The sequence below is a fragment of the Accipiter gentilis genome, chromosome 10 (genome assembly GCF_929443795.1).
Source record: "Accipiter gentilis chromosome 10, bAccGen1.1, whole genome shotgun sequence".
NCBI classification, from domain to species: domain Eukaryota; kingdom Metazoa; phylum Chordata; class Aves; order Accipitriformes; family Accipitridae; genus Astur; species Astur gentilis.
In genome coordinates, this window is record NC_064889.1 from 3,605,166 (window position 1) to 3,727,061 (window position 121,896).

Below are 121,896 nucleotides of genomic sequence, written 5' to 3' on the forward strand. Positions count from 1 at the left end.
TCAGCAGAGCCTGGGGTCTCCCCTGCCTGTGTTTTCATCCAGAAAATTGCTCATCTCTTCTCAAAAAATCCCCCTTTCCTCCCTGTTTCTGGGAGGACTTTGGGGATATCTATTCTTCCTCTTGCTTTTCTTTCTCCGGAGTTGAGAAACCTGGCATGCCCGGCCTGGCCCAGGAGCCCCGAAGCTGGGTGGGTAGCCCCGGGATGAGCCAGTGAATCCCCTGTCTGTGCCAGGGATGTGCCAGTAGTCCCTGCAGAAAAGAAAATAATTTCCAAACCCTCTGGGATATTTGGGGAATCTCCCAAAGGGGAAATTTGCGATGTCGCTGCTGCAGTTTTCTTGCAGAACATGCTGTTTTATTGAACTGGAAAAATTCCTAGAAGGGTATTAATACCAAAAAACTGCTCCATTATGGTAAAAGTGTCGTAACGGATCTTTTCAATATCATTTCATTTCGATAGTAAAAATGTTTCATTGAGATGTTATTGCTTTAATTTCATCTGGACTTTTCTACTGTCTCACTTATGTATAGGCTTTGTATTATGTATCACATTACACTGTTCAAACATTATCCAAGTGGAATATTGTTACTTATTGAATTGAAATTCCCTTTTGGAATTCCCTACACAACATAAAATTCCTTCCAGTGGTGCTAAACTGAGAGACATGCTTGATTTTGGGGTACAGTACCACTTTTCTAGAGATTTTGTCGGTAACAACAACAGGTTGTTCACTCTGAGCCCTACAGAAGGCTATTTAGCTCCGAGCGTTGTATTTCATAAGCTTCCTGTCTCTGAGCCTGTTTTGTCACCCAGGGTCCCTCCCAGCACCACAGAAACTATTGCTTCAAGCTGAGCTTAATTACTTTGATAAATTAGGTAATAAGGGGTCGAGAGAGGGCAGTGCTTAGGTGATAGAGGGTGATGCTAATAGAAGGGATGTGATAAGCTGGAGGTGAGGTTGTTATTCCCTGCAGTGGCAGGTTGCTGGGAGCTTTCTTGGCCGGCGGAGTTTTCACCCTGAGCTGCTGCTTCATCCTGGGGTGATGCTGTGAGTTGCCTCTGAATAATCTCCCGGGGATGGAGTTGCTCCAAATCTCTGGCTCACCCTGTGCTTTTGATGTCCCTGAGGGACACCCCAAGCACGGAAACCCTCTCTGTCCCCAGAGGTGTAGGCAGGTGCCGGTGGTGAGAATTGCACCCCCCCACACCCCTCAGGACATTGTTGCAGCCCCCAGAGCCCTTCCTATGGGGGGACTCACCCCGTGAATTTGCAGGGGGATTGCTTTTGAAGTCTTATATGCAAGCACTAAAAAAGTTCGGTCCTCTTGTTTTGGGGATTATTTATAACACCCCAGCCCCCAAATGGGATCTTCCCTGGGTGAACAGGTCTCCAGAGAGACCCTCGCTGCCTGGCACATGGCTCCAGCCCTTCCCAGCCTGACTTTGGCAAGAATCAGCTCTCTCTTTTTTTTTTTTTTTTTTTTTTATTTTTTTTATTTCTGCAGAGCTATGGGATGGAAAACAGCCTTTGAAGGAAGGCAAACATCCCGTGATCCTCCACTGTGGGTTGGGGGCTGCTGCCCTGCTGCCCACCCAGGGTTTTGGGGGTTCTTGGGTACCCTTGTGCTTTGCAGCTGGCTGGTGAGCTGCATCCCTGGGATGGAAACACCCAGGAGCAGAGCAGTTTGTGCTCATTGAAGTCTGTTATTTTGGTATTTCCTTTTCAAAAAAAAAAGGAAAAAGGGTTTTTGGTTTTTTTGTTAGGTTTTTTTTTTTTTTGTCTTCCTTGAACACTTTGAAAGGAAACATCAACTTCTTGCAGCAAACCCATTTTGGCATCCAAAAAATTCATGGAATTTGGAAGAACTGGAAGAAGTTTGATCTCTGGACTGTCAGAAACAACAGGGAAAAAAAAAATTTAGTCCAAGCAAAAAGCAGTTTCTCTCCCTGCATTACCACCCTGATTTGCATCCCTGGCTGAGAGCAAATACTTCCTATAAAAAAAAAGCTACTGATTTTTTTTCCAAACATGCACACAAGGCAGTTTTTAGCCTGACATTAATTGGGCTTGGGCTCCTGCAGAGGTGAAGTGGTCTGTTTAAGTGGACTAAAGACAGGTAGATTGGCTTTCAGGACTGCAGCAAAACAAATCCATCTCTTCCCTCGGTCTCCTAAAAGCCAGTTTTTATTAGAGCAGCTGAAGGGAGAAGGGAAGGGGAAAAAGAAAAAAGAAAAAAAAAAAAAAAAAAGGAATAGAGACAAGAACAGGTCAGCAAGAAGGGGAAGGAAGATGCAATGTACAGCAAAGAGACCAGATTGCCTGCCTGGAGGATGGGTTGTAGTTTCTTTTCTCTTTCTCTATCAAGGGTGCAAGATAAACAGAGACAGAAGGTTGGAAAGTGTCCCAGAAAGGTCTCTGCAGAAGCAGGCCAAACGTATTTAAAGTGGATAAACAGCAGGTTAAGAATTGCACTAAAATTTTGAGTCAAGGTGGTACAAAATTATACCCTTTAAAGCTGCTGTGGATGCATCAGGTATGTGATCTCCACCCTAACTGCCCCCAGCCTGCCTGCAGAGACTGGATTGCTCCAGGACATCCTCTGAGCATGGGTCTGTCCCCATCCCTCCTCCAGATGTCCCCTCTGGGTAGCTGGGCTGGCAGGTTTTCCCCATCAGCACACAAGAATGCTTGGTTGGTGTTCATAAGGATCTTCTGTTTTAAGGACATCATCCTAAAAGGGCATCCCACAGCTGTATCCATCTGACTGCGAGATGCCGAAACCTCCCTTGGTTTTATCGCTGGTGCCATCAGCGTCTCCATCTCCTGCTCATTTTCTGCTTTGGGAGGGATGCCTGTATTTACAGGCTTGCTACACCGCACAAATCAGCTGTGAGATGGGAGCAGCCTCTGCCCGACAGCAGTGTCCAAGCATGGAGCTCGACGCCGCGGTCATGCCGGTGTGGTGTCACCAGGGCATGGAGCAGCGGTGCTGGCACGGAAAGAGTCAAAACCAGGAGTGAGCTGGTCCCCACCAGAAGACTTCGCTGTAATGCTTCAATATATAACCGTACCTATGGATTTATTCCATGGATGCCATAGTGGGCTGTCAGCAGCTTGAGACTGGTGGTTAATGCTTGCTTGGGGGCTCAGCTGGGTCAGGAGGAGCAGTGGAGGTGACGTTTTCTGACTATGGCAAATAAACCGGTGTATGGGAGTATCTCCTCGTGGGTCCCAGCTTGGCCAAGATCTAGGCTTTGCAGTGATGCTGTGTGGAAGTGGGGGTGCTGGTATCTGCCATAGAGTTTGGGGGTCACGCCTGCAGTGATGGGGGGAGCATCCTTCTGGGTGGTGGGACCTGGAGGCACCTTGCTTACCCTAAAGCCACCACTGCGTCTGGAAAGGCATTCTGCCAAATAGTTTGGCCGTGTTTTGCTTGGAGCCGCTTGTTTGGGAAATGTTTTTTCCTGGAGTGGAGAAAGAAATTCCCAGGAGGCTTTTTAACTAAGACGGAGTAAAAGGCGGGGTGTTCGTGAGGGGGGATGGTGCAGGTGGACCTCAGCACATTGAAGATCTGCATCCAAGATGTGTTCCCCCTTGGGCATCATCCTGCACCTCGCAGGCTCTCTGTCGTGGGGCAGGACACCCACAGGTGCTGAGGACAGGAGCCGTCCACCTCGTTAAGGGCTTAAATGACCTTGGTTTTGCCGTACGAGTAGTTGTACGGCACAGCAGCTGTGCCCAAGGCTCCCGTGCATCGATGGGGTGCAGAGCAAGGAGGACAGCCCAAAAATATGGCTTTCGGGGTTATTTTTTCTTGTGGCTGACTTGGTCACGTTGCTGGTTGATGTAAATCTCCAGAAAATGTATCTGCTCATCATATGGTTTTACTCCACCGAAGGCCCAAATCTGCTGCCCTGTGTTGGAAACCTGGGTGAAATGGTGAATTTGGGATAGCTTCTGCAGAACACCAGGAGTGAGGGAGCAAAAATTACAGGACCTTAATTTGAACCATTCTGGAGATTTATTTTTTTTCCTTGATGTGTTCTGTGTTATTGAAGTGGCTAGCTTACCAAAAAGTTTATTTTTAATCATTCCCATGAGATCCTTTTGAAAAAATGTCACTAAAATATCAATATATATATATTTTAATATATTTCTATTATATATATTATTTAGATATCTTTTGTATGTTTTTATTTATATTTATTTATATAATTTATATATACTTTTTATGCATCTGCCCATACTGGTTACGTTTCTAATAGCCCCAGTGATGCCCCCTTTATCCCTGGCAATCTTGTGGGGCTGGTGGAAGGGACATCTCCTGGCACAGAAAGTCATCCTGAAAAGACTAACCCCAAGAAACCACCTTTTTCTTAGGGTCTTGTGTCTCGGCATCCTGTATCCAGGCACCGGTGCCTTTTTTATCTTCCCTACTTCGCCTACAGCAGGTCCCGGTCCTTGGGACCGCGTGTTTGCTAAATCAGATCAGAGCCAGGCAGTGAGGAGGCAAAGGGTGGACATGAAAGTTTAATGGCTCTGTGTCTCTATAGGCTGAAAATCAGGCTGCTCCGGGTGGTTTTTTTTTTTATTTTTCCATCTTGCTTGCTGCTGATTTTAGCATGTTAAATGTTTAAAGAGCTGCTCCCCATGCCAGGAGCTGCAGCAGGGACCCTTGATCTGATGCTTGGGGAGGATGGTGAGATCCAATACCTCTTTTCTTTCTCTTTCTTTTTTTTTTTTCTTTTTTTTTTTTTTTTTTCTTGTGGGACTTGGCTATAAGGCAGGAGTCCGTATCCACTCAGCTTGGCAATAAACCTTCCTTTCTTCTTCAGAATGAGAGAATAGCGCCAGTCCAACAGTAAATAAAGGTTATAATACCCAATATAAACATTCATTGGTGTCCTACACCCACATGTCTGCATGTTGCCTGGTTACAAGTAGAAAAGGCTAGTGGCTTATTTATCTAGGAAATATGTCCTGGGTATAACCTCATGTCTGAATTTAAACCAGTGTAATTCACTCTGAGCAAACAACAGGGTAGGTGATCTCAGTGTGATTTGTCTCCTTGCCCCCTGTAATTTTCCAGCTCACCCCAAATAAACCTTATTTCCAATGACTGAAGCCTCCAAATGAGGAGTTTGTGCTGGGCTGACAATGTCGGTGAATAACCTGCCAATGATTTAATTGTGGTGGGTGGCTATTTTTGAGCGCATAAGCCAAGCTGAGGGCAGTTGTTCTTGTCTCTTCCCAGTCCTTGACTGCTTTTCTGGACCGGAGCATCTTCTCCCAGCCCTGCTGCCGGGGGCTGAGCCAGATGGTCTGTCTCTTGGCGATACTGCAAGGTGAAGCAATGAACTTGGAAGGCTGTCTGGATCTCTGACTCCCCTTTTCCATGCTCTCCTGCTGGTTTTCGATCCATGCTTGCTACGTCTGACCCCATTTTGCATCTCTTCCTTTGGTCCTTGTGAAGTCTGGCTCTCCATCTCCAGGTCTGCTTGCTTCTTCAGGTTACCTCCAGGTGAGACCCACCACTGGTCCCATCTCCATGTAGTGACCTCCAGGTTGGGATGCCCCAACACGACAGCCAACCTGTCCGTAGACCCTGAGCCAAAGAGAACCTTTCCCAATAGGCGGGGAACCTTGCAGTAAACACTGAGCTGAGCTTATGTATAGGGATATTTCCCACAGAAATCCAAGCCTGGGCTCCATAGAAGGTGCTGGTGCGCAGTGCTAAGTGATTCACGGTAATGTATTTATGGAGGATCTATTCTTTGCATCCCAAGGCATTTCAACACAGGTGAGGACCTGTGAACTTTGCGGAGTTAACAACATTATTTTGAGTTTTACTGCATTGACATAAAATGTCAATATTACCTTGACTTCTTTCAAGAAACCAATTGGTGGGGTTGTTCATTAGGAAATGGCTTAATGAAAGTGCTTTTTTAAAAATTTATTGAACCTAAAAAAGGAAGTAATATCATGAACAAATTGAATGATACCAAAAATGACATCCTTTGTGTCCTCACAAAAATCCATATGCCGCAAAGCGGTGTCCATAAATCTTGGTGGGAATTCCCAGCAGCTGCTTAATTTGGCCACATCAGGTAATCAATATGTGAGGCTGCCGCATTAGATGGATTTGTGGGTGTTTGGGGAATGCCTTTTTCTAGCGCTGATGGTCTTTCCCACCTGGCTGTGGGGGAAGAATGCAGCTTGGCATTGCTGTCCACTTATATAGTCTCTCTACAGGCTTAGAAATGGGTTTAAGCACCACCTTGGGCAAGGTCTGCCTTCAGCAGAGCTCTTGCCTGCCTATAAAAGAATCTCTCTCGCTGCTAGGAGAGGTATGTGGCTCCATCCCCTGAGATGGAGGTGCTCAGTGCCAGCAGCGGTGCAAAGCTGAATAAGGATAAGAGCAGAAACCTTGGTCCCTGCTGCCTCACCGCTCCAAAACATCTGCCAGTTGCTCAGAGGTGGGCATGGGGGCATTTGGACCATGGTCAGAGACCGAGGGACCAGCAGCTCCCTGCTGACCCTCTCCAGTACGCGTTGTTTTGCCTATCCCCATCAGTCTCGCCATTCAGGCTTCACAGCCCCAGGTTTTTCCATCCCTCACCCCAAAGAAAGTCTTCTCGTGCTTAATACCCTTTTTTTCAGTCTCTCATTTCAAGGCTTTTATTGGTTTGTCCTCTTGTCAAACTAAACATGAGCTGCACGGCCAGAGGAAAACCCCAAGGTTGGAAATCTTAAGCCAGAAAAAGCACAAGCAATTACCTTGGATCGGCCACATTTGATATGTCATCGCCTGGCAGGAAACACTGCATTTATTTACACGTGCATTGGGAAGAGGAAAGAGCAATGCCCTTATTGTCCATTCATCTCTGCTCCACTCCTCGCCTGGTTTGATGAGCTTTGCAGGCATTCACTGATAAATCTTTGATTTCAAGGAGCCAAGGTCATGCTCTGCTTCTCAGCATGCCAGGAGTAAAACATCACCCAGGGCACGCATACGTGAATGCAATCGCTTACGCGTCTTAGCTGATACAGCTTGGGAAGGACACTTTTATTTCATTTCTTTGTTTTCCCAGCTTGAATGAAGCCAGTGTTAGAGCAGGTGGTATTCCCCAGGCAGCAAGTGCTCAGGAAGGGTGGAAGGACCCTCTCCAGGCTCGTGGAGCTGCCAGACCAAGGCTGTTTCCTTGTGACTGGCTCAGCAGGCAGCCCCAAGAGGAGGCACAGGCCACGAGTCAACCTTTCTGACGCTTTCTTCTTTCTCCGGCCATGCAATGGCAGCAACAGGCCTTGGATGTTCCCCATGGACATTGACCTTTGGGTGCAGGATGCCCGGCAGCAGCCTCCTAGGTAGGGGGGAAGCCTCTGGCTCTACGTGCCCCCAGCCCTTTTTACCCCAACACTCCTTCTCCACCTGGACCATCTGTATGTCTTCTGGGATCTTTGCAGAGAGTGTTAAAATACTCCAAGTTGTCAGCATGAGTTGGAGACGGTTTCCCCTTGCTCCGTCTTATACTTGCCTTCTCCTTTGACCCCCAGGAGACATGACTGCCGTCCCCACGTCCACCTCATTGCGGTGGGAGCCGCTTTCCTTCTGTGCAGACTGAGGCACCGTGGTCCACACAACTCCTCGACAAGACCCATCTGCTACAGGCATCTCCTAGATGATGTTCCTTCTTGTTGTTGCAACCGGAGACTTGGAGCACCAGGGCAGATTGTGCATCCAGCTTCACCCTCTTGGTGACATGGACCTCCATGCGCCGTCTCGTCCCTCTCTGCCAGATCCTCGGACCTACCTGCTCCTGCTGGTGGGGAATAAGTGAGTCCCGAGCACTGAAGCAGGGAGAGAATGGGATGAGGAGCGAGAACATGCTGTTTCGCCAAGCTGGGGAGCATTAAATGGTAATGGAGATATGTTTGTGTAGCGGCTGCATATGGGCTTGCTCCCTTCAGCGGTTTCCCATTAATAAGTCTGTGAATGTTCCCAGGCATATAAACTTTAAATAGATAGCTTGTCAGCTGGGAACTGAGCCTTTCATAGATCTCTTTGATGGAACAGTTTTTAACAACAAAACTGGGGACAGGGAAGGAGAGCTTGCAGCCCTCCATCCGTAAAAGATGAATGGGTTGCTGGAAGATGCCGTCAGAGAAGCTAAAGAGCTATTTGGATGATGGTGGGTTTGCTGCCCAAAGGAGCTCCTCCATCCCAACACCCTTTTCTGCCTCACAAAGTATCCCTGCCTTCAATTTCTTTGAAGACCATCTTGCTTAGCGAGATCTCAAAGAAGAACTCGCCTCCTTTCCATGCTCATTACTGGGGGTCCAACTTTGACCCACTCAAGCAGGAGACAAGAGCTCATTGGAAATTCCTTATAAATCCTTATTTATGGCTTTTTCCCTTCAGTATTTCATGGTCTCTGGGAACCAGAAGACAGGAGAGCACAACAGCTGAGCTGAACTCGCCAGGCAGAGTAGTCAAGGTTGCCCAGTGATTGCAGACACACAATCTTAGGACATCAGGCTTCCAGATCTTGGATCTGAATGCTGCCTGAAAGTAGTCTTGGGCAGATATGAGAGGCTTAAAGGTGAAAATGATCACGTTTTCACTTTGAGAGGTTTCTAGTCAGATGTAGCACGGTGCCTGCACCTTTCTCATGTGCGTCTCGTGGCTCCTAGCTGCTGTGCTGAGAATCTGAGCTCCCTGGGTGACAATTTAGAGGGGTGTCGAGGGAGATCAGAGCAGTGGAACAGCTCGTGTATGAGGAAGGCTTAAATAACCCGGCTCTCATCAGCATAGGGAAGGGATGACAGATGGGGTTGGTGACAGCGGTCTATAAAAACCTGAGCGGCAGGGAAGGGCGAGCAGGGAACAATTTCTCTTCTTCACGAGGCGAGAACCAGAAGACATCAGACGAAAGAAGTTTTAAAACAAAGACAGGACTTGTTTGCACAACCTGTCATTCAGCTCTGTTGTGTTAGCACAAAGGTGCAGCATCCCAGGCAAGACCCGGTCGTGATGGGTCTGACTGTTTTGAAATGGTGTGGATCGATTCCCTCTCACCTGAAGCTGGACTTTTAGAGTTTCTCTCCATGCTTTTGAACAAATCATGGTGGGTTTTGCTCCCTATATCAAGACTCAGGTTTTGCTTTGTCTCCAAGGGTGGGAGAAGTTTTTCGTGGCACACGGCTCATGAGGGATTACCTCCTCCTCTGGCTCCAGGCAGACCTTGCTCAGAGGGCTTGGAAAGGAGCTGAATTGCAATGCTGAGACCCCAACTGTGGTATCCTGTCCTCTGACTAAAGCAATGGTTCAGAGAGGGAGGTTAGACCACGAGGGCAGGGGAGGTAGAAGTCACGTACCATGATGCTAAATGCCCATCTCCATGTCATGCTGGGAGATGACATGGATGTGGAGATGAAGTCCATCCTGGGGGTTCCCCTGGATGGTGGAGGAGGTCTTTGGGGGTACTGGCTGCTCTCGGTTTGTGGTACCTCCTGCCTTCCCACAGTCCTGTGCTAGGCAAGGCTTCCTCATTGCTTTCAGAGCCCGGGGGAATTGAGACGCATCCTTGTGTTAAATAGAAAACTCTACCTCAGCCTCCAACTGGAGCCTCTGTAGCAAGTCTCCTCCCAGGGATGTCATCGCCACTTGACCCCTATGAGTTCCCATCTCCCTGCCTCCACTTTAAAGAACTTTTTCCTCAGTCTGTGGGAGCCTGAATTAATTTCTTGTCCCACCTCCCAAGGTGAGGCCCTGTCTGGAAAAGGCTCTAGTTCACTTCTCTGTGTAGTCTTGAGATGCCCAGACACAGTAGATATTGGGGGATGGTGTGGCAATCTCCAGAGCTTTGCCTTTCTGTGTTAAATAACTGGAAAAGAGCATTATTTTTTTCATTAAAAATTCATTTGGAAGTGATGAGGTTTCTAAGGATGTAATTAGCTGAGTTCTCCTCCTCTATCAGCTCTCTCCAAAGCTTCTTGGGATCACTCTTTTCTCTTTTCCTCTTCATTTCACTCTTTCTTAGCCCTTTTGCAACTTGCTTAGGTTTCCCTGGACACTGAGTGGGGCAGATCCTTACCAGTCTCAGAGAGAAGTGAAGACAAAGTAGTTAATAAAGGAGATGAGCTGGCCCAGTTACTCCTCAACAAGACAGCTCTGAGAGGTTTTTTTGTATCTAGACCTCTCTTATTTCATGTGCTGCATCATTTAACACTGTTGTGGCTCTTCAAGTGAAAACCTTGCTCTCTGGATGGCTTTTCTCTAAAAGTATCAGGGCTAGTGGGGCAACTCTCCTGGTCCTAGATGGGAGGATGCAGGAGGGAGATGGGGATTGTGGGCAAACCTTCCCTTGAGTGTTACTCGCCTGAGCACCTCTCTCATGCCATCCTGGGTGTTAGCAGCTGTGTATCTCGGATGACTGGTGGTTCATTTGCAATAATGAGGGCTGACTGATTGATTTACGACTGCCTGCAGCCAAACCAGCCAGGCTTTGCAGGCTCCCACCACGTACCTGGGCTCTGCACTGGGGGATTGAGACAGGCTCTTCCTAACTACATCTATCTGCCTTTTTGGTTGTTTTTCTTTTCTTTTTTTTGCCACCCCCCCCCCCCCCCCCCCCCCCCGTTCCTGTTTGTTTTCACCCTGTTTTTTCATTCAACAACCCCAGCCGTCATCTGGATGTCTGACCCACCACTTCAGCAGGTATGAGGCCAAGGCACAGACTTTATTCCCAGGAGCAGGCTCTCCACATGGGGCAGCTCATGTTCAGCAGGCATCTGCAAAGTCCTTGGGGTGGTTTCCTCTCCTTCACAGTGTCCTTAAGTCCGGCTTTCACTCCTAGCTTTCTCTTCAGCAGTCCTTTCCAAATCCCTGCCTTGGAAAACTCTTCTCTTGGAAAGCCCCTTTTCCTCATCCTTGGGTTCCAGCAGCTTGGCAACCAGATCCTGGCAAGGCTTTATGAGCTCTGCTCCACCACTAACATGGCTTCTTGCTTTCCAGGCAGGAGCTGGTTTGCATCCCACTGCCCTGGCCCCATGGGTCTGTGCGTTTCTGCAACCAAAAGGGCTGTGAGTGGATGAGAGAAAGGAGAATTGGGGGTCTCAAACTCCTGTTGCAAACTTTTGCTGGGAAAAATGAGATGTGGCATCGCTCCCTTTGACTCAAGGACAAGAAAAGGCTGATCTGCTCCTGCCCCCCAGCAGTCAGAGGACGGCAAGCAGCTCTGGTCCTGCCCTGTTTTCCTTCTCTGTAAAATGCAGGGAAAAGGATGCCTGGCTGCTTGGAAATGCTCTGTAACTGGCAGGTGGATCTTCCTGAGGCTTTGCTCTGCCAAATGATCGGCCACTGTGGAGTTAAAGTACTGTTTAAAAGAATCCTCAATTAGACCCCTAATGATGGGACACGGCACCTCCAAGACCCTTTGTTAGGCTGATTTCCCCACATGGGTTCATGTTCACCTTACACTCCAAAGGTTGGTTGTGTGCTGAGGGACCCTCCCCCTGCCCCCCTCTCCAGCTCTGAAATTATGACTGAGATTGATTAAGATTTATTCTTTTTAATTAAGATTGAGAGGCTGGAACCCCAGGGTGCACCAGCCTCAGGAAGAAGGACAATTATGCAGCAATTACACAGCCTTGTAATCACATTATACATGGGATGTAGACTGAGATCTACCAAAGCCATTGTAAATAGGTCATCAGCAAACCCAAGAGATGCTAAAGGACTTGGGCACCTTTAGCTCCTTGCCGAGGGGCTTGGATTCAGGTTGGAGAGGAGATGCTGGCTGAGAACGCCTCGTGACCTCTTATCTCAGTGAACTCCTGTCCCTGGGACCTCACAGCATCCGTCAGCCCATCTCTGCCCTGCAGGCATGTGATCCCTTCCCCTCTTCTCCTCTTATGAGTGGGTGATGCATCAGCATCCCTGCAGAGCTGGGAGATGGCGAGTGCTTCCTCCCAAACCAACATCTCTCAGCTCAGACCCTCCTTCTTCTCCTGCTGGTACATGGGGTTCCCCAGGGCTGGGCAGTCCTTCTGGTCCCTCTCTTTAACTCCACTTGGAGAGGAGTAAAAACTGGGCAAGCCTACACCATACCTCTTCCTAACACTCCCCGAGATGCTATTTCCAGCCCAGGGGATTTCCTTGGGAGATGAAAGCCCAACTGTATATACACAGGGTGATTAAAACGAGCCGTAAAGGTGTTTTGGAGACAGGATCTGAAAGGTCTGGCATCTCTGACTTGTGCCTTGATAAGCACCGGCTGAGCTGGCATCGCTCAGGACCTTGGGCATGTTCCAGTTTAGGTCTCCTGGCTCGGGAATTCACCTTGACCTGGCTCACCCAGAGCCAGCCTCGGTTTTCTGCACCGTGTTTCTCCACTCCCATAGCCCCAGGGTGGCAGAACTGTGATGCGGGTGCCAGCGATGGAGACGCAGTCTGTTTGCTCCCAGGATGGGCAAACTTCTGCTGAAGCCCAGCCTTTTGTAAGGAGGGGAGCAGAAGCACAAGAAGAAAAAGAATTCACTCTTGTTTCCCTTCAGTTTGGTGCTGGGTTTAAAAAAACAGAAGTGAATTTCCCTGCTCCCCCTCCCTTCAAAGAGCTGGGCAGCAGTATCGGTGGTGTTCCCGCACCCTGCTGCCTGCACAACCCTTCCTCCAGGACCTGCCTTTGGACCCCAGGAGCTGCATTATTAAGTGTTTCTTCTGCTGGATGAAGAAATTTCAGATTCTGATACTGTTTCCTCTCCTGGTTTTCATCCCCTTAATTCCTGTTCTCTGGTTGTTTCTAATTAGCAATGCTAACCCACACTGCACTTACCTTTTATCCTCCGCTAAAAGCGGGCTTGGACTGGAATTAAATGGAGCCATGTAGGCTCAGTGCTACATTTTCCCATCGAGGGAGTCGGGGTATGGGGTCAATATGAGCTGTGGCAGAGCCAAGCAGGTTGTTCATGTGGCTTATGAGCTTTAGGATGGTGTTAACCCAAGGGAGCTTTTGGTACCCTTGCCTGGCTGGCCTCTCTCCTCTTCACAGAATCACAAAATGGTTTGGGTTGGAAGGGACCCTAAAGATCATCTAGTTCCAACTCCCCTGCCGTGGGCAGGGACACTTTCCACCAGACCAGGTTGCTCCAAGCCCCATCCAACCTGGCCTCGAACACTTCCAGGGATGGGGCATCCACAACCTCCCTGGGCAGCCTGTTCCAGTGCCTCACCACCCTCACAGCGAAGAACTTCTTCCTTACATCTAGTCTACGTCTACCCTGTTGCATTTTAAAAGCTGTTACCCCTTGTCCTTTCACTACATGCCCTTGTAAAAAGTCCCTCTCCAGATTTCCTGCAGGCCCCCTTTAGGTACTGGCAGGCTGCTCTAAGGTCTCCCCAGAGCCTTCTCTTCTCCAGGCTGAACAACCCCAACTCCCTCAGCCTGTCTTCATAGGAGACGTGCTCCAGCCCCCTGATCATCTTTGTGGCCCTCCTCTGGACCTACTCCAACAGGTCCATATCCTTCTTCTGTTGGAGACCCCAGAGCTGAATGCAGTACTGCAGGTGGGGTCTTATGAGAGTAGAGGGGGAGAATCACCTCCCTTGACTTGCTGGTCACTCTTCTTTTGATGCAGCCCAGGATACAGTTGGCTTTCTTCCTTGTAGAGAGCCAAGAAGATGCCCATCAACAGGGTGAGCAGGCTCAGTGGTGGAGAGGGTGGCTCCAGGGGGTCCCCAGCCTCGCTGGGAGGTCTACCTGGGTAGCATCTGAAGGGGAAACCATCCCCAGAAAGTTTCCTTTGTCCTCCCCATTTTTCTAGGAGAATACATAAGTCTTCGAGGAACCCTTTCCCTCGTGATCCTCTGTGCTTATCCTCATCTGGCATTTCTCGCTCGCTGGCTTCTTTTTATTCTTTTCTCACAGTTTACAAATTAGTCAGCTTTGCCCAGTGAGGGAGAATTGATTCTTACAGCGAAACACCTTTTTTTTTTTTTTTTTTATTCCTTCCTTTTTTTTAAGCCTCTAAAAACAGCTTTTCATTCCCCTGAAAGCAGCCAGAAGAGCTCTGAGACGAACCCAGACACCTTGTCACACTTGCAGAGAGCTGCAAAAACTGTCTGTTTCCCCCTTGCTGGACTGGTAGTGAGAAATTTTCCTGTCTGGGCTTAAAGGCGGTGTCTGGAAAGCATCTGGGGAGGTCAGAGCTGGCTTGCTGATGGCAGGGATGCTGGGGATGGTGCTTTTTGGCAGGGTGACTTCTTAAGACCCTGTCCAGCTGGTGTACAGAGCTACAGCTCTGGGACCCCAGGAGATGGGGAGATGGGGGAGAGGATGCTCCTGCCTCCTTGGAAATGGAATTGTGTTGTCCAAGAGGGGCCACGACATGGGGTTGATCTTGCAAAAGTGCTGAACATCCCCCCGCCCCGTGCAAGGGGGTGCAGCTGCCGTCCAAGGCCCTGCAGCATCCCCTGAGCCCCCTCCTTTCTCCTGGTACCGGGGAGCCCCAGTGCATCTGGGAATGGGCAAATCTGGGCTCAAAACTCTTCTGCTGAGCTGGTTGGGTTTAAATGAACCTGGGGTTGTTTTATCAGGAAACCCTGAAACTGCTTGTCCAAGTAGCGTGGGTTGGGACATTGCCACCTTCATGAGGGTCTGTCAGGCCACAAGAGCAGATGATGGCCCCAAAGCCACCCCTGGGGACACAGATGGGGTGCTGGAGGTGCTGTGTTGTCATCTGAAGGGCCTGGCATCCTCTGTGCAGCCAGAAGCATGGAAATATCTCATGGGGCATTTCCTGAGATGAGATGCTCATGATTGACAGCACTTGGAAATACATCTGTCTGCCAGCCCGTGCCCCCATCCTGCACACTGCTCTGGGTCTGAAACAGGGAAAAAATCAATCAGAAAACCCATTTTGGTCCAAACCCTGGGGTAGATTTTCAGCCGTGCCCTTCCTCACAGGCAGAATTAGGAGGGGCTGCGCAATATGTATGACAAGCTGTTGCTGGAGACACAGCACGGGGGTTTCTCCTGCGTTTACACCCTCATCGGTAAGTGCTGATGGCAGCAGGGAGGGAAGTGTTGGGTTCTTGGTGGGGTTACAGTGACTTGAGTTTCAATGTCCAGCCGTCTGCAGGATAACTAACCCTGTAGATGTGCACAGGGCTAGCTGCAAGCCTGATCAGCTCCCTAATCCAGCTGGCAACTAGTCCTTGCACGAGGGATGGGGTCAACGCCACCAAAGACCATATGAAGGTCCTGCATCACCTTAAGCTGCTTTTGAAATTGTGTGCTGGAACTGGGGACAGAGGCTGCAATGAAATCCTCCATCCTGTCCATCAGCTGCAGCACGACTGGGGCTATCAATGCTCGATTTTTACCCGGTTGAGATACCGGGATGAATATCTTTGCCCCACAGCAGTGGCAGGATGAGGGATAGCAACCTACCAGCAGCCACCCATGTTACCCTCTTGCTGGCCCAGCCCCAGCACATGTCATTATATTTCTGAACACCTTAAAATCCCCACAGCCGCTCCAATTTATGACATTTTTCTACCTCTTTTCTCACCGTGAGCTGCAGTGTTTGACTGCTGGGTCTGGCACCTGCTACAGCATCGCCTGGAGCCATCAGCTTTACAGCAATGGGTCGAGTGACCCAGAGAGAGGGAATTATATATAGAAAGACAGGAGATAGAGATGTCATTAGAGAGAAGCTGGGAGCCGGGAGAGAACCTCTGGGCCCGTTTTTTTTTTTTTTTTTGTGGATGAAAGGAGCTTACTTCAGTGAGGAGCATTATTATATTCAGATTCCCATTTAGGCTTCTCCAAGTTGTACAACAAAAGGAATATTAAATGATCTTGCAAAATTTATGTTACAAATCAATGTAACCTGCATAAATCAACCCAGCTGAAGCAAGAAGGTAAGGATTGGGGGTTTTTTTCCAAGTGCCTTGCTGTGATAAAATCCCTGCTTTAGAAATGAAAGATGCTGCATCCAGCTGGAGAAGACCTTAGAAAAATGTCACGCCTTCAGCCAGATACATCTCCTTGCTCTCTTTGTTTTCCATGACTGAGTGAAGAAGAAATCGCTCTCCAACTTTTTGCATGCAGTGAACTGCTTAGAGCTGGTGGGGGTTACACACATAGTTTTAGCTCAGAGCTAAAAGTTCCTGTAGACATAGGCAAGCATGCAGGCAAAAATTGGGGCAGCAAGGATAGTGGGACTCTTGGACCAGGAGGAAATCTGTGGTTAAAATCGTGGTAGGAGAGCTGTCTTGGAGCCCCCTTGAGTCCTCCAGGTAAAGAAATCAGCTTTGCCCTGTCTCAAGCTTGTTTTGCACCATGAAGTTTTTTCCCTAAGGAAAAATTCCATAAATATGTGTGCAGGATATGATGGTGTGAAGCAGCCTGGTATGAACACCCTGCTCCAAAAGTCCAACGTGGGTGGATGTCTCTCCCTCCAGGCTTGGACCTGCAGAGACTGTACATGAGATGAAGCCAAAGCATGGTGGACAAGAAGCAGCTGGAGAAGATCCTTCTGCTGAGCTCCTTCTGCTGATCCTTCACGAGAGCTATGTGAGAAAGCAATGCAGAGACTGGAGAGCCGGCAGGGGACAGCAAGGTCCCGCATGGCCCCGAGGGGCTTTTCCAGGAATGACCTTTCCCAATGGCATCTGGCAGTGCCAATCTCATCTCTGCCCTCTGGTGTAACAAGTGTGTCTGGATGACCTCTCTCTTGGCAGAGTACCACCAAGGCTTTTGTGAGATGCTCCTGCTCTTCCATCTCCTGGTCAAGAGGGAACATGAGGTCTTATTGGCTCTTCCAGTTCTTCCTCCAGAAAACAGTAAGTTTCTGGGTGGTTCTTCCTTGGATCAAGCAGTCCAGATGGTGAAAGTCCTTAATTGCTCCTGGCCTGGGGGAAACAGACTTCAGGTCCCCTCTGCCCTACACCAGGCACGGTCCCTCCTCCCGGCCACCTCTTCATGAGCATCAGTTTGGGGTAGCCCTCCTCCAACTTGCCCAGGCAGTGCTGATCCATCCCTGCAGGGGATGGAACTGTAGTAAAGGGGTCGAATCCTCTATTATCGGGGCGGGCTTTGTGGCTATGGACAAGCTGGGCCATGGGAGCTTTCCCTGGATTCCTACTTTCCGTGTCCCCCAGGAGCACAGTTGTGTGATGAACATATGTGTGGGGAAGAGCTTCATCATGCTGAAGACCTCAGTTGCATTTAGGGATCCCACCTTTGCAAAACATCTGGGTGAGTTCAAAGCACCTCCACAGATCCAGCAGAAAACACCCCCGTAGATCCAGCAGCCGCATTTAGAAAGGATGCCAGCAAAGGAGAGCAACTATTTGTACAGCTATTGGCGTCACCTAAACCCGCTGAATATGCTGAGCACATGGGTCAGGGCCACCGAGCAGGAGTTACGTGTTTTGGCTCTCCTGAGATGGCTCTGTGGCGAGACTCTGGAAGACCTTAGCCCTTCACACTTGCTCTTCTGAATTTATCTCCTTTACTCTGTAAGGTGCATGAGGAAGGAGGTGAAGCTGCAGCCGTTGAGCTCTCCTGAGCTGTCCTTCCATGGGCCAGCCCTTCTCAAGTCCTGCTGATGCTGCTTGGGCGGAAAATGTTCCCTCTCTTCCAAGTTTAACAGCCTGATTTTCTCTGGCCAGGTTGGCTTTTACCTCTCATCCCAATGGCTCACAACTGCTCTTGTTTGCCCTTAAAATACAGCATCTTCTCTGCCCCAGGGTTTGCTTTTCTCATCTTTCAGAAGGAAAAGGCCCTCAAGTTATTCACTCACTGGTCCCCTGCTTTTGCTTCTCCTTCCAGCGAGTGTTCAAGTCCTTTGACAACGTCTGGAGGCTGTGGGAGGTGAATGTGTGTTAAGATCCCATCCTTGGTCGCCCTTACCTGTCCTGCATCTACCCAGGTACCCCGAGCATCCTGCATCCCTCCACCCAGCCCTATCCATCTGCAACTCCTGGTCCACGGGAAGGAGAGAGGTCTCTCTCCTTGCAGCTCATCCCTCGGCCCCGCTCCCCAGTGGCTTTGATTATCTCAATTAATATTTGCACAGACCCTTTCTCCGCACTCACCCGTCTCGATGAAGCCCATGAGGCAAGCGTTTGTTCTCTCTCCTCTGGCTGATGGGGGATCACGTCTTCAGAGACATCTGTGGCTCAGGAGGTCCCTGAACCATAAATTGCTTTTTTTGGAAGGAAAACACCAAAACCAAAACACAGGGCCCCCAAACCTACCCGTGCGCATGGGCCATGTCTGTCCCTCCGACCGTTGCAGTCTGTCCTAGGTCTGTATGATCGTCACTCGTAACCCAGGGGATGGATTCGGGGTCTTCTGAGACGGGTGATCAAGGAATTTGGGTTGCTGTTTTATTTATGCTGTAGCTTATCAGGGAGTTTAACGCATTGTATTTGGGGGTCTGGTTATCTGGGTTTGGAGATTTTGCCTGCGGGCTTCCCCTAATGTTAACTGTCTCTGTGCCCCTCTCCCATCTGCCCCCCAGGTTTTCCTGATGGGGAAGCCCTGCCAAAATTCCCAAGTGTCTGTGGGAAGCAGGTCCTGTGGGAGAACAGGAGCAGGAACAAAATCCTGACAGTGAGTGGCAGGAGTGGGGAAAGGGGAAAAAAGGGGGAAAAAAAGGGAAAATCCCTCCTCCTTCACACTGCAAAGAGCTGGACTGTCTGATCTTCTCCAGCACCAGGCAAGTTCATGACAAAATAAACAAGCACGAGGAGGAAAATCGCTCCTGAAATGGAGCATGGTGATGCACTGAACTGTGAGTGCTGCTTCAGAGGGGGACATGCTCATCTCGGAGAGCAGCACCAGGTGCTGCCCATGTCTCAACCCCCTGGCTTGTCCCCACCCGGGTACCCCATCCTATGTGATGCTGGGCAGCATGTCCCAGAGCCCTCCTGCTTTTTATGTCTTCTTGTGGTCAGGCAGGTCATGCCGGCACCAAGGATGTGGGGAACAGATGAATAGATCCCAAATTGCTAAGAATTATCACCCCCTTTTTTGTTTGTTTGTTTTTTTTTACAGATGGGGAAACTGAGGCAAGCAGCCACCATGCTCCTTGCTGTGCAGCGAGGAAAGGTTGGACTTTATCATCTCCCCAGAAAGGAGAAAGCCACTGAAGGGCCATAAATTTCCAAGAGCGTTAAAGAAGGAGAAGCAAGAAACTCCAGCTAACGTGAGGAATTCATTCGTCCTCAGCCAGGCTGGCAGGCGGAGCAGAAAATCTACCGATATATTCAAGGTCCTAATAAGTTTGGGAGCGTCCAGTGGCTGGTCACATGGAGCTGCTGCTGCTGAATGGCTTTTATCACTCCAGACGGTTCTGCTGACACGGAGCGATTTGTTTTGCAAGGGATGCTCCCTGGGCAGGGATCAGGGGAAGGCTGAGCTAATGCTGCCTGACATACTTTGTTTAGGAGATAAGACAAGGCAGGGAGGAGGAGAGGAAAAGCTGGGAAAGCCTCCGGGGAGGAAAGCCCTCCCGTGCTGGGAAGGGCAGTGCGAGGGTGTTGGGATGTCGGTGGTACCCAAAGCCCAGCATTCCAGACCAGGGCTGACCGGGATGCTAAATGCAGTGGTTCCCAGGCTCTGGCAAGGAAGAGCTGGCAGAGTTGCAGGTGTTTCTTTATTATTTTGTTGGCCTGGGACATCTCACAAGGCAGAGCATGATGACGAAGCATAGATGTCCCTCTCCATCTTCGTGAGATGTCGAAGCATGTTTATCCCCGTGTATTTTAAGCCAAACGTTGCTCTCCAGCTGAAACAGGAGAGGTTTTTAATGCTTCCTATTTTAGATAGACGGGGCATTTGTTAGGGCAAAACGTGTCTTGCAGAGGGAATTCATTGCTTGCGGTGAGGGTGAGAGGAGATGGGGAAGGCCGAGCAATGCAGTCACGTCAGTGCTGGCTTAGCTTGCAGTGGTGCTTCTCCAAATGAGGGACAAAAGGTGACCCCTGCAAAAATTTGGAGCAAATTGACATGTATTTATTTACTCAATTTGTTTCACCCCATAGCTAAAATCTGAGAAGACCTCAGCCTTGTTTTCCTAAATGTAATTGCAGAAGAGAAGGGCTGGCCGTGCCTGCCTGAGCATCCCCATCCCGCTCCCTGTCTCACCTTGGGGGGTGGGTTGGGTACCCGGGAGCCCCCGGGGTCCCTGTCCCCTTTTGCCACCAGATAATATGGCAAAACCCCTTCTCCTTCACAAGCAGCCACCTTTTCGGTGGCGACGGCAGCCTCAGCAGCAGCAGAAAGGGGAGGATTCATCCTGCTTCACTTGCCGTAAAGTATCTGGAGGTACCTGCTACCTCCTTGTGATGATGCCAGAGGCGCCAGCTCCTGATTTATCCCAAACCGACCAAGGGATTGTTCCATGATGAATTTGTTAGGATTAATTACACCGTGTCCCTGCTGAGATTTTTAACAAGATTATGCTTCCCGAGCCTCGCTGCTTCGCCTTCTCCTCCTCCTCTTTCCCTCCCGTTTCAAAGCGTGTTGCGTGCAGTGGGATTTGTTTTCTGGGGGTTGTTTTTTTTTTAAACCCACCGGGACGCTGGTGAGGAGGAACGGGCAGCGGCAGCAGTTCCATCATGGGGCATGTCACCTCAAGCTGGGACGTGGGGGAATGAGTCCCTGGGGAATTGCCCTTCCCTGGGCGATGCTTCAGCTCCTGTACTGGGCTCAAGAAGTTGCTTTTCCACAGGCAACGCTACCTCTGGTTTCACCAGGAGGGTGGGAAGGTGGAACCCACTGGAGACAGTGGTGGGACCCGGTGCGTGGAGACGCGGCTGGTGTTTGGTGGCTTGTTTTCTGCTGTAGAAGCAAATTCCCTCTGCAGTGGGCAGGAGGGGAGGAGGCTGCTTGGTCCTCTCTCATCTGATCCCTGAGATGGATGCTGATCCATCTCAGTGGCCCCGGCCCTGATTGAGACTCTCCGGGGTGGCACCGGGTTGTTTTGGGTTGTCCCTGTGTCTGTGCTTGCTGTCCTAGCCCCGTGCAGCCTCCTGGCCTTGGCAGATGCAAGGGGAGACATCGTCGTGCCTGCAGAGGAGGCAGCAAAGCCTGAGCTGGAGCTGAGGACTCAGCGGGGGAAGATCAAAACCGTCTTAGCGGCAGGTTTTTCTCCAGTCCTGAGAGGCATTTAAATGTTCACGCGCTGCAAGTGATTGACTGCGTTCGTGCAGCGACGGAAAAATAGCTGCTGCCTTGATTTCCCTGGGGCTGCAGCGGCGAGGAGCCCACATGCCGTGAGGGAGTACCCACAGCTGGGGCACGATGGAAGGGAAGGAGCACGATGGCATGGATGGGATTTGTGGTTGGAAAAAGTCATGATGGTGCTTTCCTCCAGCATGAGAAGGGGCAGACGGGTTGCTCCAGGAAAGCCCCAAGACCCAGTGGGCTCTGCAGCCTGGGTAATGAGGTGCTGGCCACATTTTGGGGTGATTCACCACCGTCACAGGCGCTTCAGCATCCAGACAAACACAGCACCTCAGCTCGTGGAAGCATTACCCCAGATCTGGGATGCTCGAGACCCATCTCCTTGCCAGAAGTTTGCTGCTGAAACACAGGCTCTGTACCTGAAACCTAATTTTCTTGCTCTGAATTATATATTTTCCCCTGTTGGATCCATTATTTAGCTAATCCCTGCCACTCTCTCTGCAAAACTTGCCTTTCTTAACTTGAATCAAGTGATTTCTGCATCCGTCTGGTCCATGATGGACCCACACTGACCTGGCTGTGCCCGCAGCATCCCCCCTCATCCCACCTGGCAAACCCCAACTCATCTTTCAGGCTGTTTCAAACCTCTTTCTGCCGGTCTCATCAGATGCTTCTGGGTATTTAGCAGAGTATAAATTGCTTTTATCGAAATGAAGCCAGCTTTGGGCTTGCAGCAGAAATTCCCCGACCTCCTAGGTTGGTTTGGTTTTTTTTTTTCTCTGTAGGATTAACAAGGTTAGTCAATGAGCGTGAGCCGATTTGGGGTTGATGCTATTCTGGGCTGGGTTTAGATGCCACGGCACGGGTGGACGTGTGGCTTCGCGGTGTGAGGCGGCTTTTGCAGGATAAATGAGAGCATATTGATAATCAGCCTTGTACCAGCTGGGAGCTAACCCTGCTAAATGGTTTAAAGGGGACAAGTGTTTTGCTTGCAAAAGACCTTTTCACGGGGTGGTTTTGGGTTTTTTTGGGGGGGTTATGGCTTTCTTTGGGTCCCCCACCTGCTCCCAGCGCAGGTAACAGGAGCCACAGCATCATGTTTCTTTGCACCTGAGAAATATCCTTCCCCGCGGTGACTCGGTCCAGCAATTGCTCATGCTCGACCTCTGCATCTTCGAGGCTGTGTCGGACACTGCCGGGTACCAGTTTGCACCAGTTGACTCCACGCTGCCCTTTGCAGACCAGTACATCTGCTTACAAGCTATCCCTCTCTTGCCATAGGACCTGGGGATGAGCCACCCTTCCTGTAGACGGACAGTGCAACGGGGTTAAACCATCCTTCCCAGCTCTTCCTCATCCTTTATTTTATTCCCCCTGACCATTTTCCCTCTAGAGCGGCCAGCTGGTTGCTCCCTCCTTACCGAGAGGCAGCGCTGTCATGGGGGGAGCTTGGGAGGGGGGGGTTCAAATACATGGATTTTCTTGGTCTTTTCTCTCCAGGGGTGACACCACATGTGTGGTCAGGCTCAGCCCATGCCTGCACACAGAGGTGGGTGCCTGGGATGGGATGGGATGATGAGATGAGATGAGTTGAGATGGGATGAGATGAGATGGGCTGGGCTGAGGGTGCTCAGCACCCAGAGAGGGGGTGTGAGCGAAGGGACAGGATGGGTGCTACATCCCTTTCCCTCTGGACCAACTCAAGGTGTCCACATGTCCGCTTTTCCTCCCTGTCTCTTTTCCCCAAGGAAGGAAACTGAGGCATGCTTGGGGCAAACACCCTCCAGCTTTCCAGTTCCTTCCTCCAAGGCCAGTGAGGCCAACTGGAAAGACTGGGAGCTGCTGGGACTGTTTCAAAGGGGAACAGGGGGCACCTGGAAGAATTGGGATTTCCTTCTGCTTCCTAGGGATTAACAGCTGGAGGAAACACCTCCTCCATGGGGCAAAGATGAGGCAGCTCCCAAGGGGTGTGGGGAGAAGGTTTTGGGGTTGCTGGAGAAAAGAAGGTGCTTGTTCCCCCCCCCAGCAAAACCCCAAAACTGTTGTGGTTTGGGTTTTTCAGCTCCTGTTTCCCAATTTCTTCTCCATACACACCCGGATCCGGAGCTGCCGCTTCCATTTCCTCATCAGCAGCAAAGCAAATAAGCAGATTTATATGAAATTTCCAGCTCTCCCCAACCCAAAAGCCAATTTCTCTTTTTTTCCCCAGACAGTTCTTGTCGCTTTTTCAATTGCTCCTAATGGAGATGTCCATCACGGAGCGCGTGGGCGAGGACATTAACCCAGATATGATTTCAAGCAGGAAGGGATGCATTAATGACCATTTAAACCTGTGTACATAGCTGGTCCGGCTGAAGATGATGGGCTGATTTCTCTTGCTTTCCTGACAGGTGAATATTTTTTCCTTCTTTTTTAAACCCAGCCATGTGCAGGGCTGAGGTTTTTGGGCTGCCCAGGCCAGCTTCAGCCTTGTTTTGGCTGGGGGAGAGGATGAGCGTCATAGTGAGATGCATCCAGACCCATAGCGAGACCTCTTACCCCTTCCTCCAGGAGAGATTTCATCCTGCAGGTCTTCTGCAGCAAATATTAAGGAAAAAAAAAAAAAAAAAAAAAAAAAAAGCAGCAGTTCTTCCTAGCTGGGAATAGCAAAAAGGAGCTGGGTTTGGAGTTTTGCTAGTAAAGCCAGGGCTAACCCACACCGAGTGTCCCTCCAGCCTTGACTGGAGCAGAAAACCTTTTAAGAGTAAGTGCTGAGGTCCTAATGTTGCATTATATAGCATAAAGCAGAGTAATACTCAACCAATTACGCTAATGCTGCTTATTTGGTCTTGTTACAGAGAGTAATTGCTCACCCAGAAGCTATTAAATTAGATAAGAGCAGAACAAACAAAACTATTCATTTTATTCACTATATATTTATACACCTACCACTCCAGAGTGTAAGCAGCCACCGCTCTCTGGGTGTTAGCTATTCCACTTGTGAGCCAGACAAAGACATTTGTCATGGCTGTGGGTGGTGTTTCTCCTTTTAAAGCAGCTGTAGGAAAGACATGGGATGTGTTGGGGTTTATTTATCCTCCCTGCCATCAGCTCAGCTTCCCGCTGGTGATTTTGGGGCCTCTCCCAGGCACAGGGGAAAAAATGACACCTGGGCAGCTGCAGGCAGGAGGGCAGTGATGGGTTAAGCCTGGGGGAAATATTAAAACCTGAGAGCAGCCAGAGGGAATAAAGGGTGAGGAGGAGGAGGAAGAAGAAGAAGGAGAAGGAGAAGAGGACGGCGGCGGGAGGAGGTTCATTGCTCCTGGCGTGGAAAGTGGCTGCAGCATCCCTGCCAGCCGATGCAAGGCTCGCTTGGGTTGGGGTGTCTGAGACCCACCCAGTTCCCAACTGGGCTGTGGCTGGGACAGCTGGGACTGGGAGACAGCTTTGCCCTGTCTCTGCGCTGCTCAGGATACGGCCCTGGCTCTTGCTCCCTGTTTGCAGCAGCCCAGGGCTGGGGTGAAGCCGCGGTGAAGCAGCTGGTCCAGCTCTCCGTGAGCATCGCCTCCTCCTCCTTGTGGTCCCATGGGAAGGATCAGGCACAGGGGGCTGCAGTACCCTAACGAGGGTCTGCTCCTTAAACTGGCTCATTTAACCAGCATTACTGCCAAGAGGGAGATGCTCCAGGTCCTCAAGCTGGTGACTTGCTTTGGAATGTGCTGCTGCTGCACCCACGGCGGGGCTGGGAGTGCCTGGGGAGCATCGGGGGGGGGGGGGTGTCTGCAACCCCCCTGGGACCTGACCAGCATCATCCCCTGGAGCAGCATGACAAAATTCAGCTGCTTTATTTAGGTTATAGACGTATCCTATAAATAACCCACTCCAGAGAAGTCTGCTGCAAACAACACGCTTTAAAAAACATGTTATTATCCACTCTGCCTCCCTAATTAATTCCATCTCCTGCCATCCATGAGCGAAGCCTGCGGGGTACCTGGCGTGTGTGCTGGGATGGGACCCCTGGGAGGGTGCTGGGGCCCCTGGGGGGGGGGCTGAGACCCCCAGGGAGATGGTGAGACCCTCAGCCGATGCTGTGGGGATGGGTGAGACAGTGGTGGGTGGTTTTTAGGCTGCTGAGGCTGCCATCTGCCAATACCAGGACAGCTGAGCCACCTCGGGTCACTCCTTCTGGGCAGAGAAACCCTAGATGCCTGCATTAAGATTTAAAAAACAATATGAATTTGCCCATGGGAATAGTGGGTTTGTGTTATTTTAGGGTGTTAGTTGGCTGTTGGGCGTTATGGGTAGAGCCAGGGTGCTGCCACGCTGGATGGGATTAATAATTATGGTGTCTTGGTGGAGGGGAATCGGGGGGGGGGGGGGGGGGTAATGTTTGGTTTTACCTGGTGGAAATCAACCGAGCGATGTTGTGAAGGTAAGAAAACTTCCCCTAGGGCTCTGCTGGCTGGCTGGCTGTAATTGGGGTGCTTCCCCTGCATGACTGGGTGCAGGCAGCCCTGCCAGACCCAATGGTGCACCCACGGCTGCTTTGATGCCTCCAGGTGCAAGATGCTGGAGAAAATCTCTCCCTTGGGTTCCCAAAAGAAGCTGTAATGCCTTTTTTTTTTTTTTTTTTTTTTTTAGCAGCTGATGGAGGGTGCTGAGCCTCTACCCACCTCGTGCAGAGCTGGATTAAGATCTCCTCTGCCCCTAAATCCAGCCCTGGACTCAGACACCCAGCTGTGACCGTGGGAGCATGGGAAGGCTGGAAGGGAAGGACTTCAGAGCTGCTGAGGGTGGTGACCCCGGCGATGTCCATCCCACCGTCCCCATCTGGGGCGAGCGTTGTCCCCCAGCAAGGGCTGGCTTGCCCTTGAGGACTGTGATGGTGGTCACGCTCAGGAGATCAGAGGACGATGCCCTTTGGGAAGGCTTGCAAAGGTGAAAAGCTTCACAGACTTTACTCTCACCTCGAGGACCATGATGGATTTTCCCAGCTTAGCTAAGAGCCAGGTTGGGTTGCAAAGCATTAAAGCAATCCAAACGGGCTGGAAACCTGAGGCAGGAGTTTTGGGGAGATAAGGGAGGGAACATTCCTCATGCAGAACCGCTGAGATTAGGGTGATGACAACTTCATTCAATTTACAAGAGCTAAGAGAAACCTCCGGCGAAACGCAGGCGCTCTTGCACGTGTGCTGGGAGCAGGCAGCCACGCAGATTAAAAGGATGTTTCTCCCAGTCACCTTTAATGTCCCCGATAGCTGGTCCTACAGTGAAGGCTAATTTGAGCTACCAAGACAGTTCTCAGAAGCTGTATTTCTCCTTCGCTGGCTTTAGCTAAAACCCTGCAGCTCTGGATGGGATGCTCCGCGTGGGTTGGGCTGGGACCCAGGAATTTGGGTGATGCCATGGGTCCTGCCGGCTTCATCTGCCTGTGGATGTCCCCGCGGACTGGATGCTGAGGGACAGCATCTCCTGGGGACAGTGGGATTCTCACCCTTCGGGAAAAGAAACCCCCTGGATTCACATCCCAAGCTGCACTGGTTATAAAAAACCCGGAGACGACATTATTGAAGAACTCTGCTGACATCTCTGATGAGGCTGGCACGTAAACAGGGATGCAAATCAGAAGCGAGTTAATTATAAGCTCCGTTAAGAACACAGGGGGAAAAGAAAATCACCTTTAATTTCTAAATGTGATAGAGGAATGTCAGCGTAGAAAGCAAGGAGTGCTGCGAGGGTTCAAAAATACTGGGAAGCCACAAAGCAAGTTAGGGGAGCATGTCTTTGGAGGACCACCATCCCTTGCAGACCCTCCCCAGACATCTCTGGGTCAAGCGTGGGGTGGGGAAGGAGCTGGCCAAGCCCAGGCACGGTGGTGGCAGGGCTGGGACCTCCCTGCTCCATCCCATAGGTTTTTCCATGTAATTGCTCTTGAATTTTGCATGATTTGTGGTGTTGCCCGGGTTGGGGAGAAAGGAGGAGAGGAGACACCTCATCCCAAGTTTGGCTTTTAGTTTTATTACCCCAGATCATCCCCCCCCCCCCCCCCCCCGCCCCTTTTCTTGCCTTCCTGCCTCAAGACCGGCTCTAGGAAGGAAAGAGCTTGCACAACCCTCGTTCAGCTTTGGAGCTCCTTCCCACGGGATGCCATCGCTGGACAAATTCAGAGAGGAAAAAGACTTTTAGGGACAAGATGATCCAAAAAATCCCTCTGCTGCTGACTGCTGGAGGATATATAGCATCACTTCATGCTCTCCCTTCTCCTATACCTGCCCTGGGAAGCCAGGAATATAAAGGCTGGGGGGATTTTTGTGGGGCAGCAGGGTTTGGCAGGTTCGATGGCTGGGGCTGGGGCTGGGATGACAAATCCACCTTTCCCTGGCTTGGAAATCACCCCACGCTTAAAATCAAGAAGTGGATGCTTGAACAGGAGATTTTGAAAGCATCAATTGCAGCGGCTGACCTCCATGGCTGTCGGCAGCCGGCAGAGAAGAACTTAAGGGCTTGTTTACACCCAGCCGGTGAGTATTTCAGTGGAGATGCAGAGATAAAAGTAATAAAGTGTCTTCCATTTAGGTCAGTGGATAAATGAAGTTTCAAACACGATCCCCTGCTGAAAGCGCTTACCGGCTCTGGCTGGAGAGTTCAGATGAGTTATGTGGAGGAGGATGCTTGCCAGGTTTCCTTGACTGCCAGCTCCTCCATCTGCTGACGGATGCCAAAACGCCGGGTGGGATTTGCTCAGGTCCCAGTGTGAGTGTACCCTGTGCCGGCCGGGGGAAAGTCTCCCATGCCTCAGTTTCCCTTCCCAGCTGCCCAGGGCAGGAGGGAGGTAAATGCAGGACCACCCACCCGGGCATGGGGGTGAAAGGATGGAGCAGGAGACACCCCAGCTTCCCTGCGGTCCATGCCGAAGGACGGCCGAGACCTGGCATGCTCATAGCACCTAAGTGGGGTGTCTTGTCCGCAGCTTTCCCAGTGATCAAGTGGACATGGAGAACAGTCATTTTGATTATTTCCTTCTAATCTTTTATAATCCCCCTCCCTTTTTTTTTTTTTTTTTTTTTGGTCTGGGGAGAACAGAGCCATTAGATCATGGGGAAAGGAGGTGATTCCTCTACAGCGGAGGCATGAGCAGGTTTCCTTGTCTGGGGAGGCTGCAGCATCTCTGAGTTTGGTAGATTTGGGGGGGAATATTAATAGCAGAAGACTGGCTCCAGCAGGGAGATATGGCTGTCCTTGTCCTCTGTCACCGGCTTAGCTGGGAGGCCTTGGTCCCATCCACTCATCCCCATAGCAGAGGGATTGAAGAGATGGGGGATGCTGACCTTGCTCCTGGGGCTTGGTGGTCCTTGGTATGGTGGGAACTGGAGAAAAGAGGGCAATTTCTGCCATAAACTGTAAAAATTGCTTGTGGGAAAAGTCTGCTGTTCCCTAAAACAACCTGTTCTGGGGCAAGAAAGTGGCAATTCAAGTTCGGTTAAATTCCCCTTTTTCTCCCGCATGCTTTCCCTCATGTGGCTGTCTTGAAAAAATCAAGCCAGTCCTGGAAAATCCATATTAAAAAGGAGGCAGGAAAATCCTGGGAACAAGCTTTTGGGTGACTTTGATGTGGACGGAGCCAGAGAAGCCTTTGTGCCACTATGCCCCACGATGACCACGCGTCCCCGTTAATTCAGTAAGGTGACACCCAATTACTCACGTGACTGGTTATCCCCAATTGCCTAGAAATACTACTAACAGAAAACCAGTCTTTAGGTAATTAAGTTGCTAAGTAATTTAGTCACTCGGGAATGAAACGGGTTCACCGTATTGGTAATTATTTCTGCAAAGGGAAAACTGAACGGACTGGTTGAGGGGTTGAATTGAAATTTGGGGGTTGATCCCAGTGGGGAGGGCTGGAGGAACCAAAGGTGTGCTGGGAGCTTGCCCCAGGCCAGCACTGCCTCAGTTTCCCCAGCACCGTGGCTTCTCCTCGCCCTCTTTTGGGGAGCCACCCAGCAATGCCCCCAGCTCTGGTAGCTGGATAGGGGCACCCACGTCTCCCCTCCTGGGACCTTTCTAAAAAGAAGGGGGGAGAAAACGCTTCAGGGGGTCCAGCCCCTCTGCCCCCTTCTCCCACCCCACCTCGGGAAGGGGTTTCTGTGGGGCTGGGGTGGGAGAAGCCGCTGCGGGGGTGGCTGTCCCCTCTGCTGTCACCCACCCCCCCACCCCCCCCCCCCCCGCTGCTGTGGCACCGCAAGCGTGGGCTGCTGGCACCATCTAGTGGGGGTGGGCTCCCCCCAAAAACAACGGGACACTGCCCTTCGTGTTACATCTTGGTGGCCCGGGGTCCCGCTTTGGGACAGATGCCCTCTGGCCACCCCCTTCCTGCATCCTTTCTGGGGATGCTGAACCCGCGTGGGGACCGTGGGGATGCGGGGTGGGACCCTGCGTGTCCTTAACCACTCCCCCCCCCCCCCCCCCCTTATTAAGGGTTACGGGGCTGGTAGCCTGTCCCTTTGGCCACCGCATCCCGGGGGGCATCTCATGGCCTGGGGAGTGGGATGGGGTGCAGAGTCACACAGGACACCCCCCCCCCCCCCCATCATCCATCCATCCATCCATCCATCCATGCATCCATCCCTCTCCTGCCCCACACCGGGACGGGAGTAACCTTGTCCCTGCCGCGTGTCCCCCACACACACCCCCAAGTCCTATCGCTCCCCAAAATCCTAACCGTTTGCAGGGCTGGGGCAACACGGAGGGGAGCAACCCACGGCCAGTTCTCCCCGTGTCCCCGTCCCCACTCAGGACAGGAGGCCGTGGGGCCGTGGCGATGTGGGAGGAGGAGGTTAGGCCAGGCTTTCCTTCCTGGCCAGCGCTGCGCTGCCTATTACATCAACTCTGGTATTTCCAGTCCCTGCGGGGAGAAGGGAGGAGCGCAGGCGGGAGCAAGGAAAAGCAAAGAAATATTGGGGGATGCGGGGAATTTGGGGGTTTCACGGGGCGGGGAGGGGGGGGGCGGATTCAGGCCCTCCGGTAAGGCGCGGTACTGGGATCCCCAGTCATCAGGCTGGCCTTGGCCCCTGGCCCCATCCTGGCTCCAGCCCCGGCTTCGGGGCTGGGAACGAAAACGGCGGGAGGGGGGGAAAAGGGGAAAAGGAAAAATCTACACGTGGAAAACACACATCCCTACGGCCGGCACTTAAAGCAACAGGAAAGTGCCGGGTGGCACAAGGGCAGCTCCAGGGACGGGGCGGGGGGTGGCAGGGGTTGGAGTGTCTGCTCCGGGTTTCAGGGTGCTGCCTCAGTTTCCCCAGGGTGGAAGATGGAAGGAAGGATGCTGGGATGCTTTTTCCCAGCCTCATTTCTGCCCCCAAATAGCCCCCTATGGATACCAGGCTGGGGTCGAGGGGCTGTAAAAAGGCCGGGGGGAGGGGGTGTTGTGTGGTTCAGGGGGTCCGCAGGGAGGATGAAGCGGCGAGGCCCCGGCGCTCCGTTTGCACAGGCCCTTCGTTCGGTGCTGCGGAGGAGCGAGCCAGGGCGATGGCCCCGGTGTGGTAAAGGATTTAGGGTTTGCACGGCCGGCAGCGGGGTTGGGGTCCCCCCGGCTTTGCTCCCCCTTTTTTGTTTAATATTTCCAGCCCCGAGTTAGCAACTGGTCACCGGTTTTATTCCTTCCTGGAGATTGTTGGAAACGTTTTGTGCGGGATCCGTCCTCGTTTGGGATGCAATACCTAGGGACCCCCCCCCCCCGAGTTGTCACAGAGAGACAAATTCTGGGGGAAAGTTCTGGGGTTTTGGCACAGTTTCTCCTTTGAGACCTTTTGTGAGGGGGCGAAGGTGCTTGTCTAGGCCCTCACCCTGGCCCCAGGCCTCCCCGTGGGACAGTCAGCGGTGCGAATTTGGGGGACACCGGGGTCCTTCCGAGCAGGATTGCATCCCGTAACCCCACCAACGCCCCCCACGCCCCCGACCCCCTATTTCGAGTCCAACGCCGAACCCCGGAGACCGTGTAACCGCGGCGTCGAGCGCGTTCAAAAAAAGCGCCACGACGTGAGATTTCAGGGTTCGCTCTGTGCGTGTGTGTGTGTGGGGGGGGTGGGTTTGTTTGTTTGTTTTCTCTCCCGAGGGGATACACTTGGCCGGCAAGGCAGCACCTCCGCGGCCCTTCCTCCCGGAGGGCAGGATCCGACCCGGAGGCGGTCCTTAGGACCCGGCGGCGACCCGCCTCCCCGCTTCCCTCCGCCGCCGCCGCCGCCGCCGCCGAGCGCGGCCGCTCCACCGGGGCTGGGGGCGGGGGGGGGGGAAAAAAAAAAAACTTCAACGGCGGAAAGGACCAGCGGGATGGAACCGGGGGGAGCTTGGGGGTTGTGGGCAGCGTTGGGTTGCGGGTTGTGCCTGCTGGCGGGCGGGCAGGAACAGGCGGGCGGCGGCGGGCAGCCTTGGAGGCAGCTGATCCAGTGGGAGAACAACGGCCGCGTTTACAGCCTGCTTAATACTGGCGCCGAGTACGTCCCGGCCGGGCAAGAGAGACCCGGAGGGAACCGGTTGTTGTTGGCGGGAGCGCTGAGCGGAGGAGGAGGAGGAGGAGGAGGAGGAGGAACAACAACAACAACGGGCAACGTTCGGCGGCAGGCACCGGTGGTACCGCCGCGGCCGGGTTCCGAAACGGTGCGGGGCCAGACGAGGCATCCCTTCGGTTTCGGGCAGGTGCCCGAAAATTGGCGGGAGGGACCGGTGGGCGACGGGACCGCTTCGCAACGGGGACGGCCCGCCGGCCGTTCGCGTCAACCGTCCTCCTCGTCATCGTCCTTCGCCTACGCCTCCGTCGGGCAGCCGGCGTACCCCCAGTTCCCCTTCGCCCCCCAGTACGAGCCCTACGAGGCGCCCCGGGCCTACGACGAGGCGTACACCTATTACCGGGGCGCCGGCGGGGCGGCCGTGGCTTCGGCGGCGGCGGGCGCCAGCGTGGTGTACCCCTTCCAAGGCCGGGCACGCTACGAGGACTACGGGGAGGAACAGAACCCCTATAGAGCCCAGGGTTACTACCCGGCGGCCGAACGCCCCTACGTGCCCGCCGCCCCTCAACCGGTCGACGGGCTGGACCGCCGGTACTCCCATAGCTTGTACCACGACGCTGGGGGTTCGCCGGAGCAGGGCGGCCCGGACTCGTACGCCAACCGGCAACCCGTCGGCCACGGCGTCGCGGCGGCGGATAACCTACAAGCTCCCGCCGGGACGGGGTACGGGGGCCAGTACCCACCCTACGAGCCGCAGCCGCCTTTTCGGGCGCCGGAACCTTACGGGGTTCCTCGGCCCGAGCCCTACCTGCCCGTCAGGAGCCCCGAAATGCCGCAAGCCGTCCCCGATAGCCAAGCTCGGGTCAGCGTGGGCAGCGTCTACAGGCCCAGCCACGGCGGACGGGGTGAGTCTGGGGGCTACCCTGGGGCGGGTGGCAGCTCCCCGGGGTGGGACGGTGCCCTGGGTGCACCTTCAGCCGGGGAGAGGGCATCCCCGAGGTGCAGAGCCCTCTGCACCCACGTCTGGTGCCGGTCGCTCTCCCAGGATGCTGCCCCGGTGCTACGGGGACAAATGCGGCCGGGCGGCCGCCGAGGGGTCACCGAGGGGCTGTTGGAGACCCCTCCGTGTTTTGGGAACGATGTTTGAAGGGGTGAAAAAGAGAGGGGAAAGGGAAGGCGGCGGGGGGGGGGGGGTGTGAAGGAGCAAGTCCCAGCGGGGTCTGAGCTTGGGGTGGGTCTGTGCCACATCCCAGGTCATCCCGGGATTTGCGGGGTGCGCCCGTGACCGTGTCCTCGGTCATCCTGCCGGCACGGCGTGGCTGCGTGCCGTGGGTTGGGGGGCACGCTGTGCTCCTGGGGTAGGACAGGGCCGTGTCCCGGGTCGTCCCGGCCGCGTGCCCGGTGCCGGGACACGCTTGGTTTACGGGTGGATCTGCGCTGCCTCACCCGGGGCCGATCACCCCCGTTGCCCGCCCCGTGCCGGCCGCAGCAGGGGACCAAGGTCGCAGCAGGGACGCCGTCGTTTCACGTCCTACTGACCCCAATCCTGATGAAATCCTGTGGCTTTTGGCTGAGGCTTGCTGAGAGGGTTTTTGCTCCGTGGTGAAATTGGAAGCAAGGCTGGAGGGCGTGAGGAGCAGCAGCCTGGGGGATCTGTTCCCTGCCTGTCCCTCGGGAAAGCCATCTCAGCTGGAGCCTCTGACCTGTCTGACCCCATAACCCATCCAGCCCCGTCCCTGGTTTCTGGGAAAAACCCATCCCCGAGGGTTTGTGCTGGGGGAAGCGTTCGTCCCAGCCCTGCCCCATTGCGTGTGAGCGAGTAAACACAGCGAGAGCAGCCGGGCTGGGTCAGCCCGAGGTCCGGCCGGCCCTGCTGAAGATGTGTGCGAAAGAGCTTGGGGACAGGGTTTGCGCGGAGAGGATCTCCCTCCGCATCTCCCGCGGCCTCGACGGGAGCAGCCGCTCCTGCCGGGCAAGGGATGCAAGGATGAGGGATGCAGGGATGAGGGATGCCGGCGGTCCCGTGGCTCCGGGGAGGGGTGCCTGGGGACGGCTGCCCTGCAGATGTCCCGAGGCGACAGAGGGAAGTGGGAAGATGCCTGCCAAGCTTATCTTCTCCCCGATGGCAAAGGCTGTGGCCTTCACGGATCCCTGGAAGCTCGGGGAGGAGGTGGAGGTGCTGCGGCTCTGCCAGGGGGATGGGGGTGCTCATGGGTGGGTGGACAACCCTCGCTGGCCAATGAGCCCAGCAACGGGACACCCACCTCTGGGTGCAGAAGCCCCCAGCCTCCTTCTTCACATTTTTCCTTAATAAATCTAAAGAAGGGACTGAAGATCATCCCACCAGGCCAGGGAGGTGGCTCTCTGGGGCCACCCCACTGCCTGGCCTCTCCTCCGGGTCACCTGCTGCTCTCTCCAGCCAAGCTTTGTTTGGGGAAAGCTGTCACCTCCTTGGGGGTCACCAAAAAACCCTCCGAGCCTGTCACCTGCAGGGCCACCCTTCAGGCAGGTTTCTTAATTGGTCAAAACACTTTATAAAGCCGAATCAGATGTTAATTACGCGCCTAAGCTCTTTAAGAGCCTCCTAATCCCGGCCGGCTCCGCCAGGAATGCGCGGCATTCCCAGCCCCTCGCTGGGGCACCTGGGGGGTTAATTAAGCAATTAGATCCCAACGGCTTTTATGAGGGGGTTTACTGGGGTTTGCGCGAGCACTGGGGGTCGGCCGCCTCCCTCCCTCCCTCCGAACCAGCCAAAGAAGACGTCTTAGAAGGTGAGAGCTGAATTCGTTTCCAGCCCTAAATTTATAGGTGGCCAGGCCGTGGCGGAGGTGGGAGAGGATCGTCTCATGTGGCTTGGTCAAGGGAAGGGGATAAATGCAGCAGACCGGGCTTTGGCAAGGAGATGGGGAGGAGACACCAAAAGTCTTCACGTCTCCTGCTCGCGACCGCTGCGGAAGACCCGAGCGTCACCCGAGTCTCGCTCAGGAGCCGAGTCATCTCATGCAAAGGAGGTCATGGCTGGTGAAATCCAAGCCCACGTGGCATCTAAGCCGTGGGGACGGATAGCCCACCTCTCCTCGTGGGGTTCAACTGAGGTGCCGGGTCTTACTGGTGCTCCCCGCTTTTGACCACCCCCCAGGAGGCATCTTCAGGGGCTTCCTCACCCTCACCCCTCCCCAGACCCCTCCTCTCCGCTTTCCTCCATCTCCAGCAGGGTTTTTTTGCCTTTCCCTCGTGCGAACGGGTCGCCCTGGGTTGGTTTTTGAATGAGAGCGGGTTTGGGAAATCCCACGGAGTGATGGGGATTTCGGTACCCACTAAGCTTGACTCGTGGTGGCTCCTGAGGATGCCATCACCCACGGATGGGGCACCTGAGCCAGGAGATGACACTCTCGCTGGGAAAGTCTCCCTTTTGTGGGCTTGGGCATGGGTTTGGGTTGATTTTCTTGCTCTCTTAAGGCATTTAACAACCAGCCGGGGACTGGGGGAAGATTCAGTGGGGCTGGGCTGGGGAGGGGGGAGGGGGGATGAAGGGATGCTCCAGGAGGTGCTGGAGGAGGGATGCCGCAGGGGTGGGATGGAGGGACGAAGGGGTGCGTCTCGGTCGCTCGGGGGTGTCCCCAGGTCCCCATCCCTACTGCTCACAGCCACCCCCCGTCAGTGGTCCCTGCGTCTCCAGGGCCGGGGACCCAGCACTTGCCGGGCACAGGGAGGCGAAGCAGCCGCCCTCTCGGAAAACTGCTGGAGCTGGGATTTTTTCGGCTAAGCCCGGCACACCTGCACAAACAGCGCGGCGGGGAGCAGGCCTGCCTTTTTTTATTATTCTAATTTTCATGGTGAATAAGAAGGAAATCTTCTCTGGCAGCTCCCCGGGGCAGGCTGAGGGGCGGAGGAGGAAAAACAAACATTTTCTTGCTGTGGTTGTCCCTTTTTGGAGGCGATAGCGGGGGGCTGCCAGGCCCCCTGACTTGCAGGAGGTGGAAAAGTGCTGGCTCATCAAAAAGGATCAGGATTTGGCCAGCCCCTGATGGGGACAGTTCGGTGCCCTGCTGTGATAAGGGGACATTTGGAGGGTGGTGAGGCCGGATCCTGACATCCCATTAACCCCAGCGATGCCGGCGCTTGCGGTCTGACCCTTCGCTGCCGGGCCTGAGCCGAAAACCAGGCGTGAGACCCTACAATAACAACGGGGCCATCCAGGGCGAGCTCCGTCGTGGGGGGAAAATAAAACTCCCCGTTGGTAAAGGAGTCGGGTTTCTCTCCGGAGCGTCCAAGAATTTATTATAAACAACAGCGGGGAGGAAAAGCTGGTTTATAAATGATGACAAATGTTCCTCTTGCAAGTGGGACGGGGCCCAGGGGTCTTTCTCCATCACTTTTTATTATTATTAATTTTTTTAAGGGGGGCGGGGGGAGTCTTTCCAAGCTCTCCCAATTTTCTCCCCTGGTGTGCGCGCCCCCCCCCCCCCCGGGTATTACATCAGCAGCGATGACCAAGCAAGCGGGGCAGGAAACGAGCTCCAATGGAGTGACGTGATCCCTCGAGGGAAGACAGGCCAAGAAACAAGAAGGCATTGTTCTTTTTGCCCGTGGAAAAAAAAGGGAAAATAGGGATAAAGAAATAGGAAGGGAAAAAAGGGAAACGTGCTGGCAAGTGTCTGGGTGCAAAGGGAGGAGCTGATGTGGCTGGAGTCCCCCCGGTCCCTTGAAAGGGGATGGGGATGAGGATGGAGATGAAGATGGGGATGAAGATGAGGATGGGTATGGGCATGGGGATGGGGATGAAGATGGGTATGGGCATGAAGATGGGGATGGGGATGGGTAAGAGGGTGAGGATGAGGATGAAGGGTGAGGATGGGGATGGGTAAGGGGGTGAGGATGAGGATGAAGGGTGAGGATGGGGACGGGTAAGGGGGTGAGGATGAGGATGAAGGGTGAGGATGGGGACGGGGATGGGGATGAGGATGTAGGCGAAGACGGCAATGAAGATAGGGTTGAAGTTGGGGATGAGGATGGGGACAAGGACGGGGATGGGGATGGGGACAGGGATGAGGATGGGGATGGGGACAGGGATGGGGACGGGGACGGGGACGGGGATGGGGATGGGGACAGGCCGGCAAGCTCGCAGGAAGGAGAGATGCTAAGCAGAGGTTGTTGCGGAGCAGGGCTTGGCTTTGCAGAGGGCTGTGAGAAGGGAAACTGAGGAACGGAGCGCCTGGGGACCGTCCCCTCCCATCCCGGTCCTTCTTGAGGGGCAGATGTAAGGATGCTTTCTGGGTCGCTGGTCCCGGAGGAGCCTTTGGGAAGGGGAGGTGTGAAAGGGCGTTGCGGGGTGGGGGGTGGGGGGGTAAGTTCTGGCTCCAGCTGGGCTCCGTAATGCTTTTGGAAAGCGAGGCAGCCCCCGCCCGTCCCTCTGTCTGTCTGTCTGTCTGTCCGCAGCCTGCTCTGGCTTGGCCCCAAGCACAGGGCGACATCACGAATTGAAGGAGAGGAGGGCTAAAGGCGCGGGGTGGGAGGGCTGGGGTCAGCAGAGCCCCCACTCTCACCCCTGGTTTGGGGTGAAAAACAGGAAACAGGGCAGGAAATAGGAACCCTCCCTTTCTGGGGGCTCTTGTCACCCCCCGTTCCTGGCTGCCACAGGGGTGGGAGTCTGGGGGCTCGGGGGGACCCCAATAACCCCTCGCAGGGCGGCCGGCCAGGGCTGGGTGTAATCGCTTCCAGGAGGATGGGTTGAGCAATCCCGCTGTAGGAAAATGGAGGATTGGGATTTGCCAGCAGGAACCCGGGGTGGGGGGGTTGGGGGGGGAATGGGAGGGAGAGGGAGGATTTTCCGCCTGCAGCTTCAAATTAAAAAAACATGGTGGTGACCGAAGCAAAACTTCCCCAGGAGGTCAGGGCTGGCTGCTTCGAGGAGGGCACCGCTGCGTCCCCAAGCCTTGTCCCCAAGGTCTGTCCCCGTCCTCAGGGCTGTCCCCGTCCTCCTGGCAGGTCTCCCCGACTTGGTGCCGGACCCCAACTACGTGCAAGCGTCCACCTACGTGCAGCGAGCTCACCTGTACTCGCTACGCTGCGCGGCCGAGGAGAAGTGCCTGGCCAGGTAGGAGCAACCACGGGGGGGGGTGGGTTGTGTCCTGGGGCCGGGGGGAGATGGGGACGTGGGGGGAGACGGGGGGGTCCTGGGGTGAGGGGGATATGGGGAGGAATGGGGGGACGCGCTGGTGGAGGAGAAGGCTGGAGGAGGAAAGGGGAAAGGGAAGAGCTAAGGGGAAAAGGAAGAGGAAAGGGAAGGCTAGGGGAGTGGAAAGAGGAAGGAGAAGGATGAAAGAGAAGGATGGAGGAAGAAGGATGGAGGGAAGAGGAAAGGGGAAGGAGGAGAAGGGTGGAGGAGGAGAAGGAAAGGGAAAGAGGGTGAAGGAAAAGAAAGGAGGAGAGAAGGGAAGGGAAAAGCAAAGCAAAGAGGAAATGGGAAAGGGAAGGGGAAGGAGAAGAAGGATGGAGGAAAGAGTGGGAAAGGGAGGAAGGAAGGGGAAGGAGGAAAAAGATGGAGAAAGATGAAGGAGATGAGCAAGAAAGGGTAAAGGAAAGCAGAAAGGGGAAGGGAAGGGGTAGAAGGATGAAGGAGAGGAGAAGAGGAGGAAAGAGGGAAGGGGAAAGGAAAGGGCAAAGGCAAAGCGAAGAGCAAAGCCAAGCACAAAGGAAGGGTCTGGCAGGTGCTGCAGGGCAGGGGACCTTCTCTCCTCTCCCTCTTCTTTTTTCATCGTTTCCTTTTCCGCGGAGGAAACTCTCCCTACAGAGGCGATCGCTGGGGATTTGCCTCCCCAGGGGTGCCGGGGCTGAACCTGCCGGAGCTCCTGTCCCCCAGGGCTGGGGGGCCGAGGGCTGGGAGGAGGGGGTGGACATTGGCATTGACCTTCCTTGATGTCCCCAGCACCGCCTACACCGCCGAAGCCACCGACTACGACGTGCGGGTGCTCCTGCGGTTTCCCCAGCGGGTGAAGAACCAGGGCACGGCCGACTTTCTGCCCAGCCGGCCCCGGCACAGCTGGGAATGGCACAGTTGCCACCAGTGAGTGTCCCCACCTCCCCTCCATCAGCCCTCCTTTTCATGGCACTTTTAAGGCTTTTTTAATGGCGTTTCCCCCTTTTTGTGGCTTTGCTTTGAGAGCTTGGGGCGGGGGGGGGGGGGGTGTTACCTTGCTTCCCCTCTTTGTCCCTAAAGCCACCAAGCTCCTGCAATTAACGTCCCCAAGGAGGGAGCTGGCAAGCCGGTGCGGACCCACGTTGATGGGCAGCCCCCAGAATCCCATCTGGGGAGGGGACGGCACCATTCGGGGGGGTCACCCTGACTCTGTCGTCGGTCGTCCCTCCCTCCGTCCCCAGGCACTACCACAGCATGGATGAGTTCAGCCACTACGACCTGCTGGATGCCACCACGGGGAGGAAGGTGGCCGAGGGCCACAAGGCCAGCTTCTGCCTGGAGGACACCACCTGTGATTTCGGCAACCTGAAGCGTTACGCCTGCACGGCCCACACCCAGGTGCCTTTGCAGGGGGGGAGGATGCTTGAAGGGCTCCTCGGGGTTCACACGCCACCACCCCCCCCAACATAACCTGAACCCCCTTTTCTCCCCGCAGGGCTTGAGCCCGGGCTGCTACGACACCTACAACGCTGACATCGACTGCCAGTGGATCGATATAACGGACGTGCAGCCGGGGAATTACGTCTTAAAGGTGGCCAGGGTCGTTGGGGGAGATTTTTAGGGGCAAACATTGCCGATTTGGGGGCGGCTTGGGATCCTCTTAACCATCGGGTTCGGGACCACCCACTTTTTTTTGTACCATCCCTTTAACACGGGTTTAGGCGCTGCTCGTCCCCCTTCTTAGTAATTTTTGGGGGTGTTTTTCCTTCCCTTTCCCCCATCTTTAGGTTCAAGTGAACCCCAAATACATCGTCCTGGAGTCAGACTTCACCAACAACGTGGTGAGGTGCAACATCCATTACACCGGACGCTACGTCGCCACGACAAACTGCAAGATTTCCCAGTAAGGAGACGTCCTTCTGTCCTTCTCTGTCCATCTCTCCTTCTCTGTTCTTCCCTTGACCGTCAAAAAAACTAGAGATGGGGGTCGGACCCGAGTAGTGTAATTCCTTTTTTTCTCCCTTTCATTTGGGTTTTCTCTGCGAGCATCAAAAAAAAAAAGCTGGATTTGGCCAGCGATGGAGCTGGGGGCTGGTGTCTCGCTCCCTTTTGAGTATTTATATTGAATTTCCTTGTTATTCCAGGGAATAATGAAGTTGACTTTCAAAAGAACCCCCCTGCCGCCTTTGAAATAACTTTTTTTAATGTCTTCCTAAGCCCATTTCTCAAATCCTGGGTTGTTTTTGGTTTTGGTTTTTTGGTTTTTTTTTTGTCTTCTTTCAGATCTTGATGGGAGCAGGGCCAGAGGGACGTCACCTGCCACAGCCTTTGTCCCCCTCGCGAGAAAGTGCCTGAGCTGGCTCCTCTGTCCCACCGGAGACCCCGGAGCCCATCAGCAGCTCCTTGACACCCCCCCCCAAGCCCCCCCCACATTTCTTCACGTTAAAAGGAGGGGAAGCGAGAACGACTCTTTGAGATATTTTTTTATACTTAACTTTTCTTTAACCTTCTTTTTTTTTTTTTCCATTTCCTAAGGGAAACCGATGCTGAGTTTTAGCTGGAATAAAGGCAGGGGCCCATAAATGCTGTATAAATGATGTAAATCGCATATTAGCAATAGAGAGCTCTGTAGTCTTTAACCCCTTCAGCATTTTTTGGGGGGAAGGGGGGGTGGTCTCCAGCAATGCCACCTCCCCGGGGGGGAGAAGACAGCCCGGATTTGGAGCTGCTGCCCTGGCCGGGATCTGTTCCACTTTTAAAAATAGGGAGGGGAGTCCTTGAGATGACTGGAAGTCTTGGTTTATTATTATTTTTATTATTAATATTATTATTATTTTCACGAGCTTTAAAACCAGAAATCATTAAAACACGTTGCTTTTGAGGGTTCAGCGTCTAACTGAGGCCGCAGTGCCAGGACAACAGGCATCGTGCCACCGTGACAGCTGCCCGAGGGATGTCCCGGGATGTCCTCGGGCCACCAGTGGGATGGGGATCTCTCCAGAGGGACGCACTAAGGGAAAGCTGTTGTTTTTTTCCTCTTGTCCTTTTATCTTGGATGCTGGGGAGCAAAGGCCACAACACACGGCGGGGGTGGGAAGGATGTACTCCCCGAGATGCCCCAATTATTCCTCACTCCCTGCCCTGAGTGGGGAGAGGGGGGCGTGGGACACAGCCACCCACTCGGTGGCATCCTTTGCGCTTTGGGAGCCACAGCCCTGCCACCAGATCCTGTGTGTCGTCATCCCCCCGCCCACGTCCCCCCACACCTTCTGTCCCCCATCGCCAGCTCCCACTCCCCACTCGTGGCCCACGTCCCCAGCCGGTCCCGCCCGCCCCGCCCCTTTCCCCACGCCCCGCCCCTGCAATCTCCGCGCCCCGCCCCCGGAACCGCCCCTTTTCCTCGCTCCGCCCATTTAGGCTCCGCCCCTTCACGTTCGCGCATCGGGGTTGGTTCCCAGCGCTGCTCCGGCTCCTCCCGCTTCGGCTTCGGCTTCTTCGGCTTCGGCTGCGGTTTCCCCGCCCGGAGCAGCCGCCTCCCGTTGCAGCCGCCCCGGAGGACCTCGGCGGCGACGGTGAGTGGGGCCGGGACCGGAGGGGGTCCCGTGGCGAGAGCCCGGCGGGGGGGGCCCGGCCCCGGCGTCAGCGTTGTCCCCCCTCCCCGGACCCCCAGCACCGCGTTCGGCCCCAGCTCCCGCCCCAGGGCCTTCCTTCGGGCCCCGGCCCCGCGGTCTGTGCTTCAGCCCCGTGGTCGGTATTTCTGCCCAGCCCCGTGGTTTTTATTCCAGCTCCAGCCCTGCATTCTTTCCCCTCAAGCCTCAGGGTCTTTATTTCGGCTCCAGCCCCGCAGTCTGTGTTTCAGCCCCAGCCCTGCTGTGTTTGTTTCTTCTCCAGCCCTGTGTCATCCCAGCCCTGGCTCCAGGGTTTTTATTCCAGCCCCAGGCCGCTGGGTGTATCCTCTGAGCCCCAGCCCTACAGTTGTTATTCCAGCTCCAGCTCTGCGATATCTCCGCTCCAGCTCCAGCCCCACGCTCGCAATTTCAGCCACAGCTCCGGGGCCTTTGTGTCAGCTCCAGCCCCACAGTCTGTGGTTCAGCTCCAGCCCCACACTGTGTATTTCAGAGCCAGCCCTACAGGTTTCATTTCCGCTCCTACCCTGCAGGCTCTGTTTCAGCCCCAGGGTCTCTATTCCAGCTGCGGCGACACAGTTGGCATTTCGGCTCCAGCTCTCTGGTGTCCCAGCTCCAGCCCCACGCTCCGTGTTCCTGCCCCAGCCCCACAATCTTTCCTCCGGCTCCGTCGGCACAGTCCGTCTTTCTGCTCCAGCTCCATGTCGTGTCAGCTCCAGCCCCACGCTGTGTATGTCAGAGCCAGCCCTACAGTCTTTACTTCAGCCCCAGTGTATTTTCGCTCCAGCTACGTGTATTTTTGCTCCAGCCCCAGCCCCCTCCTGTACAGGTTTTATGTCAGTCCCAGCTCTACAACCTTTATTCCGGCTCCAGCTCCGCATCCTTCCAGCTCCAAGCTGCTCCTCTTCTCACGGCAGCGCTGGGGCTGTGGACAAAGTTGTAATTCAATCACCGTCACCACTCCAGTAGCGGGAGGAGCTGTCGGAACTGGCCCAAAATCGCCTCGACTGGTGCGTCCTGAATCAAGCGTTGGCCCCCCCAGCCCCATTTCGCCCAGAGACTATCATCTCAGTGGGTTTGGCCCGGTGCATGCCGGCGTCCCGCACTTTGGGGGCAAATGTGACGGGACCCCCACCTCCGGTGAGGGTCCCACGGCCCCACCCCACTCCCCAAATCCCCAAATCCCTCCCCGGTGCCCGGGGAGAGAAGAGCTTGGGAACTAGGGCAGCCCCTCCCGCGGGCAGGAACCAGCCCCCGCCCCCCCGCAAAGCTTCACTGCGCCGCGTTACACTTTATTACCCGTCGGTCGCCATCAGACATTAGGTTTATAATAACACAACGCGGTATTTCCGACCCAGCCCCCCCACCCCCGCGGGGAGCCGGGCCCCGGCCCTCGGCAGCGCCGCCGCGCTCCACGGCCTCCGGCCCCGGCCCGCCAGTCCCGTCCCGCCAATCCCGCACCGAGGCGGTGCCCGACCCCGCCAATCCCGCCCCGACAGGCCGCGCCCCGACCGGCTCCGCTCCGCCCAATCCCAGCCCGTCCTTTCAATCCGACCCCGCCCCGGCCGGCTGCGCTCCACCAATCCGATGCCGCCGCTTCAATCCCTGTTGGGCCTCCGCAGCGAGCCCGCTCCCGGTCGCCGTTCCATCTCCAGAGCCGGGAACCGCCGCAGCTCGCAGCGACGCCTGGATCTCTCCGAGGGACCGCGCGGGGACCGGGATCCCTCCGCCTCCTGCCGGGCCGCGGTTCCCGGAGCGGCGGCGGCGGGATCGGGGCCTGCGGGCAACGGGAGCGGCGGGGCCCCGGAGCCCGGGCCGGATCGAAAGCACGGGCTGAGATTGGGCAGAGTGGAGCAGGGCGGGGCGGGGCCGGATTGAAAGAACGGGCTGGGATTGGGCAGAGTGGAGCAGGGCGGAGCGGGGCCGGATTGAAAGGACGGGCTGGGATTGGGCAGAGTGGAGCAGGGCGGAGCGGGGCCGGATTGAAAGGACGGGCTGGGATTGGGCAGAGTGGAGCAGGGCGGAGCGGGGCCGGATTGAAAGAGCGGGCTGCGATTGGACGGAGGGAAGCAGGGTGGGGCGCGGGTGGTCGGTACGGGATTGGTTCGGGCGGAGCCGGCTCCGGTCCCAGCCCCTGACATGGAGCCGAAGGGCTGCGCTGGGGAGTGGAGCCGGGTGCTGCTGGGGGCTCAGGGCTGTGTTTTGGGGGGTCAGCAGCAGCCCCCGTGCTGCTGTTTGGGACAGGGAAGCGGAGGCCGAGTGCCTGTTCCCAGCCCCCAAACGCCAGCTCAGGGGCCTGGGGGTGGGGGAGGTGAGAGTGAGGGGGGGGATTTGGGGAGTGGGGTGGGGCGGGGCCGTGGGACCCTCACCGGAGGTGGGGGTCCCGTCACATTTGCCCCCAAAGTGCGGGACGCCGGCATGCACCGGGCCAAACCCACTGAGATGATAGTCTCTGGGCGAAATGGGGCTGGGGGGGCCAACGCTTGATTCAGGACGCACCAGTCGAGGCGATTTTGGGCCAGTTCCGACAGCTCCTCCCGCTACTGGAGTGGTGACGGTGATTGAATTACAACCTTGTCCACAGCCCCAGCGCTGCCGTGAGAAGAGGAGCAGCTTGGAGCTGGAAGGATGCGGAGCTGGAGCCGGAATAAAGGTTGTAGAGCTGGGACTGACATAAAACCTGTACAGGAGGGGGCTGGGGCTGGAGCAAAAATACACGTAGCTGGAGCGAAAATACACTGGGGCTGAAGTAAAGACTGTAGGGCTGGCTCTGACATACACAGCGTGGGGCTGGAGCTGACACGACATGGAGCTGGAGCAGAAAGACGGACTGTGCCGACGGAGCCGGAGGAAAGATTGTGGGGCTGGGGCAGGAACACGGAGCGTGGGGCTGGAGCTGGGACACCAGAGAGCTGGAGCCGAAATACCAACTGTGTCGCCGCAGCTGGAATAGAGACCCTGGGGCTGAAACAGAGCCTGTAGGGCTGGCTCTGAAATACACAGTGTGAGGCTGGAGCTGAACCACAGACTGTGGGGCTGGAGCTGACACAAAGGCCCCGGAGCTGTGGCTGAAATTGCGAGCGTGGGGCTGGAGCTGGAGCGGAGATGTCGCAGAGCTGGAATAACAACTGTAGGGCTGGGGCTCAGAGGATACACCCAGCGGCCTGGGGCTGGAATAAAAACCCTGGAGCCAGGGCTGGGATGACACAGGGCTGGAGCTGAAATAAAGACCCCGGGGCTGAAATAAAGATTGTACGGCTGGAGAAGAAACAAACACAGAAGGGCTGGGGCTGAACCACAGACTGTGGGGCTGGAGGTGACATGATGCAGAGCTGGAGCTGAAATAAAAACCCCAGGGCTGGGCAGAAATACTGCCTGTGGGGCTGGAGCTGAAATAAAGGTCCTGAGGTGGGGGCTAAAATTCCGACCGTGGGGCTGGAGGGGAATGTAGAGCTGGAGCTGAAAGACTGCAGGGCTGGGCTTAGAGCTGAAATAAAGACTGTAGGGCTGGAATACCGACCGGGCCACTGAAGCTGGAATACCAACTGTAGCGCTGGATGAATACTGACCCTGGGGCTGGAGAACAAATGACTGAGAGCAGAAACCCCGCCCGCGGGGCTGAAGGACAGACCGCGGGGCCGGGGCCCGAAGGAAGGCCCTGGGGCGGGAGCTGGGGCCGAACGCGGTGCTGGGGGACCGGGGAGGGGGGACAACGCTGACCCCGGGGCCGGGCAGAAACCCCGGGGCCGGGACCTCCGCCGGGCTCTCGCCACGGGATTCCCCCCGGTCCCGGCCCCGGCCCCGGGAGCCGGCACAGAGAAGGGCAGGCCCGGAGCCGACGAGTGGAAGGGGAAGGGGAAAAGGAAGAGGAAGGGGAAGCGGAGGCCGCCGCTGCGGGAAGAACCGCAGCCGCGCCCGGAACCGCGGGAACAGAGAGCGCGGCGGCGGCGCGGGGGGGGGGGCGGAGCTTGTGGACGGGGCGGGGCCTGAGGGGGCGGGGCGAGGCGAGAGGGCCCCGCCCACGGGGCATCAGCCGCGCCGGGCCCCCGCCGGGTGCCGGGGCTTGTCACTTGTCCCCTTCCAGAGGGGTCCCTTCCCAAAAACGCCCTCCCGAAGGAGTTGTGGTCCTTCCCTGGCTAAGCCGAAGCCCCCCCCGCACCCTGCTCTGCTCCCCCCTTCCCCCCAGAGCGGTGGCCTGGGGACACAGCTGGGATTCCTCTAGGGAGAAGGGACTGTCCCCAGTGTCACCCATGAGCAATTCCCAAAACGGAGCTCCAGGGAGGGCTGAAATCCGAGTGGAGATTTGGGGACCCCCCTCCCCAAGAGCTGGGGGGCTCCGGCATCCCCACGGCCACACGGCAGAGACGGATGCTCCCTCCCTGGCAGGGCACCCAGCCCAGGCGTGTCCCCAGGGTGCCATCGCAGAGGGAGCAGCACGGACGCGCTCTGTCCTTCCCAGGCTTTATTTCTTTGATTCTTCCCCCCACGCTCACACCGAAGCACGGGCGCACCCCCTGCGCCCCATGCCGACAGCCAGCACTGCCCCGGCCAGCCCCATGCCAGCCACCACGCAGATCAGGCCTGTCACCACACTGGGCACCACCGTCACCTCACCTGAAAAACCAAGGGGGGCTGTTAGAGCTTGTCACCGGGGCCGTGCCATCAGCCACGGCTGGCGGAGACTCACCTTGACCTCCCTCCTGCCGCTCTCCCACGGGCCCCGGGTCCCTCGAGAGGAGCACGGGGCCGATGACCACGTCGGCTTCGGCCTCTTTCCCTAGGGAGGAAGGAATGATGAGGAAGGCTCATCCCGCAACCCCGGCGTGTCCCCTCCGTCCTCGCGGGGACCTTACCGTCGGCATCGTGGCGGCGGAAACGGCGGCCGGGCCATCGTTCCAGGGGGTTGAGCCTCCGGGATAGAGCGGGGGACTCGCAGTTGCCCGTCTCGCAGCAGCTGCAGATGTCCCGGGTGCCTTCCACGGGTGCCCAGCTGTAGCAGGGTGGGAGCATCATCACCGGAGCCCCCCCTCCAGCACCCACAAAGCATTCGTGCCCCCCCCTAAATCTGGGTCCGTGATGCATCCCCGTGCCACGCCAGGGATGCTGGTGGGGAACCTGCCCCATCCCGGTGCGGCGGCTACTCACGTGTTTCTGGCTTTGTTGAAGGAGCAAGCCTTGTTCAGGGGGTCCGGGGCTTGGTCCACTGGGGTCACCTTCAGGTGGCAAGTGATGTAGATCTGCGGAAAAGGCAAAGGAGAGAGCTGGGGACCCACTGGTGGGGGACACTGCCTCGGTTTGGGGCTGGCGGGGAGGGACACACGCAGCCTTACCAGGTTCCTGGCGTCCCCCGCGAACCTGAACACGTCGATCCTGAAGCGCAGCACGTCCTCTCGGGGCCGGGGAGTGATGAAGGCAGAGCTGGTGTCGTCCGACCTCCCATCAACCAGGCACCTGGGGTAGGTCGGGGAGGGGGGGGTGTCAGCATCCCGGTGGGTCCCTGCTCCCCCGTGCCGCTGCCGGCGGGTCCCCAGGACTTACCCGTTGAAGTCAATGATGGCATAGTGGGGTGAGGAATCTGTGCCGGGGCTCAGGGCAGCCACGCAGCTGTCCACGAACAACCGCAGCGGCACGTGGCTCTCAGTGCCCACCTCTGCTTGGATGTTGAGGATGTCACCCAGTTGGAAACCAGTGAAGGGTCTCTCGGCACTCCAGTCCTCTGCAAGGCAGCGCCGGGGTGACAAAGGCAGGGGGACGGAGGGGTGGCTCGGGTGGCCGTCCCCAAGCTCCCGTGGGCCCAGAGCCAAGGCTCAGCCCAAAAGCAGGAGCGCTGGTGTTTGCCAGGGGGTAGGTTGGCTTCCCCAGTAAGGTGCTGGGTCCCCAAGCTCTCCCGCACTGGGAAAAGGATGGAAAAATCCCTGTCCGCAGCTCAGGATGGCTTCCCACCTACCGTTCATGAGGCGCAGGGAGAACATCAGCCTCTCCTCCGCCGACAGCGTGGAACTGAAGGGAGCCCAGGTGGGTCGGATGGCGTTGCTGGTCACGTTCTCCCTCCTGGGCAAGGACCACCGCGTATCAGGATACGGCCCTGTGCTGGCCCCTGGGGACTGGACTGGGGGGTACCGAGGACGGGGAAGCCTCACCTGGGGTAGTGGCACTCGATGGGGATGACAGCGGGGTTGCTGCGGATGATGACGGGGTTGCTGGCAGGGCTGGGGTCGTAGTTGAGGAGCGTGCGGTAGATGAGGGAATCCGGCGTGATCTGGGCAGAAAAGCGGTGAGAGGCCAGTGGCGAGGCCACCCCACCTCCCACCACCACCGAGCCACGTAGCCGTCCTTTCCCAACTGGGAAATGCTGAAGAAATGCGGAAAAAGCTGGGGAAAAGGGGACGGAGAAGGAGCCCCGCTCCATTCTCGGCAAGTTAAACTTCCTAATGGGCCAAAACACGAGTGAAATGGGTCCGATGTGGGGTCTTTGCACCATTGATGTGTTTCTGTCTGAAAAGGCAAAGCAGCTTTGGGGAAAACCCACTCTGGTTTGGGGGTAATACCCACTCATCCTTCCCCTAGGGTGTTCCTCAATGGTGCTCTGCGTCCGGCACCCAGAGATCCCCCGGCATCACAGGAGATGCTCGGTGCATGGTCCCACAGCCCGGAGCTGCTCCTGGGAGGGGGGTGGGATGCCAGGTGGGATGCCGGGACTGGGGGAAGGACCGCTGGGAGAAGGTCTTACCTGGACGATGCTGCCACACTCGTGGAGGCCGGCGGTGAAGGTGACGGTGTTGTGAGCGGGGTTCAGCGAGGAATGCTTGCACGCCGCCGGCCCCAGCGTCAGGTCGGCCGCGTTGACCAGGCGGCCGGTGCCGAAGAGGTCTCTCTGCACCGTCACCACCAGCTGAGCCTCCTGGCACTGCACTGTCACCGGCTGCCGGCTGGAGATGGCTCGAGACTGGGGGTCCTCCACCCAAGACCAGGCGTAGGGGTCTGGCCGCACCCCCCGGCTTGCCGGATCACCCCAAGAGAAGTCCCAGGGTGGGTAGGCAGCCACCTCACCCGCCGCCCAGCAGAGAAGAGCGAAGATCAAGCCGCTTTCGGGTCCCATCCTTCCTTCTTCCAGCAAAGCCCGGCTCAGAGAGCTGGGGCTGCTCTTCCAGCCTTTATATCCCCATCAGGAGCGGGAGCCGTCCGCCCCTGGGCTCCCGTTTGGGGACCAATGGCACCCAAAGGCCAGCCCTCATGGGTGCGGGGAGGGGGGGGGGGCACGACCGAGTCATTTCCAGGGTGCCAGGACCCCCCATTCCTGGGCTGCCTAAGGCGAGAGAAAACATCCTCGTCAGCCGCTTTGGGGAAGTTGTTTATAAAACTCAGCAGAAGCCGGAGACGGGGAGGCTGGTACAAAGCGACTTGTTTAGGTTATAAGGTGATAAGGGGCTTTTCAAGGCTGCTGGGGAGGTGGCAGGAGCAGGGTCGGTGATCCCAATCCGGGTGCTTCCCGTCTCCCCTGCGGGGACCATCCCTGCCCGGCGCCATCGGCTCCCTTGGGACTTTGGTTTTCCGCTCGGATGCTGATGTGCTGGGGGGAGTTGGGGGGGAGTGTCAGAAGCCCATATGCTCACAGCTCCAGCCCAAACAGGGGCTTTACGGGTCCCCCTGCTCCTCAGCAGGGCCGGGAGCGGGATGTTCTGTCAGCAGTAGCTGATGGAGAGCCCTCACTGCTGACACGAGCACGGCTGTTCTCAGCCGGGCCCCAACAACCCCCGTTTCAGCCTTGGCAGCGAGGTCATTAGCTGCAGAGCCGCAACCTTTCTTTTTTCTCTCTGCTGCCTTTCCACAGCTCTCTGGGTTGTGCTTGTTTTGGTGCCTTCAAGGAAATGGGCTCGAGGTAGAAGAAGCTCATCGCTCCCTTCTCCACGCCGCAGCACCCCAGTTTGTATCCCACCCCCCACAAGCAGGGCTGGGCATTGCCCCGCTCCTCACAGCTGGGGAACAGGGAAAGCTGCTTAAAAATAAACCCTGCATGTTTTCAAGCCTCATTATTGGAGTTTCGGTCTGTTCTTTTGAGCATCTTTAACTCTTTTTTCCTGCCAGGGCTCTGCAAGCATCCTGTTGGCTCCATACGAGAGATGCTTTGTTTCATACCCAAATCCCCCTCCATCTTTTGGGATGTCCCTGGCAAGCCTTAGCGACAGTAGAATGCCTCTGATTTGGATGTTTGAGCTGGAGCGGCTGAGCCATTTCGGGGAAAATGGAAAGAAACAGAAAGTTTTGGGGGCAGATGTCAGCCAGCCCGCTCCTTGCAGAAATCCCACCCGGTTTGGAGCTGGTACTGGCTCGTGCCTGACTCAACATCCCCCAAAACCATCTGGGTGAAGCTTTATGGGCCAGTGTAAAACCTTCCGCCTTTCCCCCAGGAGCCGATGTCCCATCCCCGCTGCTGTCAGCGGGTCCAGGACTTCTCCTTCACGTTTAAAATACCTTGAGATTGGCTCTTGTGTAGAAATGCCAGGGATTCCAGCAGACTGAGCCCCATGCGTCAGCAAGATAACGGCAGCGGGCGATGCTGAATCAGTAAATAAGCGGCTGTCCTTCTCCTGGGGGAAAGCATCGCCGCTCGGCCGGGTCCTTGGCTGCAAGGACTGCAGGAGATGCCGGCTCTCACCCCATCGGATCCCAGAGAGCTGCAGCTCAGGGGCCAACTCGGGGGTTAGGTTGTGGGTCTCTGGGTACCAAGGCTTGATCCCAGCAGGAGAATAAATCCCTCTGACAGGTCACCTTGTGTTTACACAGCTCAGATTAGCAGAGGTGAATCCCAGGTGGAGAAGCACGCTGACTCGTGGTAGAGGAGGTGTTTCTCTATGCGCAACGGGATTTCTGCTCCCAGGTTAGCCCTTGCCAGGACCAGCTGCCCCATCTTTATTCCAAGCACAACGTGACATTGGCCATGGACCAGCACAGTTGGGAAAGAGTGTGAATTCATTTTTTTGGGAGGAAGCAGAGACCAGAAAGTCCCAGGGCACTGGACAAGCACAAACGCCAGTCTTTTCCCTCCATTGTATAAAGGAGACTTTAAAGCACATCTCATTTTTCCTTATAACATAAAGTTTTAAGTCAAAAATCTCTCATCAGACAGCAAGGTCACTGCTGCCATTGAGCCTCGCTGGAGCTGGGGATGCTGCCCGGGAAGGGGCAGGAGCTGCTGTAGGTGAAGAGCTGCTCTGGAAAGCCAGAGAGTGTTTCCCCATCCTTGTAGACCAGATTTGGTTGATATTTGTCTTCCTGTTTGGAGCCAGCTGGGGTGTTTTTGTTGAAAGGCTGCAGGGCAGCTGTGCTGAGTAGCATAGAGAAGGGGTTTCATTTAAAAGGCACCTCTGTGGGTCTCAGCAAAGCAGAGAGATAGTCCCTGCTCAGAGCACATTCGCCAGGGGATGGTCTGGACGCTGAACATGTAGAGAAGATGCTGATCAAGAAGGAATCAGGTATATGAAGTTTTAACACGTGTCAGCAGCCACAACTCATGGTCTGGGAGGTTCAGGTTGGGTGAAGAAATATTTCTTCTCCAGGAGGGTTGTGCAGCCACGGGCTGGGCACGCAGAGGTGGGAGAATCTTCACCTACGGACGTTGCCAGCCTCAGCCAGGCTGATACAGCTGGTGTTGGACCGGAGACCTTCTGAGATCGCTCCCACCCATGTTACCATGCCCTCCTCCTCTCCCTTCTGCCCCAAAAGTTGATAGCTTGCAGCTCTCAGGGGCTCATGAAGACTTCTCCCAGCTGTTCCCCCTAAAAGCTCCTACCCCACACTGCTGCGAGACAAGGACCAAACCCTCCCAGCAAGGGTCAGATTATATGGATGAGGAAAGAAGCCATGCCAACAACCCCAGCCCAAAGTCAGTGCAGCTCCCCCCTCCAACCCAGAACTGATCTTTTAATTGTGAGCGAAGGCCAATTTGCTTTTAGAACTGCGAGCAGCCAAACCAATAGCAAAAGAAGGGACACTGGTTTAGGTGACCCAAAGTCTCAAGTCCAGCTTGGCACCTTGTACCCAAGAGTGCAAGGTAACATCTGCCAAAGGACATCTGGCTGAGGGTCTCCAGGATGCTGGGTTACACCCAAAGACATGTTAGCTTGTGCGAGATACCACTTTCCTCCATGACCAGGAGAGCTGCCCAAGCTCCCCTGGAGCAAGCTAAGAGGTCGCAGAAGTCCTCCTCTCCCCTGCAAAACCAGCTCAAGAGGTAGCCACTCTGCAAGCAAGCCCCAGCTCCTCACAGGTCTCGGTTTTCCATGAATCCAGCTGCTTGAATTTGCTCTGACAGCAAACACCACAGCCCAAGATGGTCAGCTGGTCCAGCTCCCAATGCTGCCTAAAGTGGGAACCTCTCCCAGCTAGTAGAGAGCAACAGCTCTGGAGTTTGGGGCGTGAACATCTTGCCTTTACAGCTACGCTGCTAGCAGAAGAGCCCAAATTTCACAGCACTAGGAAGAAAAAGCTGACATGCCTCAGGCATGTCAGAAAGCCCCTTTTGGGAGGGAGGGGGGAATGAAGGCAAAAATTCCAGTCCCTGCCCCAAGGACTGTTTATACATTTCAGCCAAGGCTTGTTACGTATAACTCTGTGTAAACAGTCCTTGGGGCAGGGACTGGAATTTCTGCCTCTGTCTGTCTCAGGAAGAGTCCGACCCCCTGACCCTCAAGTCATGCTCCCTTCCTCATCCACCAGAGCTTGATTTCTTTCCCAGAAACAGCTTCAGGCAGGGGGAGGGTGGTCCAAGTTTTGTTAAGCCCTTAGCTCCACTTGGCTTATTGAGTGAGGAGTTACCAATATGGAGCAGACCGAAGTAGCTCCACAGAAAGATAAAATGGTTGGAAGCTAGAACACAACTCCATATCTCTACAGACAAGAAAACAGAGCATCTAGGTGGTGATTTTTTTGCATCAGTTCCCAACTAGGTGCTCTGCAAGAAGTTCATGGGGTATAGGGCTGTACAAAGCTCTGCTGAGGACAGGGCTTCAGGAGAACAAGATACACAAATGGGGCTTAGGGAGACAAAGCAGCACAGGTAAAGTTAGCATGAAGATTTGTCCGTCTCTCCAGTCCTCCAATTTACTTTTTATTGGATAGACTATAAGAGTTGAAACCAGTGACTTAAACAGGGTTGCTGTGTTTCCAGCAGACAGTCAGAGCTCCTAGAACAGCAAAGACCAGGATGACCAAACCAGCAACTGCAGCCAGCGCCAATACCATCCACAAGTGACCTGCATCTAAGAAGGAGAAGTAAGGAGGTGGTTAGGGCCAGAGCCAGGTCCTGCCATGCAAGCCATCCCCCTTCCCTGGGCTTGCCCTACCTTGTGAGGGCATCCTCCTAACTGGGTGATCCTGCCAGCTGTGGATGAAGAGAGGTCCAACCACAACATCTGCTTCTTTCACCAAGGGATCTGAAAGGGAAGACTTTTGAGCACTCAAACTCATTTGGCCATCTAGCTCTCCCCAGTCTCAGATTAGCACCAAGGAGCCAAGAGGTAGCGAGGCAGCTCCAGTCACCCGGCTCTGAGCAAGTTACCATGATGGTGACAAAGACCCAAGAGGCACACCAAGACATACCGAGCTGGGAGGGCAGTTCTCTCCGGGCACGTCCTCCTTGCCACTGGGAGGGAGCATAGGGCCTCCTGGAGTGCCTGGCCAAGCCACAGCTCCTCATCTCGCAGCAGGAGCAGACATCCTGGCTACCTTCCACAGGAGCCCAGCTGGAAGAGAGCCTGGTGACAAGCCCACCCTGTGGTAGGAATCCCTCACATGCTTTGGGGTCTCCTAGGAAAGACCAAACCCCTCCCACCCAGATGGCCAATTCCGGCTTCCTGAAAGGTGACACACCGGATGAGAAGCCCAAGCTCTTCACCTTGAGCGAGCTGCTGTTCCAACTACTCACAGGTTGCTGGCTTTGTTGAAGGAGCAAGCCTTGTTCAGAGGGTCAGGAGCTTGATCAGCCAGGGAGACCTTCAAGTGGCAGGAGATGTAGATCTGGGGACACCAGGCAGAGCACAGGGGTTAGGCTGTCATTTATCTTTATGGCTTTCCCCATGCACCGTGAAGTTGGTCTCCAATGGGACCACCAACTCCCCAGGACAGCTCAAGGCCCTCTGCTTCTTTCGTGCCGCTTAAGGATTCAGCCATTGAAGGCCATCAGAAGGGCTTGTCTTGACCGGTATCAGAACTGGTCTTCAAGGAAGTTCCTTAGCTCAGAGGCCCATGATCCAGCAGCAGTAACACAGAGTGACCACAGTCATACATTACTATGAGGCAGTTGCCTTGGGAATGCAATTCTAGACAAAACCACTCTAACTTTCTTAATGGAGTGAGGCTATAGCCCTGTCTAGACAATGGACTTCACTTGCTTTAGGAAGGATTTACCAGATTGCTGGAGTCTCCTGCAAACTTGAATGCATCTACTGCAAACTGAAGCACATCTTGCCTGGGTCTTGGGGATATAAAAGTCGAGGTGGCATCATCCAGTTGCCCATCCACCAGGCACCTAGACACAAAAGTAAGGACCAGCAGGATCCCACCATCAGAGATATCCATAACCTGCAGAAAGGCATCTCCAAAGAAGGGCACAGCCAGCTCTTACCCACTGAAGTCAATGAAAGCATACTGGAGAGAAGAGCTCCTGTCTGGGGTTGGGGTGGCCACACAGTTGTCCACAAAGAGCCTTAGAGGTGCATGGTTCTCAGTGTTGATACCAGCTTGGAAGCGGAGGACATCTCCCAGTTGAAATACGGTGGAGACTCTCTCAGTGCTCCAGTCATCTGGAAGGAGAGAGGTCGCTGGGCACTCTTGAACAGGAAGCCAGCTCGTGCTTCACTGCTTCCACCCAAGGAAACCCCAACAGGCACAAGACCCTGGGCACCCATCAAAAACGCACCAAACCCCAGCCGCTCCAGGAGCACCAGGTTGATACCAGCACCAACTTTGCCATGTAGCACCAGCACAGCCACCTCAGAGTGCCCTGCACCAGAGGAGACCCTCACCCAAAACCTACCGTTCATGAGGCGCAGAGAGAAGGGTAGCTTCTCCTCAGAGGACAGGGTGGAATGAAGGGGCATCCACGTGGGCTTGACACCATTGCTGCTCACGTTGTCCCTCCTGGGGAGAGAAGCCCATGGTTAAACGCTCTGTGGCAGCAGAAGGTCTTGCTTGGTACTCATCTGCCCTGGCTCACCTTGGGTAGTAGCACTCAATAGGAACCACGGCAGGGCTGGTGCGGACGATGACAGGGTTGCCAGCAGGAGTTGGCTTGTAATTTAAGGTCGTGCTGTAGACCAGAGCATCAGGAGTCACCTGGGGAAGAGACAAGACACATTATCCAACCTTTAAGAGCCCTGTTGCTTGGCCACGCACACAGAGCAGCACATTTAAGCCTGAAGACTCAGGGCCGAGATGGTTCTGCTGGTCCATCAGCCAGTAGCAGCACTTGCACTGGAGGCAGGCGAGGGGCACTCATCCTGCTGCAGGGATGCTCTGGCTTGCAAAGCTGCTCCACCCTGTCCCAGGATAACCTCTGGTCAGCAGCAGAGCTGGACGCAGAGGTGCTTAAGCTGATTTTTTTTTTTCTTCTAGTTTCCATGCCCCAGAACAACAGACAGGAAGGTTTGTCCCCCAGGATATCAGAGGGCGACTTCTGTTCAGGGGGATTTAATGAAGATATCCGCTGGCTGGGGCGGGGGGGGGGGCACCTGCTCACCCTCAGGGCCCCACACCTCTCCCAGGAGAGAGAGGCCACTTCGAATTTAAGTTTTCTGTGAAGTAGCTTCATGCGACACTCAAGCAGCAGTAAGCAGCACCCAGCTGCCTCCCAAGGTAAACATCCACTGCTGGCTTGCTGCAGTGGCTCCCAGCACCCAGTCATCTGGGCTCCACCCTGGAGGTGGCAGCAACAACATGGAAATTCTTGGAAGATGTAGCTACCTCTGTATTCATCAGGAAAAAACCCAAAACCAAAACTCTTGCATGCCCTCCCCTGCTCACACAGCCCCAGAGCTAGCCCCTGGACTGGGCAGCACAGCTTCCACCGACCTTGAAATGCGGACTGAGATGTTCAACCTCTAGAAAAGGTTTTGAAACATTTCCCTGAGCCCAAATACACCACAGCCTCCTGCCAGTCTCAGCACCCCAAAGCTGTGAGGTGCAAAACAGGAGGCAGACCCCCACCCTAGGGTTCCAGCCTCCCCCCAGCCTTACCCTGAGGGTGCTGCCACACTCATGCAGTCCAGCCACGAAGGTCACCGTGCTCTCAGCAGCGTTCTGGGCTACAGGCAGGCAGGCATCCGAGCCCAGGCTCAGGTCCGCAGCCCTGACCAGGCGCCCCGTGCCAAAAAGGTCCCTGTGCACCATGACCACCATCTGCGCCTCTTGGCACTGCACGGCCACGGGGTGCAGCGGGGCAGCAGCCTGGAGCTGGGAGATGTCCACCCATGCCCAGGGAGAGGGCTGGAAGAACGCATGGGGCTGCCCCAAGGAAAGATCCCCTCCATACCTCCACAGCTCTGCCTCCCCTCTAATGAAGCTCCAAGGGTTGGAAGCAACCACCTCCCCCAAAATCCAGCAGAAAAGAGCAAACCCCAGGCTGCTTCTAGGCCCCATCCTGCCTGCCAGGGTCCAGCACAAGGAGCAACTGCTACGCAGGGACCTTTTATAGCCCACATCTCCCAAAGCCACTCCCACCCCAGGTGATGCTCGGCACACCTCCCATAAGGGCAACTGGCAGCAGCTGAGAGCACCCAATTCTCTGGGGAACCCATGGTGGTGGGCTCTAATGAGGTGCTGGATTGGGCCCCTGCCCACAGGGAAGATGTTTGCTGCGCAGCTGACTGCAGTTTTTTCCTCTGTTTTTTGGTAACAACCAGCTCTGTAAGATCCATGGAGGTGTGTCCTACCTCCAGACCATATGTTCCGCCTCCAGATCATGGGGTCCTTCTGCAGCAGGGGCGCTGGGGGATGGTGTGGGGAGTGACACTTTCCCAAGGCAAACCCACTCTTCAGTTGCCCAAACTTGTCCCCGTCCTCAGCTCCTTCAAGGTGGTGATGATCCTTATGGAGCCACTCATGTCAAGGACAATTGGGGATTTCCATGACATGAGGGACTCATGGCTGGCTCTTTGCTACCAAGCAAAAGTTGGGGTTTTTTTGGAGGACAAAGGGAAAGTTTAAACTTGAATCAAGTGGAAGAATAAAAGGAAAAGGGGGGATCGTGGAGGAGATCCTCATCGGTTGCCCTGAACCACATCCCTGCTCCCGCGGGACCAGACTCTGCACAGTGGTGTCCACGCCGACGTGGCCACCCGTGTTTCCTTGTGTTTCCCCGTGCTTCTGGGGATTTTAGCAAAAGGGAGGAAAATGCTTGTGCACACATAGCTGTTTAACTGTTACCTGAACAGACTTGTCCCCTGGAGCCACCAGATTCTTGGGCAAGACTGGCATTGAAATGACTGGTAGTAAAATAATGAATAGAATAATACTTATCAGGAATAACATTAGATCTATTAGGTATTAGAAATAATAATTCCTTCTAATACTTATTAAAAGTATTAGACCTGGGGCAAAACGGTCCCCATGGTGTCTGGGCAGTCCATCCCTTCCTGGGATGCTTCAGCAGCAGGTCGTCCCCTCCACGGTCCCCAGAGGTAGGGGACCAGGGCTGGCTGACCCAGCTGAATCATCCTGCAAGCTTCCTCATGCCTGGTTAGAGGCAATAAATCAGGAGGAAAAGCAGTTTGTGTATTGAAGCGACACCGGGGAGGAGCACGGCTTTGGACAGGAGTCCTTGTATGGGGTTTTAGGGGCAGCACAAGGGTGTTTGCTTCGCCCCTGCCCCTGGGTGAACACTGGTGTCCTCATCGCTTCGCTCGCACACGAAGGTGAGGACCAGGTGAGATGCCCACGAGTTTCAGGCAATAGCTGTGGCTGAATCAGGGTGTTTTGGCATGATCCAAACTGGATAGCTGCTGGCAGGACAGCTATCCACCATCCGAAAGGAAATGACTCAGGTTGTTCCCATGGGGAGCAGGCTGACGGGCTTTCTCGGCACATCCCTGAGCAAACAGGACCTCCTGGTGCTCTCTTGCTTGTCTTCAAGCCAACGCCTATCTCAGGAATAGCTGCACATCTCACGTACAGGGGTCATCCCGTGCTCATTGAGCTCATCTCAGCTGCGTCGTGGGCTCAAGGGGTCATGACACTGCAAAGCACCCATCACTGCAGCACCCACCGCCCTGCATATCTGCCTTTTTGAGCAGGTGGGTATTGTGAGAACAGGGAGCCAAAGGAAATCATTTGCAATGCACAACAAATTAGAAAAATTATTTATTTCTTCTGCATCTGTAGGCGCAGGAGCCAAAGAGCAATGAGGTGCATCCCCTGATCAAGCAACTCCCTGGCTGTCTTTGAGCTTGGAAAGCAGGGGGAGAGGTAGGAAAACCATACCCCTGTGTGCCCACTTAGGAGGTTCATATCCCAGGCTAGAGGGGTCGCATCCTGCTGACTGAAGGAGGATTTTAAATTCTTCCCACAGCTGTGTCCCTGTGGTGGTGGAGACCCCCTGAGCCATATTGCAACGTCAGGACCAGCCAACACTGTGTTCTTGTTCGGCTCTAAGTGCAGTGCGTTGGGACAATCTGGTACTTTCTTGTCCTGGCTACAGTACAGTGACTTAGCACAATTAGGCACTCCCTAACCATACCTAAAACTCCTGTTGCCTGGATCATGGCCTGCCCTGGAAGGTGCCAGAATTACCTGACAAGAATTGTGGCTAGAATGGAAATATACCCACCAAAGTCAATCATCTCGCGATCCTATAAATAGCGATCCTAAGGGAGACCCTTTGAGCTCTCTGGGATCGCAGCAGGCTGTGACCTGGTATCTCCCTGAGCTGGGACACCTCTCGGTAGATTTCACGAGGATTTCAAAGAGTAGATTTTGAGAGGATTTCCAAGATCATCCACTGATAGATGCTGATGAAGAAGAAGGGGTCAAAGATTGTCTGCTGACAAACGCTGATGAAGGAGAATAGCGAGTAATTCATTACAACTAGATTTCGTGACGTTTCAAAGATTATTTGGTACCAATAATTTACAATTGGCAAAGAGAGAAAAATCTTGATCATAAGTTAACCTCTATTTGTGTGTTTGTGTTTTTGTATGTGCGATTGGATTTAGGAAACTTTGTAGTGTTGATTACAGCAAATTTTATTAAATCACTCTGCTAAATGGCTGATGTTTAAGTATTGTTAAAAATCATATAACCTAATCTTGTGATTTACCATAATAGTGTTAATAAATCTTAAATTGCTGCTACCTCAGAGTCATGCAGGATCCATAATCACTCATTCCCCCACACATTGGCATAGGAATTCAACGGTAGATTTTCCTTACCCTTTGTATCCCTTCCATTAGGCATAAACCGTTGACCAAGTCTGGGGCTAAGTCTGGATCCAGCTGCACCTAGACTCCTCTCTGAGGAGTTTAGAAAGCAAGGTGGTCCATTCTGAACCTCACGACTCAACGAGAGGTTTTCCTTACCCTTTGTATTCATTCCATTAGACATAAACTGCTGTCCAAGTCTGAGACTAAGTTTGGACCTAGCTACACCTAAGCTCCATCAGAAGTTTAGAAAGCAAGTGGGTCCATTCTGAACCTCGTGACTCAACGGGAGGGTCTCCCTTACTCTTCTGCGTCTCTGGTCTCTGTATGAATCATTCTAACTTGATTCTAATCGATTTTCCTTTGCATGTTTCTTCCACGTAGTAAGTAATAGAGTGAACCTTGCCATCGAACTTTGTTAAATCGCACTTTTACAAATTCACGTTAAAATCGCCTTTTGCTAATACCTTTGACGGTGATTCTTGAAGTGATCTAAATCACTCATTCACAACAGTCCCACACAGCAGCTCACAGGAACAGAGCAGCTCTGCCCAACCTCCTTCCCAGCAATGACCACCATTCTTGGTCCTTCCAAACTAGTTTCACCACCTGCTGTTTCTTCAGCCAGCTTTGGATTCCACTGACACCCCCCCCCCCCCCCCAAAAAAAAAATACAGACCAGAAATGGTTCGAAAGATTTCTCCCAAGAGTTGGCTTGATCCATCCAGGGGGGAAACAAAGGCACAGTGTGGCTGCAGGCTGTCAGATCAGAGCCAGGACATCTCCCAGCCAAGCTGGTGTCCTCACCTCTTCACCTTGGACCAAGTTCAGGTGAGAGAGGACAGCAAGAGACTGTCACACCCCAAAGACCCAGACTTATCACCCCAGGCAGGAGCAGGCAGGAAATAGTGAAGGCAAAACTACTGATGTGAGCCAGGATTTGGCTCCAGGACTCATTGCCCATGGGTGAGAGGGGAATGAGTACTGGAGAGGCACCGGCATCTTTCAACACTCTTCCTCGTTCTTTACGGCTCCTGGGAAATCACTGCCTGCCAGGGTCTTCTGGCTTTCAGCTGACTTCTCCTGGCGCTGGAAGTAGACCTTGACCTTGCTCAGGTTTCGGACTTTCTTTTCGGAGCTGTGCCGGCAAGTGTTGATGAGACGGCACGCTTTCTGGAGCCCCTTCTCGGGGTTGTGCTGGTAGCAGGACTGGAGCTCAGAGAGGCCAATGTTGTGGGCGGCCAATGTTTGAGCTGATGGCTTGGTGAGGAGCTTCTCAGCCAGCAAGGGCTGGAGGGAGATGAAGGACTCCAGGTTGGCTTGACTGAGGATCAGCCTGGGTTTCTTCACCAGGTCGACATCCAGGACCTCGCACAGGTACTTCACCATGTTGGCATTCTCCATAGTGCTGCAGTCACCGAAGTGCCACCAGAGGTAAGTGCTGGCCAAGTTCTTCAGTTTGTAGTTATCCCTCTTGGGGATCTCCTCCTTAATCAGGGGCAAAATGTCCAGGAAACCATACACGACAGAACTGAACTCCTCTTTCTTGTTCATGACCGTCAGCGCACTCAAGAGGGTGGGAAAGGGGAGTGACCAGAGACCAAAGCCACCCAGGATGGGCCTGTGGACAGTGCGGAGGTGGCACAGCAGATTCCTCAGACCAATCTCGTAGACGCTATTTTTGGCCATCAAGCTGGACAAATATTTCATTGGCTGAATCAGGACTGGGAATATTTTCTCTCCATCTACCACTGTCATCTGAATGCTTTCATTTTCTAGAGAAGAAGGGGAAGGGAAAGAGGATGGAGAGGGAGGAAAGGCAGAATTAGTCTCATATTCAGTAGGAAAATAAAACACTGATTGAGTTGCTCAGCCTCTAACAGCCTTCACCACTGATGGCAGCTGGGGGACTGATCCACCATTTCACCTATCTCCACCATTCAGTCAGACCCTCAGCTTCCAGCATCTCCAGGATCACTCCCCCCACCAGGACCATGAGGGCTTTTACAGCTTTTTGAGGGTGGACTAAGGAGAGGGGCTTGAAAAGTAAAACCCACCTTGCCTAAGAGAGATTGGCCCATGGGAAGGAGAAGCAGGGGAGCCCATGTTGGCATAACAGTACAAGGGCTGGTTAACTGACTGAGCAATCTCAGAAAAATCTCCCCGTGGCCCTATCTGCTCCACGTTCCTCCAGATGTCCTGAAACTCAAAGGTAAGGCCTCTTGGGAGCTCAGGATATTGTCCTCTCCCTTACATAGCCAAGGTCTTGGTGGACATACCTGAACTTCCACCCCCTCCCCGCAAAAAAGAGACGCTGACAGATGTGGGGATCTGAGCTGGCTGCAACATGGGACCTCCCCGCTTAGGAACTTACTCAAAACCTTCACGTCAAAGAAGACCAGAGATCCTTGTCTTGTGTCCAGTGTGTTCTGGCTGCTGATGGAAAGGCCCAGGTAATCTTTGCTGGTTTCCTCATCGAGGATGTTGCTGAGGTCACCTAACAGACTGGAGTCCTGGAAGAGCATGGAATTTGCTTTCAATAAACATCACAGGAGGAACCAGGGCAGCAGCTCTGGGCATTCACATGTCCTGAAGGTTACCAAAGCTCAAAGATCTACTCAAACTGCCTGCTGGAGGACATAGGGTTTAATAAGCCTCACTGGTTGGTCATGAAGACTTGTCTCCTCCAGCACCACAAAGTGACATGCATACTCCATGCACGTCCATATGGGATGGCTCGCTTGGATCCTTCCCAACTGGCTTTCTGCTCAAAAGTGACAGGAAAGTTGGGGCTACCCAACATCTCCCCTCTGGGGGAGGGATGCAGGGAAGGGAAGGGAAGCTTCCTATTTCTAAAACCTCTTCTGAAGAGCTGGTCACCAGCTTTTGGTCACGCAGACTGTCATGGGAACTGCTCGGTGCTGCAAAGTAACAACAAAACCCCATCCATCCATAGCCTCAAAGAGGAGGTGAGGTTTTGGACTGCCTCTTCTTGCTGGCCTTCATTTTGACTGCTCACCACCTTGGCATCACCACGATGGTACCTACCAAGGTCTCCAAGCTGCTGGGCAGCCCAGTTCCCCCAGAGGTGGAGAAGAGCTAGAGTGGATTTATTTTGGCACTCAGGGAAGGATTTCCCAAGTTCCTTACCAGGCTCTAAGGGGGATTATGGGATGGACCTGAAGGTCTGGAAGCACCAAGTGGTCCAGTCTTCATGGCTTAAACACTGAGCAATGCAGGGCCAAGCACTGAAAGTCCTTTAGCTGCACTCACCATGGACTCCTCATCGGTGCTGTCATCCTCAAAGCTGTCCAAGCAGAGAATATCACTATCTGCCAAGGTAGGAAAGACATGTCAGCTTTCGGATGTGGGGCTGCCTACCCCCGTGGTGAGTGCCAGGGCCAATGGTCCCCTGATTGGCATCATCAACCGCGCCAAAAGGTAGCCCTGAACAGCCAGCAAGGTGGGTGGGGAGCAAGCAGGGAGCAACCCTGCCCTCAGGGTCCACCTGCAAAAGGGCTGATTCCCCCTCAAGCCACAGATACCGAGTACACACTGGGCAAGATCCTATGGGGGAGAGAAGACCAAAATGCAGCATCACCTAGCCTAAGAGTATGCAAGCAGTTTAAACAACAAAGTCTAGTTCTCCATCAATCTCCATCAAACATCTTGTCTTTGAACAAGACAATGCGCTGGGACATAACTATTCTCCTGGGAGGTCTATGGAGATGCCGCAAACTGCCCTGCCTCAATGCCTACACCCCATAAAGTCTACCCGTGGCTTCAGCGCTCTGGACACCCCTTACCTGAATCGTGCAGCCCGCTGTTGCCATCTGGCATGTCTTCCAGCAGGCTGTCCTCCTTGGCGAGAGTCATGGGAGATGCCGAACAGCTGGTCGCAAGCTGGGCCGAGCAGCTTGGCTGCTGTGGCACCGTCTGGTTCCACCCGTCGTCATTGTTTTCAACCTTCACCACCTTCACCGACGACATCAGGACATTCGCATTTTGGACTTTCTTCCTCTTTGCAGGGGTGGAGGCGGAGATCTAAGTGTGCAAAGAGGAACCCGATGAGCCTGGTGAGAGCAGCCCTGCGTGGTCAGGGATGGAGATGTCCTTTGCCAGCAGAGCACAACCGAACAAGCTTGACCACATGGGTTTGTCCCTGCCCAAAGCAAGTGCTCCGCTTGCCCAGATGTCTCTGCTGCTCTGAGGTCACCCAGCACTACGCCCTCATTTCTGGCATGAAGCCCCTTGGCTATCCTGGGCTGTGGCCACTCCAGCTGCCTCAGTCGAGGTCCCCCTCTCTGCCTGACAAGGGTCAGGAAAACTTTCTGCTTTGCTTAATGGCTGCAAAGGAGAAGATGGGAACCTCCCTTTCCTTAACTGGGGGAATGAATCATCTTTATCTTCTTACTTCAGCCCTGAGGCTCCCAGGGTCTACAGAGCTTGCTGGCAGGGCTGAGCCCTTCTGATACCAGGCTGGGGTGGCTGAGGATGTGCTCTGCAGAGGGGCAGCCTGGGGGTCCCCAGCCCCTGTTCTGTGATGGCTGTTTTGTCCCAGGCAAAGGCAGACGGGTCTGATGCTAGACAAGTCTTCCATGCACTATGGGACTGGAAACTAGAAGAGAGCTTGCCTTCAACATTGTCGAAAGCCACTTCTGGTTGAGTGGGGCTCTGCCCTTCTTGTGGGAGATGTGTTTGGGGGCCCCAGATCCATCACAACCAGTTGCAGCATCTCTCCCCCACCAGCCCCAGATGTGGGCAGGGCAGGCTGCAGGCAGGAAAAGACTTGCAAGCCATCGTGCCTAGGAGAGCTCTTTACCGTGCATGCAGTGGCACGTCTCAACCTGAGATGTTTGCACCTTAGCCAGCAAGGTCCCTTCAAGGAACAAAGCCTGCCCTGGCTCTGCAGCCCTATGCCCAGCCAGCTTGGCTGATCGCCTCTTTCAAAAGAGAACTTGGAAAGCAGCAGCCAAATGCCAGAGCTTAAGCAACCCTGCAAGGACTGGGTGTAGGCCCAAATTCCTGCTGGGTAACGCCATGAGGCAAAAATCCCAGAGCAATCCCCACTCTCACCTGGTGGGAGTTTTCCATGGCTAGAGCTGGGGCGGCTTCTGAAAGAAGAAAAACACAGCGACCTGAAAGGAGGGCAAGCAATGCTGGGGACATCCGAGAGCAGCAAAAGACGACTCTGCAGAAGGTACAGGTGGCTCTGGGGCCACCTCCTTGGAGCGTCACCTCTTGGAGATGCTCCTGAGGCCAAAATCCAGCAGTGAGCTTGCAGGCTGGGCTGGAGAAGAGCCCATTCTGCCTAGCAACCCGGCAGCTCATTCACTCCCCCTTGCACTAAAGCCTTCCCTCCAGCTCTCCCATATGGGTTTGCTGCCCTCCCGCCCATCCTGGACCCATAAGCCAGGAGGTCACACATGCTGGGAAGGAAAGAAAAAAAAAAATTAGCAGAATCATGCTGTTCCTGAGCAAGTTATTGCCATGCAGCGATGAGGGTTCATTTGCAGGGGAGATGCTGCCTTCCCAAACCCAGCAAAAGACCAATGCACAGTTCGTCCTGGGAGGATTTATTGGCATAACAAGGTGAGATGGAGAGCCTGGTCTCCATAGGGACCTTTAAAGGGTTTTCCAAGCAGCCGCAGTCCATGGCAAACGTTCTGGTTTACAGATCCTCACTTCTTCCTCCGCTTCTGAAGTCTGGTGCTGGGCTTCCCATCACGCTTGCCCCTGGTGGGGTGCCTTGACTTGGGGCATTCCCCCTCGGAGCCTGGGTTGGAGGGCTCCAAGCGTGCTGGGCTGGCAGGGGGGGTGGCAGGAGGGGGTCTGCTGGGGGAAGGGGCCGTGGCAGCCGCTGGGACCAGCAGTTCATGCTTCTGCAAGGCGCTGGGAGAGAATAACTCCAGCGAGTCGGAGGGCAGCGATGGCCAGTCCATGTCTGCGGTGGGGAGGTCCCATGGGCTGGCCACAGGCTGCAGCAAGGGTCCCACAGCAGAGGCAATGGTGGCTAGGGAGTGGGACATGGCCTGGATCTCCTGGGTCATGGACACCAGGTGCCTGTTTGCCCTGTGCTGAGCTTGCAGGAGGCGATTGCTGATCTTCAGGAGGTTGTCCGCCTGCTGCACATTGGACCTGGCCCACCCACCCAAATCTTCCTGCAGGGAGGCCAGAGAATCCTGGATGCTCCTGGGAAGAGGTACAGTGTCCCCATGGGCTGACCCTGAGTCTTCCTCTGCTTCTTCGTGCCTCTGCATCGGAAGGGCTGGAGGCGTGGGTTGGGTGAGGGACATATCCCCTCCCTGGTCTGGACAAACGTGTCCTCTGCCGACAGAGGAGTCCAACACGGGGGCACAGGGCTGGTGGTGGGCTGGCAGTCCCGTGGGGAGACCTCCGTGTGGTTGGCAGTGCTCCCCAGGAGGCTCGAGGTCGAGGATCGGGGTTGTCTTGTCTTCAGATGGGGTGTCGTGCTGGGGAGCGGAGGTACCTGTTGCAGGGAGGGGGGCTGAAGGGAGCAGGAGGGGAGAATCAGGGCTCAGAGGGTCCTCCCAGCCTGCCTCGGTGGGGTGGAGAGGCAGAGGGAGGATGCCTACCATGCAATGGAGACACAAGGAATGGCGTGGGAGGCAGCTTGTCCCCAGGAAACCCCAAGCTCCATCCAGGACATCACCCCTGAGCTCTTCTATGGGCTGTCCGTAACCCACGAGCTTGCCCTGGGGAGCTCAGTGGTGGACGCCCACAGAGGGCCAAGGAGGACACTGGTCATAGCCCAGGTCTGAAGACAGCAGCAGGGGGATGGAGCAGAAGATCCTGCAAAGTCTCTTCCTCCCATTGCTTTGTTTCCCCCCATTTTCTGGAAGGATGCTACCACCTTCTGACCAAACCTGGATCCTCCAGCACACCATCCCTGCACAAACCACAGATGCCAAGGCCTTCGCCATTCCCAAACCACCAGCATCTCCACCGCAGCGCTGCTGCAGAAGAACTGGGGGAAGACCTGGGCAAACCCAGTAGCGGTCACAGACCTCTTGCCATCCCTGTCGGAGAGCACTCCCGGGGAACATTTCGCCTTCCCGGTTGGATACGCCATCCCAAGGTGTTAATCAACAACCTGAAAGGGGGATTGCCCCTGATGGTTGTGGACAAAGGCTGAACAAAGACAAACTGGCTGGAGATCTGAGGAGCAGAAGTGGTCAGTGGGCAGCAGGACACTAAGGCCTAGAGGATGCTTATGATCCCTGAGGGACCTGCACATGTCACCAGCACAAACATTCCTCGGAGAGGATGCAGAGCTGATCCAGCCCTTCCACTTGTTTCCTCCTTGCCACCACCAGCCTCTGCGAGCCCCTGCTCCACACACCCCCTCTCCAGGTGCCACTGACCTCCCTTGTCCTTCAGTCCGTGGCACGGCTCCATCCCAAGCGATTCACCATGTTCCCTCCCAGTACAACTGTGTTTGCGGGACTGCCGTACTCCGCAAGGGCAAGAGACAAGCATTGCTTTGGAAGTGATGGATGCAAGAACTGCATCCTGTCCTTGGGGGAGGTTAGAGTGTGCCCATCGCGTGAGCAAAGGCTGGAGGCAAAGGTCCATCAAGTCACCATGTGAAAGGAGACTTGAAACCCATGGAGAATATGGTCTAACCAGGAATTATAACCTTCAACTCTGCTTTCAGTCAGTCCCGTCCCCCCCCAGCCCACCTGGCCAAGTGCCTCCTCACCTGGGTGCCCCATGACACGGTCCACCAGCGCCTGCAGCCTGGCTCCGCATTCGGCAAGTTTCCCAGACCGCGCTTGGTCCCCGGCTGCCGGCGGCTGCAGCCGCTGCAGCTCGTCCAGCGAGTCCTTGATGAAGGGCTGCATGTCCATCACCTCCTGCTCCGTGGCGTAGAGCCTCATCTTCTCCACCAGCCGCTCGCCCGCCTCCATCCGCCGCAGCACCCCTTCCACGTGCTGCAGCTCCCTCGCCAGCTCCCGCCGGCCCTGCTCCTGCCACGCTTCCACCAGCCCCAGCAGCTCCTCTTCCTCCTGCCGGATCAGCCGCACCAGCTGCTCCACGCGCTGCCCGATCAGCTCCCGCATCTCCCGCTGCGCCTCCTCCAGCCGGGCGGCCTCATCCTGCAGCGCCGCGTAGGTGGCCTCGAAGCCGCTTCTCTTCTGCTTCAGCTCCTGGTTCATGGTGCCCAGCTCCTCCTGCCTGCGCTGGGTCTCGCTGCGGATGTCGCAGAACGGGGCGTGCTGGCTGTCCAGCAGCGCGCAGATGCAGCACACGGGCTTGCAGCACTTGTTGCAGTAGATGCTAGGAGGCCAAGCACAAGCAAAGCAGTAATTTAGACCATGCACTTTGCCATTCATTCATTTATCAAATTGCAAATTCATTCATTCATTGAATTTAAGTTACCACCACGTTTGGGCTAGGCATTTGGTGTTATACTCTCCCAATTGCAAAAAAAATATGTTGGTTCGCTATCTCCACAGAATTTCTGCTCCTCTGCTGGGCCGGCTACAGTCACTGTGGTGACTGTGCAAGCATTATGGTAGCCATTCATCGATACACCACAAGGGCAGTGAAGAGCCTTTCCAGGAGCGCTTATTGGGGTTATGTGTAAGAATATAAGACCAAAGAATATCTTATCTCCATAAGATGCCTAAGGCAAGAATATAAGAAGTGGAGATCATCATCCATCCCTCATGTAAGTCCTGGTAGCCTTGGCAAGCGGCAGGCTAGGGACGCACTGAGGCAGGGGTTGCATCTGGGCCGTCGTGGCTAGCATCAGTGCTGGCCTCCAGGGATGCTACAGCCCCTTCCCTCTCGCTTGGTCTTTCCCTCGAGGGCATTTAAACCTTGTCCTGCCTTGCACCCCTGCTGTTCCCCAAATAGTCTCCAAGCTGGTCTAGCACCATCAGCAAAACACATCCTTCTCTGCTGTCCATCACGGCAGGTGAAGCAACAGGTCTTCTTCTTGCTGACCTCCATCAACTCCACCCTCCTTACCCTAGCAAGGAGCACCTCAGCTACTCCCCTCCCTCGGTCTACCCTGTCCCCACTCTCCCATCATCATGCCCTACAGCTCACCGGTCACTCCTTCCCACCCGTCTTCTCCATGACATGGCGGCAATCACAGCAGCAGAAGGATAGGGACATCCTGCTCAGTTCCATCACGGGCTAGCCCAAAGAGATTTGTGACAAGAGACCACCCAGATGGGGACAGACCTCCTTAGACCTACCTTACAGTCTGGTTTTTGTGGGTCGGGTTAGAGCAGGACAAGTTACCGGTCTTCCTGGAGCCCTCGAGGAATTCTTTAGCAGGCCCTGCCCTGATGTCCATCACCCTCTTGGCTTTGTGGCTTTCCCTTTTCAGGTAGCGCTGGTGGGCCTCGAAGCACTTGGTGCAGAGGAACTCCTCGCACTCGGAGCACCAGAACTCACCAGCTTTCTTGCAATTGTCGCAGAACAAGTCAACCCCGTCAGTGATCTTCTTGTAGACCCTGAGCCTGGCCTGCAGGCTGGTGAAGAGCAGGTTGTCTGTGTCAGAGAGGCGGCTGGCCTGCGGGATGGCCGTCTGGCACACGGGGCACTGCCCAGTGACCTTGTTCTTGCTCAGACAATCGAGGCAGAAGGTGTGGAGGCAGGCGAGGAGCTTGAGGTTGGGCGATTCCTGCCGGCAGCCCTCGCAAAGGATGAACTGGAAGTCATCTTCCAGGAGCTTGGAGAAGGAGGGAGAGAGGAAGAGGACTGAGCGCTGGGGTGTGTTTTTAAGAGCTTCTGAAACCACATCTCAGGGGGGCCAGGGGGGTAGGTGACCTTCAAACCCTACTTGGAGCAACCAGTGAGCAACCGCTTCCCGCCAGCGATGCCCGTGCATGGTCGTAAGGTTGGATGGCTGTGGTCCCCCTGGCCGTGGGGCTGGGGGTGGGGGCTGCAGAGGGGCAGTGCGGAGGATGGGGCATGGAGGAAGCATCCAAGGACCACTAGATGACACCCTGGCAGGGTGGGGACCACCCTCCCAGCCATCCCCCCCCAACTCAGCCCAGTCCTCTGGGGGGCTGGGGGGGGGAACCACCCCAAAACTCTTATCCCCATCTTCCCCCCCCCCCCCCCCGCTCCAAGGCCACGCCACGGGGCCAGGGACTTCCTGGTGGCCTGGCCAACCCCCCCAAAAAAGCCCCGAGCCCCTTCCTGCACCGCCGGAGCCCACCACCCGCATCCCACCCCCCTCCATCCATCCAACCCTGGACCGGCCGGCGCTCACCCGCGGGCCGGAGCCGGAGTTGGCCATGGCTGGGCGGGCAGGACCGGGAGCCCCCCCCCCCCCCCCCCCCCCGCCTCGGCTGCCGCCACTTTCGGTTTCTTCTGCGCTGTAAATGACTCCTCCTTCGGGTCGGGAGGGGGGAAGAAGCACAGAGCCAGCTCCCAGCCTCGGTTACACCTCCCCACACACACCCGAAAAAAGAGCTTCGCAGCCGGCTCAGCCCTTCCCGGAGGGAAAAAATCCGGAGGGGACCCCAAGACCACCCCTCCCGAAAGGTGTTTTCCCAAGGAGAGGCATCAGTTCCCTGTCCTGGTCCGTGGGGGCAGTGCCAAAGGGGGGTCGGCTTCTGCCCCCCCACCCCCTCCCCCCCTTGGAGAGCTTTTCCACATCCCTCTTTGTCCTGGGGGGCTGCATCCTGGCTTTCCTTTGCCCCTTCCTGCAGGGCATCGGTACCCCTTCCCCAGCCATCTGCACCATGGGGACCACCACAAAAGGGGGACCACCACAAAAAGGGGGACCGCCACAGAAAAGGGGGACCAGGAGGAGCACTTGGGGGTTCACCTAGCCTGGCATCCCCAAAAGGAGAGGGCATGGTGGGGCACTGCTGTCACCTCCCCTTGGGGCTTTTGATGCCTTTAGGATCTCCAAAGCTTGGCCCACGCTGGTGCCGTCCAGCCCCAGGGTTTGAAGAAGATATTTACCAGGTAGCTTGGCCGGATTGCACCCGTGAAACGTTTTAATTTTGGAAACACTGGTTCAGCAAAACAGCCTGGGGGCTGGTAAAGCTGCCTGGAGCTCCAAGACATTTTAACCCCTGGGGTGTTGGGTGCTGTTGGGGAGCTGAGCATCCCCGGAGAGGCTGTGCCACATTCCGACAACTCTTCCTCGCCGTCGCAGGACTTAATGTATTGGAGTCACACCACGCAGTCTCCTTGACCGGCAGCAGCTCCCAGGCCTTGGCCAGCACGTGGCCTCTTTACGCAGCACCCTGGGGTCCCTTGGGGAAACCGAGGCACCGAGGGGTGCCGCCCCATTTGCCTGCAGAACTCACAGCCCACTGCTGCCCAAGCATAAGGCTGCAGACCAGGTTTATTGTCCATCGAGAGTTGATAGAAAGGAAGCTTACAAAATAAATAAATATCTATATATGCCTCTATACAGTCCACACACCCCCACAGACAGACCTCACAGCACGCATGCAAAAACACTTTGAAGCACAAATTAGCGCAATCACTTATTACAAACCACTGTGTTGGGAAGGCTCGGGTACCTCCAGGCAGGTCATTCCCCAAATCGCCACCTCTGCTTCTTCCCCATAAATGCCAGTATCCCATTAGCAGTGCCACACTGGACCCCAACTCCAGCCCGCTGGTGGCATCCCAGTCTGGTCCAGCCAGCCCTCGTGCCCCGCTTCGGCTGCCCTCACTGCCCCATGACTACCGGCCTTGGCCACGGTGTCTCTATCCAAACTGCCCAGCTCTTGCCCCTTCCAATCGGAGACGCCCGGCCATGCAGCCCATTGTGGGGGCACCAGGACATCGGTCTCTACCCTGGTGGCATATTGGCCAAAGGACCTGGAAGCAAACTGGCACATGCTGGAGTGCCAACTGGTTCCCATCCCCTAACGTTGTAGGCAAAGGATGGGCAGGGGAGGTAAAGCCAAGGACAAGGACAGGCAGCGGAGCTCACCCTCAGTTTCCGTGCTCAGGTCTTCACTCAACTCCTGCAGCCTCCACGGGGAGGGCAGCAGGAGCTGCAGCGGGGCGAGGTCCCCACCGTGCAGCCCCCCTGTACGTCCCCCCGCCTTTGCACACCTACAAAGACACATGCACACAGACACGCACCCACACACGTGCTCTATCTACGTTGCTTCACCGCCTTGATGAGCTCCTCCAGCTTCAGGGCAAGGTGCAGGTCACCTTTCACCTGCAGCCTCCCGCTCACGTAGGCACTCAAGGGGCGCAGGTCACCCAAGAAGAGGTCCTGCAGGTCTTTCTCCGCCACCTCCAGAATGACGTCGGGGCTGCCCTCGGGCACGCCGTGGCCAGCCCGCCCACTGCCTGTAGGACACGATGGGTGAGATAAGGAGAAACGGTGGGCTTCAGGACCCAGCCTTGCCTGCTGGCATTCCCCCCCACCACTTCATAAGGATTGAGTTGGGCCAGATGATGGGCAAGGGCCTGGCAGGGGGGATTTTGGAGACGGGAGCCCTTACTCCTTATGGAGATAAATTTCTCTTGCGTTCCTCCAAAAACGTTCTGTTACAGTGGTCCACCTCCAAACCCTGTGCTACTTTTGCCATGGGCACCGGGAAAACTGTCAGCAACCACGGGGGGATGGATGAGGGTGCTGGGAGGACATCTTCCAGCACAGCAGTGGCCCAAGGCGCTGCCCAGGCATGTCCTCCCACCCACTACCCCCCTGGGCTGGTGGCACGCAAGAGCCAACAAACCCTGAGGTCTCTGAGCCATCCCACTTGGCCAGCCGAGAAGAGACCTGGCTGCCAATTTTCTATAAATACTCTCTTCCTGAAGGAAAATTCATGGTTTTAACCCAAAACAAATTATACTTTGGACTTCCAGGGAGCACGGACTCAAGGCTGTGGTTGCCAAACTGCAGCGTTCAGCTGAGGGACCCTGGGGTGCCTTTTGCGGAGCTACCAAATGGGCTTGGCTTGGGACCCCCTACCACCAAGCTCGGTGGGGTTCGCAGCATGCAAAGGGGACACAGGCACAAAACACCCTCCCGCTTCCGACACAACCACCCCAAAGAGTGGTGACCTGAGGAGAGGTCTATGAAGTAGGTGCTCCGGGCGCCGCTGGGCAGGGCGATGTTGACCTGGTAGGATGCTCCCACCTGGGCGACCAGGGCCTCGGAGAGGACAGGCTCCACTGCCGAGAGCAGCTCGTCCATGCTGGGCTTCCTTCGGGTGCTACCAGTAGCAGTGAGGAGGGGAGCGGTGGGAGGCTCCACCTCGTTCACCGTCTCCATGCTGTCTGCTGGGGACAATGGGACAGAAGTGGGTTGAGGGAGCACCTTTGGGTGGTGACCTTTGCTGGTTTGCACGGACCCACCAGAAAAGGTCTCCAGAGCAAAGAAACCCACTCATCCAGGAAGTTTCCGGCTAAGCAAGAAGAGGACAACTGGTTTTGCCAGTTCCGTCTGCCTGCTCCTCTGTCTGCCATGAGTTAGTCTTCCCCTGCTACCAGGGAGTGGAAAATTATCCCTGAAAGAAATAGCAGGGCACAAATTGGTGCAGGGTTTCTGAAAAAAAAAATCCACGTTGCCCTCAGAAGTAACTCTCTCGGCAAGCTCAGGCTTGGGTTTGCCTGATGGAAATGCTGAGACCTGAGTTGGTCTTGAGCCTGGATTCCTGCAGATCTGCTCCTGCCCTCCCCAGTCCCATCTCTAATGTCTTGTTAGAAACGTTGTGTTGGGCCATGTGCTGTATGAAGTTGTGTCCGAAGCAGTCTCCTCTCCTCCCCCCTACCGGCCTATTTGTGCTGTGCTCATAGGAGCTTGATATCTCCCAGACTTTGACTCCTCTGTCAAACAGCCAACAGACACGAAGGTCATCAGGCGGGAGAGACATCCCCCAGCAGAGAAGCAGTAGCCCTGGGTTGGTTACCTGCCTCCGGCGTGCCGGTCCCGCTGCCTGCCAGAGCCAGGGTGTTGTTGAAGAAATGGGCAGCCAGCTGCTGAATGGTGCCATCCAGCCCCTCCAGCCCAGGCACGGGTGGCACGGTGGCCAGAGGGCCCACCAGGTTTTCCCGGGGTGGCTGCAGCACAGCCTCCATGCTCAGCTCCACCCGGTCCACCTCCAGGCCCCAGGACTTGGTCATGTCATTTATCTCCAGCTGCAGAGCCAGGAAGAAAGGGAGAGGTGTTGGCAGCCTAGGCAGAGCTGCCATGGGTATGGCCGTGGAGACCACCCACCATAGAACCCCCAACCATGCGCATCCCACAGCTTATACTTCTGCTACCCACCAGCTTTAGATGGGGGGTGTTGGACCGGGCTCGGTCGTCCACCTCCTCCAAGCTGTCCAATCTCACGTTCAACCCTGCTCCCCCAGTCGCTCTCCCAGTTTGGAGGAGGTCAGGACAGGGAGGACTGGTCTGTCTTGTTCCCCTTTCCACAGCTCGCTCCCAGGCTGGCCCCTTTCTTTACTCCCCCCCAGGCAACATGTCCTGGTGTGTGCTCCACCAGGCAAGCTTCTCTGGCCTCCAAACCACTCCAGGCACCCCAGAGATACCAGTATATCCCCCCAGCCTCCATTTATATCATCCCTCGTAGACATTCGACCCGCAAGATTTTGGCCTGAGCCAGGTCAGCTGCAGGCACTACCTATCGGCCCTCTGCCACGTCCCTGTCCTGCTTCTCTCCCCAAAAGCCCTTTCCAGTTTGCAGGCCCCTCCAGACAGTTTCCTGGTGGAGAATGGAGGTCAAATTTAAGCCTGCCAACAACGTGTGGGCTTTTCTGCATGGCCAAAGCCCTTAGAGAGAAGCCACAAAGCTCCAGAGATCCACAGGCTGCAGGTATCTACTCCCCACTAATCACCACGTTTTCCCAGCTCCTTTCCTTGGCCAGGTCCGTGGCCAGATGGACTTTCAGCAGCTCCATCTTTCCCTTACTGTTACTTCCATACCAAGAGCCCAAGGGGCTGGGGGTGCTTGGGCGGCTCTGTGGAGGGCTGGGGGAAGTCCTCACCAGCAGCTGCTCCCCAATCCTCAGCTTCTCCACCTGGATCTCACGGAGGCTCTTCTTCACCAAGGTCTTGGTCATGGCGTTCTGCGCCGTCATCCGGGTGGCCGCGATGAGGTCCTTCACCATCATAACGGACAACACGGGGTCCCACACCCGGAATTGGACGTCAGCACCCATAGAGATGACTGCCCCATCCTTGGAGGTCAGCTGGGGCAGAGGGGAGTCAGGATCTCTCCCCCTCTCCGCCCCACGGCCCAACCCTTGTGCGTAGAGCCTGGGAGCAAAGGCGTTCACTTCTTTCCCAGCTGTCAACCAGTTCTAGATCTCTTTATTAAGAGGGTTATTAGAAACCAAACCAACCCGAATAACTAAGTTAGGGCTAGTTTGAATGGCAAGGGCAGTTTCCAGCACGGGGCTGTTGTTGAAAGACATTTGGAAAGGATAGGGATTGATGTTTTTGAGATGTCTCCAGCCAGGAACACCCATTGAGCGAGGTGTGCAAAGTCAAGAGGAGCTTTTCAGCCACAGGCAAGTAAGATGGGGACTCTGGCTTCATAGCACCAGCTACCCGCCCCCCCCCCCCCATCGCCTCGCTGTGATGATGGAGGAACTGAAAGTTGGGTCCATGCATGACACCAAGGGCCAGACCATCCCAAAAATCCACCTGCTCTGGGTATTTTAGAGAAGTCTCTCTATCCTGCCCTGAGGCCCAAGGCAGCTCACCTTGCAGGGGGGCACATTGAAGGCCCTTGTCCTCAGATCCACTCGCTGCCAGTGATCGATGAAGGGCAGCAGCAGGACCACGCCGGGTCCCTGCGGCGCCCGGATGCGACCCAGGCGGAAGATGATCATTCGCTCATAGGTGGGCACGATCTGGAACGGGAAAGTTGAGACCAGGGCAGAAGCAAAACCCTGGGTCCTGTGGTGCCAGGAGCAATGGGACCAGGGGCAGCCAGAAACGGTCCCCCCCACAGAGGAGGAGTTGCCACCCCACTCCTCATCTGCTTTCCTCCCTTACCTTCAAGGCAAACCATCCTGAGATGGGGAAGGTGACAACCATCAGCAAGAAGACCAAGGAGGTGATAATACCGTGGCAGATCCAGGACAACCAACCCTGTGAGGAGTCTGCAAGGGGGTGAAAGGGGAATGTACCTGCTCCAAACCCCCCCGTCCTGCCCATGAACCCCCATTCAAGCCTCTTCCCCCACGCACCCTGCACCCCAGGGAAGCTGGCAGCGTGGGGGGCACCCACCCAGCGTGACACCCTCCAGCAAAAGCGGCAACGGGGAGGAAGGCAGCCGCTGCCCTTTAAGTTTAGGACTCACCTGCAGTATTCCCAGCTGGCCCCAGAGGGTCTTGCTTGGATCCAAAGGAGAAGCCGCCTTTCTGGGCACCGTAGAGCCCAATACTGGACTGCTGGAAGCGGTCAAAGTCTCCCAAGGGAAGAGCCTGGTATCCTGACCGGCTGAACATGGTGCTGGTGCCTTGCACGGGGCCCCCGCTCCCAGCACTCAGAGCCTGCTACGGCCAGCTCCCTGCTGCCCTCGCAGCCACCTCTGTGGCTAGCATGGCTTCTGCCTCTTCCCAACCCGATCCTGTGTCCCTGCCCGCCCCGACGTGCAACCGGAGAGATGCCGGAGAAGAGCTGACAAGCCCTGCTGTTATCACGGAGGATGCTCGCTAGAAGAAATCAAATCCTTCAGGGGGGTTTCCTTGCTGGGGTCTCACCCAGGCTGGGGGGGCTGGGGGCTTCACATCCTCCCGGCGACCCTCTGGGCAGGAGCTAGGCCAGGAGACGAAAGCTACGGCTCCGCGGCCGCCTTCGGCTTTGCCATCCCCTTGGAGCTGGGAGATAACCCTGGGGTGTCCCCGGCCACCAGCCCCGTGGCAGCGGGGACCGGAGGAGGCCGTGGCGAGGATGCTGCGGCGGGGAAGGAGGGAGCCGCTGGAGCTTCCTGGTTCACCCGTCATGTGGCTGCTGACGGCACAGGGACGAAACGATTCATGGCTCACGGCTCGGTGAGTTTTTCCGGAGAGGCCCTTACCCGGGAATTGCTTTGGCCGGCCATGGGAAGGACAAGGTCCTCCGTCTCACATTCACCTTGGGTGGCTCCGGAGGGTACCCCAGTCCCAGAGGGAAGCGGGAGAGGTATTTTTCCCAGCGATTCCCGCTCCGGCGTGGCCTTGCAGCGTGCCAACTCCCCCCCCCCCTCCCTCCATCTCGCTGGTCTGCAAAGGGTAGCGGAGGCCAAAGAGCAGCGCTGCTGAGGATTGGGGGGGGGGGGGGGGGGGCGGGGTGACAATAGGCCAGGTTTAAAGCCCCCCTTGGCTGAAGCGGGGGCCTGAGACGCTGCTCCAGACACAGCAGCAGCCCCGGCAGCTGAGCCGGCACCCCAACACAGCTCAGGGATCCTGCCTAGCAGCTAAAACAGAGCTTTGCCATCTGTCCTGGTTTTGGCTGGGGTAGAGTTAATTTTCTTCCCGGTAGCTGGTATAACATTGTGATTTGGATTCAGTAGGAGAAGAATGTCGATGACACCCTGATGTTTTCGGTTGTTGCTAAGCAGTGTTTAGAGTAAGTCAAGGATTTTTCAGCTTCTCATGGCCAGCCAGCAAGAAGGCTGGAGGGGCAGAAGGAGTTGGGAGGGGACACAGCCAGGGCAGCTGACCCAAAGCGGCCAAAGGAATATTTCATACTGTGGGATGTCATGCCCAGTATGTAAACTGGGGGGAGTTGGTCGGGAGGGGGAGATTGCTCGGGTACAGGCTGAGCATTGGTCAGCAGGTGGTGAGCAATTGCATTGTGTATCACTTGTCTATCTTGGGTTATATTTCACTCTATTTTTTATTGTCCTTTTCCTTACAATGATGATTATTATTGTCGTTACGATTATTATTATATTTCTTATTTCAGTTATTAAACTGTTCTTAGGCCACGAGTTTGACTTATTTTCGATTCTCCTCCCCATCCCCCTGGGCAGGAGTAAATGAGCAGCTGCATGATGCTCAGTTGCCGGCTGAGGTTAAGCCACGACACCGACCCCAGCACCCCCTCCTCATACCAACATCCCCCCAGTGCCTGCATCCCCACCCCAGTATCAGCATCACCCTGCTACCAATATCCCCTCTGTACCAGCATCCCCCCCTGTGCCTGCATCGCCCCCAGTACCAAAATCTCCACTCCGGTACAAGCATCCCCACCCTGCTATCAACATCCCCTGGGTGCCTGCATCCCCATCTCGGTACCAGCATCCCCCCCCCCCCTCAACTTTCCACCGACACCCCAAGGCGAAGGGAAGGCAGGAGCAGGCAGGGCGGGGGGCTCTGCCCGCCCGGGAGCGTGGAACCTCTCCCACCCGGGGAACCCCTCTGCCTTCCCCGCCTTCTTCCCTCCAGCTCCTCCTCTTCTTCCCCCCCCCCAGGCAGGCTGGGAAAACGAAACGAAAGTCCCAGTGAACGCTGCTGGCCGCCGTTTTCCACATGCCCGACAGCCCCGTTGCCCCCCGGCCGGCCGGCCCCCCAGCAGGTAATGGGGGGGGGTCCCCCGCTTTTTTGGAAGGGGAGACGGAACGGGGTGGGGGAGGTGGTAAGGGGGACCCTGCTTTATTGGGGGGGTGTGGGGGTGTGGGGGGGTGCTTCTGTCTGCGCTGCCGGGCTGGGGGAGGCCTGGGGGGGGGGGGGGGGGGGGGGCGAGGGATGGGGACAACTTTGGGGACAGGGCTGGTGCCAGCTGTCCGGGAGGTTTTGTTGGAATTGGGGGGGGGGGGGGGGGGACACGACACAAACGGCCGCCGGGGCCCTACCCCTTCCCTCCCCGCTCGAAGGGCAGGAAGAGGCGGTGGCCACAAAGCGAAAGAAAAATGGCTTTGTAGCCTTCGCGTCCCTTCCTCCTTCCCAGCTTTGTAAACCCCAAATTCCCCGAAGGCCGTGAGGTTGGGAAGGGGGGAGGAGAGCCTCCAAGGGTCCCACACGGAGGGCAGGAGGGAGCACAACCCTTTGAAGCCAGCAGAGAATCTCGCTGGAAGAGCACCCTTTGCCTTGCCTGGGTGCTGGAGAGGAGCCGCTCTACCCGCCTTGCGGCTCCCTGATCCCTTCCCTGCAGCGGGGTGGGTAAGGTGGGCTGCCCACGGGTGACCTGCATGACCCCACGGGTGGGACTGAGCCTCCCGTCCCCTTCCATCTTACGCGCTCCAACGGGGTCTTTCCCCCACATCCCACCTAGATGGAGACGGTGCCACCGCCCCCAAGGAGACGGGACCCCAGCCGGGTACGCCCTCGTGCTCCCCTCCGTCCCACCCTCGCGCGATGGAAGATGACTTCCAGTTCGTCCTTTGCGAGGGCTGCCGGCAGGAATCGCCCAACCTCAAGCTCCTCACCTGCCTCCACACCTTGTGCCTCGATTGCCTGAGCGAGAACAAGCCCATCAGGCAGTGCCCCGTGTGCCGGACGGCCATCCCGCAGGCCAGCGGCATCCCCGACATGGACAACCTGCTCTTCACCAACCTGCAGGCCAAGCTCAGCATCTACAAGAAGATCAGAGACAGCGATGGCCCAAATTGCAGCCGGTGCCGGAGGGAATCGGCGACGGTGTGGTGCTCCGAGTGCGAGGAGTTCCTCTGCGCCAAGTGCTTTGAGGACCACCAGTGGTTCTTCAAGAAGAGGAGCCACGAAGCTAGGAAGGTGGAGGAGCTTCGTGCCGAGTCAGCCCATCAGTTTCTGGAAGACACCAGAAAGTCCTGCAACCTCTTCTGCTCCCGTCCCGGTCACGCCGACCAGGGCCACATCTCCAGGTGAGATGTCCCCGGATCCCATCCTGCACCAAGGGCTTTGGGGCTGCTGCTCTGGCACCAGCTCTGCCGAGAGAGCAGAGCCGAGGGGATTTTGTCACCTGCCTTTGGAGAGGGACCACTGCAACCCCAGCGAGACCCCGGGCAGGAGCAGGGCGCGATATGGGCCTGGCAGGTCCCGGGGAGAAGGGAGGGGAGCAAAGGTGGGTTGAACGCCCAGCTTCGCGCCCACATCTGCAGCCGGTGATGCGAGGCAAAGCCCTTTCCCGCCCCGTGCCTCAGTTTCCCCTCTCATTAAGCTCCTCAGCTGTCCCTCTGGGAGGGGGAATCATACCCAGCACAGTAGAAATGCTTTTTCTCCCCGCCGCTCACGTACCAGCTTTGAATGATGCTCCTGGGTTGTGTTTTTTTTCTTTTTTCCAGCATCTACTGCAAGAGGTGCGAGAAGGCGCTGTGCTGCTCGTGCGCGCTGCTGGACAGCCAGCACGCCCCGTTCTGCGACATCCGCAGCGAGACCCAGTGCAGGCAGGAGGAGCTGGGCACCATGAACCAGGAGCTGAAGCAGAAGAGAAGCGGCTTCGAGGCCACCTACGCGGCGCTGCAGGATGAGGCCGCCCGGCTGGAGGAGGCGCAGCGGGAGATGCGGGAGCTGATCGGGCAGCGCGTGGAGCAGCTGGTGCGGCTGATCCGGCAGGAGGAAGAGGAGCTGCTGGGGCTGGTGGAAGCGTGGCAGGAGCAGGGCCGGCGGGAGCTGGCGAGGGAGCTGCAGCACGTGGAAGGGGTGCTGCGGCGGATGGAGGCGGGCGAGCGGCTGGTGGAGAAGATGAGGCTCTACGCCACGGAGCAGGAGGTGATGGACATGCAGCCCTTCATCAAGGACTCGCTGGACGAGCTGCAGCGGCTGCAGCCGCCGGCAGCCGGGGACCGAGCGCAGTCTGGGGACTTGGCCAAGTGCAGAGCCAGGCTGCAGGCGCTGGTGGACCGTGTCACGGGGCATCCAGGTGAGGACTCGCTGTAGGGATGGATCCAGCCACCCCACAGGCAGCGGGGACACGGGCCAGCTCAGAAAGCTGTCACCCAGCACTGGGTCCTGCAGGGTTCAGAGCCACCTCCCTGCAGCAAAAGGAGCCCAGATTCACTCAGGTAGAGTGCTTATTTCCACTGGGGCCAAGATTCGCTCCTTTCGTTATATGGCCAGAGCCCCTTTTTGGTCTCCTACCAATCTGACAGGCTCTGGTTGTGCTGATTTCTGGGTCCCCAGGGGCTCCTAAACCCCTCATGCCATCCAAAGGCCTGGGAAAGGGAAAGGAGACCAGAGCTGCCCCTTCCTTTCTGCAGCTGCCGGGTAGGTTTTTCCCAGCTCGGCTGCTGCCAGGGCCGGGTGGGAGCTCCAGAGGCTCCGACTCGGGATCACATCCCTGTTCTCTCCATTGCAGGTACTAATTCCGAAGCTGACCCCATGGTCGATGTGGCCCTGGAGAAAAACCTGGTGAGATGTCCATGTTTCATCCCGGTGTGCTACCATGCGTCCCCCTTCCTCTGACCTTTGCAAGCCTTTCGCAAGGGTCTACCTTCCCCTCCCCAGCCCATCACTCCCATTTCTTCCTCAACAACAAACCCTCAGGGGTGTTTCTCCCTGGACAGAGAAGAACCTGCTTGGTAGCCGTCTACACACAGGCATGCTCCTACCCATCCCACTATTCCGCTCCTGCTGCTTCATCCCTCATTTTCAGCAGGGAAAACCGTAGCCTCCCCCAGCTGTAGCACTACCAAACACCCGCAGCTCAGGCACAAGCCTTGAGCCAAGCCGGAGGCCCGGGCTGTGCCTCAGTTTCCCCCCTGCTGAGGATGTTTCTGCCCCCCCTCAAGGCCAGCCCAGCCCTGCAGAGGGGTTGGTGGTCTTGAGGTTCACCCTAACGCTGCTCTGTGCTCTCTCCACAGCAAGGGGAGCCGGTCCAGCCCAAGAGCCAGACCATCTTGCCCACCTTCACCATCAACCTTGAGGAGATGCAGATGAGCCCAGTAAGAACCTCCCCGGACAGGCAGGAGCCTTTGGGGACCAGAAGATGCCACCCTGGCACCTTACATCCCCTGTGCTCTCCTCTCTCCAGGCTCTCTCCATCAGCACGTGGCCCAAGCGGAGGTCACACTGCGTGGAAACGGGCAGCCAGATCTCACCCAAGGTACTGAAGCTGGAGTATGACAACATGCCGGTCCCCATCAATCCCAGTTCAAACCAGTGGGATGGCAGAATGGGACCCAGAGCCTCCACGCCAAGCCAGAACTGCAGCAGCATCCCTGCCACCAGCAGCCACATTGATGATGCAGGTGGGGACTGGGGACATGGCCCTCCTCGTTACCCCATCACCTTTTCCCTCCCCTTATGGGGGTCTCCCATCTTTCCTGGGCTCTGTGCACCCCCATGCACTCAGACCCTTGCCCAGCCTCCCCTGGGTCAGAGTAGCAGAGGGTGGTAGCTGGTTCACAGGGGGTAAATAGGAGAGCAATGCTCAGGGGTGGACACGGATGCTCCATCCAGCTCCATGTCCTGCCTCCAAGGTAGCCAAAAACCAGGCCTAGGGAAGAGCGTAGCAGCAGGGTAAGTGTGCAGAGACTCCTCTGCCTTCTGCTCCAGGAGCTCTGGATTTTCCTGGAGTAAAAAAAAAAACACAAACAAAACTACAAAATTTAGCAAAACACATTTTCTTCCCCAAGCTCACCCAGCCCTTCTGCAGCATCTCGCAGCGAGGGGGCCAGGGCTCAGCCCTATAAACAGGTGGGAAGATGAAATGCATCTTCTGGAGAGGCTGGTACATGGGGTGAACCAGCAGTGGAGAGGTTGCCCCCACCTTGGGGTGGATCCGAGAGCACCCGAGAGTGGTTCATGGTCTTGGCAGAAGCGTTTGTCCTTTGCTGCAAAAATCAGGAGAGAAGATCAGTCCTCCCAAGGGAAAACTGTTGTGATCCAAAAATCACAGTCCTGAAGCTTGAGCATTGTCCTGTTCCTTCCGCAGAAGACACCAGCATCATCATCTCCAGCTCAGAGGACAGCTCAGAAGACACGGTGGTGAGTGTAACGGCAGACTTCACTTCTTGCTGAGCCACGCTGCAGGCAGAAGAGGCGGCTGTACCCCATCGTCTCTGGGGTGCCTTTCCCTTTCCTCCAGCCTCGCTCAGACTTGAGCCTTCTCCCTTCCCACCATCAGCCAGAAACTTGCTTGCGTCTTTCTCTTCCCCGGTTGCTCCCAGGTGGCAGGGTATCTGGGCTATCCCAAATCTAGTCCTCATGGGCTAAGACCTTTGCTGATATCTCCTGGTATTCTAGAGCAGCCAGGGTCCCCTCCTGCAGGCAGCAAACCCCACCTAAATGAAGCAAATCAGCTCTGAGGTGGGATCCCATACCACCTGTCCTCCAAGACAACCCTTTTGAGCTGGTCCTTATGGCCTCTTCCTTTCCACCTCACTGGAGAGGTTGTTCTCAGCTTAAAAAAAACCCAACAATTTTCATATAAAAATCAAGTTTGCGAGTTGAATGTCGCATCCCTGCTCGCAAAGTTCATCAGTCCTGTGTCTACACAGGCTGAAAAGCTCCTGGAAGCCACCAGGGCAGGTAGGGACCATCTGAGCTTCCCCAAAGTGACATTTCCAAGCTCCCCACGGTGACATTTCACAGCACCGATGTTGGTGAGCTGCAACCAAACGGCCCTGGCCGAGGTGGTTAGATGAACCAAGAGCATGGGATCCCTGCTGAGATGCCCCATCACCACCATGAGCAGGGGATCCCTTTGGAAATGGAGGTGAGCACAGCTGATTTGGGATGGGAAGGGGGGGTGTCCAACACTGGTTTAATGAGGGGTTAACAGCCCCCTTTTTTTTTTCTTGTATAAACTAATGCAGAAGCTCTTCTTACTCTTCAATAAAGCTGTTCCCAGATTAAATCCCAGCCCGCTGCTGGCTTCTTTTATTTTTTGCTTTGCTGTTTTTCCTTGCTCTCCTGCTTCATCTCTAAAAGAGGGGGGGAAAAAAGAGTTGTGGGGCTAAAACCCTGTCCCCACTCCCTGCTAATGCCAAAAAATCCCAAAGCTGCTGCTTTTGGGGGTGTTAGCCACTTGCTGTGAGAAATCCCCGTGTGACTCGGGTGTCCTTTGGTACGATGTGGATTTAAGGGTGTAGCAAAGGCACAGGCTGAAAAAAGAGAGGTCCCGGGGTATAAACATCTTGGCATTGGTCTGGTGCTGGGCACTAGACAAGTGCAACCTTGAAAGCTGGGAAAAATTGGGTTTAAAGCCTGGAAGAGTGGTGGTGGGAATAGCAGCTAAGTGAGAAAAAAAAAAAAGGCTGAGCAATGGGATGGGGCAGCAGGAAACATCCCAGGGAAGCTACAGCTTTCAGGGCGTGGAGGGCAAGGGCTGAGGACCTGCCTAGAGGCTCAGACATCTAAAAGGAGATCTTAGGGCTGGGAAGGAACCTTTGTGGGGTGACCTGGGGACTGTCACGCTCTGCATGACAGCTGAAGCCGCAAGAGCATCGCCAGAGCCCAGCTCTGCCCGGATCCATCACCCACAGCCACTGAGGTGCTACGAGCCCGTGTCTCTGCATGGGTGATTTTCCTCCCCCCAAATCCTGCACATTTTCCCTTTCTGCTTAACCCTTCAATAAAACCTTTTTTTTTGCATAGAAATTCAATTTGCTCGTTGCTGGTTTGGGTAACAAGAGCATCTGCGATTACATTTTGTCACCGAGTTTGGTTCATCTAACTCCCTTTGGGCCAGCTGGGTCATTCCGGGCACAGCCCGGCAAGGGGGACACAGGGCACTGCCACCACCGGTACCATCCTTCTCCTGTCCCTTCCCAGACAGAGGAACCCCATACACCCTTCAAACACTTAATTTGAACCTGGCATTTAAGCAATCCCACGTCCCTTGAGCTGGGGAGCGCTTGGTTTTGCTCACATGTCTGCAGACATTGGTCCAGCCACATTTCCACCATTCCTGAGCTGCAGGTGAAGATGCAGAGAGGTGGCGCAGAGGGAGATGGATGCCCCATCGCTGCAGGGTACCCAGGCCGGCGGTGCAGGATTGTCCCTGGGGGAAAGAGGGAGGGAAACCAAGGTTGGAGCTTCTTGAATGTATCGCGGTCCTACTCTTCCCATAGGGAGATATTGGCTATGGGTGTTCATCCCTGCTGTGGCTGGGCAGGGGATGGTTGGTGTGGCTGCTTTTACACCCCGTTGGGAAGCACCGCTGTAGGATTTGGATCTGCTGAGCCTGGAGAGGCACCGAACCTCCTCCTGGCCCAATTCAGTCCCCTTCTCCTCTAGAAACCAACCAGATCTTTAAGACTAGTGGTATCTCACACGGTGAGGTTGCTCAGCCACGTTTATGTCCCTGCATGCGCTGCATCCACGAGACGCGCAGAAAAGGACAGCAAGACCCCAGACCTGCGCGCTGTGTCCTCTGGCCTGGATCCCACCTCCTGCTTAGGACGAGCTGCATTCAGGGCTCTGCTCTTGCTCACTCGGCCCAGACCCTGGTTTTGGGCTCTTAACAGAGCTCCCCACGGCCAGCCCGCTCCTGAGACACAACACACACCCAACCCACCCCTAGCAGTGCCAGGACATCGGACTCGGGGGGTTTCATGGCATTGCACACAACCGGGTCCTTGCCCGTGGCCAACTGTGGACCCAAGGGTGCTCCTCATGCCTTCCCAGCCAGGTCCAAGCAGGCAGACGGGACTTGCCCCCTTCTCCAATCTCTTGCAGGCTTCCAGCAAGCCCAAGGACAGCAAGAAGCCCTCCAGCCCCACGTGGTCCAGGAGCGGCACCTCACCCCACCTCAGCACTGGCCCCACCAGCCCCTGGGATGATGGGTTGGAGCTGAGCACCTTGGTGTTCCTCAGCTTGAAGGTTGACCAGAAAAGTGAGCATTGCCTTTCCCGGGCATAGGGGGGCTGGGGGGGGGCAGACAAGGGCACCCCAAGTACTTACTCCAGCCCTGTCCTTTCCCTTCTGCAGCCCAGCTCATCACGGAGGTGGCAGCAGTAAACACAGAGCACACCTTCAAGACGCTGATTCAGACGCCCGAGTCGGTGCTGGCGCTGCTCTCCCAGGGCGTCCCCATGGAGGTGGGGATGCAGCACCTCCTTTGGTACCTCTCCCCGCTCCCCAGGCCCATCCTCGTCGTCTATAACTTCTGGGCACTGGAGCTGCCCACTCTCTTTAAAGCCCTGGATGCCACGGGCAGGAAAGTGGACTTCTGCCGCGTTGTGGGCGGTTACGTGGATATGTTGTCCTTGATCAAAGAAAAGCTGCCCAAGGCCCCTTCTTACAAGCTGAAGAGCCTCCTGAGAAGGCACCTCCAGCAGCAGCTCAACGAGGGCAGCGCGCTGGCCACGGCCAAGGCCTTGCAGGAGCTTTGGGGAGCCCTGGAGCTCCCTGCCCGTGCCGATGCGGGGATGATGCTCACCCACTGCAACCTGCAGAGCTACACGATCCTGCGGCCCCTGGTACAGGAGAAACTGCTCACCAGGAGGGCGGCCAAGATCCTGGCCCGGCGCAGCCTCATCCTCTGGGAGCTGGAAGAGGCGTGAGCACGACCGTGGGGTGAGTCGAGTTGGCCAGGTCTCAGGTTAACCGTGCCACAGTGGCATCAAACGGGACTCGCAGACCCTCTCCGCTCCTAGCATGGGGTTTAAAAGGTTCAGGACCCTAGGTCAGCTCTAGGGGGAAGAAACCACCCAATGGAATTAATATCTTCATTAAATAAATTACACAGCGTAATTTATTGGGGCGTCTCCACCCCTACTTTTCCCAACCAGGTGGGAGGCGAGATACTCAGAGCCCTGTTCGCCCTGCCCGAGTAGCACCAGGTACCTTGACCCCCCTCTCCTCAAACCCCCGCAGCCTGACCCCCCCCCGGTGACAGTCTGGAGGTTGCCAGAGGTGTCCCCAGCCGGGGCTGCGTGTGACAAGGCAGTGAGGGACACACACCACCAGGTGTCCTCTTTGTACAACCGCACACGGCCGGGAGGGTAAGGGCTGGCTCCCCTGCTTGTGCGCACTCACCCGCATCCCTAGAGCCCACCGGTGGTCCCTCCTTGTACCCTGGGAGGTACTGCGACCATCACCGGGGCGTCTGGTCTGCTCCGTTGAGCGCAGAGGGAGAGGGCTGGGGGGATGTAGAGGTCCTCTGGGTGGCCGGAGGTGGGTGAAGATGGGCAGGAATGGGATGTGGTGAAGGTCTCCTCTCTGAGAGGGTGCGGTGGGAGCTGCCAAGGCTTGGAAAATTGGAGGGAGGCAGGGAGGAAGCATGACCCACCCAAATCTTCTGGGAACCCCCCAAGAACAAGCAGCGGCCCAGACACAGCTTGAAGTATTGGAGCTGGGTCTTGGCCAGCAAGACGGGGGTGGGCAAGGGGGCTGCCTTCCCCCGGGCAGGGAGGAACGAGGACAGATCCAGCACCGTACAGCAGTTTATAGGGAGCAATCCCAAAGGAGCGCCCACGACCGCACAGAGGCACACAGGGCTTGTCACCAAATTCAGGCAATGCCACCTCACCCTGGGGATTCTCTGGTGTCTGATACAGGGTTGTGTGCAGGGGAGCAGCCTCTACAAGGGGCACAGCCGGAGGAGAGCAGACCCCATCTGTCTGCTGTCACCGGCCTCATCAAAGTCTTGTAAAACAATAGCGAAGTCAATGGGCTGCGGCAGCCAGATTAGCTGTTTCTGTGCCCTGAGCTGCCATAAATCTCATTCATCTGGCTAGAAAAAGGTTTGCCACAGCGAGGTGAGCGGAGCAGCAGCCAACAAGCCCCAGCCCTGGAAAAAAGGGCTGCAGCTGGGGTACCCCAGCGGGGTGAGGGCTCCCCAAAAGGTCCTACCAGCTTCTACCTCCAACACGCTGCTTCTACACACTCGCAGGCTGGTACAGCCCTGCTTAGACCTCCCTTCCACCCACAGCCACCCCATGAAAATCCCCCTCCAAGCCAGAGGTATACGGAAGAATTGGAGTCTCTCTGGGTTTTTTTTAAGAGCAATAAATAACTTCACTGAATTAAGCGAATCTCCTGAAATGATATATAATATGCTGCTTGCTTGATTGGCTGTTATTAATAATGCATTGCTCAATCTAAACCATTCATAAAACGACTCCCTGCTAGCCCCGAGCAAAGTGCTTTGGGAATCGAGGGGGGGGGGGGCAAAAAGGAGCAGCATAAATCCTTTCTGTTTATGAAAATGGATTTCTTCCCCCAACAATCATGCAAAACTAATTAGAGCCAAAGGGCTGGTTCCTTTGACTTCGATTACACCCTGCGAGATTGCTCAGGTTGGCTGGCCAGGGCTGGTGGAAGCCCAAGGCAGAGGAGGATTTGCCCCAGTAAGCCCGAGAAAGGTTACCTGGATTCTATTTCCAAGAAAAACATCAGCCTGCTAACTCCCAAACAGGTTTGCATTCCATGGACCATCAAGAGCAAGGACTGGATGGTCAGGACTCTTAAATAATTGGAGAAGCAGTGAGGCAGAGCTGAGGGAAGCCTTACCTCTATGGAAGGAGAAGCCACATTGCCTCTGGCCAGCCAGGATGCTCCCAGAGTGGTCACTCATACTCACCTGATCTTAGAGGAGCTGGCTTGGGGCTAGAAGCTAGAGAAGCCAGGAGAACCCACAGTGGGGCCTTGGCCTTCTCCTTAGGTAGGCAATGCCCCTGACCAGCATGCTGAGGAGGGCTTCTCCTTCAGACACCAGGTGCAAATTAATGGTGTAAATCAGAAAACCCTTATTGACCACAGTGGTTGTCCAATGATTCCTCTAGCTGAGACGCTGCCCTCTTTTATAGCAGTGGGAGAAGTGTCCCCACAGCTGCGAAGGTCAACACCAGCTGGCCCCCAGCCCAGCTTCTACTCGTCACATGTTTAGGAGCATGTTGAAAGTTAGGTTGCCTGGGTCTGAGGCAGGCGTGGTGTGAGAAGGAGAGCTTGACAGCCCCAGAGACTTCTCTTCCACCCACCCACCCATCCATCCATCCATCCATCCACCCACCCATCCATCTATCTGCCCATCTATCTGTTCATCCATCCATCCATGCATCTATCCATGCATTTTTCCATCCATCTACCCATCCAACTATCCATCCACCCACCCATCTATCCATGCGTCTACCCACCCATTTTTTCCATCCCCATTTTTTCCATCCCCTCATTTTTTCCCATCCATTCATGCATGCATGCATGCATCCATCCATCCATTCTCCACCATACCGTCTTGGAGCTCTCATCTGAGGGGACTGAAGACTCCCCCACAGACCACGGTTGTGGTCCCCTGTGCTCAGCCCATGGGAAACCGAGGCACAAGTGGTGACATGAACCCCACAAGTCATGTCCACTGGGGAGGAGTGAACAGGGAGGTGGATGCATGGTGTAACCTATACCGTGCCGCTTCATGCTATGATGCCCTCCCAAGTGTCTAGGTTAGGGTCTGGCCTTCAGGGGCTCAAGGAGGGATGTGTTATCCATCCCGGCACACGTGTCTCATGCCCTGACCCATTTCTAGCACAACACGCTGCCTCCAATGCTCCTGAAATGCTGCCACTGTATCTAGGACACTTGGGTTTCTTTCTCTTGCATGATGAATGAAGGCATCTTGGGAAGAGCTCAGCATAGTGTGGTGGATAGCAGCCAAGCCAGAAAACAAGCGTCCTCTCCACGTTGGCCACGTCCTTGTGGCGGTTTAATCTACTTCCATGCTCCTCAAAGCAAGTTTGCAGTCCCTGTGTCTTCCATCTGAGCTCTGCAGCCCAAGTCCCAGCCATGGGTCAACAGCAGCAAGGGCTGACCCATGGTCCTGCAGCCCCACGGCAGCACGGGGAGCCTGGGATGTGCCATAACCCAATACGCAGCAGCAAGGGCTGAGCAGCGTGGGACACGCTGGGACGTGCTGAGCCCCCAGGGTGCTGCCCTGTTGACTACAGGACTCCCTGCTGTGGGGCTTGGGAGAGGCTGACAGCCTGTGGGTGTTCAGAGAGTGAGCAAAATGGGGGAAAAGAATGCCTATAAACCACAACTCCAAATGTCTGATGCCGTAATTCCCTGAGCAGCAAATTGCTAGTGCTTGTGGGAGAGTCACGGCGAGGGTGAGGGCATGCTTGGGTGACGAGCCAGGCGTGGGGATGGGAAGGGAGTGAGTCACAGCTCAGCCCTGAAGATGCTGAGAGCACGATGGTGGTTCAAACTCTGCTCGGTTCAAACTCTGCTCCAGCAGGGAGACGTGAAAGTGCTGCCCCGGATTTGAAGCAATGCCTCCCTCCTTCTTGACCCCTCTGCAGACCCCTTGTAGCTCCCCAAAGTGAGGTGGCCTTGTCCATCTGCTCGGGACAGTCCCCTGGACCGTGCCCACGGCTTTTCTGAGGGATATCAATGGGGTTGGGCCAAATCTGTGCTGGGGAGCACGGTGCCAGCCATGGTGCAGATGACCACGGTGCAACACTCGGACAGTGTTGGTTCACTTGCATGGAAACAAGGAGGGTTTGGTGGCCGCACATCGTCCAAACACCTCGCCCACCCCGTGGGTGTCAGCCACCCACCCGCCCTCAGATCACAGGGCTGAAGGGAAACTGAGGCACGTCTGAAGCCGACCCCTTTGGCCGAGGGTGTCCTGGGCACCAGGCTGGGGGGCTTTGGATGTGGCTCCTGGGAGGGCAGAGGTCCCTGGAGCCGGCATCGAGGGTCAGACCCGGCATTTTGCCGTCAAGCAGCTTTCCCTCCTCTGCCCCTCCGGCCATCACCCCCCCGCCCCGCTCCCCCTCCTTGGGAGAACGCGCCCATCCCCGTGGCCTCAGGGCAGGGGATGCAGGGCCGGGTTCCCCCAGAGGGACAAGTGACCGGACTTTTACTCTGTCTCCGAGCAAGCAAGGAGTTCGGCAAGACACACACCCCCCCCACCCCCGCCAAGACCCCCGGGGCTCCCTACCCCCGGACCCCCCCCCCCCCCCCCAGGACGTACCCAGCCCCCGCGAGGGGGGTGTAGCCGCAGGGCCGGCTCTAGGGAGCTGGCTGTCGCGACAGAGCCGAGTCCGGGACACCGGGAGGGACGTGGCTGACCCATCCGAGCCCCGGCCCCCCTCCCCCGGCAGAGCTGCCGGGCGCAGCCGCCGATGGGGAGGAGATGGAGGGATGCGGGGGGAGGGGGGGGGGGGGGCGGGGGGAAGCCGGAATCGATCCCGCTCATAAAATCAAAGATTTCTCAGGTTTCTCATGGGGGGGGGGGGGGGGGGGGGCGGAGAGGAGAGGGGCAGGGCCGGGGGAGAACAGACCCCCACGTCGAGGCGAAACCGAGGAGCGGAGAGGGGGTCTTCCCATTCCCGCACCATTCCAAGGGGATGAAACCTTCAGGAGGAAGATGAGGGAGACCGGTCCCATCCCGGGAACCCCCGGTAGCCACCCCCGCATCTTCTTCTCCCCCCCCCCCCCCCCTCTGTTCGAATGCTTAAAAGCACTTTGCATTCAATTAACGCCCCGCAGAAAGGAACCACCCGCGACGGGACGGGCACATCGTCCGCATCCACCGGGCCCTATCGGGGGCGGGGGGGGGGGCTGGATTATGGCTGCTGCCAAGCCCGAGTTGTACTCGTTGCTCTGCGGGGAGGGCGTTTATGACGGGTAATTTAAAAAAAAATAATAATTTTTTTTTTTTTTTGGGGGGGGGGTGCCGTGCCCGCCCCGGGGAGCAGCCGGCTCCGTCCCCACCGGAGACTGGCGAGCGGTAGCGGTGGGTGGGTGGGTGGGTGGTGGGATGGGAAAAGGGGTGGCGAGGAGGGAGGGGGCGGCCGTGCGGAGGGGGAGGCTGGCAGAAATGCTAATTCCTCCCTTCGCTCTCGCTTCGGCAGCCCAGTGCCCGTACGGCCCCGCTCCGGCTCGCAGCTCAGCCCGGAGAGGTGCGGGGGGGGGATCCCCCACCTCCTCACCGCGCCCCTCACCGTCGCGTCCGGGCTGGCAAAAGCTCCTCCGTACCACAGGGACGGGGCTCGGGAGGAGGATGCGGAGGACCGGTAACGGCGAAGAGAAGGGCTGCGTGTTGCTTAACGGCACTTAGGAGCGGGTAAGGTGCGGGGTCACCCCCCCCCGGTGCGGCGAGGCGACGGAGGGTGGGGGGGTGGGGGTGCAGGGGTGAAGGGGTGGTCGGGGGAGAGGGGGAAATAGGGAAGGATAGAACTAGGGAGAGATGGAGAAGGGAAGGCGAAAAGTCGGGAGAGGAAGAGAGAAAAGGCTGGAAGGAGAAAGAAAAAAGCAAAGTGAAAGAAATAATAGAAAAAGGAGACATCAAAGCAGAGAAGAAAGAAAACGAGATTATTATTTTTTTGGTGATGGGGGAACAAGACAAGAAAAAGAGAGTGAGAAGGGTGGGAAGACAAGAAAAAGAGAGCGAGAAGGGTGGGAAGAGCCAGAAGGGAAAGGGAGGAAAAAGGGGGAGAGGAGGGGAAGGGGGATGAGAAGGAGCGAGGGGCGAGGGGGCGGCAGCCGGGGGGCCCGGACAATGGGGCGCGGCCCCGCCGCCGCCTCTCACCGGGCGGGGACCGGGCCCGGGAGCGGGGTGGGGAGAGGGGGTGGGAGCCCTGAGAGCCCCCTGTGTCCCTTGGCAGGGGAAGATGGCCCCGCTGCTATCCCTGTGGCTGATGGCCCTGCTCGGCCTGGCCCGGGCGTGCCCTGACCCCTGCGCTTGCGTGGACAAGTACGCCCACCAGTTCGCCGACTGCGCCTACAAGGATCTTCAAGTGGTGCCCACGGGGTTGCCCTCCAATGTGACCACCCTCAGCCTCTCAGCCAACAAGATCACCTCCCTGCAGCGGCGTTCGTTCGTGGAGGTGACCCAGGTCACCTCCCTCTGGTTGGCACACAACGAGATCCGCTCCATTGAGCCCGGTACCTTCGCCATCCTCGTGCAGCTGAAAAACCTTGACATCAGCCACAACCAGATCGTGGACTTCCCCTGGCAGGACCTCTACAACCTCAGCGCTCTCCAGCTGCTCAAGATGAACAATAACCACATGGCTCTGGTGCCTCAGGGGGCTTTCCACACCCTGAAGGACCTCCGGTCCCTACGCATCAACAACAACAAGTTCACCACCCTTGCAGAGGGTATCTTCGATTCGCTTAGTTCCCTCTCCCACCTGCAGATCTACAACAACCCCTTTGAGTGCTCCTGCAAGCTCCAGTGGTTGAAGACGTGGATGGACAGCACGCTCATCTCCATCCCCGAGAAGGACTCCATCACTTGCGCCCTCCCAGAGCAGCTCCGAGGAGTGCCGGTGGGGAAGATCCCAGACGTGCAGTGCACCTCGCCTACGGTGCAGCTCACCTATTACCCCAACCTGGACACCACGGAGCTCTTTGATGGCTTCACTCTGACGCTACACTGTGCCGTGACGGGCACCCCGCTGCCCGAAGTGAGCTGGAAGATCCGCACATCCAGCCAAATCCTGGAGCTCAATGGGAACCCGAAGGAGAGTGCCGGGAAGGACCTTCCCAAACAGGACCCCGAGCGCTTCTTGGTCTTCAAGAACGGTACGCTGGTGATTCCCCACCTGAGCAAGCGGGAGGAAGGCACCTACACCTGCCTGGCCACCAACGAAATGGGGAGCAACCAGACCTCAGTCAACGTGGCTGTGGCAGGCACGCAGAAATACCCGCTGCAGCCCGGGAGGGACCCGCTGGGGGGTAAAGCACAGCCAGGTGACAAGAAGCCTGGGGCCAAGGGAGCAAAGAACAGTGTGCTCATGCCGGATGAGAGGAACAAACCCCTCGGTCCCACCCGGCAGAGCCAACCGTCCTTGGCAGCCGGGACGGAGTCCACGGGAGATGGGCAAGTCCCTTTCCAGCTTCCCCCCTTTGAGAAGAAGTGTGGCTCCACACAAACCAGCAAGTACATTTCCAACCACGCCTTCAACCAGACCGGCGACTTCAAGCAGCACACGTTCGACCTCGGGGTGATCGCCTTGGATGTGTCGGAGCGTGACGCCCGGGTGCAGCTGACGCCCACCTACATGCAGCCTGAGAAAGTCCACCTCAGGATGCTCTACCTGTGCCAGGAGAGCAGCCAGGGCCACGCCTTGGTCCAGTGGTCCAAGATTGAGGAAGGGGTGAACTCGTACTGGTTCCAGGGCTTGGACCCCGGCACCAACTACTCCGTGTGTCTCACCTACCTGGGGGAGGACTGCCAGGTCCAAGTGGTCTTCACCACCAAAAAAGAGATCCCCTCGCTCATCATCATCGTAGTCGTGAGCATCTTCTTGCTGGTGCTGGCCACCTTACCCCTGATGGGGGCCACGTGGTGCCACCTCCTCTCCAAGTACCAAGGGAAGACCTACAAGCTCATCATGAAGGCCCAGAACCCGGACCAGATGGAGAAGCACATGGCCGCTGACTTTGACCCCCGCGCCTCCTACCTGGAGTCCGAGAAGAACTACAACCCCAGCGAGGTGGGGGAAGCGGACGTGGAGGAAGAAGACGAGGAGGACGAGGAGGATGATGAAGGAGGCAGGCGGAGGAGGAGGAGAGAAGCCGAAGGGGCTCCGGAGCTGGAGCGAGAGGAGAGCGTGGCAGCCAGCTCCATGGCGGAGTCGCAATCCAAAGCCAACGGCGAGGAGTTCGAGGTCCGCTCCGAGTACAGCGACAAGCTGCCGCTGGGCGCCGAGGCCGTCACCATCTCCCAAGAGATCAACGGCAACTACCGGCAGCGCCCACGCTGAGCCTCCCCGCACCCCCTCCGCCCCCCCCACGGTCCCCACCTCCCCCGGTCTCCCCCCCACCCGCCTCCCGGGGCACCGCCGCTGCTTTTCCTCAGAGGAAAGACCGAAGCATCCTCAGCGACGCCCGCCTGTCCTTCCTCCTCCTCCTCCTCCTCCTCCTCCTCCCTCAGGCGGCAGGTCCCCGGGGAAGGGACTTCGCCCCGGGGATGCTCGATGCGGGCGGGACGTTTCTCCCACGATTTCGTTTCCGTTTTGGGTACCGGCGGTCCATCGCTCCCGGCTCGGCGACACCATCACAACGATTGCCGGTCCCCCGCCCGCCTCTGCCCTCCGTTCGCCCCGTATTTTCTTTCCCCTTCAAGGAAAAAAACGAAAAAAAGGGAAAAAATGGGTAAAAGAAAAAAAAAAAGCCCGACATCCCAAAATCTATTTTTTTTTTTTTTTTTTTTTTTTTTTTTTCCTGGAAACGGTTCACTCCCCGGTGAGTCCCCTCCGCTCCCCGGTCCGGTCCTACCCGTCCCCGGTCCGAGCCCCGGTGCGAACCCCACTGCAGCCCGGTGCTATCCCCACCGCTCCTCGCCGTTATCCTCCCCAGTTCCCCGCTCCGCGCCTCTTCCCGGTGGGTCCCAGCCGCTCCCCGGTGGGTGCCCACAGCGCACCGATGGGTGCCGGGGTGCGACCCCTCCTGCTGCCCGGTGGGTACCGGTGGTCTCCCCGGTGCCCTCCCCGGTGCGCTCCCCGCGGAACCGGTCAGCACCCGGAGGGGCTGCACGGCTCCGCGCCCCCCCCCCCCCGGGAGGGGGACACGGGGGACACGGGGGCGGCCCTATCCCCCCCTCCCCGGTCCCATCCCGCCCCCCCCGGCCCGGTGGGACCCCTCGATGTGTTTTGGGTAGAGTAGCCTTGTAGCCAAGTGTCTGTGCCGTAGATGCGCCCGTGCTGCTGGCGGGCGGGCGGGTGGGGTTGGGGGGGGGGGTGCCGGTCCCGGGAGGCGAGAATTGGCCGCCACCGTGTCCCCCCCGTTCCGTCGTGTCCCGTCCCCGTCCCCGTCCCCCCCCAACTCCGGTCTTCGGGAGCCCCGGGACCGGCGAGAGCCGCGGGCGCCTTTCTGCGAGCTTCTGTCTGTGAAAGAGTTAATAAAAGGGATTGAAAGTGGAGCCGGGTCTGTGCTCGATGGGGGGGTCGGGGGGGGGGAGGTCGTGCCCGCTGCCCCCGGGCTCTGCCCGGTACAGCCCCCGGTACAGCCCCCGGTACAGCCTGGCACGGCCGAGGGGACCCGGAGGAGGTGGGAGACGGTGCGGGGACACATCGCCGCAGCTACAGGCAAAGCACGCACGCACTATAAATATATATATATATGTTTCTACCCCTACGCTGTGCACGCATACAGTACATGTGTTCTATTTCTGTATTTATATATATGCATATTGCATAGAATTCACACACATACTATATATAGAGTTACATGCACGCCATATATACACTTCTATGCTGTATACGCTCATTTTACCTATACACGCGCACTATGCATGTGCATGTATAATTGTGATGTGCACTCACTATGCACACACATTTCGTATGGACTCAGTGTATGCATGCAATATAAATATACATAAATACAGCACATGTACAAATATATAATAAACCAAATATATTACATACGCTGTCGACACACTCTCTATAAACTCACTGTATACAAAAATGCAAACAATATTTTCCCCCAGCACACGCACACTCTCTACACACGTGCCAATGCTCATACACTATATGCATACATATGCAGTAAGAATACGTACAATGTATACAATTTAAGCTCTGCGTATCTATGCACATGCAACACGTATGCTCAATATATGTACAAATACACGCTAAATACCTATACTATCCATGTATACATGTTCTTTCTCCATGCACACCCCCCCCCCAACGCTTATCTCCTATACACACCCTGTTCGTATGTACATACATGACTATATTCCCGGCACCGTGCCACCCCGCAGAGCTGTGCTGGGGGCAGGACGGGGCTGCTTGGGCAGGGGTTACTGTCACCCCGGTCCCCAAGCTCTCCCAGTCCTGAGAGCTGGGGTGCTAAGAAGGTGCCCGGTGGATTTATGCCCCCTCCCCAGCCTGTCCCGCTGGTGATTTAAGCCCACAATTACATGGCGAAGATTTAAGGCTGCCTTTGATTGCTTTTCTTATCTGGAGCTCTGAAGCCACATGCCCTCCTGGTGTCCCTGCCTGAGAGGCGGCGTCCCGCAGTCATGTGGGGACGGGCACCCACTCACCAGCACCCATGGGTGGCCCCTGAGGCCCCACCGAAACCCCTCGCCCTCCCCAAACGCAGCCTCTGCATCCCAGCAGAGCCCTCCCAAGCAAACACTCGTTTCTCCATCCTCCAGAGGACGGCTTTCTATTTTAAGTCCGGCCTCTGCATCTTTCTCCTGCGGCAGGGAGCGTGGGGGAGACAGACAAAGCAGGTCAGCAAGCAAAGAGACGGCGGGCAGGGGGCTGCCCACCCAAAGCCCCTAAATCCTGGGAATTTGAGGCTGCTCTGCAGCAGCCCAGGTGTTTGCTCCAGCTTTTAAAACCCCGTGCCAAGCAGAGACTCCCCCTTGTCGACAAATCCCCTTCAGCGGATACACTTATAATTGAGTTTCATGCTTAGGAACATAGAAGGAATAGAAAAAGAACAATCATTTCTGCCTCCGTTTAATTAGAGAGTAATAGATTTCCCCGCCTAACGTATCTACAGGGAATCTCATCGTGATTAGCTACCTACCGATGCTGGATTACGCTGAGATTTGCTCCTTTTCAGGAGGGCACTAATTAGCGCCCGGTGCCCAAAGGCACAAGAGGAGCTCAGGGATGGAGCTCTGCACCCTCCCACCCCTTCCGTGTCCGGGGAGGGTTGGAAAGGGCTTCTCCTGGAAAGGGTTAAAGCATCCCGGTAGGATGGCTCAGCCCCTCCTAAGGCATTAACCCTTCCACAGAACCTGCCACCAGCCCGGGGGGGAGGTGAGTGGGACGTGCCCACGCGTGACGGTGACGAGCTCGTGCCCACGCAGCCCGGGCTGTCACACGCTCATGCTGTCACCTAAGCTGTTGGAAGGTGTCTGGCACCCTTTGCCCAGGACGGCCCCAGACTAAAGAAGCTTTCCTCCCCTCCCCACCCCAAATTATCTCTTATCCCCCCCCAAAAAAAAAAATCAAGGGAAAAGAGTATCGCCGTGGCCCCTGCGCTACCGTCACCAGCAGCACTACAGCCCTCACCCGCTGCAGGGGTTGTGCCTCAGTGGCATCACAGGTGGAGCCTGGGGTCCCCGTAAAAGTGATCAGAGCAGCATCTTTCATCTGCTCCGTGAGTGCGAGTGGCCAGAATTAGGCTCTGCAGTCACCCCTGCTCTGCATTCTCCACCGGGTCAGAGCCCCCAAACCCTTCCCGACGGGCTCTGAAGATGTTCGAGACCTTCTTCGCAGGATCGGGGGGCTGAGGAACCATCCACCTCCAGCCAGACATCAGCCTGCTCTGCTCCGGGGTGAGGGCCACCACCGATATCAACCCACGGGGGGTCATGTCCGTGAGAGCATCACACCCAAGAGGGGCAGCGAGACCCCCCGCAAACACCTTGCAAAGCAGGTCCTGAACCCCCCCCCCTGGAGAAAATCCCTGGCTCACCCAGCACATCCTGCAGCAGCCACGCTTGCAAGCCCACCGATGAACTGCTCTAAATTCAAAATAATCCCCTTCTCCCTTGCACGGCACTATTTTTAACCCCAAGCCTGTTCACAGCCCGGCCTCAGCGACGGCTGCGTCAGCACGAGTGTGAAGCCAGGGAGCTGTGGTCGGGATAGATGGAGCTGAAGCTCTCCCGGGTGGACTCCAGCTCCCCCCCTTTCCTCCACCTTCCTCTTCCTCAGGGTCTTTTCCAAAGAGGGTCTGGCTTTGCTTCGGGATGGGGGTCCTTGCACCTCTGCAGACACCTCGGTGCTTCCACGCTGCAGGCGACTCGCATCGTGTTGCTCCATCCAACCCCAGCCCCGCAGCAGGCGAGTTTCTTCCCAGAGATGCTCCAGTTTGGCCAGTGGATGAGTAGGGAAGAGCAGGGAGCGAGAAGCATCCCGGGCCTGGATGCCCACCTCTACCCGAGTGGTCCTGCCAGGCTGGAGGATGCCGGCTGCAAGACGAATGCCCCACGATCTACTTTTAAAAGCTTTTATCAGCAGTTTATGACAGGATAGAGGAGATGGCTTTGGGGGGGGGCGGGCGGGAGGTTTTCCGACAGCGGGAATGGGTCGGTGCCATGGAAAACAAAAGGGCCCCCGGGGGACGGGGAGGGGAGGAGAAGCCCGACGAGGGCCGGGGGAACCGGCCATCCCGTTTATCCTCTATTCCAGAGAAGCGAAGGCGACCGGGTTCCATCCACCGCGAAGCTGCCGGTGAAGTGGTCTAAAGGGGGGGACCGCGGAGGGGAATGGCGGGGGGGGGGGGGCCGGGGGACACGACACGCACACCGGGGAGAGCCGTGGCCGTGGGGAGAGCGGGTTGGCCGGCCCGGGAGAGGGAGGGAGGGCTGGGTGGTTATTCACGGCTCTGGTATGCGACGTGCCGGCCCTGCTCCCACCGCCCCCGGGCTGCCTCGGCCCGCCCCGGCCGCGGGAGAGGCGGCGGGGAGAGGTAACGGCGGCCCCGGGGGGATGCTGGAGGGGTGGGGGGGGGGGGGGTGGCTGCTTCGGGAGCTCTAGGGGCTCGGGGACCCCGTCCCCCTGTCCCCAGCCTTGCTCCCCCTTTAGCCCGCAGCGCTTCGGTTGTGGTGCCGGGGATTCTGCCCCGGCAAGCTGGGACCGGCACCGCGCTGGGGAGGCTGGGCTGGGATGGATATGGGGCACCCCAAAATTACACCAGACAGGGGTTTTCAATGCATCGACCAAGTGGACACCCCCCCCCCCCCAGCTCCTCCATCACCTCTCGGGGCTCCTTCTCTATCCCTTGAATCCCAGCCCTGCAGGACAGACCCCATTTTGCCCCCCCCCCCCCCCCCCCGGTTGTTGAGCAGGTCTTAATTCAGCTTCTCTATAGCCAATAAAATGTCTCCCCCCTCCTGCCCTAAATGACAGGGTTGGGGACTGGAAGGAGCAGCAAAACTTGCCTACAAGGCAGAGACAAAGGGGTCTCGCTGCCAGCTCCTTGCAGAGCCGCAGTTAACCTCTTCCCTGGTGGGACACAGCTTGCGGACGCCAGGAACCGAGCACGCACAAGGCAAGAAGAAGGGGAGTAAGGAGTTAGCTCAGAAATATTTTGCTCTAAAGACTTCCAGCAGCCAGGGACCCCACACTCTCTTGCTGAGAAAAAGCACTCGAGAAGCTGGGTTTTTCCATGACATGGAAAAATGTGGAGATGGGGGGTTGGTTTGAGGCTTGAAAGCATGCTGAAAATCTCAACGACTCGATAGTTTAGGGGAAGGCTGGTTGTGAAAGAGCTGTGGTTGCTCTGTTTCTCCCAATTACAGCCTCAGCAGGGTGAACCCTAAACCCCCAGCTCCCACTTTTCATCCCCAAACCTGAGGAAGCAGCATCCCGAGGGTGTGTGTGTGTGTGTATTTCATCAAAGATCAAAAAAAGGCATTTTCTAGTGGAGGACGGAAAGGGTTTAGGGGAAGTTGCCCGCTCACATGAGGTAGTCAAAGGCTCTGCTCTTGGCAAGGAAACGCCTTCTTCAGATTAGGAAATATTTCAAACAGCCATTTCCAGCTGAAGTGCTGGGGTTAATCACACGGACGCTTCGCTTTTCTGCTGCTTCCTGTTAGTGTTTGGCGAGAAAAAGCAGATCCCCATCTCGGCTAGACCCGTCCCATTCATTCCCCCCCATCTCTGTTCCCAGAAGGAAGGATGAGGCCCCTGCTCTGTTGCCTGGGGCTGGCTGCGCTCCTGGGGCCCTGCCTGGCCTGTCCCCGGGCCTGCTCCTGCTCCGTCAAGAAGAACGGGAGGCTGTTGGCTGAGTGTGCCTACAAGGACCTCCAGGAGGTACCCGAGGGGTTGTCCTCCAACGTGACCATCCTCACCTTGTCGGCCAACAGGATCAGCTGGTTGGGGCAAGGCTCCTTCGCTGAGGTTCCCGAAGTGCAGTCGCTGTGGTTGGGCTACAACCAGATCGGGGTGGTGGAACCGGGGGCTTTCGCCTTGTTGGTGCACCTGAAGAACCTGGACCTCAGCCACAACAAGATTGCGGATTTCCCCTGGCAGGACCTGCGTAACCTCAGCGGTCTGCAGATCCTGAAGATGAACAACAACCGCCTGGCCGGGCTGCCCCGGGATGCTTTCCGTGCCCTGAAGGACCTGCGCTCCCTCTGGCTCAACGACAACGAGTTGACCACCTTGGCCGAGGGCACCTTTGACAACCTGCCCTCCCTGTCCCAGCTGCAGATCTTCAACAACCCCTTCAACTGCTCCTGCAAGGTCTTCTGGCTGAAGAAGTGGACCGAGAACACCTCCGTCTCCATCACCAAGGGGGGGTCTACCCTGTGTGTGGCTCCCGGCAGGCTGAAGGGCAGGGCGGTGACGGACATCCCTGACCACCACTGCATTGCCCCCTCCGTGCAGCTCACCTACCTCTCCAACCTGGACAACACCGTCATGTACGACGGCCTCACCCTGACGCTGCACTGCAGCGTGGCGGGCAGCCCTCCACCAGAGATCAGGTGGAAGATCCAGACCTCCAGCCGCCGCATTGAGATCAATGGGCCCAACGTGGCAAGGGATGGAAGTGTCAAGCAAAGCCAAGAGCGCTTCCTGGTCTTCAAGAACGGCACCATGGCCATCCCCAACTTCAGCAAGGAGAACGAAGGCATCTACACCTGCCTCGCTGTCAATGACGTGGGCACGCGGGATGTCTCCGTCAACGTGGCCTTGGCTGGGTCGGAGAATCCAGCTGAAGACCTGCTCCGAGATGACCCCCAAGCCAGCCACCTCGGGGGTCAGAGCTGCTACAAGGGGGATGAAATGGATCCCTCCGGTGCTGGAGAAAAGCTGGTGATTGTTTACCACATGCCGAGGGAGTCGAAGAGCAGAGCTGGAGGAGCGGTGCCCCGGGTCTGCCTGGGGACCCTCCTGCTGGCTTTGGGCATCGCGCTCTGCTGTTAAAGGGGGGAGAAGGAAACGGTGCCTCGGGGGTTCCCCCTCTTTCCATAGCATTTATCTTCACGTAGTGCCATGCCTTTGCTGAGCTTCTGGGAACTGCAGGTGGTCAGGAGTCGAAGGGGGCCAAGACTCAGGCCCAGGGCTGGTAGATCAACCCCTTCTTAGATGGGGTCAGGGCTGGGCTCCATTAGTTGAGAGCCTCAAACAAGCTCGGGTGACGCAGAGCAGATCCTCACCGTGCTGCCGCTTTCTAGGCATCCAAATTTGCCACATCCTGACTTACCTCCCTCCTAAGACCAAAGTGCAGCTGTAGGATTAAAGTCCACCCTCAACAGGGTGACCATCACCCATCCCCAGAGCCCACCACCGTAAGGCCTCCTCCACCCGCAGCAGCAAGCTGTGCCCAGGGAGGGGATCTCTCACAAAGAGGGTCCCATTGGTCCAGCAGCACCAAAAATGACATCCCCACCACGACAAGCACGCGGGCCCTTGGCCAGGCCCATCCTTCTTACCACCAGCCTCACGGGAAGTACCAGGATCAGTCTGAGAGTGGGGGAATAGCCGGGGCATGGGTTCCCAGGGCACATGGCTCTGGGGGACAGAGATACGATGGTGCTTTGTAAGCAGGATGGGTGCGGTAGGACACGTTGGATGGTGCCACAGGCTTGGATCAGGCCACTTTTGTGGAGCAGGAGAAGCTTTTCCATAGGCTTCATCCTTGCAGGAGCACAAAAGGCTCCTGCTGGCTAGGTGCTGGGAGCACCCATGGTGCCTGCACCCTCCCTGCATGTTGCAGGATCAGGCCCTGCTACCCTCAGTACCTCTCCCAGATGTGATGCAGCTGATTTCCACACACCCCCCCCCACCCCACCCCCTTCCCTTTCACTGCTGAAGCCTGCAGTCCAAAACGCTCGGCTGGGCTGGACCCACCGAGCTGCCCTGCTCTGGCTCCAACCCCAGCAGGGAGGGATTGAGCTCAAAGAGACCAAAATTATTTCCCAGCGCTCCTCTGATGGGAAAGTGAGTGGGGGCTGCATGATGGAGCAGGAGGAAGAAAGATTGGGAAAACCCAGATGACAGAGAGAGAAGCTGAGCTGACCTATAAGCCATAAACACACTCTTTAAGTGCTTTAGCATTCCCACACGGGACATATGGACCATACGCGGCTGCCCCAGGGTGCTGGGGAACCCCTTGTCTCATGGCAGGGGGCTGAGCATCTCCATCTCCCCGACCCCAAGGCACGGGCGGTCCAGCTCTCATGCCTTCTGCCAGCGCTCGCCTGCAGGAGCTGGACAGACCCCTGCAGCCACCCTCGCCTTATAACCAAAACTGTACAGACAGCAATAAATACCTTTTTTTTTTTTTTTTTAAACAAGCCAGTGCATGCTGCCTCTGTGCACCCCCAAAATCCCCCAGACCCAGCAGCATCTGGGGTACCACCGCTCATCACCAATCCTCTTTGCTCAAGGGGAACCCCCTTTCGCCCCCAGTTCCCCCAAAGCCCTTCCAGTGCTGTAGCAACCCCCCACGATGACCCTGGAGGGAGGATGCATCTATAGGTTACCCAAAACTCCCCCCATCGCTACTTGCAGCAGGTGGGGGAAGGCACCAATGCCAAAATCAGCTGAAAAGCAGCTGTCCCGGAGCCTCAAGCCTCCACATAAGCTCCCCAATCCCACGATTCAATGTCCAGCCAGCTCACAGGGCAAGGAAAGGGGCAGTCGAGGAGCTGCCGTATGCCAACGCCAACATTGTCTGGGTATGGCGCCGAGGTCTCCGCGGGGGTCCCCAGGCAGAACCAGCCAGCAGCTCCTCGCACGAACAGCCTTCGCTGCTAACAGGCAGGCACATATTTTTCCCATTACGGGCAGAAAGGATGAAAAACATCACGGCCCCAATGAGAGTTTTGGTTTCATTTTGTAGGATACAGCTGTTAACGTGAATTTTATCCCAGCTGGGGTCCTCCCTTCCCTGCCTGGGAATAGGGGGGGTACAGGAGCTTATTCCTGCAAACTCAGCTGGGAACAGGATTTGGAGCCTGGGATAAGGGTAAACAATAAGATTTAAGCTCCCAGCAGCCCTAAGCCATGCCTGAAAGTCTCTGCCCACCTCGCAGAGCTGCTGCTCCCCCCCAGCTTTGGTGTTTTGTTGCCAGAAAGGTGATTTCCTCCACCTTCACCAAGTTTACTCATAGCTTTTATAGCAAGTTATTAGCCATATTAAGCATCGCTCATTCCTAACAAAGAGGGCACCCTGCCATGTGGTTCCTGGGTTGGATGCTGCAGGTGATAGCGCACTTGGCATCACCATCCTGACCCACCGTGGCCACCAGCTGCTGCAAGGCTGGGATGCCCCAACCCCCATCAGCTCCTCTCTGTCCCTCACTCGCTTGCAAAGCTACAGCACAACCCGGACCTGAATTTCCATTCACGGGCAATTTTTCATGAAGGTCTCCCTGAACCGCCTCACCGTTGATGGGTTCAGGGGTTGGGTGGAGAGGACCGCGGGTGTGCAGGGACAGAGCTATCCCATGGCCATACTCATGGTGGGGGTTTAGAGAAGAGTTGAGAAGCCAGCATGAAGAAGAGCAGCTCCGTTCACCCCCAGGGCACACTGCTTGTGTCAAAGAAGGGAAAGAAAACAAGCAAAGCAATGAAGCCACCTCCCCTCTTCCTCCCAGGGCTGTCATCTCTCACCTCGGCCCCAGCCTGCCGCCTGCCAAGACATCTCCAGGAAGCCTCGGGCAGGGCTGTGTAAACAGATGCTGAAATCCAGCTCCACCCGTGGCCCAGAGCTGCCAAAGATTTTAGGGATTACCAAGGCTGCCTTCAAAGCCCCAGTGCCTGGGTGGCTGGAGATGGGTTGGGATGGGCTGCAAGGGAAAGGCACAGACTTTGATTTAGGGCATCCCTTTACACGATACACGCAGGACGGCCAGCACCCACCAGCGCCGCATCTCTCCCACGCTCAGACGTGCAAACCCAAGCACGCACACCACAAAGCTCAGAGTGGGGAAAGCAGCAGAAATTACACCTTGGGCTCCTGCTGTCTTAAAAAGAAAACGACCCAGACCTGCCTCCGGTGCCACCGCCGTCACCCAGTTAGATGACATTGTACTATGTGCCAGACAGTAATCAAATATGATTAAGACTGTGCTGTTTTAATCGTATTTGATTAGTGGACAGTGGATGCGACAGGGTTTTGAGCATCCAAGCACAGCGGGTGGCTGTTGGGGCAGCACAAACAGGCAGAAGTCGAAGGCAGGGACCCCCCCCCCCTTTCTTCACTGGGATTGAAAAGGAGGGGGGCAGGCTCCTGGGGAAAGGGATGGCTCCCACCCGGGAAGCTTCAATGTTGTGGGGAGACGTCAGGACACTCCAGGCAAACCCCAAAGCACAGGGCTCAGCCTCACTCACCCCAAACCACACCGATGGTGTTGCAAGCACCCCAGCAAGAGGGCATGGGGTCCTTGAAAGCCTGTGAAGAGCAGGTCTGCTCACCTCCAAGGAGATCCCTGGGGTGAAGGGCTCAAACCCCATCGAGCAAAGGGAATGGCCCAGCAGCCCTGCTCCGTGCAGGGTGGGCTGCAAAGTCTCAAAGGCACCTGCTTTAGCAAGGCTGAGGTGGTTGAGTTGGTATTGAGATGGAAGAGTAAAGAGCCACCAGTACAACTTACCAAGAGCCCTCCTCGCTGCCTGCAACAGCAGGCACCCTTCCAGCCCACTAAGGCAGGACTTTCAAGGGACACGTCATGGGAAGAGGTGTTCCGGCAACACATTGGACACTTACCTTTGGTGCTTTAGCCACAAAATGTCTTGTTTCAGTTCCCATCCTTTGTGGGAGCTGTGGTTCAGGGGCCGAATGTTTTGATGGGAAAGCAAACTGATCAGCTTTGCATTAACATTTCCCTAAGGTGGGGAGGGGGATCACAGATTTGGTCCCGTCATGTCCAGGTCAAGCAGACCTACTGCAAAGCCTCTGCTCCACATGGCCAAAGCAAAGTCAGTCCCGACCATCACTCAGAGATACAGCTATGGTAGTCCTCATGCCCCTCCTGCCAGGTCTGGCTTATTCGGGAACAGCCAAGAGACCAAGCACACCCCGAACGTAGGAATGAGGTATGTGATTTATTAACCTTCCCCGACTCGGCACATCCAAGTGAGGTATAAAACTGCTTTCTATGGATTCAAGCTCAGCTCACTCGGAGGGTCACCAGCCCTGGGGAACCGCTGGCTTTAAACAAAATGGGGTGGCAGCAAAAGGCACCAGGGGGATGAGAAAACAAATGGCTCTGCAACCTCACAGCCCAGAGCCAGAGCAGACAGGGATTTTAGCCTTCATAAAACTGTGTGGGAGAGAAAAAAAAAAAAAAAAAAAAAAAGTCCCAGGGTTAGGTATAGTGCCCAAGGGGAGCCAGGATCAGACCTGAAAGGGAGAAGCTGGGGATGGGGTTGGTAGGGGGGACCTTCTCCACAGGGAGACCACGCTGAGATGCAGGTCTGGTTGAGGATCCCTCCACACACACACAAACACACACCTTCTCCCTCTTTCGTTACTGCCCTGGTGCTGGGGGCTTGTGCCTGCCTTGCCACATGTCAGAAAGGCAACTGTTGAGAACTGGTGGGCTCATTGCAGGAGTGATTCCTAAGATGTTTCTGAGTTGCCTGAAGGGTTTCGCTTGGCTCATCAACCCCTCTCCGTTCAGGGCAGGTTTGAAGGTAACCCATTTGTCTTCACCTCTGGACCTTGGTAGTGGCTCAGCATAGACCTAGAGCTAAAAACCAGCCCCCGTCACCGCTGAAGAGGGACCAGAGGCTGGAGATGGGCAAGAGGTGCCCAAAACTCCTGCCGGTGCAGGAGGAGAGTCAACAGGAGACAGGGATGGGATGGGACGGGAGCGTGCATGGGAGGCAGACGGAGGTGGGGGGCTTCTCTGGAGGTCAGGGCTTGGGGGAGCTGAGCTGGGTGCCGTTGGCCGTGGGGTCGGAGAGAGCAGTTTTCCGGCAAGCAGTCAGCGAGGGATTATTGAGGAGCGTGTAGGCCAGCCACCAGCGGGCTCGGCTCTGCTTGAACCTGGTTCTGCTCGGAGGTGCCTTCTTGGGCTGCATCAGCTGGATGCCTGAAAGGAGATGGGAGGGGGGAAAGGGATTTCAGCTCCAGCTCCCCCTCGCTGGGGCCACCCAGATGCCATCTACACCCTGGGGCAAAAGCAGACGAGCCCCGTCCTGCCCTGGCACAGACAGAGACACAGGAGCAGCTCCTGGGATGGAGATGATCACATACCAAGCAGAGGCGGCATAAAAAGGGAGAGGGCACCAAAGCCACAACCCTCACGGTCTCTTTACCCCAAGGCACCACCAGCATCTCTAGAGGAGTGGCAAATCCACAGAGGAGACCCCAGTGCCACCCCACGGCGATGGCCGTGCACCCCCCTGGATGGCAGTGGGAAGGTCTCACCTTCTTCCACGTTGCTGGCCCGGAGCCCCGTCGGCCCCTCTGGCCTGGCTAGCTGGAGGAGCAGCAAGCAAAAAGCTTTCATCACCGGGTGGGACTGGCTGACCTCAATTTTCAGATAGTGGCAGTAAGCGTGGTAGCCTGAGGGAACACAGCCCACAGTAAATGCATGTGGTGGGGCCAGACTTCATGGTTGCCCCCTCCCTCCTGCCCTGGAGCAGAGGGGAGGGTTATTTGCCAGGCTCCATCTCTGCCCTGCCAGAGCCGCTCCGCCTTCAGAGTCGGGAATGAGCTCCGCTCCCAAAATCCCGGCAGGAAAAGCAGAGGGAAGGGCTGAAGTCCCCTCGCTGCTGCCTTTAGTGCAGGAGAGATGAGGGTCAGCTGCCCGTGGGAACACGGTCTGGTCACTGGTGAAGCCCAGGGGACCCCGGAAGGGCATCAACCACCCTTGGGGGTGGATGGAAAAGCAGGACCCAGCGAGCATCAGAAGTCACTTGCTCCAGTTGTCCCACCTATCCGTTTCTGAACGCAGGTGGTTTGAAGCCACCCTCAGTCCTGGCAGCTCCAGGTGATGGAGGAGCCCCAGGCCATGTCCCCCAGGAGCTCGGGGGTGGGAGAAGGGGCCCCACGTTCACAGAGGTCCTGCGGAGGGACACCCTCCGTGCCCTACCTGGGTCGAAGGTCTCCACGCTGCGGTTCAGCAGGCTTATGTCTAGCTGGGAGAAGTGGACAGCGTTATAAAGGCCAGAAATGACCATCCTCCACACCCCGGCCAGGACACCCACCAGGACATTGATGGGGAAGAGCAGGTAGGTGACTATGTAGAGAGCTCGCCTGCGGGTGGAGAAGGAGGAATAAGGAACACAAACACCATGGGATGGGAAGCACGGCCCTTTGCTGCCAGAGAAACCTCCTGCCAAAATAAGCCTCCCACCCTTCCCTCCCTCCTCGGCAGACACAGTCCCCATTTGAGGTGTCTCCGTCCCATGGAGAGAAGCAAACACCCTTCAAGGCTCTCAGGGAGGAGAAAGCCACGTGCACTGTCAGGGCTTCAAAGCTTCGCCTCCGGCATACACAGGGTCTCCGTTTCTCCTCGAAGACTTAGAAGCCAGTCAAAGCACAAGCCTGGTGGTTTGGGATGGAGGACACCAGGTTGTGTGGAGGTCAGAAGAGCCTACAGCTGCCTCCCTGTGATGCCAGGCAAGTGGTGGAGGTGGTGGAAGTGCCTTGGCTGGACAGAGCAGGACACCTAGATCCGTCTGTCACCCTGGACTTCAGCGTACAGCTTAGGCAGTGACACCACGTGCGAGCAAGGGACCACATCCACTGGCAGCATCTGAACCAGTCCAGCTGATCCTGAGGGATCTGGGCTTCCTCCGGGGCTTGCAAACAAGGGTGGTGGAGCGAAGCACAGGCCTCACCAGCTTCACCCCACTGAATTCAAGGCTGTAAACAGACCATGGCCCTCTAAAGCACCTAAAGAAACCTCTCTGGGAGCACGGAGCCACTTAAACCCCTCAAACCCACAGGCTTTCCCCCTTGACCTCATGGCACAGAGGATGCCACAATATCAGGGGAATGTGTAAATCCAACACAGTCCCAGGCTCCTCGACTTCAGGAGGGTCAGCTCTGCCCCAAAGGCACCCCACATCCCCATACCTGTTGGTGAGCTCCTTGCGAAGGGGATGCTGCTCCAGGAATTGGTAGTGAGCTGCCAAATTTTGCACAATGACGGCAACAACCAGGGTCAACCAGAAGGGCCTGGGTGGGAGGGAAGAGGCAGGTTGGACACCAGGAGGGTCCCAAGCATGAGACACCATCCCAGGCAGCAGAAACCTCCAGCAAAGTTTAAAGAGCCCAAGATAGACCCTCCCCTTGACAGAATAGCCCAAAACACACTATGGCCATGGCACCCACTTGGGTCTTCCATCCCTTCCCAAGGGCTGCAAGCACTCACCACATGTTCTGAATGATTTTGAAGAGGTACGTGTTTGTGCCGGACTGGAGCGGGATGATGAAGAGGAAGGTAAAGCCCACCGAGCAGATGAAGAAAATCACTTGCTGGATGAGGAGACCTGGGAGGGAGACACAGGGGGAGAAACCATGGCAGGGGAGGATGGAGAAGTGGTTCTTATTCTTGCTCTGATTCCCCTTGTTCCCGAGCATATCTTTCATTTTAATCCCATAAAAAGCCTGCGAGATCCTTACCTGCCTCCCCGGCTCCAAACACAATGCTCCATACAGGATTTAATTACAAGTTCAGCCTTTCTTATCGCTCCCCACATTATCCCCGCCGAGAAGAGTCATCACTTGGGGCTGCAACTATGATGCCTCATCATAAAAATCAGCCTGAGCTCTGATTTCTAATCATAAATCACACCAAGATCAGCAGTGGCTGCGGTTCCTTGTGCTTGAGCTTGTGCTTCACCTCCGCTGCTTTGCTTTAATGACTTGAAAACCCAGGTTTTTAAGCAGGAGGTAGATTCATGGCAGCACAGTAGAGGTGCAGCCAGCTCTGCCACGGATGCACCAAGTACTGGGTGGCCAAAGAAAAGCTGCTCCTTGCTGGAAAAGGGGTGCAAGAAGCTCCTGGGGTGCTCCCCAGCTCCTACCTCCACACTAACAACCTGCCTGCAAAATAGCTCTGCTTTCCCAAGGGGTGGTCACCAACAGACCCAGCGGTCCTCCCTGTCCTTCCATCACCCCTCCCAGACCTTCAGCTTGACTCTCCTGTGTAGCCTTGGCGTGCCGATACGGTCAGGTGTTGCACATGCATGACCCCAAAACTGCTCAGGGTCACCTCCCATGGGCCAGCAACCCCCAGCCAGGGAGACCTGGGCTGTGCTGGGAAAGATGTGCACCCGGGATGTGAAGACCCGGACCGGAGGAGGAGACAGACAGTCCTTTCCACGAGGTGCTGCGATAGCTTCTCAAATCAAAATATTTGGCTTTGAGCCAAAAAGAGTCATTGGTTCCCCCCCCCCCCCCCCCCCCCCCGGTTTTTTTTTTTCCCCCTCCCCAACCATTTGGTGTTCAGCATGGCCCTTCCCGCAGAAGGACAGATTGCGTTTGGGGAAAGAGGAACAAAAGCCTCACAGCCATCCCTTTGCAAAAGGGGGCAAGAAAGGGGGAAGAGATGCTTAAATCCAGGGTAGGCTGTGCAAAGTGGGGGGTCCACCACCCACCCACCCCCTCCAACACCCTTTACCCAGGCAGGCAAAAGCTGTCTGGAAGGCGGCGAAGCTCATCCAGCAGACGATGGCTTGTCGGGATGGGCGAAGGATATGGGCTTTGTAGAAAACATCCAGCACGGCCCCTTGGTAGAGTGCCTTCAGGTTGTTCCTGGGGAGAGAGACCAGCTGCATCCCAGCTCAGTGACGAGCTCAAGACCAGAGGAGCGAGGACACCCATACCTGTGCATCACCAGCGTCCTCAGGAGCATGGCGCAGGTCAGCAGGCAGCACAGCACCAGTGAGCAGATGTAGCAGACTGTGGAGGAGTGGGGGGAGACGGCTGGGTCAGGGCTGCAGCCAGCCCCAGCAACAGGATTTTATTAAAAAATAAAATCAAAGTATCTCAGGAGCATTGCAGGGGCTGCATGGATGTACCGCCCAGCAGGGCACCATGCCTCAGTTTCCCTCTCTACCCGCTTTGCGATACAGGGATCTCCATCTCCCAGGTTGGCATGAGCTGATCAGACAGCGAAAGGGAAGGGGAAAGACAAGCAGCCACGGGAAATACAAGTACTTGGGCTAGCTCAGCACTGGAAAAAAAATAATAGAGCAAGCCATGAAAAGCAGCCAGTGTGATGGAGAGAGCCTAGGAAGATGCTCTTAGGAAAGGGAATGCTGAGAGGGGGAAAGCAAGAGGGGCGAAAGGAGGTCTGGGCGAAGGGACGGAGATCTCACGAAGACAAAGAGGATGAGGGCTCGGTGACTCAGAAAAAGCCATAAAAAGCCCCCCCAGGTTGGTGGTACCCCCAGGTAGTGCCATGAAGGGAGGGGGGCACCCCTGTCATCCCTCCCCCTCCCCATCCAGGGCTTTCAATTAGCCAGGGGTCCGGGGGCCATCTGCTCGATTCCAGCACATATCAAAGCCTGCAGCCAAAGGGCAGCATCTGCAGCACGGCGCTGCCGGCTCTCCCTGCCTCGCCGTCTTGGCACACGGCGGCTGCTCAGAGATGCCTGGCACGGCACCAGGCTCACGCAGCCTCCTTTCATGTCTGCATGGCTGCGGCGTCAGCAGCTGGTTTTTAAGCCCCCGCTCCCCCCCGGAAGGTACCTCATCGCCAACCAGTTTTCTGGACCATCCTCTGGGTTAGAAATCTCTCTGCTAAGTTCCAAAAATCCTCAAAAGTCACCTACGGGTGCAGGACCTGGCTAGGAACCCACCTTCCAGTGACCACAGATAGTACTTGACGGTGTTAAGCTCCTTCTCCATGTCACCCGGGACAGCCGGGCTCTCCGAGGGCACCAAGCCAAACTGGACCAACAATATCACGATGTCCTTTGTCATTCCAGCCCGCACAATCTGGATGGTGGGGACGACGGCTACCAGAAGCAGCAGAGCGACCTGTGAGGGAGTGGTGCCACGTGAGCCCCGGGTCACGGCATCCCACTGCTGAGCTGTCGCCTTAGCTTAAAGACTTAAGGCTGGCTGAGCCCTGGAAGCACATGGCCGGTTGCTGCAGGTCAGCCAAGGGATGGTAATACCTTGAGGCACGCTAATACCAGCCCCGTAGCCAAAATTGTGGCACGGCAATGACCTCTGGGCTCCTCTGCCTCCAGAGGATACAGCCAAGAAGGTGGTGGTGGTGGGGGGGGTTGCTTGGCATTTAACCACGAGCATCACCTGGTAGACGGCAAGCACGGCCGTGGTTATGGACAGGACAAGCTTCAGCGGGATCCGGAAACCTGTAAGGCAGAATCGGAGAGGTGTATCGGGGAGGAGCTGGGACACGGGATCACGGGGGAAGGCTGGAGCAGGCTGCGGGTCCACCCAACCCAGCAGTCAAAGCAAACACCCGAGGGAGAGCACTGGAACAGGGAAGGGGGTGTGTGTCAAACATTAATTGGGATTTCCCCAGGGCAATCCTGCAAGGATGTATAGCTGGGAGAGGTTTCTCTGTGCTTCGGCTGGATGAGTTTCTTCCCTGTTGATCCTCCCTTTCCCGCAAGCCCGTGAAACCTCGCGCACCCGCAGCACCGAGTGCCAGCACCTGGGTGCCTGCTGTGTGCAGAGCCGTGTCCCTTGGGGTGCCACCACCCGCGACAGCCATGGGCAGAGGGGGCAAGGTGTAGTTCCCCATTCCTGGGTCGTTAGGGATTTTGTCCCCTTGCCGTAGCTTTTATTCCCTTATCATAGCCTTATCGAACATCAGGCTGCAATATCAGCTCAACCCGTGCCTGAACCTCATTGCCTCAGCCCACCCATACCCTCCACGGGTGGGCGTCCAGCTCCCCACCCCAAACCGCAACAGTTTGTGCAAAGCCGAGGCGTCGCACGTGCGGCGGGCGGCAGCTGCCGCGACGCAGATGCTTTGGGGAAGGAGCCAAGAAAGGCATTTGCTCTCCCCGGGGAGGGGGAAGACAGCCTGTTTGCCGAGCCGCTGCTACGGCCAAGAGCACAGCCCGCGCCTGCCCGCAGCTTACCTTCCTCGGGAACGTAGATGTAGGAGCGTAAATACGTCTGGACCCTTGACGGGAGGTTCTCTTCTATCTTCGTGGAGCTGGAGGAAGGAGGAGAGGGTGAAAAGCAGGTCCCTCGGGAGCGGGGAGCCTCTCTGCCCCCGTTGCAGGCAGGGCTGGCACGGACGCTCGCTGATCAGGCAGAGCTATGGGAAAGGTGTTGGCCTTACCTCCCCTTCTGAGGGTTTTTGGACAGGACAGCCTTTAGGTACTTCTTGTAATAACCTCGCCCGGTAACCTTAAGGAAAGCAGCAGTAAGTTGCCTGATTTGAGCAAAGGGATACGCTCAGGCGCACGGGGCAGGGAGAGGTGACTCTGCCTTTTGGGGGGGTTCTCAACAGAGTATCTGCATCCCACCCAGCAGCCACCTCCTTGCTCTGCTACCCATAGTCACCCACCCATCGCTAGCACGATGCCCTGCGGCACCCTCCGTAGGGGATGCGGGTGATGGGCTCCCAGCCCTCGTTTGGATAACAAACAAGTTGGAGTGATGCTGGCAGCAAATGTGCTGGCACTGCCAAGGTGGAAATAAATCTGCCTCATTCCCATCGACAAAGCAGCCCAAAACCAGGCACACCCGTAGGACAGCTGAAACCCCTCATTCCCATCAGCCAGCTCCCAGCAAGCACCTGGGGGTCACTTCAGTCCACGCTGGGGCTGACTGCTTTTTTTTTTTTTTTTTTTTTTTTTTTTTTTAAGTAGGTTTTTCCTCCTCTCTTCCCAACAAAGCCCCGGCATTTCCCAAAGGGCTGGGGATTATCCAGCCTGCCGGGAAAACAAGGCAACCCCAGTCCCGGCCTGAACGGGATGCATTGATGCCTTAAGCCTCTTGTGCTAAGGAGTTTACTCCAAAGATGGATTTTTTGCTCCCTCTTCAAATCCGGCGAGATAAAGCCACAACCCATGCCGTCAGAGGGATGGAGGGGAGGCAGGTCCCGGTGGTGGAACAAAGTGAGGAACACGTGCTCTGGGAGAGCCCCAGTTCTCCCGGTCCCCAAGGCAGAAAGATGGGCTACAGGGCAGGAGAGCTCCTAAAAGCAGGCAGGTCCATCGAGGGGTTCTCCCATGCTACCATACCCTGAGTCACCCCGTGGATCTTCATTACCTCCTTATCCAAGGTGTCCTCCTGCCCGGTGAAGCTCCTGATGAGCAGGGCCGGATACCAAAGGCTTAAGAGCACAAGGCAGAGGATGATGGGGATGTACGAGAGCGTGGAGTAGTACCTGTATATCTGGGGAGAAGCAGAGATGTCACAGGCCACACCACCCTGGCCCGGGCAGGTGACACCTCAGTGTCACTTCAGGGAGGTGAGGAGAAAGCCACCGCCAACCCTGGGCCACACCAGCCTCCCTGCTTCTTCTCCAGGAGGTGGGACACGTACCTTCGGTGACTGGGGACAATCCACCTTCTGCCAGATGTGGACCACACAATGGCACCAGGAGAGCAGGCAGCCCACGAGGTAGCTGACCCTGTGCCGGACCGTGGCACAGGCGATCAGGGGGTAGTAGAAGGCAGGGTAGTAGAGCAAAGCCAGGATCTTCCAGTACTCTAGTTGGGAGGATGGGTAGAGAGGAGGGAGGGCAAAACAGGCAAGAGAAGGCAGCACTCTCAGTATGGACCAGGGTGAACAGGCCAGAGGAGCGTAGTGCCCACGGACCAGCAGGGTGCTCGCCTTACCCCGGCTGCTCTGGGAGGAATGGGCGATGAGCGGCAGAGGGTCCCTGTCCAAGACCAACACGCACAGGGAGGAGAACAGGATGCCGAACACCGCAGCCACCAGCCCTCGGTTGCCTTCCTCCTCCAGAAAGTTGGCTGGGCTGCGAGCCAAGGAACGAATGAGCCTGACACCAGATCAGGGGCACCCTGTCCCCGCCGTCCTCTGCCCCAGAGCTGGTTTATCCCATGCTGCACCTCAGCATCCCTCCACCCGCTTGGCTGCGGGGTGACAGGGACCCTGGGGACCGGGGTGCAGTGCCGGGGTACCTGAGCAGTCCCGGGACACCGTTCCAGCAGCTCCAGTGGAGACGCCTGCGTTTCACCAGCAAGGACAAGCCCACGAGCACAGCCAGCTGCCAGAAACCCAATCGAGGGAGCAATAAATACATGGGGGGTGGGTCTGGGGGGGGGGGGCTCAGACATGCTGCCACGTGATGGGAGCCTCCACGGAGACACCATCTCCACCCAACACCCTAGATCCAGCCATGGTTGAAGCAGGGACAGGCGCTTCAACCTGCTCTGACAAGTTACAGGCTCTGAGCGCCTCAGAGGCACCACGCTGGGAAAAATAAAAATCGGTCGAGACCTTCCATTGACTAAAGACATGAAACAAAGTCTGGAGATGTGCGAGTCCCTTGTTAGAGCATCCCAGCTCGAATCTCACCCCAGCTCAAGCTGAAATGCCCAGGCCTGCTATTTGGGAGTAGACGGGGATGACCCGAGCTGGGGACAGCAAATACGACGTCGGGGCAGATAACTCACCATGCAGGACTTGGCAGGTACTTACGGAGACCGGTGCCATGCAGATGTGATACAGTCTGGGAGAAACAGTGGGGTTGCAGTCTGGGATTTCGCTGGAAAACATGCTAGAAAGAAGGCGGAGGAGGAAATATCATGCATGTGTTTAGTCCCAAAAGGGCAAAGCAAAGATGCTGGGGTAATGCCGACGTACAAGGAGGCAGCGGAGATTTCGGTCCACTGCTGAGAAGGGGCGAACCTCTGAAGAGCTGAGTTACACAACCATCAACAACCAGGGGTGAAGTCACCCTCACGAGATGACTTTATGATCAAGTGAGAGAGATAACACAGGGAAGTGGCCCTGAGCTGATCCCCACAGGGACCAGGCAACCTCCCTGCACGTATGGGGATGCCAAGGCTGAACAGGAGGTCAGCAAGGAAGGATGAAGCCCCCCCTTTACCTCTTTTACACCCATATCTGTTCTTCTGTGTCTTTTCAAGGGATGCAGCCTACAAAGCAGCAGTTCTCCTTGCCGCTTAAGGCGCTGCACTTATTAAATGCCAGCTGGGAGGCTGAAGACCCCTCGTAGGGTGTTTCGATGCCTTTCCCATGGGAAAGGGACCAGCCCCAGACTAAGGGGATGGTGGAGGTGATGGCTGCCTGGGGCTGGTGCAGGTGGGACAGGGTCCCAGAGCTGCATCCCCCAGCCGGCCAAGGCCGGCCGAGCAGGTGTGCTGAGCTTTGCTTTATTTACTCGCTCACTGGCCTCCGTTACATCCCTTAATCTCTGCTTTGCTGCAGCCCTCTTCCTCTCCCCAAGGCCAGGCGTGATCTTGGCCAGCCACCTTCACGCAACACTCGGCAGCAAATCCCTGTGCCAGGGAGCTGAACCCCCTGAGCCCCGTAACTCACGGTGGGGGGGAACCCACACAAGCCCTCGTGCCCTCCCAAACCACTGCAATGCCGGTGGGGTGGGCAGAGATGGGAGACCAGCTGCAGAGCTCCCATAAGCAAGGCTGCAAGAAAGGGTCTGATAGTGAAATTAGGATTTCTCGGGCATCATATGTCTGAGGCTGTCACCGAGCTGCCAGAAAAGGCTTTATAGGACTAGCTGCCATTACCAAAGCTCTGATTTCTGCCTTTTTTTCCTCTGCCAATGGCTGGGCTTGGCTAGACCAGAAAATTCCTGCTGTCCAAAAATACCCAGGCTCCAGAAATCCAGGGCACCTATCCACAAGATTGAGAGCACAGGGATACCAAAGTCCTTTTTGGTATCACCAGGGCTTCAGCATCTCTATCTAGAGCATCCAGGAGCCATCAGATGGGCAAACCCCCCGGTGCTGCCCCCATCCCTTCACTGACCATGGTTTTACGGCAAAGGAAGACACCCAGAAAATACCCCGAAGGTTTCTAGCAGACGTGTGGGTCATGCAGGGGGGGCTTCATCTGGCGAAAAAGGGGCCGGGCAAGGAGATTTCAAAGGCTGTTTCGTAATGCAGAAGATTAAGGACAAGGAGGAACCCTTTGGGCTGGTCGCTGCTGGGATCTCCTCCTGCTTGCCCTCAGGATTAGGTATCAGTCAACTGAGTGGCATAAAACCCACCCGCAGAGGACTAAGTCAACAAAGGGACAATCGATGCTGATAGATGGGCCTTGGAACGCCCAGCTTTGAGCCTTGTGGGACATCTTGGATAAATTGCGCCGCTGCTCCACGCCTCGGTTTCCCCTCCCAATAGCACTTCTCTTGTCCTTGGGAAGGGCACTTGGCTAGGAGGGCACGAAGCGCTGGGTCCTTGCTGTGAGGTTGGGCCCTGGGGTCCCATCACCGGGGAATAGGCTTTACAAGACCCACTGATACACCAGTTTGGGGGCGGGGGAGGAAGACATCCATGCAAGCCCAGGGATGCTCAGCCCTATTTTGCAAGTAAGAGACCTGTTCAGGGTCACCGTGCCATGCAGGGACCCGGCTGAGCATCCCTGCCAGTAGATCGGGGTGTGCTGCCAACTCTCTTCACCCTCAGCCAAAATCTGCACAGCTGCTGGCGGGGAGCTGGGCGGGGGGGGCGCGGAATTAAGGTAGGGGACCGAGTTGCAAGGCTGTGGCATGGGGACATCTTCAAACCCAGAAGTATGGAGGCAGAGCAGCCCTCTCTAGGCTGGCAAAGGCTCTGGGGGCTTCAGAGGGGTCAGGGCAGCAGGTTAACAGCATGCACTTGACTTTGTATTTTGGGGAAGGTTAAATAAAATGGAGTGTTACTAGCAGATATGCCTGCTGCAGGATTACTGCTAGCTCTTGTCAGAAGCATTCTAAAGAAATAAAGAAATAAAGCATTTGGGGGGGGGGGGGGGGGCAAAATAAGCCTTTTTAATCACCTCCCGCTCACCCAGGAATAAATCCTGGCTGTGCTGCTCAGGGAACACTGCTCTACAGAAACGGGATAGAGCAGCTGGGCAGGAGGCTAGCAGTTGCCCAAGGTGACCCCAGCAGAGACGGGGGACATGTGGCACCCACCGGTGGGGCTGGACACTTACTCATCCTGTGGCACGGCCGGCTCCATGGTTTCGTAGATGTACCAGTCAGAAACGAGTTCGTCGGTACCGGCAAAGCTGTTGTCCAACAAAGCATCGTGCATCCCGCCGGAGCCGTTGGTTGCCATGACTGGCTCCTTCCTCCCTCCGTGGGCTGGAGAAAGATGGTGAGAGGTAGCCAGAGGCAAGAAGCAACCAGGCTTTCCCAAGGTGGGTCCTCCTGGGCTCTTGGAAATACTGGGATGGAGGCACTGAGCCAAGAGGTTTTTATCTTCTCAGGTCACTCCCCCAGCCAGGGGGTGACCAGGAGCTTTCAAAATCCAGCTGTACCTCCAAGGATCCGGCTTTTATCTGGATTTGGAGGGAGGAAGAAGGGAAGAACCACCCCCCCCACACCCCGGCTGCACAACCCGAGTGCTCGGGGCACACCTAATCGTCCCCCAGCCGCTCCCTGCCCGCCGCGGGATGCTGATAGACTCGGAGCCTTTGTTTGGGTTGTTTAACAGTTTTTACGCCAACGACTTGAAAACCAGTGCAAGGGTCAAATTTTGGTCTCAGCGGCACAGGCTGGCTGGCAAAGAGGGGACGAGATCTCACCGAGGCTGGGGAGCCTGTGACCCGTGTCCCCAACGTCCCTCTGTGCCACCAGATTCCCCACAAAGCATCCAGCCTCCCCCAGCCCCGGGAAGAAACCGCAGCCCCTCTCCCTTTGTAGCAATGAAAAGGAAGAAAGTTTTGTCACCGTGCCAGACCCAACAAGCTCTCATTTCTCCTTCTCCCCATTATTTTTTGATGACTTTGGCCCAGGCAGCCCCACACCCTCTGCTGCTGTCCCAGAGCTACATTGCACAAGCTGCGACGTGCCTCCTCCACCATTGCTATCAGAAAGGCAGCACCCAAAGACATCCCCACGTGCCAGGCAGTGACGCTCAGTGCAGCCTCCAAGCCCCAGAAACCAGCCCAGGACCTGGGGACACTTCATCCCACAGCTTGGGGACGTCACCACCCCCCCCCCCCAGGCTGCTCGGTGGCTCCAAGGGGACAAGTAGGAGATGGATGACTGAACCAGCAGCTTTGCTCCAGGCTGCTGTTTGTACAGCTGGCGTTCACCAGGGACCGCGTCGGATATAGCACGCCAGCTTCAAAGAGATTCCCCAAATCGGGGCTGCGGCCCTGCAGGCAGCCATGTCTCTGGACAGACAAGTCCAGACTTGACAAGACTCGCCACCATGGCCACGCTGCCCCATGGCCTGATGCTCCACTGGATATCACGTCCCCAGCCAGATTTTGGGTCTCCGCTGGGACCTCCCTCCAGGTCTGGACATGAGACCTGGGACCTTCACCTCCCTTCCCAGAGAACCAAAACTCAGCTAGAAAGCAGGTGCCCCCACCCCAGCATTTGGCCCACATCAGGGTGCCACCACCACCCCTCTCCCTACCATCGTAGGCTCCACTAGAGGAAGGATGGACCCCACCAGCCCCAGGTGAGCATCCAACTTGGACGGCCCCCAGACCCCATCCTCGACCCACCCAGCGCACGTCCCAGCTTCAAGGCATCGACTCTCCAGCCATCTCTTGGTTTCGCCTGCACCGGGAAGCAGCTCTGACCTCACCTCTGAGGAATGTAGCGCTCAGTAAAAAGGTAGGAAGAGCCTTTAAAGTTCATGGCAGCGCACACACACGTCCACAAGACCCTTTTTTTCCCCTCCTGTGGGGTCACCAAAGGCTTGGCAGGGCTTGGAAGTTGAGGCTAGGGTTTAGGCAGATGAGGCAAACCCTGCCAGCCCTGGCATGGGGCAGCATCCTTCTGGGGATGCTTTTTCTCCCCCCAGGCAACACTCAGATGAAGGACCGGCCCCAAAAACCACCGTGGGATTGTCCATGCCCCTCTAACCTCCCTGTGGGATGACCCAAAGAAGGGCAACCAGCAGAAAGCAAGATCTACCTATCCACCAGCCCAGCCATGTAGCGTTACTCCATATGATCCACCTCTGAACGAGCCGGCAGATGCCACCTTGCCAATGCCCTGATCTGCAGCCACTTGGGGACACGGCGGCCACAGAAAAGCAGGAAGGAAAGGAGAGAAAGGCTCAGCGAGAGGCACGGTGCACAGAGCTGTCAGGGACCCCTGCCAGGCAAGCCGCAGCCTGAATCTGTGCTGGGCAGCAAGACCACAAGACCAAGCTGACAAGCTCCATGGGTGGTGTGTCAGCTTCCCTTCCAACCCATCCTTGCTCGGAGTATCATGCGCACGCAGACCCCATCTCTGGCTGGGTATGGGACCAAGGCGGGTCAACACTGTGCCAGCACCAGGTGATCTTCAAGTCTTCCAGACCAGCCCACTCACCTTCAGGAGATGGATGCTGTCCCGCTCCAGCGGGAGGTCTCTTTTTGCGGTCCACCAGGCAGGGTGGCAACTCTTTGGTCACGAGTCATGAACGGTCTGGAAAAATCAGGAGGTGCTTCAGAGCCTCTGACCCATCTGCTGGACACCATCAGGCAAGCCGGGGCAGCGCAAGGCTGAACGAGTGACAGTGTGACACGGGGACATCCAAGCCTGGACCGCAACAGGTCTCTTACAGCCCTGGCCAACGGGGCTGGTGTTGTGCTGGAGGAAATACCTCGCTGGGGATAGGCATTTCAGCTGGGAAGAAGCATGCCACGAAGGTCTTCAGCCTCACCACAGCACAGGGAAGAGTTAACCCCCTTATTCCTGCGCAGGCTGCAAAAGCTGGTGTCCCAGAAGAGGAGGAGATGCAGGTGTGCCAAAATCCCAGCAGGATCAGCATCCCCAGCCAGGGCAAGGCCAGCCTCTCCACCCTGCTCTGCAGGCGCTGGCTCCTCTGGTCCAGGGCCGAGCCAGGAGCTCACTGGTTTTGCAGCCCCTCCGTGCCCCGGGTTTCCCCGAAACTTGATCTCTTTGCTCCTCTACGTAACCTCTGCCGAAACAGGCTGGGCCTTTGATCGCAGCAGCCTTGCCCGAGATTGATGGGTTCAATAAAGCTCCTTCGTATTCTTCATTTCCCACTATCCATCACTCTCTGGGGAGCTTTTGCATCCCACCGTTATGAATTAAATTGGGGAGGGGAGTGGAGGGAAGAAGAGGGGAGCCATAAGGGAATTACCCACCCCCCCCTCCTCCCATCCAGCCTAATGGTGATGCCTTGTGTACAGCTTTTAATAAAAATGATAAAGATCTCATTTCACAATTGTTCAGGGAGCCCTTGGGCCAGGGAGGCGGAGGGGGGGAAAGAGTTGTTTAAGTGAGATCTCCTCTAATTCAATTGCCGTTCAGGAGCCGTACTGGTGGCTGCTGGGTTGGTCCCTGCAAAGCCAGGTGGCACAGGGACAGCTTTGGAAGACGTCAAAGAAGATGGCCTTCCCAAAGGTGGATTTAGGAGCTTCAGCTGATGTTCAGAGGGGCATATCCTGGTCTCACATCAGCACAAGCCAACCCAGCCAACTTCAGCCCCAAAGTCCGCCAAACTTGGTGTCCCAGCCCCAAAATGAGATCAGAAAGGTTGGTTTGTAGCCACTTGTGCTCAGCTAGAAAAGGCAAGAGGACAGTCGGTCCCATCCCTTCCCTCCACTGATGACTTTGGAGCCCTCCAAGCACCAAAGATACCTCAGCCAGCCCTTGCCAAGAGCTTTTTGAAGACTTTGATCATCCTTCTGGAAAAGCAGAGCTTTTTCCGGCGTGAAGATCCCACGCTGTCCCCAAGTTCCCCAAACACAAGTGCCAAGGAGCCCACGCGCACCTTGGACCATCCAGCCGGCACCTCCGGAAATTTGCTGCCCACCCTTTCCCCAGGACAGGCTCAGCCCCAGGGGATTGAGAACAGCGAACTCATTGCACTGGTGAGCTGATGCAGGAAGCCCAGTGGCTGGTGAACTTGCTGCGCCCCAGCCCACGGCTCTCCCCACCACCTTGGGAAAGCCCCTGCCCGGGTCAGGGAAAGCTCCGGAGGAAGTTTTTCATCCCACCCAGCCATCCAGCTCTGACAGCATTTTCCTCCCAGCTGAGACATGGTGAGGCCGGTTCTCATCCGATCCAACCCCCCCAACTCCTCCAAATCCCTCCCGCACCCGACCTCCACCACCCCAGGGAGACCCGTGGAGCCTCTCCAGCTCTTCACAAAGCCTTTCCTCTGCAGAACTGGAGCCTGCAGATAATAAATCCACCACGGAGATCATAAACACACTCACCAGAAAGCTGAAGAAGCCCCTTTTGCATTTTAAGAGCAAAGGCAGCTTAAACATTTAAGCCAAGGAGGCTGCTTAAGGTTATTTTTAGGCTCCTGACCCCCCCCCCCCCCCTTCCTTTCAAAGGAAAGGCAGCAGCACCTGCTGCACACAAAGCCCCCCCTGCAAGCCAGGGGAAGGGGAAAAGTCAGGAGTTTGCAGGATCGCACCGAAACCTGCTGACAAAGTCACCCGCCAGCATGGAAAGCAGTGCGGAGGGGGGGGTTCAGGGCAGAGCACCCCATAACCTCTTCCCCTACGATGCTGATGGGAAGCGAGCATCTCCCAGGAAAAGCCCCCCCCCGGCCCCAAGACTGCTTCCTAAGAGGAAGGCAAAATCCCTGCTTAAGGGCAGAGCTGGGAGTTTTTGGGGGGGTTCCTGCACCCCCAGAGCAGGATTTGCCCCACCATAAGCAAACAGGCTGCAGATGGCAGCTCACATTTACAACCTGGCGTGATTAACTCCATCGGTTCGTTAAGCCCAGCTTCCCCCCGCGACGCCGAGCGTGCGAGAAGTGACGACAGAAAGGAGGGAGTTGAAAAAAAAAAGAGGAAAGAAGACAAAAGAAAGTTACCTTCTTCCAACCAGCGACCTCCTTGCAAGGCACCCGGAGGCTCGGCTTGGTGGGGGTCTCGGGAGAAGCACGGCCTTGCTAAGCGGGGTCTAAAGCATCCGCTCGCCGGAGCCTGGCGCGGATGCAGCCATGCAAACTTAAAGGCAAAGTTCAGAGCACCGGCAAGCGAGCGGAGGCTTGCGGTGGCTCAGGGAACTTTATCCCCTCCATCGCCAGGAGGCCTTGGCTGGGGGCCACCCTGGGGTTTAGAAAATTAAAAACAACCAACCCCGTGCTCTGCTCTCCCTTTGATTAGGCAGAGCTTTTCGGGAGAAGAGGCAGCTTGACCCAGCCCCCTTCTTCCCAACTCTCCGGCGGGTTTTGGCTGCTCCCTCCACCCCCCCGCCCCCCATGCCAAGATTTAGGGGTTCGAAGCCCAGGGACCGAGATGCTGGTGTGTGTGTGTCCCCCCCTCCATGGGATGCAAACATCT

General features: G+C 56.3%; 9 protein-coding genes across 20 annotated transcripts; 4 read left to right on the forward strand and 5 right to left on the reverse strand.

The window, feature by feature from the left end:
* The first annotated feature begins 31,511 nt into the window (after positions 1–31,511).
* Positions 31,512–39,733, forward strand: LOXL1 (lysyl oxidase like 1). The gene is made up of 6 exons (XM_049812371.1): positions 31,512–32,592; positions 37,676–37,784; positions 38,616–38,753; positions 39,068–39,224; positions 39,322–39,417; positions 39,614–39,733. The coding sequence occupies exons 1-6, from the start codon at positions 31,512–31,514 to the stop codon at positions 39,731–39,733; spliced, it is 1,701 nt and encodes a 566-aa protein (XP_049668328.1).
* A 6,203-nt stretch (positions 39,734–45,936) lies between these two features.
* On the reverse strand, positions 45,937–48,570 carry LOC126043650 (zona pellucida sperm-binding protein 3-like). Its single transcript, XM_049812385.1, has 9 exons — positions 48,183–48,570; positions 47,593–47,711; positions 47,400–47,503; positions 46,991–47,168; positions 46,783–46,903; positions 46,598–46,689; positions 46,306–46,442; positions 46,140–46,229; positions 45,937–46,066 (listed from the first exon to the last, which is right to left on the reverse strand). The coding sequence occupies exons 1-9, from the start codon at positions 48,549–48,551 to the stop codon at positions 45,942–45,944; spliced, it is 1,335 nt and encodes a 444-aa protein (XP_049668342.1). The 5' UTR covers positions 48,552–48,570; the 3' UTR covers positions 45,937–45,941.
* Positions 48,571–52,594: 4,024 nt separating this feature from the next.
* LOC126043637 (zona pellucida sperm-binding protein 3-like) lies at positions 52,595–56,086 on the reverse strand. Its single transcript, XM_049812343.1, has 9 exons — positions 55,685–56,086; positions 54,666–54,784; positions 54,486–54,589; positions 54,075–54,252; positions 53,858–53,978; positions 53,376–53,467; positions 53,051–53,193; positions 52,795–52,884; positions 52,595–52,710 (listed from the first exon to the last, which is right to left on the reverse strand). Exons 1-9 carry the CDS (start codon positions 56,084–56,086, stop codon positions 52,595–52,597), a joined length of 1,365 nt encoding a protein of 454 aa, XP_049668300.1.
* Positions 56,087–57,830: 1,744 nt separating this feature from the next.
* LOC126043917 (protein PML-like) lies at positions 57,831–69,173 on the reverse strand. 2 transcript variants are annotated; one of them, XM_049812886.1, is made up of 8 exons: positions 69,116–69,173; positions 68,091–68,569; positions 66,584–67,161; positions 63,937–63,974; positions 62,667–62,904; positions 62,134–62,192; positions 61,235–61,373; positions 57,831–60,635 (listed from the first exon to the last, which is right to left on the reverse strand). In XM_049812886.1, exons 1-8 carry the CDS (start codon positions 69,140–69,142, stop codon positions 59,866–59,868), a joined length of 2,328 nt encoding a protein of 775 aa, XP_049668843.1. In that variant the 5' UTR covers positions 69,143–69,173; the 3' UTR covers positions 57,831–59,865. The 2 variants fall into 2 exon arrangements, with proteins under 2 accessions (XP_049668843.1, XP_049668844.1); XM_049812887.1 differs by lacking the exons at positions 57,831–60,635; positions 61,235–61,373; positions 62,134–62,192; positions 62,667–62,904; positions 63,937–63,974 and adding an exon at positions 64,420–65,368.
* A 486-nt stretch (positions 69,174–69,659) lies between these two features.
* STOML1 (stomatin like 1) lies at positions 69,660–75,847 on the reverse strand. 3 transcript variants are annotated; one of them, XM_049812336.1, is made up of 7 exons: positions 75,147–75,847; positions 74,840–74,946; positions 74,545–74,694; positions 73,825–74,028; positions 72,744–72,972; positions 71,896–72,111; positions 69,660–71,175 (listed from the first exon to the last, which is right to left on the reverse strand). In XM_049812336.1, exons 1-7 carry the CDS (start codon positions 75,292–75,294, stop codon positions 70,973–70,975), a joined length of 1,257 nt encoding a protein of 418 aa, XP_049668293.1. In that variant the 5' UTR covers positions 75,295–75,847; the 3' UTR covers positions 69,660–70,972. The 3 variants fall into 3 exon arrangements, with proteins under 3 accessions (XP_049668293.1, XP_049668292.1, XP_049668294.1); XM_049812335.1 differs by having other exon boundaries at positions 71,896–72,114; positions 75,147–75,846; XM_049812337.1 differs by lacking the exons at positions 74,840–74,946; positions 75,147–75,847 and having other exon boundaries at positions 71,896–72,114; positions 73,825–74,095; positions 74,545–74,690.
* On the forward strand, positions 75,795–90,572 carry PML (PML nuclear body scaffold). 5 transcript variants are annotated; one of them, XM_049812331.1, is made up of 11 exons: positions 75,857–75,970; positions 77,248–77,347; positions 78,044–78,611; positions 79,032–79,609; positions 80,045–80,097; positions 80,550–80,630; positions 80,720–80,936; positions 81,623–81,675; positions 84,370–84,526; positions 84,622–85,209; positions 90,489–90,572. In XM_049812331.1, exons 2-10 carry the CDS (start codon positions 77,302–77,304, stop codon positions 85,194–85,196), a joined length of 2,328 nt encoding a protein of 775 aa, XP_049668288.1. In that variant the 5' UTR covers positions 75,857–75,970; positions 77,248–77,301; the 3' UTR covers positions 85,197–85,209; positions 90,489–90,572. The 5 variants fall into 5 exon arrangements, with proteins under 5 accessions (XP_049668286.1, XP_049668287.1, XP_049668288.1 ...); XM_049812329.1 differs by lacking the exons at positions 75,857–75,970; positions 90,489–90,572 and adding an exon at positions 75,795–75,840 and having other exon boundaries at positions 84,622–86,655; XM_049812330.1 differs by lacking the exons at positions 75,857–75,970; positions 90,489–90,572 and adding an exon at positions 75,803–75,840 and having other exon boundaries at positions 77,244–77,347; positions 84,622–86,655.
* A 13-nt stretch (positions 90,573–90,585) lies between these two features.
* On the forward strand, positions 90,586–94,136 carry ISLR2 (immunoglobulin superfamily containing leucine rich repeat 2). Its single transcript, XM_049812334.1, has 2 exons — positions 90,586–90,700; positions 91,242–94,136. Exon 2 carries the CDS (start codon positions 91,248–91,250, stop codon positions 93,345–93,347), a length of 2,100 nt encoding a protein of 699 aa, XP_049668291.1. The 5' UTR covers positions 90,586–90,700; positions 91,242–91,247; the 3' UTR covers positions 93,348–94,136.
* A 3,541-nt stretch (positions 94,137–97,677) lies between these two features.
* Positions 97,678–101,851, forward strand: ISLR (immunoglobulin superfamily containing leucine rich repeat). 3 transcript variants are annotated; one of them, XM_049812940.1, is made up of 2 exons: positions 97,678–97,784; positions 99,226–101,851. In XM_049812940.1, the coding sequence occupies exon 2, from the start codon at positions 99,234–99,236 to the stop codon at positions 100,482–100,484; it is 1,251 nt and encodes a 416-aa protein (XP_049668897.1). In that variant the 5' UTR covers positions 97,678–97,784; positions 99,226–99,233; the 3' UTR covers positions 100,485–101,851. The 3 variants fall into 3 exon arrangements, with proteins under 3 accessions (XP_049668897.1, XP_049668896.1, XP_049668895.1); XM_049812939.1 differs by lacking the exon at positions 97,678–97,784 and adding an exon at positions 97,950–98,009; XM_049812938.1 differs by lacking the exon at positions 97,678–97,784 and adding an exon at positions 97,990–98,022.
* A 2,422-nt stretch (positions 101,852–104,273) lies between these two features.
* STRA6 (signaling receptor and transporter of retinol STRA6) lies at positions 104,274–121,624 on the reverse strand. Of its 3 annotated transcripts, XM_049812291.1 has the most exons (19): positions 121,425–121,624; positions 118,951–119,050; positions 116,611–116,761; positions 114,127–114,205; positions 113,607–113,692; positions 113,301–113,464; positions 113,005–113,171; positions 112,729–112,854; positions 111,794–111,861; positions 111,588–111,664; positions 110,788–110,849; positions 110,328–110,508; positions 109,350–109,425; positions 109,145–109,278; positions 107,894–108,011; positions 107,596–107,697; positions 106,607–106,770; positions 105,940–106,077; positions 104,274–105,601 (listed from the first exon to the last, which is right to left on the reverse strand). In XM_049812291.1, exons 3-19 carry the CDS (start codon positions 116,733–116,735, stop codon positions 105,423–105,425), a joined length of 2,046 nt encoding a protein of 681 aa, XP_049668248.1. In that variant the 5' UTR covers positions 116,736–116,761; positions 118,951–119,050; positions 121,425–121,624; the 3' UTR covers positions 104,274–105,422. The 3 variants fall into 3 exon arrangements, with proteins under 3 accessions (XP_049668248.1, XP_049668249.1, XP_049668247.1); XM_049812292.1 differs by lacking the exon at positions 118,951–119,050 and having other exon boundaries at positions 113,301–113,440; positions 116,611–116,752; positions 121,412–121,624; XM_049812290.1 differs by lacking the exon at positions 118,951–119,050 and having other exon boundaries at positions 116,611–116,752; positions 121,412–121,624.
* Between the last annotated feature and the right edge of the window lie 272 nt (positions 121,625–121,896).

Bases quoted from the DNA above. Each gene is read 5' to 3' on its own strand.
- LOXL1 (XM_049812371.1), top strand. From the start codon at position 31,512: ATGGAACCGGGGGGAGCTTGGGGGTTGTGGGCAGCGTTGGGTTGCGGG. The intron at 32,593-37,675 runs GTGAGTCTGGGG...TCCTCCTGGCAG, and splicing joins GCCCAGCCACGGCGGACGGG to GTCTCCCCGACTTGGTGCCG. The intron at 37,785-38,615 runs GTAGGAGCAACC...TGATGTCCCCAG, and splicing joins GAGGAGAAGTGCCTGGCCAG to CACCGCCTACACCGCCGAAG.
- LOC126043650 (XM_049812385.1), bottom strand. From the start codon at position 48,551: ATGGGACCCGAAAGCGGCTTGATCTTCGCTCTTCTCTGCTGGGCGGCG. The intron at 47,712-48,182 runs GTAAGACCTTCT...TTTTCTGCCCAG, and splicing joins AGTGTGGCAGCATCGTCCAG to ATCACGCCGGATTCCCTCAT. The intron at 46,230-46,305 runs GTAAGGTCCCCG...CTTCCTCCCTAG, and splicing joins CCGCCGCCACGATGCCGACG to GGAAAGAGGCCGAAGCCGAC.
- LOC126043637 (XM_049812343.1), bottom strand. From the start codon at position 56,086: ATGGGGCCTAGAAGCAGCCTGGGGTTTGCTCTTTTCTGCTGGATTTTG. The intron at 53,468-53,857 runs GTAAATCCTTCC...TGGTGTCCCCAG, and splicing joins CAGGAGACTCCAGCAATCTG to ATCTACATCTCCTGCCACTT. The intron at 52,885-53,050 runs GTATGTCTTGGT...CTTCCCTTTCAG, and splicing joins AGAACTGCCCTCCCAGCTCG to ATCCCTTGGTGAAAGAAGCA.
- LOC126043917 (XM_049812886.1), bottom strand. From the start codon at position 69,142: ATGGCCAACTCCGGCTCCGGCCCGCGG. The intron at 67,162-68,090 runs GTAGGTCTAAGG...TTGGCCTCCTAG, and splicing joins CACAAAAACCAGACTGTAAG to CATCTACTGCAACAAGTGCT. The intron at 60,636-61,234 runs GTAAGTTCCTAA...CTTCTTCTCTAG, and splicing joins CTTTGACGTGAAGGTTTTGA to AAAATGAAAGCATTCAGATG.
- STOML1 (XM_049812335.1), bottom strand. From the start codon at position 75,294: ATGTTCAGCCGGTCAGGATACCAGGCTCTTCCCTTGGGAGACTTTGAC. The intron at 74,695-74,839 runs GTAAGGGAGGAA...TTCCCGTTCCAG, and splicing joins CAGGATGGTTTGCCTTGAAG to ATCGTGCCCACCTATGAGCG. The intron at 71,176-71,895 runs GTCACCACTCTT...CGTGTCCTACAG, and splicing joins CTTCATAGACCTCTCCTCAG to GCAGTGGGCGGGCTGGCCAC.
- PML (XM_049812329.1), top strand. From the start codon at position 77,302: ATGCCCGACAGCCCCGTTGCCCCCCGGCCGGCCGGCCCCCCAGCAG. The intron at 77,348-78,043 runs GTAATGGGGGGG...CATCCCACCTAG, and splicing joins GCCGGCCGGCCCCCCAGCAG to ATGGAGACGGTGCCACCGCC. The intron at 81,676-84,369 runs GTGAGTGTAACG...AATCTCTTGCAG, and splicing joins ACAGCTCAGAAGACACGGTG to GCTTCCAGCAAGCCCAAGGA.
- ISLR2 (XM_049812334.1), top strand. From the start codon at position 91,248: ATGGCCCCGCTGCTATCCCTGTGGCTGATGGCCCTGCTCGGCCTGGCC.
- ISLR (XM_049812940.1), top strand. From the start codon at position 99,234: ATGAGGCCCCTGCTCTGTTGCCTGGGGCTGGCTGCGCTCCTGGGGCCC.
- STRA6 (XM_049812291.1), bottom strand. From the start codon at position 116,735: ATGGCAACCAACGGCTCCGGCGGGATGCACGATGCTTTGTTGGACAAC. The intron at 112,855-113,004 runs GTACGTGTCCCA...GCTTCTCCCCAG, and splicing joins ATTGTCCCCAGTCACCGAAG to ATATACAGGTACTACTCCAC. The intron at 106,771-107,595 runs GTATGGGGATGT...CTCCACCCGCAG, and splicing joins CGCAAGGAGCTCACCAACAG to GCGAGCTCTCTACATAGTCA.